At 38.6% G+C, this 144,179-nt stretch overlaps 1 protein-coding gene across 1 annotated transcript; it reads right to left on the reverse strand.

The window, feature by feature from the left end:
- Window positions 1-19,862: 19,862 nt before the first annotated feature.
- Window positions 19,863-86,246, reverse strand: tnfrsf21 (tumor necrosis factor receptor superfamily, member 21). Its single transcript, XM_028796809.2, has 6 exons — window positions 85,628-86,246; window positions 61,954-62,611; window positions 44,606-45,082; window positions 37,603-37,868; window positions 26,621-26,828; window positions 19,863-21,079 (listed from the first exon to the last, which is right to left on the reverse strand). The coding sequence occupies exons 1-6, from the start codon at window positions 85,655-85,657 to the stop codon at window positions 20,850-20,852; spliced, it is 1,869 nt and encodes a 622-aa protein (XP_028652642.1). The 5' UTR covers window positions 85,658-86,246; the 3' UTR covers window positions 19,863-20,849.
- Between the last annotated feature and the right edge of the window lie 57,933 nt (window positions 86,247-144,179).

Genomic DNA, 144,179 nt, shown 5'->3' on the forward strand with positions numbered 1-144,179 from the left:
TGACTCCGACTCTCCTGGCTGAGGCTGAGCAGCCGCTTTTATCAATGACTCAGGAATACTTCTGGTAGAAGGGCATAGTCTGCTGGAAGCAATTCCAGCAAGTCCCTGAAAGTAGAGATTGTGAATCCCCCTGGTGGCCCCCGTAGAACACAACAGAGCTACAGGTGCCAGCATGCCCTGTGGGTGTCAGGGTGGGAATCCTAACCGAGGGAGGCTACCATCTTGTGTATTGGGGGAAAAAATATTCACCACCACTCATCTTCCCCGGTCCTCCCATTGCTTTGGCCCCCCTGGCCGGGTAAGGGTCTTTGTTCACTCCTGGCCAGGATGCCAGCCCATGTGTGCCATCTATTACAACATTAAAGAGTCTTTTTCTGCTGAGGCCAAATTAAACCTACAGTGATTCAATGTTGTAAAACAATAAAATGAAAACTGCCATGGGATGTAATTTATTATGACTCGTTATAAAGTTATTGCTGTTATTGGCAAGAATATTGCCTTTTCCAGAGTACAACATTAGTATTTAAAATCACAGAGTGCTGTTTACTCTCAGCCTTCCATACCAAGTTTTCCTTAGAATGTTTTTCTTAGATTGGAGGAAGAGAAAAACCCAGAGGACCACTGAGGTGACATCCAGACTGTGTGGTCTCAGCAGTATTTAACCTGAAGGCCCACCGGAGGTCAGTGTTCATTCTCGGACCAAGACTGTAGTACTGCACCTCTGAAGATATCTTCACTAAAGACGCTAACCGCTGCTTGTTTTTTCTTGGTGTGATTGTGCCCTCATTTTCCCATTGCATGTCGCCATTAAAAGGGGCCAACTCCAGTTCTTTGTGTTCTCTATGCATTTATACTTAATGGCTTGTTGATATTGACGAGTCCACTACGACTCCTAGGTCCTTCACATGAGGGGTACTTTCAAGTTTCAGACCTCCCTTAGTCTAGTCAGTGGTACTGTAGCCTCCATCCCACACCCTAAAGACGTGGAGGTGACACTGAACAGGCCCCATCTAACTGAATGAACTGCAGATGGGTGTTCAGGGCTGCGATAAGCGGGTGTCTCGTCGAGGACTGATTCCTGTTCTGTGTCTGATGCGTTTAGCGTAATTTCAGGAAGAAGCAGCTTTGGAAAATCCCTGAATGAGTGTTTCAATGAAGCATTCAAGATCCTGATAATATGAAAAGACTAGGGGGCTTTGGCCCTGCTCGCTTCACTCGTCAACCCCTGTGCCTGGGCTACACGCTAGCCTCTTTGCGGTTCTGTCGCTCACATATGGGAATGTGGATGTACAATTTAAACAGATTTTTTTTTTCATGGGAATTGTTACATATGCATAATAGAACTATTCTACATTACAGCGAGTAACTAACCATATTAAAAGAGTAAAACGTAATCATTTGAAAGTAAAATATGTTTCATGTTGCGTTAGAGTTATTTGTTGCGTAATACGATTTTGTTCTGCTTGGCTTTGAAATTAACATGCAAATACTTACACTTTTTTACTGTAAAACTTCAGTAAAAACTATTTTTTTAATTAAATTTTCATCAATATCTCATTGAATTTTGATTCTGTATTTGGACTTTCATCGTGACAAAGCAACATATAACTCATGATTGAATTTTGTTTCTTTCTCTATTAAACTGTTTCGAATGTTTGGCTCTGAGATTTGTTAATTGTCTTTGCAAAAGCTATTCTAATGTGAAACTGTAAACATTTTAATACGAATAGCATATCAAGATCTCCTTTGTTGTGTAAGGTTATCCACGGAAGATGTACTACATTACCTTTCTTGGATTCATCCTTCTTTCTACAGTAATTCGTGCAGAGGAAGACCGGATGGTGTTAACGGTTGTAGATATCCTTCGCAATATTTTAAGTTGATGTTTTCATCTTCCACACGATCGCCACCATCTGTTTCAGCATAGTCTATCGATACGCATTTAACAAATTTTCTGTGTAATCGATCGACATTTTTGGAAACATTTAACCAATTTGTTGTGTAACTGATCAACATTTTTGGCATTAATTTGTTTGACTTCATCGCTTCTCTGTGCTAGGATTGCGCTTGTACTCGTTTCTTCTGTAGATAACACTTCTGGATGAAATTCTTCAATAAGATTTGGACATAATAAGTCTTCTTTAATTGGGAACTTAAAGTGAGGAAAACATTAAAATTTATAAGAGTTGAGAGAGCAGAAAATGTGTCTGTCAAAAGCATTCACACGAATGAGAGGTTAGAGTACCATGTGAGTGGTTGAAAATGGCTGAGACTCGTGGGACTTGAAAAAATCTCATGGCCAAGGTCTCAACTTGCGGGACTTGAAAAAATCTTCCAGAAAGTTTCGTCTCATTGCAAGATTTTTTTATTATAGCAGAGATAATCTGGCCGAGCAGTTCAGAGCCACATGGCTAGAACTGGATAAAGTGAGTTGGTCGGCCAGGCATTCCCTGGCATTTAATAACTCAATGATGCCAAACAAGTAGACAAGAGCAAAAATTTAAAAAGCAACAGAGTAATCAAATGAGGACTTGTTGGCAATCATTAATCTCCTAAACTAATATTCATCAGTTTTGCAGAAGCAAATTCCATTGTACATCTTGAAAGAAATGCAAATTGTAAATCTCAAATGCTCTCTAATATAGAATTGCACTGGCAAGATTTGCGAGTAAAGGCCGAGTGCAAGCATTGTGATTTGAGCTCTAAGTGACAGCGCAGCTTTGACTTCAGTGCTTCAAGTGTGCACCTCACAGCCGACACACTCACATTTAGGGGTTGCCTCTGAAGCCGTGAGTTCTTTTTGAAAATTCTCTTTTCCCAAACCCCTGCGGAGATGAATATCAAAATATAGTAGACAATTATCATAAACTGGCAGGGTTTCAATCATCAAATGAATTCATCTTTTGTGCCAGGTTCCTCTTTGGGTGTGTATTGTATTGCTTCCTGATTTATTCTTTTATCTCAATTTATCTGCTGTAGATTTAACCAAGTATGCCAATAAGTATTCATTTCAATTTTAAACTAGGCATATCCCATGAGTGAACGCACTGCATTGTGTGGTATGTAGATGAAGCTTTAATCTGTGAAATATGTAAAATGGAATAAACACCTCAATGAGGTCGGTGAGCCCAACTGTATGAAGACGTAAAACTCTGTTGAACGCGCTGAATGGGGCTAATGATGGTGGGTTCACCAAGTATGCAGACCCCTTCACTTTTTTTTTAATGGATAAATTTGCCAATTCGGCCTATCAATCTACACTCAATAACCCATAATGACAAGTGTTTCAAATATTTTTGCAAATGTATTAAAAATCTAAAACCGCAACCTTTCATTTATATGAGTATTTAGACCCTTCACTGTGGCACTCATAGTTGTGGTCAGGTGCATCCTGTTTGCTTTACTCATCTATGAGACGTGTCTCCAACTTGACTGGAGTCTACCTGTGGCAAACTGAATTGATTGGACGATTCACACTGCACGTCAGGACAAAAGCCAACCCATGATGTCCAATGAGCTCTCGGTAGACCTCTATGATCAAACTGTGGTGAGGCACAGATCAGGAACAGGGTACTAAAACCATTTCTAAAGATTTAAGGGTTCCCAGAAATACAAGGGTCTTAATAAGTGAGAAATGGAAGATGTTTCCTATGATTGTCCATCTGGCCAAACTGAGTAAAGAGCCAAGAATGGCCTTGGTTACTGTATGTAAGTCTGAGAAATCACTGGTCACTCTGACAGAGCTTCAGATAGGAGAACCTGTCAAAAGGACAACCATCCCTGCAGCACTCCATCAATCAGGCGAATATGATGGATGACCCACTCAGAATGGCTTTAAAAGGACTCTTTCTTAGACATCTCCCAAACATACATGCTAAGCTAACTGCCCAGATAGGTTTTGACTGCCTGTGACCCTGTGAACTTAGCAGATTTATGAACGAATTTAATAAGTAAAGAATATCAGATTTATCCGGCGCTTAGTGCAGCTGTTAGACAATTCTGGGCATTGTGAGATTTGTGGAACTCTGGACAAACTCCCAAGTCATGACACTGAAGGACAACCTTGACAACCTTTTAGAAGCATTTGGGTGAGACTTTGGATAAGACACACAAGTCATAAAGTCTCTATGCCCAGAAATGTCTGTCTTCTCTCCATATCTACATGAACACCTCTGATTAACTTTGATATCCCAAGAACATCATGCTAATTGAATCAAAAAATCTAAATTAGTCCAATACGTCTGTAAATGTATGCAATTGAATGTGTAAACCTTGAGATGGAATGATTTTCTATCCAAGATTGGTTCCTGCCTTATTCTTCAAGCTTTTTGCATAGAACATAAGAAATTTGACAAACAAGGAGGCGGTCATTCAGTCCACCCAGCTTCTTTGTTTACCTAATGGCTAAGCTGTCCCAATATCTCGTCCAGATACTTCTAAAAGTTGTCAAGGTTCTTCAAATTCATGACTTGGTAGTTTGTCCGACTCTGGTGCTTCCTGGCTGCTTCTTTATTTCCAATGGTTACCTCGAGTACATGATTCACAATCTAGCTATAAGAATTCAGCTGGATCTACTTTATCAAGGCCTTTGAGAATTTAGAAGACCTGGATTGTCTCCACTGCTTTATACTACACAGCCTTAATTCTCAAGTGTCTGTCACAGTAGGACGTGTCCTTAAGCCCTGATGTGCACTTGGTTGCTCTTCTCTGCACAGTTTCAAGTGCTGCTATGTCTTTCTTCTAGCGTGGTGATCCTAACTGCACACAGTACTCCAGATGTGGTTTCACTAGTGCATTATATAATCTGAACATAATGTCCCTTGATTTATATTCAACAATTTTTATGATCTAACCTAACATTTTTTTTGCCTTTTTAACAGCTACTGCACACTTCTCAAGTGATGAAAACGTTGACTCAACTTGAACCCCTAAATCCCATTCAGAGGTGGACTCCTTCAGGACAGTGTCTCCCATCTTGTATTTATAATTCATGTTTCTTTTCATCACGTCATTCTTTGCAAATTTCTGCATTCACCTGTTCTTTCCAAGTGTTCACCCAGTTCTGAAACTTGTCCAAATCTTCTTTTTTTTTTTGTTTCCTCTTCCGTGTCTACCATTCCTCCAGTTCTAGTGTCCCCTGTGACTTTCACATGTGTACTAACTATGCCGAAATCCATGTCATTGACATAAATCAGAAAAAGTAATGTTCCAAAGAGAGACCCCTGAGTGACTCCACTGATGACATCACCGCACATGATGCATCCTCCTCTTATCTGTAATCTTTGTCTCCTGTCAGTTAACCAACCTGAGATCCAGTTCGGTAGGTTACCTCGGATGCCTGTAGTCTCGTTTCATAATTAACCTTCAGTGCGGGCCTGAGCCAAAGGCATTTTGAAAGTAAACCATTCTTGACATGTGCTTTGTTTTTGCCAGCTAATCTAGATGCCTGTTAAAAAAAAATGTTGTAGGACAGGGGCTTTGAGTTCTTTAACTGGAAAAAGATTCAACAGATGCTTAAAATAAATAAACTATTCTGAACGCAAATTATAATAGTTGAAATAGTTTAACTTTTAATTTTACTTGATGTTTCATTCCGGTTTTTCAACGCAGCAGGTTCCCTCAGTGGCTGTTTATCTAACCGCGCTTGCGTGTTCACGTATTCACCGCTAGGTGGTGATGTAGCAGTGCTAAATGAGTCCATTTGAAGAGTTGCGCAGCTCCTTGAAAACAAACGTGCCTTTACATTTCACTGCTTTAGCGTATTATGGCATTAACAGCTGCAAAAACATTTAGGCCTTAATGAACCATTTTTAATAATACCGGTTTATTGGTTTGTTGAGTCTGCTGTTGTCTTCAGTAATGTCTGAAAAGACTTAAGTACACGAGTATTCTGGTATTCATTATTTCCATAATAACGGTGTTTTTAGCCTTCTCTTGTTCATTTCTTGTCACCCTCACCAGCTACCAGAGAATAAGGGAACTACGATACTTTAACATTACACAGAATATTTTTTACGAACATTCAGCATTTACAGCGCCACTGTGAGTCTTTCGGCAATACAAAAATTATCCAGAAATATTCCAGCATGTTGAAGTAATTCATTGATTTTGTCCACAAAAACAAAACCTGCGGTAAACATAGAAAAAGGAAAAATGATTCGTTACCTGCAATACGGCTTTTACTCCGCGAATGTATCGTTAATTTAATGTATTTAAAATTCCTGATTTTACAAATAAAATATATAGTTTATTAATATATATCATTAAATTAACTGACGAAGCAATCTGCAAAGATTAGCATAAAGGCACAATCGATCGTGTCTACCGTATATAAGTAACGAGGAGCGAGTTACGCACAGAGCCACCGCACAGGATGAGCGAGAAGACCCTCAGTGTGAACCTCCGAAATACCGAAGGTGCAGCGAAGACGAAGGGTGGGCGGGGTCAGAAATCAGCCCGGTGCAACATGACGAGACCTGCGCATGCGTGGTGCCGCAGCCGGGGATAAATAAATAGGTATTCGTACATAGATGCACAAAAAAAGACAAATGCATGATTTTGCAGTTAATATGTTCAGATTTTGGATAATTATTCATCAACGAATCAATACTTTTTTTCTGTAAAACCTCAGTGGTGGTATGTTTTCATTTCTGTTTTGTATAGCATCTAATATCTTTTTTATTAGCTTTTTCTTTTTCCTTTTTATCGTGGTTGTTAACCTCGTGCCCTAAATTTGGTCTACCTGGACCTCATTATTATCAGAGTCCGAAACTGCTGACATCGTAGTTTCATTTTTAATTAACAACAGATTCTGTGGCTCTCTTGCAATGTCAGAGGATTGGAGTCTAAAACCTTAGCATTGCTTGTGGAGGCAACATCAGGGAGGAAACAAACGGGGATTAGGTTATTGTGCTTTTACCTCATTTCCATCCAACCACCTTCCAAACCTGCTTATCCTGACTAGGATGCCAGCATCACAGGGTGAACACACACATACACACACACGCACACACACACACACACACATCAGGGGTCAATTTAGAAACACCAGTTCACCTGCCATTTTGTAATTAACGACATACTCCATACTTATAAGGGAGTACTGGCTATTCAGTACAAAGCTAAATGTTCAGGATGGCATATCATTTAAAGGCGAAGCAGTGATCACCCCAAGACCCCCACATTCCTTTAAGGCACATGGGCCTTAAGACTGCTACAGATAATTATGCCCAGGAATCTTCAAACTGGGCCAGGTATGTAGAGTGCAATCTAGGATTTTGCTAATAAACGCACTACTGGCAACAAGTATGCCATCGGACAAGAGAGAGAGAGACAATGCTGCCACAGAAATAATGACCAATAATCAGCTTCTGGGCAGGCAGTTCCTGAACGCTCTTCTGATTTCAGGGAGACTGATGTTCTCGACCTCTCAGCCGCAGTAACAATTAGACACCGCACAGCTCGGCTGGTGTGCCACAATGGGTTATCAATTTGTGGTGGGAATGTTGATATCCTAGGGCTAATGGAAGCAGAATCTGCTGTCAAGGGAGTTACAGTAATAACGAATGCAAAAAAAACTCTGTGTGATGTTTCTGATCCATGTATATTGACAAAACACACCAGCAGAAGGAATGGATAACAGGCCTGAAAATTGCACTGCCAGTGTCAAACAAAAAAAGCTGAATACAAAATTCATTCACAGCACACAATCTACCTGAGCTTTCAGGGGGCCTATCAGGATGAAGTATTTACCCCGAGACCAAACTTGCTTGTGGACGTCTGGTACCTCTCAGCAAGAAGTCGCTCTAAGATGCTATCTGGTAGAAATGCAGTAGATGGCTCCCTGTACCCCTGTAGATCTAAGATCACCAGAGCCTTCTGCTCGCCTAGCTTCACAACAGTGATGATGCAGGGTTGTTTCTTTCCAAGCCTTGTCAGCCACAGCTGAGCAGCACTAACCTGAGTCCAGTTCTTCTCTGCCAGGCTTGACTACAAGGCTTCTGACAGAAAGTGGAAAGGGAGGCTCCCCCTCCCAAAAGATTAATGGAGTGATAGTCTGGAATTCTTACTACAGACTCTTATCTTAGTGTTTATATATTTTTGTGTGTGTATGAATATATACACTCACCGGCCACTTTATTAGGTACAGCTTCCTAGTACTCGGTTGGTACCGTTTTGCCTTCAGAACTGACGCAATTCTTTCGTGGCACAGATTCAACACGGTCAGGGATTTTGGTCCATATTGACATGCTAGCATCATGCAATTGCTGCAGATTTGTAGCCTGCACAGCCATGATGTGAATCTTCCATTCCACCACATCCCAAAGGTGCTCTGTTGGATTGACATCTGGTGACTGCGGAGACCATTTGAGTACAGTGAATTCATTGTCATGTTCAAGAAACCTGTTTGAGATGATCTGAGCTTCGTGACATGGTGTGTTATCCTGTTGGAAGTAGCCATCAGAACATGGGTACACTGAGGCCATGAAAGAGATTGACATGGTCAACAACAATATTCAGGTAGGTGTTGGCATTTAAATGATGCTCAGTTGGTACTAAGGGACCCAATGTGTGCAAAGACAATATACCTCCGCCATTACATCACCACCACCAACCCAAACCATTGATACAAGGCAGGATGTATCCATGCTTTCATGTTGTTGTCAAATTCTAACTCTACCATCCGAATGTGTAGCGGAAATCAAGTCTCATTAGACCAGACATTTTTCAGTGTTCTGTTGTCCAAGTTTGGGGAGTCTGTGTAAATTGTGGCCTCAGTTACCTGCTCTTAACTGAAAGGAGTGGCACTTGGTGTGGTCTCCTGCTGCTGGAGGTCTCCTGCTGCTGTAGCCCATCTATTTCAAAGTTTGACATTTTGTGCATTCAGAAATACTCATTTGTATACCTTGGTTATAACAAGTGGAAATTTCAGTTACTGTTGCCTTTCTATCAGCTCGAACTAGTCCGGCCATTCTCCTCTGACCTCTGGCAGCAACAAAGCATTTTCGCCCAGAGAACTACCGCTCACTGGGTATTTTCTCTTTTTCGGACCATTATCTGTGAATCCTAGAAATGGCTGTGTGTGAAAATCCCAGCAGAGCAGCATGTTTTGCCAACAACCATGCCACATTCAAATGTACTTAAATCACCTTTCTCCCTTTTCTGATACCAGGTTTGAACTTCTGCAGGTCGTCTTGACAATATCTACTGTATGTGTCTAAATGCACTGAGTAGCTGCCATGTGGTTGGTTGATTAGTATTTGTGTTACCAAAGTTAATAATGGTGTACCTAATAAAGTGCACGGAAGACAGCTTAAGGGCTCTGCCGATAGTAATTACCTACCAAACCAGGGGTTGGCGCAGTGTTCTAATGCCCTCTCTCTTCACAACCCCTTATGACACTCCTGTTATCTGCCCTCCTGAACCCAATCCTTCCTGCCTGAAACCCATATTATCGGAAGATCATCCATTTTGAGTCCCGTTATTTTCTGAGCTCTGGTCTGAAAGGATGTTATCCAGAACTTGTTGTGTGTTTTCCATTGTTGACTTATTTCAGTTATACGGGGTCACCAGGGTGGTGCCCCAACACTTTGACTCATTGTTTTGTCTCCTCTTTACAATATATATACTTTATATATACAATATAAAATGTAAACTAGAGTACTCAAAAAGTAACGGAAGAAGTTCACGTTCTAAAGTTGTGTAGCTGTGTCTTTTAAGGATAAGTTAAAATTTTTCATGTCAGTTATTTCTTCACAAGCATGGTATATATTGACTGGCCACGCATACTTGTGTTCAAAAGTTAAATATCAGCATTTTACACTGAACCCTAAGGAGGACAGGGCATAAAGTATAGAAACTTACCGAATATGTTCTTTTTGAGTTTGAATAAAAGAAAACATCTTCACAATTTCTGACATGTTTGTGACAATCAAAGGCATCTGAAATCAATCATTTTATCTTGCATCCATCCAAGCTGCTGTTTTAAGAAGCGTTTGAGACAACCATGCTTTGCAAATATTTTCCTAATCTGTAACAATTTTTTTTTCATGTTGGTTCTTTTTGTAGTTAAGGTAAACTTTATTTGTCTTGTGTTTTAATTGGTTTAATGGTTGCTTACTGTAAGGTCTACAACATTTTTTACTTGTTTTGGTCAATTTCTGTAATTTAATCTTGCATAGTTGATGTACACAGGACTGCATGGACATAAAAGTCTGAAGACACACCCCTGCAGATGTGCACGTCCACGCAGAATGACTGATGATGAAATTTACGTCACGCAGACCCTCACAGACCCTATTTGATATGCAAATGCGCAAAATGTGAACAGGCCTTTTAAACGAAATGCAATAAATGCAAAATCTGAGGCTGTTACTTTTGTACAGTCCAACGTTTCCTCATTGCAAATGTACAAAAATGTTTTATCCAACAGGGACCTCATTTATAAAGCTTGAATATGTAAAAAAAGGCCCGAAATGTGTGTACTCAACTCAGGCAAACATCAGGATTTATAAAAGAAAACTTGACAGGTGAACGTGCTTATATTTATGGCAACATTGTATGCAACATTTCGAGTAACTGGATAAACATGAACTCTCGATAAAGTAAGGATATGCAGCCAAACCAGCTAAATGATGACTCACACGTATAATTACCCAAACACTGAGCCAATATTATAATGTGAATTGATGTGCCAAACATATTGAAGCTCAAATATGATGCACAGCCTGTATTTTGTTTCCCTTTAAAGAGGACCAATGCTACGTATCTGCACTGCAGTTTTTTGGTTTGATGTCACTTAATGCTGGCAAAGTTGTTGTCACTTCTCACAGAACTGGCCGACAGGTCAGGAATATCGCAGTCAAGGTTCACTCTGTCGAAGCCTTTAACCGACTTGTGAGGCGCTACATCCCATCTTCGTTTGGCGTGGGTGCACATACACATAACATGACATGTTGTTACCAACATAAAAAGGCCACTTAAACCCGTGTCCATTTTTGTAATGTAACCTGAGCACTCATACTGCAATAAAGGCACATATATTGCGAGAATGAAACCTCATTTGTTAACCATAAGCAGTTAGATTATGTTAACATACAAGTTATCTGAGATGCCAAGATTAGATTGGCAATCATCAGTACTGCCCTGACACAATGTTGCATGAAAAGGCAAGTACAGATGCCATTCACAGATCAAACTCAGAACACACAGATGTGTTTTCTCCTCCTTCTGTTATGCACACTGTGCCGGTGACTAGCAATCCGCTTCGTCACCCGAGATCGGACCTTTTTAATTTTTTTTATTTCAGGCATAGTGTGGCTAGAGTTCATGGCATTTACAGCAGCAGTAACATGTTCCCTTTCAACATATTTGCACTTGTTTCAGTTCAGCCACCAAATGAAGATGAGAACTTCTATATCACACTACTCGATGTGTCAAGTGGCTGCTCCACCAGCCAATGAAGGTCTGCAGCATCCTGACTGCATATGTTTGAGGCTGATTAGCATGTACCATACATGGTTATTTCAGGGTGGAACTGTGCAGGGGTTGAGGAGTGTTCACAAACTCTCATTTACAACAAGATCTTGATTTATAAAGAGTAAATTGCATAGAAATATGTGTATGCCAGGTTTTATAAATCTGATTCTTTTTGCTGTACATTTTCCTTTTTTTTGGGTATACAAGTATTTTCATGCTCAAACTTATGAAAAGTTTTATAAACGAGGCCCCAGGGCATACAGACAAAACTAGAAATGTGCGTGTACACAAAAAATTTAGATGCGTAAAACTGTGTAAGCAAAGTTCTACCCACTTTGCCTTTATAAATCCCAATCAACGTAAATTTTAAAGCACATACATACACCTAGAGTTCCACTCCGACTCTTTCCAGAATTTCACCTACAGATTTGTAAAATGGCAATCAGTATAAATAGCCCCTTCAGTTCAGTGTTTTGTTAAAAGACAATGGCAAAAGCTCATTGAAAAATTAAGAATTTCAGTGAATGCAAAATTGACGTCCTGCTCAGTACCATTTGGTGGCTTAAGCAGTGGTATAAGCCACAAATGAAACAGTAAGGAGTGATACAGTGTGGCAAAGGTATTGAAAAGTTCAGAAAGTCACACAGTACTTCATTTTTATTTGAAGTGTCCAGATATCAAAGTCAACATGAAAAGGCAAGTCGCAGCCCACCGTCTGAGTAACAACACCACTGGAGGAGGTGACAGAATTCCGGGACTCACACCGAGTGAGCTGTTGCAGTTATTTGCAAGACACTTGTATATCTTACCACAACATAAATGAGACACATTTATGTACCACAGATAATTTTCACATTGTGAAATGCTTTCTGTTGAAATAGGCAAATTCATTCTGTGAAGGCACCTTTATAGCAATGTGCATGCAGTTGAATGCTCAGATTACAATTGGAAAACTGGATGTTACTGAAAATTGTGCTTTGATTTTTGCCCATTTAACCACAGTGTAAGGAAACTGTATACTGTATATCTGGATGACAAGTGGATAATACCATCCGATACAGCTGTCATGGTGCTACTCAGTGATGACTGAGAAATACCAGATCAGTCAGCCAGTTTACACTGAAAAGCTCCTGTGGCTAAAACCTGAAGGTGGACAGAACTTGCAAAGGAGCAGGTAGAGCACAATTCCTCAAAGTCTGCCTTTGTAAAGCCGGGTCCAGTTCAGCACACAGCTCCAAGAGGATAGCTCTTGGAAATCAAAATCAACTTAGAAGCCAGTCATCATCATGGGACAAGAAATCAGTATGATCTCTAAATATGCGCTCCCTTCTAATGTCTTCTAACCAACGATAAAGCAGCCATGGTAGTTGGAATAGTTTGGCCATTCAGTGCACCATTATATTGTTAGAGATTGATTACAATCAAGTGCTTTAAATTTGCAAACGATATGCAATTCATTTTGCTGTATTTCATAAAGCCTGCATCATGGAGGTGAATATAAAAAAGAAAGGGAGACCACACAGAAACAGTAGCACTCCTTTGACGCTGTGTGCCGCCTGTTTACAAAACCGGGTAGAAACTTGCACATGCATGGTCTGAGGCTGTGTGTGGCATTATGCCTAGTTTTTATATATCTTGACGTGACCGAGTGAACGGGCATACACAACATTCATTTTCACACGAGGCACCAGAGGAGTAGGTATCATACTTCATTTTTTTTCTGCTTTTTCAAACAAACAGAAGGTGGACATAAGTGGTCAATTAGGTCCTAACAGGGGATATGTAATTAGAAACTGAAGAATCGTCAAGTGGTGAAAAGATTTCATTGTCTAATTTCCTGTTTTTTTTTCTTCTCCCTTTATCCTACATGTTAAAGGGACACTTGGACCAATGAGTGCAAAGAGGAAGCATCTTGAACCACTGCAGCCAGCACACTCTCCAAGTCCCTGCTAATTTGCATTGCTTTGTGTAATTCCCCCATCTCAACACTTATTTGCACCACTGGACTCCTTGTTTGTTTGCACTACAAGAACACTCACTAGATTTATGTAACAGATTTTTGCTGCAAAATTTTTATTTCTTATTTGACTGTACTTGTTCAAGGCAGATTTCATTATTTTGGCTTTTCATTATCTTATGACATGCCCTGTTTACTGTTGAACTCAGGATTTGATGTACAACATACAGCACACTGTACACAAATCCTGTGTGGAGGATTGCTACTGCAGAAGTTATTTATTACTCACTAAACATTCTTTATATTTAAAATGTATTCATAATTTAGACAGATCACGATTTATAGATGAGTGCCAAGGTTGTACATGCAGGCAGTGACAGCTCCTGCCCAGGGACTGTCGAGTTAAACTTTGTACTTGCCTTCCAAGTTCTGTGTGCTCTGCTCCCCCACACTAAGGAAGTGCATTACATACGCTGGGACACTAATTTGCATAGGTATGTGTGGGTGTGTTTGTGTGTGTCCTGTGATGGGTTGGCACCCTGCCCGGGATTGTTTCCTGCCTTGTGCCCTGTGTTGGCTGGGATTGGCTCCAGCAGACCCCCGTGACCCCGTGTTCGGATTCAGCGGGTTGGAAAATGGATGGATGGATGGATGTGTGAGTCTGAGTGGACCTTGCAGTGGAATGGCATCTCCTTTGCCAGGTTTTCCCTGTCTGGTGTCCACTGCTGCCAGGACAGGGTCCAACACCATGTAATTCTGTAATAAAAATGGTGTCCAGAAAATAGATGGGAGGAATGATTAAGGTTTTGTCTACCAAATTAAAATATGATATATTATTGGCATGGACCTCCTTAAAACAACTGGCACAGTTGTCGAATTTGGTAATTAAACTAAATTAAGCCAAATTTACTCCGTGGCCCACCTAACATAAAAAGTACTAGTTCATTCATTCCGTAAACCTGTTTATTTAATTTTCTCTCTCTATATATAAAATGCTAAGGTCAGTAGATCTGTCATTCGAACTACTGGGTTTAGAACTTTGATCTTGGTCTTAATCGAAACCTTATTACCTGATATATTCTGCAAATTCACATATTCAATATTTTAAGTAGTGGCAACCTCAGGAAAGTGACCTGTGCTCTTGGGTTTACTACAACAAAGTGATCAATAAAACAAGTTACATGAATGATAGAAACAAAAACAGCAATGAAATGTGCTGAGAATCAAGCAAATCACACAGGTGGATTACATAATGAAAAATGAGAAAGAATAAGCAGACAAGTTGATAAAGCACATAGACAAGCAGGAAGTCATCCTGAATAAGAAGCAATCCAGCAGCAAACAGACACAACGGCTCATAGGAATGGAAGGCAAAGTCCAGGATACACAATGCAGGGACACCCCAGACACAGAAATACACAGCGACAATCGAAAAGGTCATTAAATACTCAAAATTTTGGAATATATGAAAACATTGCTTTTACGTCCTTACAGCATGACAATGATCATATTGTGGATGTAACTTTGCTAAGCAAAAGTGAGGCATTTGACGTATATTTGATGTTGGAAATAAAATAATGTGTGGCTAAAATAGTTTTATCGTCAAATATTTCAATCGTCTGACCATATGTAGGCATTGCTTTTACATCCTTAGATCAGATGTTTGTTTGAAGAGCGCTACTTAGGAAACTTAGGTCACCAATGTTATCACTGTGAAGTTGTATTTTTTTTAATGGTAAAAAAATATGTATATATATATTTCCAACATGAAAAATTTCAGCTGGCTCTATATGAACCATCTTCATTTTAAGACTGTAGGTCAATGTGTTTAACTCATCTTATATAGAAATGTCTACGCGTGGATAACACAAGCGGGGCCAGCACGTCCGCAAAATGAAACCTCAGAAGAAAGACAAAGTCACTTAGCTGCTAACATCAGCAAAACGGTATCCGTTACTTTTCCTCCCACCGCTAATACACAAACGAGGCGAGCACGTCGGCAAAACAAATCCTCCTAGGAGAGAGACACCCAGAGTAGTTCCTTTCAATTACCTGACATCTCTACATTTCAATTTTTTGTCTGATGATTTCAATAGTTTCTAGGACCCCTGGCTTTTTACAGCACAGGCTTACACAGCTAGTTTAATATAAAATAAATGTTGGTCTTGCTCATTGAATCTGGTATCATGCAACACAAGTCTTACCAACCTCATTCATGTAAATTAATGTTGGATTCATCAGTCATTCTAAGCCATAAGTCTGACAAGGAAGGAAAATGAGAATACCTGTAAAAAAAAAAACATGCACACAAATAGTAAATGGGCCACGAGTTGAGCCCAAAACAATGGAGCTAGAAGACAACAGCACTGACCACCACATTTCGAAACTGTGAGTAAAAAAAAGTACATTGAAAAAAGTATTCAACTCTTAACTGTCTCATGCATTGAACCTGAAACAAACAATCTGGACAAAACACTTTCTTTAATAAGCCTTTGGACGTAGTCCCCTCTGTATATACCCCCTGTCATTCATTATTCTGTAAAAGTGACTGCAGTGAGAGGTCTGGATCATTATAAATGATTGGTTAAGCTGGAAAATAATTCTTTAAACAGAAGTAAAAAAAACAGAGTGGTGGGTCTATTATTTTTAAGACTTCTTCTAAGAAGCAAAACAGTATGGTGTCCAGACTACAGTGTTTAAAAGTACTTGGAAGGATGTCCATGTCACTACATTGCATTCACCATTATTGGGACATGTACTGAGTGAGGTGTTGTTGTAGTTCTTGCTCAGTTTCAGTGTGCCCTTTCTTTTCCAAGTATACAGTTTCATTAAAGTTTACTGTACATTTTTATTAACTTGTGTGGAGATGGTGGTTTTGGATTCTGGGGCACCTGCAATAGCTTTAGTGAGTGTTATCATGTTGCTTGTAAATTTAATTTAATTCTGTAGCTGATGTGTGAAATGTAATAGATTGTGAGAAATGAAAGCCTGTCAGAAATGTACGTGCAAATTTTAGGGTCATGGACCAAGCTGGTAAGAAGTTATCTTTGTTGGACAAGTGAGACCACCTCATGTAAAAGAAAAGAGTGGACTGAAATGAATCTGCAGGCATCTGTATGAGGTCTGATAGTTTACAACAGAGTTTCAATTTCAAAAGAAAGCCTCAATATGAAGGGAAAAAGGACCATTCTAAATATATGTAAATTACTGAAAAGAAATAACTTCACAAGTTTCAGTTGACTAAATATAATTGGAAAAATTAAATATAATTGAAGGACAGGCCGGGTATGCACTGTTGGGTTTTTAGAAATCGTGGTTGAGTGACTACTCACATGGTACGGTAAGAGTCGTCAGTTGTTTATGTGCTTCAACTGTACAAGCACGTTCAGTCTGATTGATGTACCACAGTGCGGGTGCTCAGACTATACATGTACACACATATATGGGTATACATGTACCCATTGATTTTTTTGCAATAAAGCTTTACCCACTCAGAAGAGCAATATGGCCACAGGCCTCCCAAATTGTCAACCAAGAAAAGAAATGCACTGCTATACTGTGCTCTGAAACCACAAGGACAACAAAAAGGCACAACCAGACATGCAGATGGTTGGAAAGGCACAGACAACACGGTATACTTATTTTACAGAACAAATTTTAGGTACGTAGTCTATGTAATTTACCGCTGTTTCTGTTTATTTGACATTCTTCCAGTAAATGTTTCCTAAGATACTTTTGGCACTGGGATATCTCTAGCCAACCTTTCTGCCGGTCCTACCAGTCATGGTATGATGAAGAAGACATGTCATATGGGTACGAGTGTTGCTGCCAGAACTCAGTTAACCTGGCCTCAATGGTCTCCCATCCACACAATGCATTCCCGCTATGCCATATCTAGTATTATTATTATTGCTGCCATGTGCACACTCACTGTGGTCGCTTCAAAATGAATTTTGGAAAATTTGATGGCAACATTAGAAAATCTGCTCAAGAGGCTGCTCACACTACAAGACAGTCGACTTAAATTTCTGACATTGCAACATTTCTTCTTATTGTATGGCAACTCAATCATAAGCTGCAAGCGAGCACACAGCCCCTGTCATACTGCACATAAAACAATGGGTGACGAACCTGAAATTTGGGCCAACAAAGAAAATCAGTCAGCAAATTGCAGAGTGGATGCCCAGCTTTAGGGAAGACCAGTGGTAACTCAAAGCTACTCAAAGCTCTTTACATTAACAGAGGGGTAAGCACTTCAGCCAAAACAAATGTGTAACACCCACTTGGATGATGCGACGGCAGTAATTACTGCACCACTACGCTTACCACACATTAGCTATTAGGTGGTGAAGTGGTGAGAGAGATAATTAGCTAGTTGAGGACATGGGATGATTACTAGGCCAGAATGGACGAGGCAATGATGGGCAATTTAGCCAGGATTCAGGATAATTACTATTCTTTTTGAAAGATCTTTAATGACCACAGATAATCAGGACCTCAATTTTACATCTCATCCGATAGGCAATCTAAGTAGGACAAAGAATATATAGATAAAAAAAGATCAATAAGACAACAAGAAACAAGGAAGAGTAGTAGTTTTAGGTCTGCAAGTAGTTTTAGGAAGTCTGCAGCAAGATCTCATTTGCTGTGTGTTACAGTTTATCAATTAAATTGACACAACTAGAGCAATTTTACGTGAAGGAATGAGAAAGTTTCCTCCATCATAGTATGAAAAGTCAAGTAAGACAAAAGATTACTGGCTTTGATAATTAAAGTAGAGACCTTGGGGTTTGAATACTTACACAACTGATGATATTTCAATAGCTTCTGTCTTCATGGGAAGGTGCTGGTAAACAAGAATGTGTCACTCAAATATTTTTTCCCTGTCCAATAAATCAAAATCTCAGGCAGTGAACATCTAAAAAATAGACTTGGTTAGAAAGTTAAACAAATATTTCACCCAAAAATGGTAAAGATGTGTTTTTTTAACTGCTACTTACCCATGGTGTTTGTAGTAAATGGACAAGAAAACATTTTAATCTAATATTTTTATGGTGAACGGATATAACAAAGTTCCTGACACAATAGGTTTCTATGAAGACCAACGGTGAGAAGCAAAACAAAGCATCCAGGCAAAGAAATCTCAATTTACTTGTGTCATATAATCCACATTAGATATCCAGTCTTTTGCTTAAAACGTCCCAAACACATGGATTCTGGTATGATATTGTTAATTAAACCACATCCATTCTCCTGAATGGCTGGTGAGTGCATTTCTGAATTGAAGGCCCACCTCGACCCCTCAAAAGAATAATATATATGTAGCTTGGAGACACAGTTACCATAGGAAGCTTAACTAGCAAGGATGGGCCATTCAGTCCATCAAACTTTTTTAGCTAATAACAAAGTTATCCCGATATCTCATCCAGAGATGGTTTAAAAACTGCCAAGGTTTCCTCTTCAACTACACAACTCAGTTTGTACTGTATGTGCTCCACATGACCATTTCTTTGGGCATTCTAGTTATTCTCCCAAATATCAGAATATTAGGTTAAATAGCAACTCTAAATGACAAAATAAAGCTAATGGAAGAGCAATCCATCATCTTTGACCCCACATACTTTAGCAACAGTCTGTTGATTCTGCTGCCAGAACGCATAGTGTCATCCCACGGGTCTTGTTATCTGTTCTCTTTGGTACAAACTAAATGTTTATACCTGACAGTTATATTTTTAATGTGTTACTATTGCATTTTGGTTGATATTTCCAGTATGTACTGCCATTGCTATATTTAATGATCTGTGTCTGCTGCATTACACAGTAATATCACGTACTAAATTGTCACTTCATGTCCATTCAGGATTAACAACAAACAAATGTCATTGTACTGTAAATGTGGCAAGTATTATGACAGTCTGTGGAGTTGAATTCTTCTGAGCAGGCATCAGTAGGCCTGTGCCTAATAGCTGGATCTGCTTACTATCCAGGTTGGGTCCTGCTTGTAACCAATGGGATATAAACTGGCTATATGGGATTATTACACAGATTTAAAAAACAGAGAGACGTTATACACTAACAATGTACTTATATATAAAGGAACTGACTCACTGGTGAACATCAGACATCAGTCATTTAAAGCAACACTACCACTTAAAACACCGCAAGAAAAAACTATTTGGGCCTTCAGTATGTTATACACTACTGTCAAATTTCCTATCCACCCTCTGCTTTTTGTAATCCTCTTTCATTTTAGTGCGTTGGCGGAACTGTAATTAGCAGTACAGTATTCTGTGTGTATCATTTGTTATTTTATCTTCCATTCCACTCATTTGCACACATGGTAAAGTTGCTAAATATCCTGAGTATAGTTACTAAAAGACAGACTTTTTTGTATAACAAGTATAGAAATTCACAAATGCAAAAAGAATATCGTTAGTATTTGGGCAGATATTTATGAAAAAGATTTCAATTTTAATCATCGTAACATGAGATTATTACTTCCGATATTGGTTACAAGAGATGAGTAATAAAACACCCACCAGTATATAAGGTGCAAACATCTTAGTAACAAACAACTATTGTTTCAGCAAATTGATATTAGCTTAAAGGCAGACGTTCCAGTTTCTTGAATAGTCCATTCTGTAATTAATTTCTGCATTTAGTCATGCTGTTTAATCCAAGAAGGATAAATAGAAAGCAGTCCTCAGTATCATGATTCCACCACTAGTAAGTCCATCATCGGTGCAGTAAGTGTCATGGCTAGCACATAACACCCTCGCCTCCCTGGTACGCAATCATTGCACGTGGCCTCCTACTGCGGAGAGAAACGTTTATGGAGATCTTTCTGAAGTGACATAAGTCCTGTCAAATAATGCCCTGCATTTAGCTAAACACAAACGTGTTACTATAGTCTGAGTCATACATGGTAGCTTTAACAGTATAATCTTTTAATGCAGACAAGTCAAACTAGATAACTTCTCATAAAATAATTTATGAATACTGAATAAGGTTCGCAATAAATTATTTTTAAATCCCTAAAAATGTATTTTGCAAATTAAAATATCACGCACATAAAACAATATATAAATCTGTAAGTAACATACTTGTAGGCAGGCATTCAGGGTAGGTTTTGGAGAATGACATATTATAAAATGCATTATAAAATGATATTGCATAAAAAGCATTAAATGATTCAGTATCTAAATTTAAAACATGAAATAAATTGATTAGCTTCCAAAATGTACCTCATTTTACAGTTATGGCATGAATGAGGGCAGTTTCTCAGAAAATAGAACAAAAGACACTGCCCTGACTTCTGTCTGTCCAACCTGTTGAAGCTTAAGGAAGCAATTCTGCCAGTGATGTCCACCTTTCCTTTCATAATGAGGCCATCTTTGCCAAAGTAGCAGCCGGTTCACAGCAAGTCAGGTAAATGACTGTACACTGAGTCTATGAGTTTTTGGCTTGCATCTTGACTCTTTACTCCAGCAATTTCAAAGAGTTTATCCAGCTTATCTTCAGCCTGAGGGATTTCCTCGATTACATGAAGCTCTTCTGGGTTTAGGATATGCAGCATATCATCAAAGATTGGCTGGAGGTCACAATGATCCAGTCGCACCTGACGCAGTACGGTATCTTTCTTTTCTGTTAATGAAAAGACATGAGTAAAGACAGAAATGAGTTTTGGAACAGACTTGTCTAGCTGCAAGATCTCTTCGAGTTTAAAGGTAAAAAATGGTCCAGGACAATGCAAAGTAACACAGGATGACATATTTACAGGAAACAAAGATATTTTGGCTTATTTGTTCAAATCTTCAACATTCTAGGTTAAGAAAATACAAAGCCCGAATTCTCTCTATTTTATAATAAATATCTACTATATAATAAAACACTAAGGTCTGTGTGTCCAGTTCCTCTAAGAAATCTGATTGGTCAGTGTGGCTCTGGTGATCCAACGAAAGAGACACACGAGAAAAGGAGTAGAGGCATAGGAGGCACACTGAAAGTCGCCTTCAAAGATGACAAATACAAAAGCAAACAGGAGGAGAATAATGACAGGGTCTGAGAAGCAAGGTTTATGGGAATGTGCAAACACAGAGAAAAGGCACTGAATGTACACATAGGTTAAGAGATAGCAAATATTTTTTTAATTATTCTATTGCCTTTCTTTGACAGATACTGTGGCTAGTACTATATAAAGACAAAGGTTTTTCAATAAATACCCAAAATGTTTTCAGTTTTGTGGAAATTAGTTAATTGATATTATGTACATGTATAAAGTAAACTATAAACCTTTGGCAAAGAAAATAATATCTGCTACATGTATGTAAATAAGCATTTGAATGCAAGAAAAAATAACAGTGAATGATGCCATGAGGGCCTTTTTGTGTATGAGGATGAAAAACGCAGAGCAACCCGAGAGTGTTAAAGAAAAATTAAATATATTATAGTTGTTTAAAAACTACAAGTACGTTTAAAAAAGACAAAGAACTTAAAAGGAAGAGAGGTTTATTTTTGGAAAGAGCATTTAGAGTTCAAGAATTTATTCCAAATATGTTATGATCTTCTTCTTTTCTTAAATTAACCACTGGAACATTTCATTTCACTTTTCAGAGTGTTCTTGTTAAAAGTACAACTAGTTTATGTCTTACCACGACTAATTATTGTGTTTGCCATTTTCTGGAAGTTTTTATCTAACGGTTGTTATTGTGTTGCTAGGTAGGGATGACTGTCAGTGTGTGACATGTACCATGGCCAATGCAACTGAGATTTACTTAGTGATTTGGTTTTGGTCATTCCAATTCAGGCTGTTTTAGATTTGTCTCTTTACATGGTTTCTGATTATGTCATATCTCCTGCTCCTTTTAAACATAAAACTATTAAGAGACTGAATGAGGGTCAGGAATGCCACACTGAGGTTTACAAAAAATTATAGCTGTTTGTTTTTGGTTTTGTCCTTTGTGTGCTCCTGATCTTGATTTTAATTCGCTTACTTTGGATTAGCATAAAATTTTGAGTGTTCATTTTACTATGAGTTTTATGACTATAAATCTAATTAAATGACAGGTTGAAAGTTAAAAAATAACAGCAGTCAAGCAACACTAAAGGAATATTTTACCATTTCCATTTTTTCAGATCTGCAAGAACATGACATAAACTTAAATCTGCTATCTTTCAGTTGTATATTCTGTACGGTTAAAGGTTTTACAAGTTAGTTTCACTGCTAAGTTCCTCTTAACATCCGTCAGTGCTGCATTGCATTTTCTGTGCTAATATCATTGTACTTGTCATGGTCCCATTTGGAAATTTTTTTTGTTAATATTTTTTTAATTATTGACTATGTATTTTGCATTCCTTCTGTTATTTAGTTCACTTTGGTCTCTTGCCAATTATGTTAATAGGAGGCACGAGCCCCTGTTTACATAACTGAAGCAACTGAAGACTATAAATATCTCAGCCAGCCACTACATCTCTGCAGTGGCATTAGTTAGTTTCCAGCAACTGCATTCTCTGCCACATTTGTTCTCTTTCATGTTTGTAAGTTTAGTGTTCTTTAGACCATTTGCTTTTGGCTTTGTCTATTTTTTGTAATTTTTGCATTATCATTTTGCATTTGTTGTAAAGTTAGTAAATTGCTCTTCAGTGCTTATTTATCCATCCATCCATTTTCCAACCCACTGAATCCAAGCACAGGGTCACGGGGGTCTGCTGGAACCAAACCCAGTCAACACAGGGCGCAAGGCAGGAACCAATCCCTGGCAGGGCACCAACCCACCGCAGGACACACACACACACCCACACACCAAGCACACACTAGGGCCAATTTAGAATCACCAATGCACCTAACCTGCATGTCTTTGGACTGTGGGAGGAAACCGGAGCACCCGGAGGAAACCCACATAGACACAGGGAGAACATGCAAACTCTACACTGGGAGGGCCCAGGAAGCGAACCCAGGTCTTCTTACTGCGAGGCGTGCTTATTTATCTCATTCCTTAATTTCCTACCCTATATTTAGATTTCTGCTCTTTTAATTTGTCATTTTGTGGATTTTATTTTTTTTTTTTTAATTATAACATTTTTACTTTATCTTTTCAATATGTTTAATGTAATTATAGTGGCAAGGATTTTTTGATGGCTTCTTTCCCAATTTTGGGTAATAATCGCAACAGTATTTATCAATTTGTGAATTACATATCATATTTTAATTCTTGCTTGTTCTGATAAGTTCCTTGTGATGACAAATTTAGTTGCTGTGGATAAAATGCGAAGTCTGTCAAAAAAAAAAATTTACTTTTAAAAAGTGCCACTTTGATTCGTGTCTAACTGTTCTTGAAGTTGCTGAAGTTTGTGTCACGCAATTTTGGCTAAAAAACTACAGATGCATTGTGTTGCTGCAAAATGTATGCTGTGTCTCTTGAGAGATGAGATAAAAGTGAACCATCTCACAGCCAGTCAGGAGTTGTTAGATCATCAAATGCTGATAAAAAATTCTGGAACATGTCCTAACAGGTGATGAAACGTGAGTGTACATCCCTTGTGGACTTTTTTTAGTAACGAAAGTTGAAATTCACCCTAACAGGTCACTGATTTCATATGATACGCGACATTTCACAAAACGAGATCCATGACACATTCCAGAAATAGAAAACCCGTTGGAGGAAGTGTATAAATAGAGGAAGAGAATACTTTGAAAAGATTGATTTCTTTTTTGGACATACCTTACATTTACACTGTGCCTTGTAGAGATTGTAGAAAAGTGCATCAATTTTTCAACTTATTTTTTTTTGTATTTTATGACTTGGTGAACACTAATCATTATGGTATATCTCTCTCTTGCTATTTGGCACTGCAGTGTTCATTTTAACCTTCTCTAGTTTTCTTCTTCATAAAACCTTTTGATACTTTTTTTGTGATTACATTTTTATTAACACTTAAAACGAATGCATTAGGTAGGGATGCAACAGTAAATGATTTTAGGAATATTCAAATATAGTCCACCCTGAGAGAGTGCTACTAAGGGAGAAGTAAACGAGAAAGAATGGCAAATAAGAAATCAGTGGCAGAGCCAGAACACACACCCCCCAGAAGGGGAAGGAGTAGAAAAAGGGTAAAAAGGAGTAGGGTGTATGATGTACCTGAAGGACAATGTTGCCTTAGTATTTTAATTGTGATTATTAATTTTCATTAATAACACTATAATGAAATATGTATCTTGTGTTGCCAACTGAATGTACTGTATTCTGCATAGATAAAGTACAGTACATCCTCCATTTAAGCAGGGAACAACTTAAAATATTTTTATGTAAATGCAGGATTAGAAATTCAGAATTTAAAATTAAATTGTTTTTTATTTTTATGTTAGACATAGCAAAGTCATTAGTTTTTGTAATACAGCAAGTAAATTACTCATTGTCAAATTATTATGAAATAATTTGAAATCACTGTTAAACTGGGGTTCTGAGGTATTAACCCTGGTATTAAGAAAACAAACATTCCGTGTGTATGAAGAATAGAAGAAGATAATAAAATCTTAAATGAGACTAATATAAGACTAAGACGTTAATGTAAACACAACCTGATAGTTCTGTTGTCCAGGTATGAAAAAACTTTTTAATGTCACAATATATAGTAAGCTCAATAGTGCTTGGTGTGGTGACACCCTGTGTTACATGCTGCTGCCATTGTGTCATTTATATACTGTAATGTGCTAGAAAACACATCATGAAATCAAATAAAAAACACCACTGTCTAAAAACATTTAAAGTTCGCTATTTGCTATGTGCTTACACAGAAGCTAAATATTATCAAGCAATTATCTGTTGGGTATGCATGAAGCAGCATAGCCACCGTGGTATGCACAATGTTTTTCTTTTAATAGAAATGCCATAAGATAAGCATACCTTGTAGCCAAAGCACTACAGTCTGGTCATTATTATTACTTACTATTTGACTGACACTTTTATCCACAGTGACTTACAGTATTTGTGATACGATTGGTTACATTTCTTTTGTATGTCCATTTGGAGCACAGGCAGGTGAAGTGACATGCTCGTGGTCACACTGTGTCAGTAGAAGGACTTCATCCACAATCTCAGGGTATTAAGTCCAAAGCCTTAACCACCATGCCACATTGGTTCACGCATTGAGAGCAATGACTTTCCTTTGTTCACCCATGTCACCCATGTTATCTGTAATCATGCAAACTTGCTGCCCAGATGGCCAGTGTGACTCTTGGCCCTTGAGTAGTTGCATCTCTGTTCTTGAGGAAAGTAGGCTATTTGCAAGAATCTGCTTTATGGTGCAAATAATTTATCAATAAATACAGTAAATAACTAAGTTATGCTCAACTCATGATTCCATAGTTCTGCTCCACCACAAATCGGACATTGAGAGCATTATTAAACTGGAATGCTGTTTAATGTAGCGTACTAACATCTTATGTGAGCTAAGAAGCTTTCACAAAGTACTGCATTTTAACTTGAGCAAGCCAGTGACTAACATTGGCTAGTAACCACAACTATTCTGTCTAGAATTCAGTTCCCATTTTCAAAAAAGCAGATCTTGAAGCTAAAGTTAAAGGTCACCACCCTACAGCAAAACTGTATTCACTATTTTGAGAAGTTATGCCAAGAGAGCTGGGGGTAGCTTCTGTTTAAAAGAAATTAACAGAGAAGTGAGATTTTATGGGTTTTTACAGCTTCAGAAGTCAGAAAGTGGATCTTCCTGATAATGGGGCCCAGTTCTCTGAAAGTCACATTCAAAACACATACAAACATACATGTAACCAGTCACACTGAAATAGATAGAGATGTAACAATGGGCCTAACATGCCATGTCAAAATACAAGAACAGGCTGTGGGAATGATTTTGATTTCAGTGAGGGAAATATTCTGGTTCAGTACATCCATCCATCCATCCATTTTCCAACCCGTTGAATCCGAATACAGGGCCACAGGGGTCTGCTGGAGCCAATCCCAGCCAACACAGGGCACAAGGCAGGAACCAATCCTGGGCAGGGTGCCAACCCACCGCAGTGGTTCAGTACATTTTTTTTTTAATTTCATAGTTTACATAATGATAATTCTTGTGCCAAATACAAGTTTCCCAAATAGCTGTGACAGGTAATTCGGTAAATTACCATTCAATAGCATGGCCTTAAATGTAAAAACAAAAGCGCCTCACCTTTGGTAATAAATGAACCTGTCCTGCTCAGGGCAGAGTTGTTACTTGAAGTAGAGTCACAGCGTAGAAGAGGTTCTGATTCATCAGCAAAAAATCCTTTTGATTTGTCCACTGGAGAACGCTCTGATATTGGAACAGGCAACTCCAAACGTTTGTGAGCTGGACTCTGATTACTATTTGTGGATGTCATCAGTTCTTTCATGTCCAACTATAAAAAGAAAAGGAATATAATAATGTTTAAAACAATACAGGCAGCCAATAAACCATACACCACAAGATACCAGAAACAGTTTTCATTGTTCAAGCCCCTACATTAGGGATGGGTAATAATGTTGATGACTGTGCTTTGAATCTTTTTTCTTGTCAATTATGATTAAGTATGAAAGAATGTTGCTGTTTCTCAAAGAACGTGCCACCCACATTCTGTACTGCATAGCAAAAGTACAAAACTCCCACATGTGCTTCATGTTACAGAAGTGAACTGACAATAGTCTTTACAGTCCTGTCTGCGTCACTTTAGGAACAGAATATCATAAGTGAGTTATACAGCTAAATGAAACTATCACTTGTGTGCCTCAGAATGAAATAAATTAGTTGTTCTTTTGATCTTTTACACCACAGCTGACTCTCATTAAACTGCATTTCTGAATGACATAAAATGTTTGATAAAAGTTTTATATGCACTTATTGTAAAGCTGTTTTGCATTGCTGTAAAGATTCTGTTTAGAAATTGATTTTTCTTCTTAACAGTTCTGCTTGCTGACAGCATGCTGCAAATACAAGTATTGATAAGACATGTTTTGTTAGATTAGATATTAAATACATACACCAACACAATGCATTTCTTATTAAGGTTTATAGTAGATTCTCATTATTCTTTAAATTGTGGACTTGAGACACTTTCTTACCATTGGAGCAGTGACAGTTCAAACTAATGCCACATTATACGACATCTAGTCGGAGGGAATATCAAGACTTGACAAGTGCGTTGGCTGATTTTGTCACAGGGACACGTCAGATTACACAACCAGAAATCGATGGGCATGTTAAATTATGTGACTGCATGATGACTTTTCAGCACAGTTTCAGATTTCCAAAGTATCACGAGCTAGCCCCCTTTCTCTGACAACCAATAACATGCTACCTGACAGGGCAAAGGGGTTTACAGGTTTGATAAGTTCAGCTGCAATCTTGGCCCTTTTTATCTTTTTTCCTTCTTAACATTCCGTCAGAAGCACAAGTCACTCTTCTGTTTGCAAAGTCCAAAATACAGACATTCCTTATTCCTCAATGCTACATTGTATGCATTGTACTTCAGGCTTGGCGCACACTGGTTGTCAGCTCTCTTGCACACAGAGCCCATCATTTTGCTGGGGTGAGTCGTGGACTGAATTGTTGAAGTTGAAATGAGTCACTGGGTATGTCACAGGATTACGCTGCGACTGCCTCCGACTTGCTAAGATTATCTAAATTAAGTATATGACTGAAAATCTCTGGAAAAGTTGTGTAATGCAACATTTTAACTTTAAGTAATTGAAAATGTATACTTTTAAATTAGTAGCACACTTTATGAAAACAAAGAAGGATTGAAAAGACAAAGGTCTAGCAACACAGTTGCTTTCTACTTCTTGAGAGCTAGGAAGTACTTATCGATACAATGATATTAATTAACATGAACATTAATTTTTATTATATTAATTCTGTATCATTTTACGTAATACTGCAAGCAAGTGATGTGCTTTGTAGAGCAGTTTGTCATGGTGATTATATGCAGTATATATATTGTCACACACGTGCGCTTGGGAGACAGTTTACAGGCTCAAATAGATGCAGTTACCCGTCAAGCTGGAGGTTAGCGCTGCCCTCTAACTCTTCTTTCCTCTCTCCCAGCAGAACTGAAAAAACCACCCAATAACATCACTCCGGTTCCAACCCTCAAGATCACGCCTCTTCATAACATCACTTCCTGCCCTCATTTTCTTTTGTGTCAGTTCCATTTTGAACTCAGTATTGTAAAGACGTAATTTCCTTTTTTTCTGTACGATAGTATATGGGGGATCCCTCAAAACGTTTGACAGTGTTTTTGATTTTATTTTACTATATATATATATATATATATATATATATATATATCTCAACACAAAATATATATATATCAACACAAAATATATATATATCAACACAAAATATATAAAAATAAAAATTTCATAAAAAATAATTATTTCCTTCAGTTTTTTACTGGTATCTCTTTAAGAATTACGGGTGAGTTCTGCCCATGTCTTTAGTTCACTCCAGCTGTCCTAAAAAACTGACTGAGGCATTGAAGATCTTAATCCATTCAATAATGCTGTTAACCCAGTGACATACTACAGCATTCTGAGTCGGTGAGTATGTCAGATTATGTTGAATCTTGTCGCCTTTAAACGTGATGCCCACTTGCTTAATTATTCAAATTAAATCTTAGGATGGAAGAGGCAGAAATGACAAGGGTAAATGCCAAGTGGTATCAGAGTCTGTGAATTATATGCAACATCAGTAAGGAAGATCCCTAAAGCAGGAATTAAATTCGCAATAAGAAAAAGGGAGATGTTCCGGTCCACTGCAGGAGATTTTCAGAAAAAGCGAAAAAATAAAATAAAATACAGAGAACATAAAGCAGAATCTTATCACCAGAACAGATGAAAGTTGTAGCATACTATATGAAAAATCACTGGACACATTCTTAATTTTCACATCTCCTGCCAGCTGTCTGATAATAAATATAATCCCTGGGCAGTCTGTGTCAGGATGTTGAGAACTAAGAGGGCACAGTTGTTTCCAAAAATTGACTTTTACCTCTGTTTCGTTATTGTGCCATAAAGTATGGCATCTCCCCTTTAAAAACCTAAAAAAACTTGAACACTCAGATTATCCTCTTAGGTTAAATTATACTTGCAGTTCTGTTTGTAGAGCCAAGTACAAAAAATGAACCCAAGACCCTCATTCCACTGAATGTACTTCTCTATCTTAAAATTTCCTTCCTTCCTTCCATCTAGTGTAAGCGAATACACTCATGAATCTGACTTCTGGTTTTGCTTATCCAGCACAGGCTAGTAAGCAGTGAAATTATACAGTATGTCTACATTTAAAAAACGAGAACAAGATTTAAAATATTTACTTATTATGCATATTTGTGCAATGACATAGTACACTGCAATAATTGTTGATTAGTCCTAAGCATGCAGATGCCTTTTCAGATGTGGTACTTAATAATAATTTATTGGACAAAGGAGAATTCATGGCTGCAATGACTAAATATTTGTAGCTGTCATTTGAGAAGAGATATTAAAAGGAAAAATAGAAACTTACAAATGTCATTGCTTTTCCAAACACTGTTTAAATGCACACAAAATATTCTTCTTGTATTTTTCCTGTAATTTCATTATACTTTTTTAAAGCAGTTTTTTCCTGTGTAAAGTCAAAACCATACTTATCAGCTTTTGCCATTTGTTCTACAAGCTTCAGCAGGTGATTATGGTACTGTAATAATTAAAGGTGATGACAGATAACTGAATTCTGTTCTGACTATCAAAGTTATCAGCACACTAATTCAACATAACCTGTTATCATAGTTTCAAAACAATATGGCGTTGCACAGGACATTCCTAATGAAATTGATTCATTCATATGGTATCTAACCTTAGAATCAAAGGGATTATTATTACATGATAATCTAATCTGTCAACTAACCTTTATTTTTTTATTTTACTTTTCCAACTTCCAAGCTCCTTGCATGAACTATGCAGCTGTGGTTTGACCTTGAAAAGAAAAGCACTGACTGTGGTATGTGATTTGAGATGTAAAACGTCTAAAGAGCTCTTAAAGATAAGAGATAAGCACTGGATAATGTAAAAGAAAGTGAAATTCCAGAAAAATTCCAGCTGTTATGCTGTGTTGCAAAAACTATTTTGGAAAATTTTACTAACATGAGAACTGTAATGAGCAGCCACGTTATCATTATTATTATTATTGTATATTTTTCTGACATATTTGATAAACACTTTCATGAATAAAATATAGTCATATTGCTTAAATACTTTTTTACAGATGAAGCACAGACAATTATTATGATTATTATTATTATTACTATAACTTTAGTGACTGTGACTGGAAGGGAAAATTGTACCTTTGACCATAAGTTCACTTGCTTTTTGCATGTATCTGGTATAAGCATGGCCTCACAAAGGGCTCTGGACACATCAACAGTAATGTATAATGTTTAATAGTGAAATATCAGGAATGGGACATCACCCTAAAGCTTTGCACTCAAAGGAGGTCTTGTGGTCACAGAAATACTAGTGGTGGTAGGAACCAACAGAATTGAATATGGTAGTGCTCAAAGAAAATGAGCAGGTTGTCAAACCTTGTCAGTGACGTGGCACAGCAGATGACAACCCAGTGAAGTTGTACTCCTGTTTGTAGATACCAATAAAGTTTGATTCTAATAATAATACATTTTATTTATATAGCACCTTTCCCATGCTAAAAGCGCATAATGTGCTAAGCAACCTCAACACTGGTTATGTAAAATGGGAAATAAATATTGCCTCATCTTTCTGGTGAATCATACTGAGAGATGCCCAGGAAGCTAAGAAACCCACAGAAGTCTATGAATACATTGTCAGGGTATCCACAAAGAAGGCTAGTGATGGTGATGTAATGTTGTGGCTGTGCCCTAATACAAGTACAGCAATACATGAAAGCCAAAAGAAAATATGATCAATATGGGTGACTGGATATAATCTTTCATGGTAGCAGTGTACACATTTGGGAATGGAATTTTCCATCACATGCTCCTTCAAAAACATGCTCCTTGGGATGGATGCTTTGGAAGCAGGCAATCAATAAGAACTCAGTGCTGTTTATCAAAAGGAAAAACTTTCCAAGCAACTGTCATTGATTGCATTTACATGTGCTTTAATAATGTTTTTTCACAGAAATCCAGTTTAAAAAATGACACGTATGCTCATTCTGGTTGGCGAAACCAGGATGTTGGTCTCTGAGAAACCAGGTTAACACATGCAGACATCATGGCAGGTAACATGTATCAACCTCCAGTAAATACCTCCAAACTCATTGGACGGCACTTTATCCCACAATAACACACTGCTAAGGCAATACATGAGTTTTTCAAAGATAAAAATGTAAAATTCTGGAACGACCAAGCCAGTCACATGATTTTAATCCAATTGAGTATGCCTTTCATATGTTGAAGAGAAAACCTAAGGGGAGAAGCCCCCAAAACAAGCAGGAGCTGAAGATAGCTGCATTAAAAGCTTGGCAAGAGCATCACCAGAGAAGATATTCAGCACCTGGTGATGCCTTTGAATCACAGACTTCAAGCAGTCATTGCATGCAAGGGATATGTGACAACACGCTAAACATGACTGCTTTAATATACTGTATCATTGCTACGTCCCAAACATTATGGTTCCCAGAAATGGGGGACCATGTAGAAGAAGTGTTGTAATTTCTACATGGTGTGACCAAAATGTATACAAATACCCTTAAAATAAAGTCTGAAAAAAACACTTTAATCACATCTGAATTTTATGATTTGCAATTTAAAACTGTGGAGAAGACAGTTAATTAAGGAAGAATGTTGTCTTTGTCCTTAACATACACACACACGCACACATTATACACATATACAGGTATATTTATATATTGTATATATATATATATGAGTTCACCAGTGCTTGCTTTCTTTCTCAGGATGTACCAAACTGTAGATTTTGCCACTCGTAATATTGTAGCAATTTCTCGAATGGGTTTTCTCTGTTTTCGCAGCTTAAGGATGGCTTCTTTCACCTTCATGGAGAGCTCCTTTGACTGCACGTTGTCTGTTCACAGCAAAATCTTCCACATGCAAGCACACCTCAAATCAACTCCAGGCCTTTTATCTGCTTAATTGATAATGACATAAAGACAGACTTGCCCACACCTGCCCATGAAATAGCCTTTGAGTCAATTGTCCAATTACTTTTGAGCCCCTGAAATGAAGGGATTGTGTTAAAAAATGCTTTAGTTGCCTCATATTTTTATGCAATCGTTTTGTTCACCCCACTGAATTAAAGCTGAAAGTCTGCACTTCAACTGCATCTGAGTTGTTTCATTTAAAATTCATTGTGGTAATGTACAGAACCAAAATTAGAAAAAAGTTGTCTCTGTCCAAATAATTATGGACCTAACTGTATAATAATACAAAGTAGACTTGCTCACTTACTCATCAACACAAACACTATTTTCTGTTCAGCTAAAAAGCTGTAATTTGAGCCAAGAAAGGCCATTTCAGTTTATCAGTATTTAGGAGTAACCCCCCCCCTTCCCCACAACAGAAAAACTAATGCCCCAAATCTCAAAAAAGCTTTGACAGATTTAATTGAAATTTGCTGACATTTGGTTATAAATGTTGATGATGTGCCATCTGTTGGATTAATGACTTATTTCCTGGAACCCTGACAGTATCATTTACTTTCCTACAGACTTTTTGGAAATTTCCTGGTTGCTGCAAAAATCTTTAAATTAAAAAGTGCAGTTTTTATTATTCATCTTAGAACTTCAATATACGTTTATTTGGTAAAGGCACATGATTAAAAATCTCCATAAGTGCTAGAACTGAAAGAAAAGTCACTGGTCAATATGTTTAATCTCCTAGGTTGAGGGCCTCAATTTCAGTCTTGGGGGCCCACAGATGCAAGTTCATGTTCTTCCCTAATTAATACTTAATACTATACTATACTAATACTATAATATTAATACTATATATATATATATTAATACTTGCCAATAACAGAACTAATTCATTTTATGACTTGTTAGTGCTTTAATTTGCTTGTGTCAGATCATTCTTCCTAAATTTTTCCTTTATGAGGACATCCAAATGATTTTTGGTCTGCAGCTTCTATATTTCTTTCCAAATATATTATTAAAATAGACACGTCATGATGAAGACCCAAAGGTGCAAGTGGAACGAAAACACTGTAGGTGGTGAGCTGCTGGTTTCTTTTGTCATTTGGATTTCAATGTAAATTGGCAACTGCTTAAGGAAGCAAACAAGTAAAAATAAGAGACTAGCCACTTTAAGATGCAAAGAAACAATTAAGAACTCAATCTTAGTTAACTAAAACTAAGCATACGATAATTAAGAAACTTTGTTCAAGGACCAAAACTGAGGATTGCTGTCCTATATACAACAGAGTTTCTATTCAAATGTAAAGGAAAGCAGCCCCCAATCAAATAAAGTTTTGAAATGAAGAAATAAAATTTAAGTGCAACACCTTAGCAAATCCTTATCATTGATATTTCCATATGAGCTTCTGGGGATGTAAATAATATATATTTTGTGATAGAAAGTCAATTATGCGCATATGTTGGTAGCATAGTGGCCACATGGTTAGCCCAACCCTCAACCAATCCAGCTCAAGTTCCGCACCTGTTTTGTAATACATGATGAGCTGCACATTCTCTTTCCTATGCTTGTACTGGTTTTCTGTAGGCAACTCTGGCTTTTCCCCATTCCTAACATATCTTAGGTTAACTGATGACTCTAAAATGGCCAAGAGTGAGGATGCCGATGACGGACTGATCTGCCATTCACTCTTGGGTGTCTGAAATAATTCCAGCGCTCCTGTGACTCTGAACTATACCAAGCAGGTTTGAGAATGCAAATGCGGTGTTAAAGATTGAACATCAATACATTCAGTGTGCAAAGGTAATATATATGAAGTGTGACAATTTAATTCCATGAATGGCCATGTAGTGTTGCCCGTGCTACAAAGTACTACTGAAATATTGGAGCAGTTGAAAGTGCCATATAGTGAGGATACTATGATGGAGAACAGAAGGGGTTTACTTTAAAGGTGACAGTAGCTGCTAGTGCAAAAAATGTGCAAATGTTTCTACAGGTATCTTCCAGTAATTAAATGGTCACACCTTTTACTTTAGTAGTTACTAGCAAAATACCCGCGCTTCGCAGCGGAGAAGTAGTGTGTTAAAGAGGTTATGAAAAAAAAAGGAAACATTTTAAAAATAACGTAACATGATTGTCAATGTAATTGTGTTGTCATTGTTATGAGTGTTGCTGTGTTTTATATATATAAAATACACACACACACACATAAACATCCATCCATCCATCCATTTTCCAACCCGCTGAATCCGAACACAGGGTCACGGGGGTCTGCTGGAGCCAAACCCAGCCAACACAGGGCACAAGGCAGGGAACCAATCCTGGGCAGGGTGCCAACCCACCGCAGGACACACACACAAACACACCCACACACCAAGCACACACTAGGGCCAATTTAGAATCGCCAATCCACCTAACCTGCATGTCTTCGGACTGTGGGAGGAAACCGGAGCGCCCGGAGGAAACCCACGCAGACACGGGGAGAACATGCAAACTCCACATATAAACATATATATACATATACATATACACATATATATACATATCTACATATATATATATATATATATATATACATATACACATCCACATATCAACATATATATATACACATATATACACACACACACGCTTTATGGGTGATGATTGTTTTACTCTTTTTATCTTTATTTTATTTTATTGTAGAATCAACTCCTATCTGCGCACAGCAGGGCAGCCGTGGGCGGATGCGTATGGTGTATTCACTCCATGTTATCGTGCATTGCGCTGTCAGTGGTATTTTGATAAAAGAATTTGAACAACATATAAGAAGCGTATAAATTATTAAACAGTAAAACATTAACATTTAAGAAGTAAAGTTACATTAAGTACTACTGCAGTGCCTTCGGGTATACCTCATTTTTTGTTTGCCCATTACATGCTTAAATGTATACATTTTTTGGTGCACCTACCCGAGAACACGCGACATATAACCGAGCGTGGGAGAAGCATGGATTTTAAACACGCGTTGAGTTCATCTGCTGGTCTCCCTCGTGGAATAACTGGTAATGTTTGACTAAAATCTACAGCGAGTAAAACGACATTACCTCCTATTTTTTTTTTTACGATCTCTGAGATCTTGCTTTTTTCGGTTCAAGGCTTCATAAGCTCTTTTATGTTGTATGGTGTACTTATCCCAAACCATCATCTTTGAATGTTGCAAGACTTTCGCCTTGTATGTAGATCGGGGTAATTACATTCATTGCATTCCTAGTCTGAATCACAATCTGATTGTATGGGTGGTTACCTGGCACTGTAGGGTTGCCACCCGTCCTTTAAAATACGGAATCGTGCCGCGTTTGAGAATGAAATTGCGCGTCCCGTTTTGAATCAATACTGGACGGGATTTATCCTGTATTTTTTTTATCATTTTTTTTTTAAAGCAGCGTCTCATGCAAATCATCCCACACGCATTTTATGAAGATGCCTCCTTTCCTACTTTTGATTGGGTAATACTTGATGTCATCGTTAGTTTGATTGGTGTTTTTAACTGTCCAGTGAGGAGGGCGTGTCTTTTAAGTACAGTCTGCAAAGTGTTGGCACTGAGATGTGGCGTCAGCGCCATAGTTGAAGCCCCTAACGTTGCGGTCAGCAAGTCGGCTAACATCCGCCATGTGCCGTCTTTCAGTTGCGAGAAGCAGATCATAGAATGGTTGAAACTGTTGCCCCTAACGTTGCGCCACGGCGTGTGGTTCGTTTATACCTCGTGTCTTCTCATTAAACTTTTATCTCGCGAATATGTTATTGTAATCCGCAGCGGGAGCGTTTCTATAAACTTAATTTAAACTTACGTTTTACACCGTGCTTTGTTTCCCTTATGAACATGCTTGTATGCTTAACTCGCTCCGTTCTCAATTGTTTAATTAATTTTTTGCTCTTCGCTGTTTGCGGCTGTTCCTCCATTTCCCCCTACTTCGTTCTTTTATCTCGCGAATATGTTATTGCAATCCTTAACGGGAGCGTTTCAATAAACTGATTGAAAATAGTTTTGCATTTACCTTTTTAGTAAAAGGCGAGCTTTTAAGCCTGAGAAATCACCCCGTAAATGCACACGTTTAATTGGACATGTGTTAATATGTATGGTTACACAGTATTAAAAGACAGTGAACAACGTCAGTTACCTTTCTTCCCGCGTTTGATAAAAGGTGAGCTTTTAAGCCTGAGAAATCACCCCGTAAATGCACACGTTTAATTGCACATGTGTTAATATGTATGCTTACACAGTATTAAATGACAGTCAAAAATTAACGTCATTTACCTTCGTTCCCGCGTGTGACTCGTGCTGTAAATGTCTTCCTTGTTTTTAGTTCACGTGATTACGTAGGAGGCGTGATGACGCGATACGTGACTCCGCCTCCTCCATTACAGTGTATGGACAAAAAATATGTTCCAGTTATGACCATTACGCTTTGAATTTCGAAATGAAACCTGCCTAACTTTTGTAAGTAAGCTGTAAGGAATGAGCCTGCCAAATTTCAGCCTTCCACCTACACGGGAAGTTGGAGAATTAGTGATGAGTGAGTCAGTCAGTGAGTGAGTGAGTCAGTCAGTCAGTGAGGGCTTTGCCTTTTATTATTATAGATTAATAAACAAGGTCTTAATTACAGTATTTGCTTAATCTTTTACAAATATTTTTTTCACCATGGCAAACAGAAATGCTAATTTTAAAATGCACGCGGTGTATATTTCTGTTGGAACTGATATTTTTTTAAAGCATTCTACACTGACAGCATTTAAAAAATGAGATTGTGGTACAACATATTTCTTAGTTAACCAACCAAAGGTGTATATAAAATTATACAACTATAAAAAAAAAATAATTAAGAATAATTTGGGGTTAAATTACAAAACCTTATTTCTTCTCAATAATGACATAAAAATACAAAAATATTTTTGATAAGAAATATCCATCCCAATCCGCAAAAAGTACTAAGCACATAATAATTAAAAAAAAATAGTTAATTGACACTTTGCAATCATCTTATTTTTTTACCTGGGCATCATCCTCCATCACTCCTCTGATCTTCTCCACGACATCATTACGTCTGTGGTGTCGGAGAGAACTTATGAGTTTTGCAAGATTGGCATCTGAATCTCGAATAGTCCAGTGCTGTAGAGCTGCATATGCTCGGTCTTGATCAGAGGTGTAGCCATTTGAGAAAGCTGACACTTCCCTCTCAGATGCATTGATTAGTGATTTATATAGGTCTATCCACTGGCTGCCAATCTGCATTGCCACCAGTCTGAGGATATCTACACCTGAAGAAACAAAAAAAAAAAATCTTCAGAGTTCACATAACTAAGGGTGAAAACTATGCCATTTACATAGACCTAGGAATTTTTTTTGTGTGTGTTATATACATCTGGAGCAATAAGCTGAGTATCTGTGTTGCTCTGTCAGTTTCTGTTATCTTTTCTTATGCACTTCAGGGACAATTCCAATTATTCCTTGCAGAAGCTACTATTGGAGAGAAAAAGCAACTGTTTCTAGAAAAAATGAATTCCATGAATAAATTCTACAGAATATTTAAAAGGATTAAATATCACACATGTAATATGAAGGAGCAGAACTCAAATTAATCAATACATTTTGTAAACTGGAATATTAGAAACCTTAATCAAAATATGTTCTCACATCTGGCATCCTTAAAGGTCGAGATAGTATTTCTACAGGAAACCCATTTAAAAAGGAAGGACCACTTTCAGTTATAAAGAGATGGGGTTTGGTCAGAATTGTTCATTGGAACTATAATGAGAAAACCAGAGGTTGTTGGAATTTTAATAAAAAAACTAATTTATCTATTTATTTGTAGCAATTGACATAGTGTTGCATTTTGAAGGGAGATAATGCCATGGAGATGGAGACTCTATAACCTATAAGAATCAAAATCAAATCTTGCTAACATATACATGACAATTATGGATGACAGAAAATTTCTGCTGAAGGTATTTGCATTAGTTTCCAGTATGTGTACTCAGAAACGTATAATGGCCAGATACTTTAATTGTGTATTAAAATATCAAATACAACATCTAAAACAAATAGTTTATTATGGATCACAATGCCTCTTGACCTGTGGTCATTTATGTACACAATATTCCTTCTTCTAATAACTTACTACCTTCTATTACATTAACTATTGCAAGTATGATGCCATTGTCATCTACTACAATATTCCTCTTACTGTGGGGCTCAAAACGTTTTCCCAGACACATTCCACTTACAATTGGTGACTTAATCCATTGTTGCCAGCACAAACTGATATTTTTTTAAAAACCAATGCTTCTCAAAAATATTGCTCACAGGATCATACCATTCTGGACTATGTGTTACATTGTTAAAACTTATATTCACTTATATTCATATCACTTTGGGCAAGGGGTTTGACGAAATATTTAAAAATGTATGTGGATATATAAAATAACTTTATTAATCTATATTGTAACGCAGGAATCAACAGACTTATTTGCTGTTATCATTTTTAATATGATCATTGTGCAGTAACTTTATTTTTAAATATAACAGTAAAAGCCAAAGTTTGCATTCAAATGCATAATCGTCATCTCCATGTGCTGCACTCGCATCAGTGCACAGAGCGCTGCTGTTTTCACAAGTTGAAGAAATGCATTTGTGCTAGGTGTTAGTACCAGTCGCTGTCACTAACAAAACAATGTCATATTGTTACTCTTTGTTTCTTTCACAGTTACAAATGTGATGAGGCATTGTAAAGTCAAAGTTTTATTGCTATATTGTCATGTTATTGCCAACTAGGTAGATTTCCATGATTTCACAAAGTAGGGAAAACACAAACTGCTCTGCTATTTTAGTTTTACCAACTGTACACTGGGAATTAATGTTTTATTTATTTTTATAAAGAAGTCTACAAGAGATATTGAAGTTCTTTTCAGAAAAGGTATGAACCACGTTTTTATCTATATTGGATGTCAAAACATTTTCAGGGCTTCCTAGAAAGAATCCAAGATCCCCAACTGCTTCAAAAGAGCATGCATGGACAATCTCAAACCAGTGGTACTCTCTACCTTTGTAATGACTCTGGTGCTGAGAAAAATTAAAAGACAGCTTGGACTAACTCCAGTTTGATATCATCACAACCAACCCACAGAGGATCCCATACCACGTCTACTACAGAACATTTTGGCACACAAGGATAATTAAAACTGCTATGCCTGAGTACTGTTAATTGACTACATGTCACCAATTAACATTGCTCTTCAATGCTCCTAGATTTGGGTCTTGCATCTACCCCCTAAAACTGCATTTTGGACTGGTAGACCCATGTCATGTGTAGAGTGGTAATGTCAATTCTTCAACACAGTTGCTCAACAAGGGAAGTGGGCTAAGCACATGCTGTTGCCAGACACAACTCCACCAGTTTTGTAGGCTTGATCAAACATAATGAGATACCTTATAGAGAACAGAAATGCCATCTGACTCAGTGCTGGCTATGAATGAGCAACTTTACATTTCTTTAAGTCACCATCATTGATGACAGACAATGCACACACAACACATCTTTCCTACCATCAAGAAGGGTCACCAATGCCTTTAATTTTTCAGATGTCTCAGGAAAGCCTGGATGTCTCCAGCTGCGCTCAACAACATTTATGTAGGCTACACCATGACTCGCTGCATTACATATAGTTACAGAAATTGTTCCAGCTCAGCCAGCAAACCACCACAAGAAAAAATGTAGGCCTACAATAGCCATAGGTGGTGGAGAGTGTGTGTCAGCTAATCATTTCCTGGATCTGCTGCTTGCGACGAATCTTGCTGTGCTTTTGGATAAACACAAACATCAACTCTGTCTTTGATATCTCTGTCTTTCGAAACTATCATTGCTGTCAACTCGTCACATGTTGGTTTATTATATATGTGAGCGTGATCTTTTGGATTCATATAGAAATCCAAGAAAACTTCTTTGTCCGTGTTTTTCAGATAAATTTTGTGTAAAGTGCAATACTTTTGCACGTATGGATTTGTATCCATGATTGGCTGTAGAATTTTTAATACGTCCGATCATTTAACTCTTTTGATTCTATTTTGCATCGCTTCTCCGTGATCATATATATAAACCTGACCAAATTGTGGTTTCTTTGAAATTAAACTTGTAGTAGCTCTGTCATATCACCTATGTCCATATATTCTATCTGTTTTCACTGTTCTGTTATTTCACCGAGTAATAATTTCCATTAGTACTAATGCGTCTTTACTATCAGTTTTTTGAGACTTTTGAATTTGAATACTTTCATAATCTCTAACCTGCTCTGCATGTGTATTGTGCCAACATTTTTTAACCTCTTTACGACGTTCTACTTTGTCTTGTACTCTTTGTCTTTTCTTCTTCTACTGTTTGTCTTTTATTTCCGCCCCCACTTGAACCTGTTAGGTTTTCAATTCATCCCTTGGCACAAAGTCTCATCTTGCGGGACGTGAAATTATCTCTCTAAAAATGTCTTGTCTCATCTCTCTGAAAAAGTCTCGTCTCGTCCCAAGATTTTTTTATATAATAGAGAGAAATGCAGGTTAAGATGAATAGATGAATAGGAAATTAAGAAACAAACATTTCTTTGTTCTTATTATTCTGATTTACTAAAAATAGATGGATCTTCTCAAACCATTTTTCCTGATGCTGATGTGCTTTGCTATCTGTCTGTCTGCCCGTCCGTCAGCAGGGGGGCCCAGTTCTGACCTTACATTTGACATAAAATACCCTTACACTCACAAACAATGAAAGGCACAGAAATTAAAAAGTTTAACAAAACATTATTTCAGTGAAAGTGAACTGTAAATTGGTCTAGGTCTAGAGAAAAAAGTGGCTTTTGCATTTTGGGGGTTGTGGTGTAATAAAAACAAAAAGTGAATATCTTCTGAGGCAGTATGTCTACATGCATAATGCACCCCACAATGACTCTTCAGATCACCTGCTAAAATGTGCCCAGCTAGGCTAACATGAGGGACCGTAAACATTTAACACAACAATAAAGAAGCTGAGTCATATTTTTAAATCTACATTTAAATAGAAATGGCTCATTTCACACATCATTTAAATGAACAATGGTGCACTTAGTTGTCTTTCCAAACACCATAACTAGAACAAACTGGATTATGCTGAAATGGGGCACAAGGAACTGAAAGTTAAACTCTGTGCTTAAGTTTAACCACAGCCTGAAGAATGAAAATTGCCCAGAGCTGTTTCTATGTTTACTTATCACACAGTAATAGCATACAGTATGCTAATACACTGCTGAAAAACAATGCAGTTTTTGCTTTATAAAGGGGAAACTTAATTTCAATTTGAGGTTGAATTAGCAGATGTAAAAAAATTACAAAGTACATTCTCCTGTATCAAAGTACATTTTGGAAACACATAACTACAGTTCAGCTGATTTGTAGGAGGACTTTATCTGCTCTATGAGAGGTGGTTTGTTTTCAAGGAGGTTGCCAAAAGTACAGATGGCTGCTTAGGATCACATGGTGGGGGTAAGCCCAATATGTCCTTGAGAAAAAGAGTGAAATCCAATCTGGCAGATGAAGAGCTCTTCTGATAAGACAATGGTGGTAAGCAGGGGCTGCCAGGACACACTGTGAATGATTGTGTTCCAGACAGAGATCCTCACATGGCACCCGGATAAAAGACAAAGCTCATACAACCAAGAGTAGGAAGTGGGAGAGCATGTGAAAATTGTCTGGCACAACAGGCAGCACCAGAAAAATCCCACTTCATAGACTCCCTGCTGGGCTACAGTCAGATCAAGCAGACTGCCCATAAAGAAGCCTGGCACTTTAAAAGCAGGGCAGTTAATGGAAGAGCAGGGAATACCAGAGACCAAGAAGGATTTGTAGCTTGGTGGCTCTCTAGCCACTGTCAGCCACCAAGATAAGCGTTTAGCCCTGAAATGAAAGCCATATTGTATTTAGTCTAGAATTGACTGATGGAAAATTATTCATAAATGAAATATGAACATTTCAAAGTATTACAAAAACAGTCATGGGTCATTTTAATACAATTCAGAGTCAAGGGGGAGCAAAGTGGGCTGGGCAGGGCATAAGTCCTTCAAAAGATCCACTCATGCACCTACCACCCTTGGGCCAATTTAAACTTGCCAGTTAACCTATCCAGCATATCTTTGGGAATTTAGGACAAAAATCAGAGTACCCAAAACAGACCTAGGGAAAATGTGGAAACTCTACACGGACAATGTAAGGGCAAAGAATCCAAACCCAGGATGATGGATCTTTGTGGATTGTTGTGAATTTTTCGCATGGGCTACTTTGGTATTCCACAGTTTTTTACTTTTATATGGTCAATCGCCATTGGTAAATGTTGCAGTATCACTAGCAGATGCCACTGAGATGTTTTCTCAGGCAGTACACGTTTGCTGATTTGGATTTCCTCGTACAAGTTCCTGCCAATGAAGCTTTCAAGAAATAATAATCTTGGCCTCACACCTTCTTTTTCTGTATCCACCAGTAAGCCCGCGATTCTCAAAAGAATCGCAAATCCAAGAATGGCAATCACTTTCTGTTCCCTCCGAAATTTGGAGGGATGAAATATCATGGAGGGTGGTTGCATCCGGGGAAAAGTCATTTAATTAAATAAGCAAATTTGTACTAAAGCGGTTTCATTTTGTGGAGCCGCGATTTCTTTGCCTCTGCTGACACCGACTGCTGGCACAGTGGATCACAGCAAGTTTAGTTTACAGGTTGTGTTATAGGATCTAATGCATTCCATAAAGCTTTTACTTTCGGGTACATTGTTAGTCATAAGCTTCCATAAATATTCAGGATATTCATCCAAAGCAGGCAGCTTAACTTGACCTTTTTGACAACAACATGTAAACTCATCAGTTGTACTGCCAGTTTTTTCTTCAAGGAAGTTAAGTGAATGACAATGACTGCAAATGACACTCATTAATCCCAATGAATTTTCATGAACAGTGGACTCATTATAGAATGCATTCTCAGCTAACTGGCGGAATTGTTCAGCGTCTGTCCGTTGTTCCTGTCTTTGGCTTTTTCTTTGTTGGAATACTGAACGACTTTGTAGCCCTTGTGCAGAGTTTCTTTTTGGATCCGTGCCTCTCTTACATGTAGTGTTTCAGAAACGCGTTGTAGGCGCCTTCGTTCATTGTTTTCATCCCTACGGGCTCGGTTTTGTATTTGTAATCGTTGAGCTCTTTGTTTTTGGAGCCGTGACTCCTTTGCGTGTGCTGTTTCAGAGGCGCGTTGTAGGCGCCTTCGTTCATTGTTTTTATCCATACGGGCTCGTTTTTGTATTTCCGTTATTGAGGTGTTTCGCTTTGGAGCCGTGACTTTTTTGCTTCTGGTGTTTGTGAAGCTCGTTGTAGGAGCCTCCGTTTATCGTTTTTATCCATGCGGTCTCGTTTTTGTTTCTCTGTTACTGAATGACCGTTATGTGATTCAAACATGCCACACAGACTGCTGGCACAGTGGATTAGAGCAAGTTTAGTTTACAGGTTGTGTTGTTTGGGCGCCACCTACTGACTCTGGGAAGCCGCTGTGTTTGACTCTGGGGCGCCGCAGCGCAGTGCAAATGCGCTTCGGTGCGTCCACCGTGCATAAATTAAACTGTCGTTTAGTAATATAGATATTACATTAAAGAACTATTTAAAGGGCAGAAAAGTTAAGGTATGCATTTTGTTATTGACAGCTGCAGGTTTATTCTGCCACAGTTATATGTCAGAAAATAAAAAAATTTGCATTATGATTCTAGGATATCAAGATGAATATAAAACTGGGAAGTGAAGAAAAGGCCCAATAACAGTAAGCAGAAGAGCCTAAGACAGTGCAAGAGACATGGAAGATGAGAGTGCTTTGTGGGTAGTTGAGGGTCTTTTAATATGCACAAGCCCTTTCTATAATCCTTTATACTAAAATTCCCTGAGGTAAAGAAAGCTACCAAAAATTGAATGAAAATGTTCAGAACATTGCTAATATTCTGTATGGCACTTACATTGACCATTAGCATGATATATCCACTTTTCCTTGTTTTGCACTGGAGAACGAGGGGTTTTATTAATTGCCTTCTCCACAATACTGCTTGGGTCCTGTTTTGGTCCTTTCTTTAGAACCCTTGAGCTCTTCTTAACACTGCAAATCACAATCACCACTAATACCAGAAGCAAAAACAGGACTATCATCCACGGGAGATGCTCATTAATGTCAAAGTGTTTGTGTGCACTTGGTTTTGGTGACCCCCTTCTTGTGGTCCTGAAGTTAGTCACAGATGATGACCTTTGCCGGTCTTCAAGAAGACCTGGGTATTTACTTTGGGATTTCGTGATTTCTTGGTATTCTGTGGTAAAAAGGTATCCATTTGTTGAACTACGAAAGGCTGCCTCATTTGCTGTATTAGATGACTCTCTCATTGTACTCACTATGGTAGGCTCTGCTGTGCTGGCCAGGATCCCAGACGAAAGATCTAAAATACCTAGAAGAAGAAAAAACAACAGATGGGAGTCTGAAGTGGCTGCTAAATAAAAAATAACATTAGGATCTATAGACTGGACAGCTGGATATAACAGTAATATGAAACTGGCACTTTCTAGTACTATTTTAAATTTACTTAAATTTAACAATGCTCTGTTGAAGGCAAAGAAGGTCAATCCCAGAATTTCAATGTCTTTCACTATCCTGGGTAAGGACAACTAGTTAATAGACAATATTAGGATGCCCAAAAGTAACAACTGTGGTATAAATTAAGAAACGATGTACAGTGGGGAGTAACAATAAAGTGGTTGTGCGTCCCCAGGCTTATGGCTGGCAATAGGGGGCACGCAAGTTGTAATACTTAAGTTATGCAAGTCTCTGGCTTATAATGTGAGCTAGGGAATCACACAAGTGCACCCACAGTAGTAAGCAGCATGGAGGACTCCTAGAATGTGCATTTCTTTCACAAATTGTAATTAATAACACACATTTTGCAGACATACAATTATAACAATTGTATAACAAATTTGTCATATTTTATACAAATTAACTTCCCCCATATTTGGGGATAGCTAACCAACCGGGTGAACCTAGAAAATGGACAGTAAACCAGCAAATTGAGTCACAGAGGGGGCAAGTTCATTACAGGTAAAAAGAAAACACACAAAAAAATTATGGTATATTTTATTTTAAAATAATTCACCACTTGATTCAGATTTCTTCCCAAAGAATTGGCAACTTCCGAAACAAATGTTTAATAGGTGCCTTAGGCTGGTGTGACACTAAATTATTTTTTTCTGTGATTTTCACTCTTAGACTTCACTTATATAATTTGTAGTGTGTTGAGGACACACTAGGGTGGCATACACCTCTAGTATTTTATCGTGTTATGCAACATCCCATATTAGCCTATGACTCTCTCCTACAAGTAGAAGGGGCCAACTCTTGTGTAGGACTGTCAGAATGAAAACTGCTATTCAAATATAATTCAGATTTATTTTAAAAAGGCCTTCTTTGAAGGTAAAACCTGGTATTTGATTGTAAAAGAACAGCTGTTTGTTGTACATGCGCTGATTTCGGCATTGTGCAAAACTGCAGTATTTTACAGATCTCTTTTTATTATTATTACCACACTTATTTTAGCTTCACTTGCTTGTTGTCTGGTACAAACCTTGTAATCGATATTTAACCCACTTCCTATTGTTCAAATGACTTGAAATTTTGCACACTTACTCACTTCCGGTGACAATACATGAATCAATAATCAGTTTCACTAATTGATCTATTAATCCATGTTAATTAAGAGATGAAATTTTCATATGAAGAACAGTTAAAGATTTCACCAATAGATGGCGGTAGTAATGGATAGAAATATTAAAGGAAGTGTTAAAATATCCATCCATCCATCCATTTTCCAACCCGCTGAATCCGAACACAGGGTCACGGGGGTCTGCTGGAGCCAATCCCAGCCAACACAGGGCACAAGGCAGGAACCAATCCCAGGCAGGGTGCCAACCCACCGCAGGTGTTAAAATATTGATTACAAAATTATACTAAAACAAACCCAAGACTAAAAAGTTAAAAATAATATATATATAAAAAAATACTTTTTAAAAACCACACTTATCTTAAGTTAAAAAGTGTACTAAAAAGTAAAAAAATAAGTCTCTCATACATCACTCGTAAAATAAAAGTGTGGGCACTTCCATCAATCAACATTCAAAAACACTTCTTAAAATCTTAGCAAAAGCGCCCCCTTTTATTTTACAACTGATGTATGAGAGACTTATTTTTTACTTTTTAGTACACTTTTTAACATAATATAAGCGTGGTTTTTAAAAAGTATTTTTTTATGTTGCACTTCACTTCCACAATCAATCTTTTCTGAATTTTTAATGGTTAGCTTGCTATCTTCATTATTGAAACTTTCAGACAGACACCTTCACAGTGTATTTTTTTCCTAACTCAGTATTCTGCAAGTGTACTTTTTGAACACTTTTCCAGTGCCCTAAAAGTACATCTGATTGTGTCCCGTTCACTCTTAAACCCAAGATTCCTGACTATTTAATGCTAAGACCTTCGAATTAAAGTAAATGGAAAATAACTCATAATTCTGATTTTGCTTATATTACAACACTATAAAATCCCAACTTTAAGGAGTCTCATTAACATAAACTAACATGTTGTGTCCTAACGTCAGTTTCTGTGATGCTACACTCACTTACAGTGCATCTGGAAAGAATTCACAGCGCATCACTTTTTCCACATTTTGTTATGTTACAGCCTTATTCCAAAATGGATTAAATTCATTTTTTTCCTCAGAATTCTACACACAACACCCCATAATGACAACGTGAAAAAAAGTTTACTTGAGGTTTTTGCAGATTTATTAAAAATAAAAAAATTGAGAAAGCACATGTACATAAGTATTCACAGCCTTTGCCGTGAAGCTCGAAATTGAGCTCAGGTGCATCCTGTTTCCCCTGATCATCCTTGAGATGTTTCTGCAGCTTAATTGGAGTCCACCTGTGGTAAATTCAGTTGATTGGACATGATTTGGAAAGGCACACACCTGTCTATATAAGGTCCCACAGTTGACAGTTCATGTCAGAGCACAAACCAAGCATGAAGTCAAAGGAATTGTCTGTAGACCTCTGAGACAGGATTGTCTCGAGGCACATACCTGAGGAAGGTTACAGAAAAATTTCTGCTGCTTTGAAGGTCCCAATGAGCACAGTGGCCTCCATCATCTGTAAGTGGAAGAAGTTCGAAACCACCAGGACTCTTCCTAAAGCTGGCCGGCCATCTAAACTGAGCGATCGGGGGAGAAGGGCCTTAGTCAGGGAGGTGACCAAGAACCTGATGATCACTCTGTCAGAGCTCCAGAGGTCCTCTGTGGAGAGAGAAGAACCTTCCAGAAGGACAACCATCTCTGCAGCAATCCACCAATCAGACCTGTATGGTAGAGTGGCCAGACGGAAGCCACTCTTTAGTAAAAGGCACATGGTAGCCCGCCTGGAGTTTGCCAAAAGGCACCTGAAGGACTCTCAGACCATGAGAACGAAAATGGTCTGATGAGACAAAGATTGAACTCTTTGGTGTGAATGCCAGGCATCACGTTTGGAAGAAACCTGGCACCATCCCTACAGTGAAGCATGGTGGTGGCAGCATCATGCTGTGGGGATGTTTTTCAGCGGCAGGAGCTGGGAGACTAGTCAGGATAAAGGGAAAGATGACTGCAGCAATGTACAGAGACATCCTGGATGAAAACCTGCTAAAGAGCGCTCTTGACCTCAGACTGGGGTGACGGTTCATCTTTCAGCAGGACAACGACCCTAAGCACACAGCCAAGATATCAAAGGAGTGGCTTCAGGACAACTCTGTGAATGTCTTTGAGTGGCCCAGCCAGAGCCCAGACTTGAATCCGATTGAACATCTCTGGAGAGATCTTAAAATGGCTGTGCACCGACGCTTCCCATCCAACATGATGGAGCTTGAGAGGTGCTGCAAAGAGGAATGGGCGAAACTCGCCAAGGATAGGTGTGCCAAGCTTGTGGCATCATATTCAACAAGACTTGAGGCTGTAATTGCTGCCAAAGGTGCATCGACAAAGTATTGAGCAAAGGCTGTGAATACTTATGTACATGTGATTTCTCTGTTTTTTTTATTTTTAATAAATTTGCAAAAACCTCAAGTAAACTTTTTTCACGTTGTCATTATGGAGTGTTGTGTGCAGAAGTCTGAGGAAAAAAATGAATTTAATCCATTTTGGAATAAGGCTGTAACATAACAAAATGTGGAAAAAGTGATGCGCTGTGAATACTTTCTGGATGCACTGTATATGGGGTCAATTTAGAGTGGCCAATTAGATGCACATTTTCAGAATGTTGGATTGAAAACCATCATTAATGACAGCACAGCATGCAGTCTTCACAGGGGTAGTATTTTAACCAAGGACTCCGAAGTTGTTAGAGTTCTTCATAATTATTGTGTGCATTTATTTTATTTTATGTTATTTTATTTTATATATTAATTTGCACCTTTTATCTACTGAGGTTAGAGAAAAATAAATGAACAATTTCCAATTCAGTTTATGGTTCTTTTGTAGGTTCAGTTTGGTGAACTGATCCAGATTTTCTAAACTGAGCAACAAGTAAACAGTGTAATTAATTCAAAATTAATTCTTTTACCACATCAAACGTAAGCAATTTCAATACAATTAAGTTTCAACCACTTATTATTTTTATATGCTGATGTACTTCTAGCTGACAATTTTAAGCAGTGGCATATTTTGTCAGGGTAAGCAGAATCAGGCTGAGTGACTTTCTCAGGGTCACCCAATAAATCAGCAGTCAGGACTGAACTGGTAGCTTTGTGCTTTACAGTCCAATGCCTTAGAACACCTAAGATCAATTAAAAAGTACAGAAATAAATATTTAATATCATACAAAGCACTTAATAGGAACAAGCAGAAACTGATTTTCCTTATAATACAACACTATAAAATCCCAACTTTAAGAAGTCTTGTCAACATAAACCAACATGTTGTGTCCCAAAGTCAGTTTCTGTCTTATGTGGCTGCTGGTTTGACACATAATGCCTAAAACAATGAGCTGTATTTAAAAATATTCAGGTCACCTTTATCAAAATATTGCTGCATTTGTAAAGGAAAAAAAAGCAGGCAGATTATGCAGACCCTGAGTTTAAACTAAGATGATCCCACTTTTCCATGCGAGACCACAAGTGCCAACAGTTTTTTTATTCTGAATGCTGTGATATAAGCAGTACCCTCTCTGTTGAGCACTTCCAAAATAATAAAGCAAGTCCGACTTAGAACTGCTAGACCTACCTACCTCTTACCTGCTCTTTCACTTTGTTCACTATTCTCACTTGTTGTGGTTTTACTAACTGACCCCTATTCCTCTCAGTCCTTTTCAGGACAGTGATGTATAAAAGCAGCTATGAAAAGAAGCCTGAATCTTTACAAGCCATATCTGCTGGCACTGTGCTTCACTACAATATTATTAACATTTTTACCTTTTTCACACTCGGTGCATCTGTAAAGAGTGATGATGCACTTATGAAAATATTGTGTGGGTCACATTTGTAGCACTCAACTGGAGTCCTGTGCTATAAACATATTATGATATATGTTGCTGTTGCAAGGACAGTTGTGACGAATGGGAGGCAGGCTTGGGAGTGGAACCCCGGGGAAAGAGCTTTTTGGGAAGGTACAGGGCACCTGCTTGGTCTGACTGGGGTAAAAGGATAATGTTTCTGTGCCAAACATACCAAGCGGTTTAAGAATTGTGCACCTAGTAGTCAGCACTAGACTGAAAACAAGACACCAGTGTAGGTGCTTCTCTTTTATTGAGTGCACCTGCTCAGGATTTTAATGGCTCTTGTATTTAAATATCAGTTGTCCAAATACCAGTAGAATATTTTTTTTTTTTTTTGCTGTTGATGTTTGTTCTTGCTGTGGCCAACACTGTGGATGTTACCATAATAATAAAGTATAAAAAAGCACATACAAATGTAATGTAAAACCCAAAATCATTAATCTAAGTTTGAATATATTTTAATATTTACTTATTTTTAATTGGAATATTCAAACCTTAACTTTTGGCTAATTTGACAGGCTTAATGCAGTTGCAAGGAAAGAATAAATATGGTGTTTTGGACAACACATATATAATTTGCCATTTTTGCAGGTACACTATTGGATAAGACAGCTTTGCTTTTGCTCTCAATGTAGGGTCATGACTGGGCTGTTGAAGCGTTTTTGTTCTTTTAGCAATTAAAATTAACTAAAAACATCATTCTTCATCCCTAATCCAGCTGTTTTAACCAGAGTAGCTGGCAGGAGCTCCAAATCATTTTTAATCACCTTTATAATGTTACTGATCACAAGTGTTGCATATACAGGTGCTGGTCATAAAATTAGAATATCATGACAAAGTTGATTTTTTTCAGTAATTCCATTCAAAAAGTGAAACTTGTATATTTGATTCATTCATTACACACAGACTGATATATTTCAAATGTTTTTTTATTTCTTTTAATGTTGATGATTATAACTGACAAATAATGAAAGTCCCAAATTCAGTATCTCGGAAAATTAGAATATCAATTAAGACCAATGCAAAAAAAGGATTTTTAGAAATGTTGGCCAACTGAAAGGTATGAACATGAAAAGTATGAGCATGTACAGCACTCAATTTTTAGTTGGGGCTCCTTTGGCCTGGATTACTGCAGCAATGCGGCGTGGCATGGAGTCGATAAGTCTGTGGGACTGCTCAGGTGTTATGAGAGCCCACGTCGCTCTGATAGTGGCCATCTTCTGAATTGTTGGGTCTGGCGTACTGCATCTTCCTCTTCACAATACCCCATAGATTTTCTATGGGGTTAAGGTCAGGCGAGTTTGCTGGCCAATCAAGAACAGGGATACCATGGTCCTTAAACCAGGTATTGGTAGTTTTGGCACTGTGTGCAGGTGCCAGGTCCTGTTAGAAAATGAAATCTGCATCTCCATTTTAAAGTTCGTCAGCAGTAGGAAGCATGAAGTGCTCTAAAACTTCCTGGTAGACGGCTGCGTAGACCTTGGACCTCAGAAAACACAATGGACCAACACCAGCAGATGACATGGCACCCCAAACCATCACAACGTGGATTCTGTGCCTCTCCTCTCTTCCTTCAGACTCTGGGACCTTGATTTCCAAAGGAAATGCAAAATTTACTTTCATCAGAGAATATAACTTTGGACCACTCAGCAGCAGTCCAGTCCTTTTTGTCTTTAGCCCAGGCAAGACGCTTCTGACGCTGTCTCTTGTTCACTGAAGCACTGACTCCAGCTGCAGTCCACTCTTTGTGAATCTCCCCCACATTTTTGAATGGGTTTTGTTTCACAATCCTCTCCAGGGTGCGGTTATCACTATTGCTTGTACACTTTTTTCTACCACATCTTGTCCTTCCCTTTGCCTCTCTATTAATGTGCTTGGACACAGAGCTCTGTGAACAGCCAGCCTCTTTAGCAATGACCTTTTGTGTCTTGCCCTCCTTGTGCAAGGTGTCAATGGTTGTCTTTTGGACAACTGTCAAGTCAGCAGTCTTCCCCATGACTGTGTAGCCTACAGAACTAGACTGAGAGACCATTTAAAGGTTTTTGCAGGTGTTTTGAGTTAATTAGCTGATTAGAGTGTGGCACCAGGTGTCTTCAATATTGAACCTTTTCACAATATTCTAATTTTCCGAGATACTGAATTTGGGACTTTCATTAGTTGTCAGATATAATCATCAACATTAAAAGAAATAAACATTTGAAATACATCAGTCTGTGTGTAATGAATGAATCTAATATACAAGTTTCACTTTTTGAATGGAATTACTGAAATAAATCAACTTTGTCATGATATTCTTTTATGACCAGCATCTGTGGTGCCTTTTAGGTACTTTAGCACCCCACTTCCCACATTAATGTCTGAGTTCTCAAGGTACTTAATGTTAACCCAGTTCACAGTTACAGGGAGTTTGAGCCTGACACCTGTCACACATTCAGTGATGCTACACTCACTTATATGGGGTCAATTTAGAGACACCAATTAGCTTAAGATGCACATCTTCAGAATGTTGGAATGTTGGATTAAAAACAGTGCAACTGTGGGAAAAACCATCATTAATGACAACACAGTATACAGTCTTCACAGGGGTAGTATTTTAACTAAGGACTCTGAAGTTGTGAGAGTTCTTCATAATTATTTTGTGCATTTATTTTATTTTATGTATTACTGAGGTTAGAGAAAAATAAATCAACAATTTCCAGTTCAGTTTATGGTTCTTTTGCAGGTTCAGTTTGGTGAACTGATCCAGATTTTCTAAACTGAGCAACAAGTAAACAGTGTAATAAATTCAGAAATTAATACTTTTACAACATCAAGCGTAAGCAATTTCAATACAATTCAGTTTCAACTATTTTTACAGGCTTATGTATTTCTAGCTGACAATTTTAAGCAGTGGCATATTTTGTCAGGGTAAGCAGAATCAGGCTGTGTGACTTTCTCAGGGTCACCCAGTAAATCAGCAGTCAAGACTGAACTGGTAGCTTTGTGCTTTACAGTCCAATGCCTTAGAACACCTAAGATCAATTAAATAATACAGAAATAAATATTTAATTGTGCACACAGCACTTAATAGGAACAAGCAGAAACTGATAAGCAGTAAGTCACAGGTTAAACAATGTCAGTTCCAGAACAGAGGTCTGTCTTCTTTCTGGATCCTTCTTAATACGATTTGGAATTGTAATTTTATCTGAAAGTTATCCCTGTGCTATCGCTGTGCTTTGGAGGCATGAAACGGACCCCTCTCTGGGTTCACATACTTGTGTGTAATTATGGGTACCTGATTGTTTGATAGCTCAGTAACTAAAAATAAATAATAAATAAACATTCAGACAGATGAAGTATAAACTATACAATATAAAGCTTGCCACAGGCACCTGTGCACTCGTCTATTACTGTCTAATAATGGAGTTATTACTGTAATAACTGTAATTATATTACTATATTACTGCAATGTTGCTGATTAACACTTGTTATGGGGTTGGCACAACAATGACCCAACATATTAGATTCTATAGTTTGTACTGAGTGTGATGTGTTTGATGGGATGTGGTTTTATACACATCTCAAAAGACATTCATTGTAGTTTCATTGACAATTTTGTCCTATGTACTGTAAGTGTGTGCATTAAGGGAGCTGTGATGGACTGACTCTCTTTCCAGATGCTGCCGGGATATGATGTGGTCTCCACAACTTTGAACTGGCTTAAGCATTTTCAGTAAAGCATGACTAAGCAAATTCCCAGAGATCACAAACACAAAGGGAAATTATAACTGTTCCTTTCTCCACGTATCAGCTCTAAGCAGCATCAGCTGACTTAAGCAAAATATAATGCTGAATAAGGTAGGTAAGAGCCTGTCTATTATAGTAGTCAATATCTGGACACACATAACATCACATAATCAGCCAGTCCAGCACCAGACTCAGTAGGGCTCAGTAGCTCCAGGATTTCATTCCAGCCAGTCACAAATGAATAAACCCATTGCTAAAACTGACCCTTTGTTTAGTTTTATGTTTGGTTTTGTTTTGGTCTTCTAACAAATGTCACTTTGGATTTGGTGTTGGACTGTGACCACTACTCTGGAATGCAATCATTTATTTCTAAAATGTTACTACATAACAACACATTCTTGTTGTAAATACTAATGTACTGAATTGCAGCTAAGTCTACTAACTAGAAGTGAGCTTTTCATTTAGCAAGGGAACAGTGGAATGTGGCTGAATTTGAGCTAATAAACAATACAAATACAAATATGAGCTGATATGTTGGAGAATGGCAAAATTGCTCCTGCTACTTTCTAAAAAACAGATATCACATGTTCAAAGATGGTCTTGATGGCTGAAAAAAGCCAGGACCGGATCTGTTTACCTGAGATTTAAATGGTTATCTTGTGTTTTGAGCTGGAGACTCATGTACTTGATCATGACAGGAAATGAGAACCACTAAAATAAATTAATGGAAAAATGGGGAGAACAAACAAATGCTACATAGAATCCCAATCCTATCCAAAGTTAATAAGCATGGCAGCACATTTTTCTGACACAACACTAAGGCAACTGCCTAGAATTGTAGTGAACCACATAGTCCCTGGCTTTACATTAACTAGCCACAAGTTCAAAATTGATTTGCATCAGGCATGTCAAATAAATCTCTTCTTCATCAAATACAAACCCACACACTAACCAACATTCAAATGGAGTATAAAGCTACAAAAGTGAAAGGGTCAAAAGGAGTAAGAAACACCAAAATATACTACAGCTATGGACATTTACTTTTTCTTAAAAGAATATTATCTACTTTCTGATTAATGTGTGTACAAAATGACAATTGCTACAGAATGAGAATCACAAGCAGAATTTTCTTATAGAAAACATCTCCATGGTCTGAAACAGGAGATCATACTTTAGTAACTTCTAACTATTTTACTAAGCAGCTTACAAAAATGACGGTGTTTAAAATGTTAATAATATTACAACATTGTAGTTCAATTTTTTTAAGTATTACCTCAGGTGCATTTCTTAATTTAAATATATATTGTCCCATGCATTAAGCAAAACCATATGGCGGCTAATTACAAGGGGACAAAGAGAATTAATTCAAGCTACACTGTGGACAGGCTAATTGTTTCCTATATAGATGAGAGGACTTCAACCCAGAAGATCCTTCTGAATCTGACGCTGACCTGCTTGAAGCTTCACCTGTTCCAGTCTTCAGGGTTTATGGCCCGTGTCATGCAAGCGCGTCAGAGGAGCACCTTCTGAGCTTATCTGAGATACGTAATACAACTCTGAAAGGAGAGGGGGTGCTGGTGCTAATCATGACCTTTTTTTCCCACCTCCACTGTGGCGATCAGATGCCTAGTAAGGACTAACCCAACCCCTTCTGGTTTCTGGCCTATAAATCTCAAGGAGATTATCATTCTGTGATTCAAGCATTTTACAAATTTGAGCTCCATTTCTTTGACTCACATCAGAGAATGTTTCGCTTAAATCCTAAAGATGCTGTTAGAGATTCTTTTTGTTGGTTTATCTTCAGCCATAGAGTGCTTGTTTGTTTACTTCTGAAGAAAACAGCAATAGGTGTTATTAAATGGAAGAGGACTGGTTGGTGCCCCAAAATGTATTATTTCCAATGTGTTATTCCTGGCAGATGAAGCACAAAATTTGATCTTTTTTTTTTTAAATCCTGCATCACAGTTGCCATCATGGCAAATAAAGATGGAAATCCATTGTGGGTCCCCAATTCTTTGTGATGTCTTGGTCATCTGTCAATTTTACAATATATAACTCATCTATACAATGCACTATTTCCAAAAACAGCAAAGCTATTCTGAAAAGACAGCAACCAGAAAACGTGCACATATGTATATATATTATAAATATCTCAATGTATATCATGTTTTACTTCTAAGAACATACTCATAATTATCACTGTGCATATAGATGTTTAATATCTGATTAATATTTCATTTTTTGCTTCGGGTGTTTATTTTTTTGTGGACTGGTCTTGCTTTTAATTATTGTCTGTTTTGATTATTTATTATTTAGTTTAAATTAATCATTTCTTTAGAGTGTTTTTGTTTGTACATTGTTTATTTGAAAATGTTTGTTTTACTCTGCTTTGTTGGATATCTTTTTAAATTTAATTTAATCCACAACTCTCATGGTCATGGTATATAATACAATAATACTATAAATAAATAAATATCATTCTCAACTATTCATTTTCTTAACGTGCTTATCCAGGACATGGTGGTAGGGCAGCAGGAGCCAATCCCAACCATCATTGGGCGCATAGGAGGAGTTAACACAAACACCATTTTATCAATAACTATTCACTAACCAATTTCAACTGTGGGAGGAAACAGGAGTATCTGGAAGAAATCCACATGGACATGTGGAGAACATGCAAACTCCGAGCAGGTAGCACCCAGGACTTCAACCCTTGGTCTCCTTTTTACGCTATTTTCTCATTATATTTTTTTGCAATATCAAGCATATTCTGGATTTTTTTCAGGTAAGGGAACTAGAGAAACTTTAGAGGTAAGGAAGTTCTACTAACTGATTGGAAGCAATATGTTGCCTGCTGATTAGCATATGCAAGTAAGATTTTTACAGTACTCTGTACATGTGGCAATAATGACCCTATATATAAACTTATAAATGTACTAGGCAGCCAACAATGAATGCCATTTGCCCAACATTATATATGGACACTTTTTCCTGGATAACCTGATTAACTAATATAATATCTATAAATGAGACCAAGAGTTCTCACAGCACCCCTCACTTGAACATGAGTCCCGGACAGGCTCCTGGATGTTACTGACACAAATTCTTTCTATTTGTCACTCCTCTGCACTGTTATGTTCAGTGGATGTTTAGCACTTGTCATCTTCTCATAATTTGTGTGTCTAACAAATCAGTTTATTAGAGCATTGTACAACTATGTTTTTTCTTTCTCTACACACCATGACCAGGAAATTCAGATGTCATTTAGGAGGTGAGGTATGCCAAAGAGGAGGGGATATGGCAATTAAGGGGCAGTGAGTCCAAATTAAAAAATCAAGTGAGCTGCATGCAATAGACAACACCCATTTGCTGCCACTCCTTGTATTATATTGGTAGAGGCAACCCTTGTTCTATGTGAGTGCAATTTCACTGCAATGTGCCAAGGCAAATTACATCTTCTAGGCACATCACATGACAGTAAACTGCAATACAAACTTCATCGTGCTGTCATATAAAGAATTTATCTATTAAACTCAGCATAAGAAAGCTCACTTATAAGCATTTGTTATTCATGTAAAGTACCAAGGGCATTTTAAATTTTTAATCAAACAAACAGGATTGTGGGTGTTTGTTTTGCTCTTATTAATTGTAAAAAGGTGTTCTAGTTTCTCTTTGTTCAGGTCTCTGCTTCACTTGTGTTTTTTAATAAAGCTTGAATCTCAACAAAATTATCAAACAAAAATTTGTATCATTAACAGTTCAACATGTGCATTCCAGTTTATGTATAAGACTAGCACTTAGCATCATTTTCAAGGAAACTTGTTGATTTCTTAATTTGCTGCCCACTTATCTTGTTTACAGTTAAGAGCTGTGGCCCTCAGTTAAAAAATACTGAGAACCTCTGAATTAGACAAACTATAATTGATATATTGTTAAGATCTAATACTGTATTTTATTTTATAAGCTTACACTACATCTCTTTGTTCGACTCACAAAGAGAAGACAGACAACTATCTTTTGATGCTTACTTCTTCAGTTTCATTTGGCAAGATAACAGCTCCTGAAGCTCTGGCAAACCCATACAACTGATCTCTGAGAGGCGCTTAGCTCAGACTAACACTAAAAGCATGGAGAGTAGAGTTATTTTATAGTGTCTATGAGGAGAGTGAGTCACCACCTCCTCCCCTCATGTCTCCAAGGAAATGGGTTTAGCTGATGTAATGTTACCTGAAAGCAACTGGATAAAACCAGTCTCTGCATGGTGTACACGCCCACAAGAGACTTCCTTTGTGCTTGACGGGTGTCACGTTACTTGAACTGATCAGCACATTTGTAATGTACTCTATAGTTTAATATAAAAATAACTTTTGTCACAAGATTTGTGCAAATTAAGACAAATTTTCCAGATCAGACTTCATCTAGACAAACATTATTAAATAGTAATTTATATAAAAAACTATTCAAATCTACTCTACAGAATGTGTCCAATGTATATATACTATGTTTTTCTTCAACAAAAAGATGTCATTCACAGCTGTGGTTGTTTTAGACAACATTCTCTTAATATGATTCTATGTATATTTCAATAAATAATTGGCTTAAATCATAAACATATGAGCTATTATCACGGACAAAAACAGATTTCAGTATTAATGTTGTATACATGTGCTGACAAATCAAGAGTCTAATTTAATTCTTGACAATATAGAAGCTATGATCAACATCAGAGAGAAAGGTCTGGATAAAAAGAAAATGTTTTCTAAATATATCACTGTTAATGAACAAATGTGAACCTGCATAATCATATTTTATATTCATGAGAAGGTGAAATTAGTCTAACATTTAGCTTTATCACTATGCCACCCCAAAACTGAATTGTCAAATGTATTGATACTGAATGCTGTAAAAGGAGTATGACAGAGGCTGACAGAGTTCTTATTCAAGACATAATAGGTAAAGTATGTTAAAAATTATTCTAATTCATCCGTCCATCCATTCTCCCAACCCATTAATCCATGGCATGGAATCTAATCCTTTCTTTGGACAGGGCATCAGCCCATCACGGCCGATACTAACTTGTTGGTTTAAATTTGTCCAGAATTACATTGTTAGGAAAAAAATATTGTAGTTTGTATAGGTCTTAGGTTAACAGAATGTATATCTATCTATTCGATATATAAAATGCTAAGGTTTGTCTGTTACGCAAAAACTTGCAAACCCCTGAACCAAATTTGATTTGAGTCTTGATCTTGGTCTCAATCATCTGAGTATATCATGATACACATAACAATACCCACGATTTGGATGTACAGGCTACCTCGGCCAAGAAACTGGGCTTTTGGTCCTTCTCATGGAGAGCAGTGATGCGTACCATGGCTGACAGGAAAAGCACAGCACTTACACACCACTTAGTAGCTTAGTAGCTATAAGCTGTTACTGACTCTTGTGACAGTGAAGCTCAATGCACAGGCCGAATGATTGTTTTTGTTGTAACTGCAAGTCATACATACACTCCAACATGGGGTGTTGTGTTTTGTGAGAGGTGCATGCGCCACTTTTCTTTGGGGACAAGAGGTCCAATTGTTACTGATTTGTTTATAAATGAAGAACATTTTACTGACACATGACAGAAGCAACAAAGTGACTATTGCAACATACTGTATGTGCTTTAATTTGGAATCCAATTTTATTGCTCTGCATTTTGATTTCTGTTCAACACTTTTGGCCAATAAAAATAATCTGCATTCTGAGGGGAGACTCTGGCTTTAAGATTAACCTCTAGATTGTTTTGTACATTGGGACTAAGATGTAATAAAACCTAATTTGAAGACAATAATAGAAAGGAAAACATTATATATGGTTTATCACAAATTAATGCTAAATCAGATAATACTAAATCAGATTAGTCAGTTTTCTAATGACTAATAAAAATCAAAGTAAAGAAACAATTATGCAGTAATATGCACACTGCATAGAGAAAAAAGATCAAAAACAAATTAGCTTGCCTGGAACAAGCAAGAGCAGCACCCTGATGAAACACTTTTATAATGAAAACTGTTAGAACCCAGTAGCCACTTGGCAACAATTTATCGCCTAGTAACACAACCAGTCAAGAAAGTATAGTTTGTAAAACAAGTCAAAAATGTAAAAACGTTTTGCTGCTTAATTGTCAGCAGTAGTCTTGTCAATTGACCTGATGATTATTAGTGATGAGCAACACTATGCAACACATAGATACCTATCACAATCATTATTTTCTTACTGTTACTGAAAACTGTATTCATCTGTTATGGAAAAATGTATATTTATAATATATAATTTAATATTTATATCAGCCTCACAGATTCCCGAGACTTGGTCTGAATTTTAGTCTGGTGGCTGTTGACTGGTCTAATATAAGTATGAGTATATGAGTGTGTATCAGTTAATATAAGTATGAGTGTATGAGTGTGTATCAGTTAATATAAGTATGGGTGTATGAGTGTGTATCAGTTTGACCTATGATGGGCTGTCGCTCTGCACTGCATTGGCTGCTCTCTTTCATCCACTTGTGTCAGGATTGTCTCCGGCTCCCCTGACAACCTTGAATTGTATTGAGCAGGTTTCTACATGAAGTTTTTAAATGTCATGATTCAGCTGTAGAAATGTGTGTTTCATATTATCTCTTGGATGCACCCATTCCTCTCAGATATTCACCTAATTCTCTGGGTGTATATCAGTGGTTCCCAACCTGGGGTGATTGATATTTTTGCCAAGGGTTCAAGAGGGACTGAACTAGATGGAGCTACACTGCTGCTTGTACTCAGTTTATCTCTCCTGCTGGCAGTCCTAGTAGTATCGCAGCAATTTTAACCGTGCAGCACATCTGTTGCAGGTGTTATTGGGGGACAAAGCTCATCGACTGTGTTTCACTGCTTAGTGGTGCGCCAGCACCCATTGCTCTCCAATCCCCCTAACCCCTCGATCACTGATGCGGTGTCATTTTCTCCCTTGATGCTTTCTTGATGCTTCGTAGGAAACCCCAACCCCAGGAATCAAGTGTTAATCAAGTGTCAAAGCTTCTCAAGGGATACATTTACAAGATTACTGAGATTTATAAAGATAAATCATTCAATTCACATTTAACTGTTAAGCACTGAGTTAAAAATTTATTGTTTCAAATTTAAATTCACCTGCAGTAGTGTATGTGGTTCAAAAATAAGAAATTTGACTTCTTCATCAAATTTGTTATCAAATTTGATACTTTTGTAGTGGGTACAAACATAAATCAAACATTTCCTAGAAAAGGTATGGAACCACTGGTGTACTGTATATATTCTTGTACAAATATGGATTTATAGAATAATTACTGTTTATCTAGTAGGAAGTACAAATATTTTCTATTTAACAAAGTAATGCTTTGGTTTTCATAGAGGTTAAAGACTACAGGAAATATCTGTACTGTTATAGGTTAATTTTGAATTAGAAAAATTGCAGACAAATAAGGTTGCTACCTTCATGTAAAGTTTATACTGTGAAAATATAACTTACATTAAAATTTATTAAAAAAACAAACATCAGAGTTGAATTTCCACTCCCAAAAAGCTCTACTGTAATTTCTAGCTTTCATATGGCCACTGTTTACAGCATAAACATAAACTATTAAGCAAGTGTTTGTCCTTAAACATTTAGTGACCTTCTCATATCTTAATGTAGCTTATTTTGGCCCAAAACAAGTTTCATGTCATTAAGTTCAGGATGAAAATGCAGCCACTACACTAGTTATTACTAAATACTCCTTTCCTACAGTCACTAAAGAAATTATACACTTAGAAATCAAATTCAAAACAGTTATTACTTCAAACGTACAAAGTCTTTATAACATGTGACAAAATACATGCAACAGTTCAGACTAAAAAGCAGATTGTCCATCTAAAGTGGCCTAGCATTAGAGAATGCATAGTTTGATCTGTGAGCATAATCTTGCTTCACAACAGTTCTACCAATTCTCTAGCAAATTAATAAATTCAGTGGAAATGTAACTTACTGTCTTGTAAAAAAGAAGTAGAAGAACCCCCAGTGTTTTCCTCTGCTGAAGATGACCTTGTGAAAATCTCCATGGTGAAAGATGGGGCAAATGAGAGTGAGCATATATTGTCCGACTCTTTTGTTCCAAGCACAGCAATTACAAGCCCCTGTGCTGAACAGTTTGTGTGGGTCTTACAGCGCAGCACGCTAGAAGGCACATCAGAGAAAGTCCCACGAGGACACGGTTTACATTTCACATCTTCCAAACTGTTGCCCTTTTTTCTGACACCCCAGCCCTTTGGACAAACCGAGTGAAACTTACAATTGTTGTTTTGCAAAAAGTAGTTAGCTGGACAAGTGCACTCACGATCATACAAGGCCGTGCAGGGGGATTTTTCAGTCATAGGTTTAACACAGTGCCTTCTGCAGCGGTGACACTGCTCGATGCCATTCTCATGTTTTGTGTAAGTCCCATTTGGGCATGGGCTGCATTCTCTTAGATATTCAACTGTACAATGTTTGGAAACATATGTTCCAGCAGGGCACTTGTCACACAGCAGCTCCTCCCCTGTGTTCTCATCAGTGTGACGATACTTCCCACTCGGTACAGATAATAAAGCTTCACTAGAAGCTTTTCTGCTGTGAGCTGAAATGTCACAGATGAACACAAAAAGGAGCTGAAACAAAAACAAGCATGTCAAAGTTAGGCAAGCAGGCAGGCAGCACATAAAGATTTTATGTAAAGTCATTTTGGTTCACAAAGAAATGAGAAATAACTTAATATCATGTCAAAACTATTTCATATTCACACAGTAGTAAGGCTTAAGGAATAATGTAACATTCTTGAAAACCATTATATTTACAGCAATGTAACATTCTTAAACCTTTTAAATGAAGTTCAGAGACATAAGGAGGTGTGTAGGCTAGAGCCTATCATTGCAGCATCTGATGTAAGGCATTAATCAATACTGCAAAGGGCCTGTTTTCAACTACAATTTAACCTAACAAACACATTTTTACAGATTTGGTAGGAAACCAGAGGATCCAAAGAGGAGAATAGCCAGGCTCCAGATTGGGTGTGGGATTCAAGCAGGACACTGGATTCATAAGGCAGTCTACATTAACAACTGCATCACTATGCCACTCCTACTGTACATAGTTTACTGTAAATAACTACAGTAATACTCAATATCCCAGAATGAAATATCACATTGATAATGTATTCAGACCCTTTTCTCAGTACTTAGTTGAGGAACCATTGGCAGCCATTACAGCCTACAGTCTTCTTGGGTATGATGCAGTAAGCACCACACACACACACACACACACAAACACACACGCACACGCACACACACACACCCCTGGACTTGTGGATTTTCTTCACTGCAGATTTTCTCAAGCTATAGCAGGGTGGATAGAGACTTTTGGTGGATAGCTATGTTCTAGTCTCTCCACTGATGTTCAAGTGAGTTCAAGTCTGAGTTCTGACTGGGCCACTCAAGGACATTCACAGAGTTGTCCCTAAGCCTCTCCTGTGTCATCTTTGCTTTGTACTTGGGGTGACTGTCATGTTGGAATGTAAATCTTTGGCCCCGTTTGAGGTCCAGAGCTCTCTGAAGGAGATTTAGCTGCCTTTTTGCAACCTCCAAATGGGATTACATGACTCATTTACTGAATATAGACTTATGTCTGACCACTCTGCCATAAAGCATGAGATCAGTGGAGTATTAGTTGTCCTTCTGGAAGTTTCTCCCATCTCCAGACAGGTTCTTTAGAGTACAGCCAGACTGACAGTCAGGTTCTTGACCATCTCTCTTACCAATGGCATTCTCTCCCAATTGCTCAATTTGACAGGGTGGCTACCTCAAGAAAGAGTCATGGTTGTTCCAAACCTCTTCTATGTAAGAATTATGGAGGCCACTGTGTACTTGGGAACATTCAATGCTACAGGATTTATTTGGTCATCCCTAGATCTATGACAACACAGTCCTGTCTCTAAGCACTTCAAGAAATTCCTTCAACCTCATGGTTTGGTGTGTGCCTTTCCTAAACATGTCCAACCAATTGATTTAACCACAAGTGGACTCCAAGCAAGGAGTAGAAAACAATGATCAGAAGAATGGGATGCACCTGAGCCACATTTCAAGAGTCATATCAAATGATTTCAAACTTGTGTCAACGTGATATTTCAGTACTTCATTTTTTTATTTTTGCAAAAAATTCTAAAATCCGGTTTCAGCTTGCTTGATAAGGAAAAATAATAATTTAAATGATTTAAGCATAAGGCTGAAACATAACACAATGTACAAAAATCAAGGGGTCTGAATATTTTCTGAAGGTAATTGGCCTCTCATTTGAGGGCCTTTTAGATTAATCAGTAAAGCTAACTCTTAAGTCTATTACAGTAAATACCCCCGGACTTCTATTAGTACAAGTCTCTGGTTCCTCTTAAAGGCTCTGGTGAATTAAGAAGAATGCATCCTAGAAGATTAGTCATGTACTAGAAAGGACAGTAACAAGGCAAAAGTTGAATCAGAATCCAAAAATAAGAGTCATTACTAAAAGCAAATACCGGGAAACCAACACAGTGAAAGAAAGTGAACATCATTAACATGACTGCAGAGTCTATACTTTAAGTATCATCCTTTGGAATTTTCACTCCTAGCAGACCGGAATGATGAGCATGTCATTATGTCCAATATACTGAGTACAGCAGGATATCAGTACAGTAAATAAGACATGCGAAGGAAAAGCTACAGCACTTATTTTATGGGCATGTGAATGAATTAAATGAGCTGGTTCAGAAAATGTGTGGATAAGGGAATGGTTTAACAGTTCATAAATGACATATAAAATTGATCAAACATGTCAAAACAAAAAAAAAAAAAAACGCTGTCAAATTACTGCAAGAAATGGCAGTCATGATCCTTTTCAAGATGTACTCTGTAGCTACCAGCCCCTAATCCTTTGAGTGTTTCTGAACAATTCTTCTGCATGCTTGGCCACTGCCTATGATCTTTGGCTTCTAGCAATGTATTTCACGCATGCAAAGTGAGACAAGCTCACACAAGAAAAGATAAGAAAGCCAAGAAAAAATAAAACAAGCTGATATAAAATCATTTTCTTGGCCAAAATTAATTCCCTTTACTAAGCTAACAAAGTAAATGTTAACTGACTAGAATATGGTAAGTAAATGGCACCATGTTGTGTACATTCCCTTAGTGACATCTCTTATAAAGGTGTTGCATGCTCTTATTGAAAGAACTGTTAAATACGGATGTCAGGTACATAAAAGCAAATCACTCTCTTCAACTGTATACCAGCAAGGTCTATAAAAGCTGCTTTTCAGTACAAATTAATTGAAAAATTCTATTGTGCTCACTATGTACTCAGCTATGTTAAAGTCCAAAGTGTTGTTTGAGCTGTCAACAGGTGTTGCATAGATTGTACATTTCCAAAAATCCAGTGTCTATTGGATGTTTTAAGCTAATGAAAATGGCTTTCAACCAAGCAGAGAGAGAGAGAGAGTGTTATTCATATTTGTACACACCACAAGGGAGTAGGCCTATACAACAAGTGATTTATTATTATTGGGTATTTGGCTGACCCTTTTATCCAAAGAACCCTTACAACAGCATTTATTATTATTTTTACATAACTGTACATGCATTTAACAGCTGGAGAACAGGCAGAATAGTGACTTGTTCAGGGTCACAGAGCAATTTGGAGGTAGAAATTGAACCACAAGCATTATGGTTTAAAGTCCACCATACTGCCTACCTTAAGAATCTACTTGAGAAGGTAATGAGAGTAAGTCTTTGACTGGATCAAAATCTTGCATTCCAAAATAATTACATTAGAATTAATCAGTTCAAGACTCCATTTAGTGTTGCTGCATTTTAGCTGGGTTGTAATTCCACACAGGTCATTACTAGTATAAAATTTACACATTCTCCCTATACCAGTGTAGGGTTTTTCCAGATACTCTGCTTTCCTCCCACAGTTCAAATGAACATTTATGTCACAGCTTCAGACTAAAGTTAATGTTTAACTTGTATGTTAAAAGATCTGCATGTTAACATATTCTGTAACTTTACATTTAACCAGTGAGGTAGTGTGTGCATAATGTGCCCTTTGACTGCTGAATTAATTACTATCTTGAAACTGATGCTGCCAGGATGGTTTCCTGCTCCCAGCAATAACTACAGTCCTAGAATTGAAAACAACTAAGATCTACAGCCAGAATAGCTACCATTAAACCAAGCACACATTTTCAAACGTCTGCAACAATAATGAGTTTGTATGATCCTCAACACTAAAGACCCAAAATGCCTACTCTTAATTTTTTAAATGAGCTATCACAAAATATCACAAATACATTAAAAATACTTTCAAAATCAGTTTTACAATGTAAACTGCATCCTATGTTACCTTGTACTTATTACCACATAAATAATGTTGGTTGTAGATATATTAATATGAGCTGCCACCTCCAAATTTACAATAGCGCTTAAACACTAGTTAAGTTCAGTGAAGGAGCATAAAGATGTGATGTAGCTGATTTTGTGAAATGCACATTTAGCTTTTATTATAAGAAATATTATGATCAGAGTAAATTATTTTTCTTTAACATAGTAGGCAAAAGAGCTGGTGGTGGACTTCCAGTGTTCTAAGATGCCATCGAGAGCAGTCAACAACCAGGGAAGGACAAGGAAGTACCCTGGAGGTTCACATTAAAAATAAACTGTACTAGTCTAACAACACAGTGGTATTATATAAGAAGGGCCAGAGCAGACTGTACTTCCTGAGGAGAGTCTGGCCATTTGATGTATGCAGCAAGCTGCTGGAAATGTTTTACCAATCCATAGTAGCCAGTGTGTTGTTCTACGTCGCAGTCTCATGTGGAAGCGACTTCAACTGAAAAGAAGTATAATGCCTGAAAAAATTGATCAGGAAAGCCTGTTCAATCACAGGGAGAACCCTAGACATACAGAAAGCTGTTGTGGAAAAGAGGATGATGGCAAAATTGGATGCCATCATGAAAAATCCCCTTTAGGAGTCACTTTCTTGGAGCACATATAACCATAGGCTCATTCCACCACAGTGTGCTAAGAAGCACCTCTAGGGGTCTTTTTTGCATACTGCTATCAGGTAAGACAATGCTTACACCCGACATACTCTTTAAGTTCATTATGAAATATCTTTACAATATATCTTTATTTGTTTTGATACATCAATTGATTTATTGGCTTTATTATTGTTCTGTTAGTCTGTATCCTTGTTTTTATGTTTCGCTGTTGTAAGCATCTGAATTTCCCTTTGGGATAAATAAAGTTTATCTAATCTAATCTAATGTGTTCTCAAAGCTTATTTGTCTTTTCCTCACATTCCATCTTATTTACATGTTACAGGGAGACAGAGTGTTTCCTGACAGCAGTGGGTAAAACTGGAAAACAAACCCAGGAGTGGGCACCAGTCCATCACAGGGCACTCACACACTCATTATAGTTGCGAAATACTGGACTGCACTGTGGGAGGAAAGCTGGACACCAAAAAAAGCTCACACACACGCACACAAAGGTAGAGCATGCAAACTTCACAATGATACAATTCATGTCGTAAGTTACACTGTTCTGATGACTGACAAATTAATCAGTTTGTTCTGTTTAATGTCAAATGTTTTTCAAACATGTTAATGTTTAGTTATTAATAGAATTTTCATATATGAATGGCAAAACCTCAAAAAATGAATAAACTATTCAGGCAATTTCTTTGTCTTTATAATTAAAAGTTGCATACAAGAGAAAACCTAAAGGTTTTGAGCCTGAACCTGAAAGTGGTATTTTTGAGTACTGATTTTCTTAATAGCCCAAGATTGCTGCAAACTGCAAAATCAATTATTGTGATATCACTGAATTTCTAATGCTCGTGATTAAACACAATGCAGGAGATTCAGTCTTGCATAGTCGATGTGTACAGTGCTGAACTCAACTCCTTTATAATCCACAGGCACAGTTTGAGATCAACTGCACAATTCTGAGGTAGGAAATCCCTTATTAAAGATTACTTTTAACAACAACATGAGAAACTGCTGCCATTGTAGACCAGCCATAACTGAGATTTGAGAGAGGTGGTGCATTAAATAACCAACACTAAAAGGATTAGTTATCCGTTCTTTATGAACAATGCACATTGGGTACCCAGAATGTTGACACTTGAAATGAAGCATCTAAAGTTCCAAGGATAATTGCAAGCTACTGAATACAGACTGGGAAACATGGATACATCACTATGAGCAATAGTTCAACAAAATGGAAATGATGGAAGTGTGATAATTCTTCAGCACCAAAGAAATTTAAAGTACATATCATGTGCAAATGTTTTAATGATAATGAGGGCATAGTTCATATTTATGCATTTCTTGAAAGGGCCCCAAAATGGTCAACATTACATGGAAAGCTGTCAACCATCCTTCTTCTACTCGCACCCTACAAGCAGCAAGTATTGCTCTGTAGAAGTATGGGTACAAAGAGATGCCACACCTACCCTATTCTCGTGACCAAGCTCTTTCCACCTATTCCCTAGTCTGAAGGACTACCTCAGTGGGACACACTGCTTTATGCTAGTGATAAAGACGTCAAGTCAGTTACAGACGAGTGGCTGTGCAGGTGAGATAAATTGCTTGAAGTTGCTTAGAATATTTTTTTCAGCATTATAAAAAAATGTGTTAGTGTCCATGGAGATTGCACTAAAAAATAAAACCTGTTTGGTTTTAGTCGTGTTACTCTTAATGGGTCAAGTGCTAGGCCACTTTTAATACAGTATTCTACATAGTTTAGATTATTTCCATTTTGCTTCATTAAACTTATTGACAACAACACTATAATATTGTGGTAGAGCTTGTTGTCTTGCCACTGAAATATCAGAAGGTAGATCTCTTCTCCTCATTGCAAATAATCAGGCCAACGATGGTGGATATCATTGGCAAATTTAATGAATGGAGTTGGAGTGCTGCTTCTGAACCACACAGGCATAATTAAGGTTGAACAAGGAATATAGCATGGTGCTCAGCACTCCACCCTGCAGGACACCTGTAATGAGGGTCAGTATGGAGAAAATGATGCCATCAATACATACATGCTGGAGTCTACCAGTTAGAAAGTCTAAAATTGATTTGTAGAGGCTGGGAGTAATGTACAAATGTAGGGAAATGGGAATCAGCTTTAAAAGAACAACAGTGTCAAATGCTTAATTATATTTCATAAACAGTAGACAAACTAAGTAAAACCAAGGAACTGATAATAGACCTACCCCCAAGGAAAAGTCAGCCATTTAAAATCTGTAAGACCTTCCACCTTTAATAACTTAAAATGGGCACAACACATCTCAACTACTGTCAAAAAAGCTCAGAGCCTTTACATCCTTACATATCTGAGGAAGTCCTGGATGTATTTATCTATGCACACCAACCTCTACAGGTTTACCATGCAGTCTGTGCTCAATGATTGCATACCATGCTGGTACAGCACCTGCAGAGCTTGGCACCACAAAGCACTGCAGAGTGTGTTGAGGTCAGCACAGAATATTACTGGCACAAAGCTCTGTTCTGTTCAGGACGTCTATAACTCATGCTGCCCAAGACCTCAGCCATCCTCTGTATTCACTTTTGTCCCAGGACAATTAGCACTCACACCACTATATTTAGGCTGTCTATATCCATAGAATACTTGATGTGTGCTCTTGTACGTATTGTATTCACTGTCTGTGTCGTTGCCATTGTTTTATTAAATCAGTGGCACTGGTCTGTGACAGACATGCAAGTACATACCTATACTGTACCTATAAGTATACCTATACATATTATACTTTCTACAGATGACAATAAAGGTGAAGCAAGTTTACTGGTCCTGATTTCTTTATACAAATACAAAGTAATATATTTAAACCATATAAGAACATCCCAGATTCCCAGATTCTTGTAAATATGGGAGAGGAATTGCTTAAGCAGACATTAAGCCAGCAGTGCTTGATGATATGACATAATCTAAAACTGTACTCTTATTGTTAGCTGCTATTAGGAAGGCTGCCAGACAAGAGGCACAATACATTTATAAATGAATGGCTTAATTGTATTGTTTGAATTATTGAAAAGAAGCTGAAATTCACTGCAAAGATGAGGTAATATTAAATTAGATTCAACCTTTTGAAAATGCCAGTCTGTTTCAAAGCCAACTTTATGTTTTAGCCTGCATTTGTTCCCTGGTTTACATACTTTTCTGTTTTATTATTTTGTTGTTTTTGAGTTATTATCATTTTTTCATGTGCTTTTTGTATTTTTGTAAATACTGATATGTTTATGTATCATTTAGTATTAATGTATTTAACTGTGTTACTTGTGTTTTTTGGGTGGAAACCCTAGAGGCGAGACCACCAAAACATCACTGTTGCTACAACCGCACTTAGCCCTTACATTTAGGTGTAGGAGTTTGTTTTCCATAGAGGTTCATTGATTGATTAATTGATAGTAAGAAGTTATGTTTAGGATTGTTCGTTTTTACTTTATTATTTTTCACATCATTTTTTATTTCTGATTATAGGATTTTGCTTTTTCAACTTGTCAGCCTAGGGGTTACCTTTTTAGGCAAACCATTTTTGCGCCCTCCTTCTCTATTTTCCCCTTATTCTTTTTGCTTCCCTTTTCTTATTTAAAAATAATTAATTTATAAAAATCCTCACGTTGGTCTTGTCTCTCAAGAGTACAGTTTCCTTACCTCCCCCTTCATGAGCATTTAGTGTATGTTGTATATCTAGGAGTTTTTGAACTGTTTATAGCCAGTGTCCCTTTTTGGGCTAGTGCAGGCTGAAGCCTGCCTGTTGAGGCTGGGGGCAGGTTGGCTGGGATTAGGCCTATCTTTAGTAGTGAAGACTTCCAGCCTGGTTTGTGGGTCTTTTGGGGGGCTTTCACCTTTTTCCCCATTTTTGTGTCACCGTTTCACAACAACCTTATAGTATTCATTATTTCATTTTTTTCCAGACTGGCTAATTCCATTAGGCCAAATAAAAAGCCAAATCTCAAGATAGAATTTGCTTCTCCTGGCAAGTCTAGCAATTCTATATAATTTAAAAAAATTTAAAAAGATGCAGTTGAGCATCTGATCCTTCTTTTTCTTTATATATCCTGATTAGATCCAGTTTGCCATCTTCATATATTAGTAGACACCTTTGCATGAACTCTTTAATTTCTTGGCAGCCTCTCACAAGGAATAACTTCACTTCACAAAACAACAATAGATCAACTTATTTCTTAAGAAAGCTGTTTCGTTTTGGCCATGTTTGAACCCTTAATTGAACTTTGGAAATTTTAGTACCTTTTTTACAACCCAATGAAAGACCAGTTATTTGATTTATAGAACAGAATAACAGTTTTCAGGGATAATAAGACAAATATAAAGGTTTCTCCAATAACCAATTAGCATTTAAACATGTTTAATTAATATTAGCTAAGAGAGTTTATCATTAGGACACTGCAGTAATGGCTGTTGAAAATGGAGCTTTGTAGCCATATTTGAATAATAAATTATAAAGCGGTCTTTTCAAAGCAATAATAAGAATTTGATACATTAGTAATGTCTTTACTATATTTTTAAATTAATTTAATGGTACCTTGATAACGTATCAGCTTTTTATCGAAAACATAAAACGATCTGGGTGATACCAAACTTTTAAACACTAATGTACATAGGATAGGACATTACCATTTGGTGTGCATCCTGCTGGGTCTGAATTACAATTTGCATTACTGTGAATCCATAAAATCTCATCACTCACACAGATTTACACTTAACAGCTGGTGTGACTCAGTTCTTGTTCATTGGTATGTTTTATTGTGAAGTTCAAAATGAGACCCAAAATCTTTAAATGCAGCAGGAGCTGGGTGAACCCTGGGTTGCCATACCTGCTTATCTACTGTTGCTACATTTTTGTTCAAAGGCTAGTTAATGAATTACACAGAATTTAAATTTAAGGGCAATGCGGACCAAGCTCTGGCACCGATCGTACAGGGACTGAACAGCCCTTATCAGGGGGGCCGGTACCCCATACTCTCGGAGTACCCCCCACAGGATTCCCCGAGGGACACGGTCGAATGCCTTTTCTAAGTCCACAAAACACATGTAGACTGGTTGGGCAAACTCCCATGCACCCTCCAGGACCCTGCTAAGGGTACAGAGCTGGTCCACTGTTCCGCGACCAGGATGAAAACCACATTGTTCCTCCTGAATCCGAGGCTCGACTATCCGACGGACCCTCCTCTCCAGGACCCCTGAATAGACTTTTCCAGGGAGGCTGAGGAGTGTGATCCCTCTGTAGTTGGAACACACCCTCCGATCCCCCTTCTTAAAGAGGGGGACCACCACCCCGGTCTGCCAATCCAGAGGCACTGTCCCTGATGTCCATGCGATGTTGCAGAGGCGTGTCAGCCAAGACAGTCCTACAACATCCAGAGCCTTGAGGAACTCCGGGCGTATCTCATCCACCCCCGGGGCCCTACCACCAAGGAGTTTTTTGACCACCTCGGTGACCTCAGTCCCAGAGATGGGGGAGCCCACCTCTGAGTCCCCAGGCTCTGCTTCCTCATTGGAAGGCATGTTAATGGGATTGAGGAGGTCTTCGAAGTATTCCCCCCACCGACCCACAACATCCCGAGTCGAGGTCAGCAGCGCACCATCCCCACCATATACAGTGTTGACACTGCACTGCTTCCCCTTCCTGAGACGCCGGATGGTGGACCAGAATCTCCTCGAAGCCGTCCGAAAGTCATTCTCCATGGCCTCCCCAAACTCCTCCCACGCCCGAGTTTTTGCCTCAGCAACCACCAAAGCCGCATTCCGTTTGGCCTGCCGGTACCTATCAGCTGCCTCCGGGGTCCCACAGGACAAAAGGGTCCTGTAGGACTCCTTCTTCAGCTTGACGGCATCCTTCACCGCCGGTGTCCACCAGCGGGTTCGGGGATTACCGCCACGACAGGCACCGACCACCTTACGGCCACAGCTCCGGTCAGCTGCCTCAACAATAGAGGCACGGAACATGGCCCATTCGGACTCAATGTCCCCCACCTCCCTCGGGATGTGGTCGAAGTTCTGCCGGAGGTGGGAGTTGAAGCTACTTCTGACAGGGGGCTCTGCCAGACGTTCCCAGCAGACCCTCACAACACGTTTGGGCCTACCACGCCTGACCGGCATCCTCCCCCACCATCGAAGCCAACTCACCACCAGGTGGTGATCAGTTGACAGCTCCGCCCCTCTCTTCACCCGAGTGTCCAAGACATGTGGCCGCAAGTCCGACGACACGACCACAAAGTCTATCATCGAACTGAGGCCTAGGGTGTCCTGGTGCCAAGTGCACATATGAACACCCCTATGCTTGAACATGGTGTTCGTTATGGACAATCCGTGACGAGCACAGAAGTCCAATAACAAAACACCGCTCGGGTTCAGATCGGGGGGGGCATTCCTCCCAATCACGCCCTTCCAGGTCTCACTGTCATTGCCCACGTGAGCATTGAAGTCTCCCAGCAGAACGAGGGAGTCCCCAGAAGGTATGCCCTCTAGCACCCCCTCCAGGGACTCCAAAAAGGGTGGGTACTCCGAACTGCTGTTCGGTGCATATGCACAAACAACAGTTAGGACCCGTCCCCCCACCCGAAGGCGAAGGGAGGCTACCCTCTCGTCCACCGGGGTAAACCCCAATGTACAGGCTCCAAGTTGGGGGGCAATAAGTATACCCACACCTGCTCGGCGCCTCTCACCGTCCCTCAGGGAATCCTGTGGGGGGTACTCCGAGAGTATGGGGTACCGGCCCCCCTGATAAGGGCTGTTCAGTCCCTGTACGATCGGTGCCAGACCTTGGTCCGCATTGCCGGCAGTAAGTCGAACCCGTTTCCAGTGAGAGTTGGACTCCGCCAGGGCTGCCCTTTGTCACCGATTCTGTTCATATCTTTTATGGACAGAATTTCTAGGCGCAGCCAGGGTGTTGAGGGGGTCCAGTTTGGTGGGCTCAGGATTGGGTCACTGCTTTTTGCAGATGATGTTGTCCTGTTTGCTTCATCAGGCCGTGATCTTCAGCTCTCTCTGGATCGGTTCGCAGCCGAGTGTGAAGCGGCTGGGATGAGAATCAGCACCTCCAAATCCGAGACCATGGTCCTCAGCCGGAAAAGGGTGGAGTGCCCTCTCAGGGTTGGTAGCAAGATCCTGCCCCAAGTGGAGGAGTTCAAGTATCTCGGGGTCTTGTTCACGAGTGAGGGAAGAATGGAGCGTGAGATCGACAGGCGGATCGGTGCGGCATCCGCAGTAATGCGGGCGCTGCATCGGTCTGTCGTGGTGAAAAAGGAGCTGAGCCGCAAGGCGAAGCTCTCAATTTACCAGTCGATCTATGTTCCTACCCTCACCTATGGTCATGAGCTATGGGTAGTGACCGAAAGAACGAGATCGCGAATACAAGCGGCTGAAATGAGTTTCCTCCGCAGGGTGTCTGGGCTTTCCCTTAAAGATAGGGTGAGAAGCTCAGTCATCCGGGAGGGGCTCAGAGTAGAGCCGCTGCTCCTCCGCATCGAGAGGAGTCAGATGAGGTGGCTCGGGCATCTGATCAGGATGCCTCCTGGACGCCTCCCTGGTGAGGTGTTCCAGGCACGTCCAACAGGGAGGAGGCCCCGGGGAAGACCCAGGACACGCTGGAGGGACTATGTCTCTCGACTGGCCTGGGAACGCCTTGGGATTCTCCCGGAAGAGCTAGAAGAAGTGGCCGGGGAGAGGGAAGTCTGGGCATCTCTGCTCAAGCTGCTGCCCCCGCGACCCGACCTCGGATAAGCGGGAGACAATGGATGGATGGATGGATAAATTTAAGGGTCATCTACTTATCTATACACATACTAATAGAGAGAAAAGAATGCAAAACATGTTGATTACTGAAATTTCAATCTTCAATGCTCAAATGACAACAAAAATATGAAAATAATCAGAAAGTAAAACAGTACAACAACAAAAATAACAGTGCGTCTTGCTGGCCTCCAGTATCCTGTGTGACCTCTACCTGCAGTCACCACTGCTTGACACTTCTGCCACCCTCTGGTGCACAGAGCCAATAAGCTTCTAAATCTGCAGTGGTGTGATGTTATTTCATTCCTGCAGAAAGGCCAGTCATAGCGGATAGTCACTGGAAGACAGAGGGTCAAGGCACTGAATGTAGCAATACACAGCATCCCAAAGGTGCTCTGTGGAATTTAGGTCAGGAAAGAAGACAGCTCTTGCACACTAGCATACATTCCTCAGGACACCTCTGTCCACAGCTGTTTGGCATTGTCCAGCTGTAGAGGCAGGTCATGTTGGAAGTATCAGCAGAGGGCCTCTGTCAGTTTTTTCTTGGCTTTTATGTGACCCATGCATTACTGCTCTGTCACTAATATGTCTGTTAACAGTTTTAGCAGGAGTGTAGGTAATGGATCTGGAACTACCTGTAAGATAGACCAGTCTGATGCATCGGTCCTGCTCTGTCACTCAAGATCTGGCAACCCGATCTTGCCCCCATCTGTCCTGCTGGAGTGCTGAAACCTTGTCTGCAGTAAGAACCCAGTGGAGCAGGCCTAATCCCTACTGCCTAGCAACCCTGACACATGACACACCTGACTGCAGCATCCTTGCTTTTGAAGGGTGACCTAATTAGGCATTTTTCATCTGGACCTCCCACTGCTTTACTGAAAAAACTGTATTCCTTTTTCAAAGGGTTGAAAACAAGTTAACAACTTTTTGTGAAAGTAAACAAGATGTAACTATAGTTTTTTTCAATTCAGAACATATGCTTCTTTTTTCAGTATACAGTGGAACCTCGGGTCACGGCCGTAATTCGTTCCAAAACTCTGGTCGTAACCCGATTTGGTCGTGACCTGAAGTAATTTCCCCCATAGGATTGTATGTAAATACAATTAATCCGTTCCAGACCGTACGAACTGTATGTAAATATATTTTTTTTAAGATTTTTAAGCACAAATATAGTTAATAATACCGTAGAATGCACAACGTAATAGTAAACTAAATGTAAAAACATTGAATAAAAATGAGAAAATCTTGAACAACAGAGAAAACTAACATTGCAAGAGTGCATGCTATAGCGCTACGAACCGTTCGCTAAAAACACTTTTTTTTTAATGAGTTTTAAGCACAGGGAAAAAAATTAACATTTGAAAAATCCGTAATTTAATAAACAACCAAGAAAAGTAACATTGCAACAATGCACGCTACGAACCGATCACTGTAAACAGAAGTGAAGTGGAGGTTAAAATCCAATAGAAAAAAGTCTTCATTAAATACAACGAGGTTAAAACAATGCTCGAATCAGTCTCTTTAAAATCAAGCCCGGTGCATTCTTTAACTGCCTTCACTGCCTTATGTGGCCAGCCCTCCCTCTCTCTCTCTCTCACGCGCGCGCGCGCGCGCGTGTGTGTGTGTGTGTGTCTCTCTCTCTCTCGCTCACTCACTCGCTCACGCTCTCTCTCTCTCGCTCACGCTCTCTCTCTCTCGCTAGCTGCACAGGGAGAGACTGAACATGTGCGGAAATTATCGGCATGCACAAACCGAAAGGGAAATTGGCTTGTTCGCATACCGAGTGTGTGGTCGTGAACAGATGCAAAAGTTTGGCAAACTTTTTGGTCGTAACCTGATTTGTACGTGTTCAGAGACATTCGTGAACCGAGGTTCCACTGTATTATTAACAAACACCTTAGTTGATATGATTCTGAAGCAATTACAAATCTCTTACTCCATAAGAATCTTAGTACTAAATGTCATTTTATTGGTCCAATCTGAAGTTTTAATCTTTGTTAAAAATACAGTTATGGAATATTTTAGGGAATTCTTAGGATAACTATGGATGGCATAGTGTTATAGTATTTAGTCTGCTGCCCAAATGAACCAGGAGACTGTTTTTTTTTTTATATGTCTTCTATTTTTTTTCTCATTACCCAAAGACATGTGTGTTAGATCAGTTTTCAACTCACAATTAGCCTGGTGAGTGGAAGTGCGCTCTGCTATGGACCAGCAATTTGTAACTTGCACCAAATGCTGCAAAACTGGATTAAGCAAGATCAAAAATGGATGAATTGATAAAATAAGTACATGATGATATTTATCAAATCTCTATTATATAAAAAAATCCTGGGACGAAACGAGACTTTTTTCAAGAGATTGTTTCAAGTCCCACGAGACAAGACTTTGGCCATGAGATTTTTTCAAGTCATGCCCTCCACTCAACCATATTCAGCCACGTACACAGTCCTCTCACCTCTCATTCGTATGAATGCTTTTGACATACAAAGTTCCTGCTCTCTCAACTCTTATAAATTTTAATGTTTTCCTCACTTTAAGTTCCCAGTTAAAGAAGACGTATTATGTCCAAATCTTATTGAAGAATTTCATCACGAAGGGTTATCAACAGAAAAAATGAGCACATGGGCAATCCTAACACCGAGAAACGATGAAGTCAAACAAATTAACGCCAAAAATGTGTATCGTTTACATGGCAAATTGGTTAAATGAGTATCAATAGACTATGCTGAAACAGTTGGTGGTGATCGTGCAGAACATGAAAACATCGACTTACAATATCCCAAAGAATATCTACAACCATTAACACCATCCGGTCTTCCTCTGCACGAATTACTGTAGAAAGAAGGATTTATCCAAGTAAGGTAATGTAGTAAATCTTCCGCGGATAACATTAGACAACAAAGGAGATCTTGATATGCCAATCGAAAACGTCATTTTATTTAATAGAGAGAAAGAAACGAAATTCAATCACGGGCAGTTATACGTTGCGTTGTCACAATGAAAGTCCAAACACAGAATCAAAATTCAATGCAATATTGACAAAAATGTAATTCAAAAATAGTTTTTACTGACGTTTTACAGTAAAAGTGCAAGTTTAAAAAGTATTTGCATGTTAATTTAAAGGCAAATAGAACGAAATCGTATTATGCAACGAATAACTGTAACGCAACATGAAACATAATTTACTTTCAAATTATTACGTTTTACTATTTTTTAATATGGTTATAATTCATTACATTTATATAGCGCTTTTCTCAGTACTCAAAGCGCTATCCACACAGGGAGGAACCGGGAAGCGAACCCACAATCTTCCACAGTCTCCTTACTGCAAAGCAGCAGCACTACCACTGCGCCACCTGTGAGGTTAATTACTCACTGTAATGTAAAATAGTTAGTTCTACTATGCATATGTAACAATTCCCATGAAAATAAAAATCTGTTTATATTGTACATCCGCAAACAGGCTAATGTGTAGCGTAGGCCCAGGGGTTGGCAAAATACTGTATAATAAAAATATTTTACCAAATGTATAAGAACAGTTAGAGAAGTTGAATTTAGTAACACAATTTTAATATCAACAGAAAATATACAATAACAGAATCACATCTACATTACTGGTAGCAGTTTCTGTATTTTATTATTTATGTTTTTTTTATGTGATATTGATGAAAAGGTAAAAGCAAAAAGAGATTGAACATATAAACATAGGTGATATGACAGAAGTGTGCCACACGTAATGCAGCAGCAGCAGCAGCTTGAGCAAAGAGGAGGTAACAAAAAAACTATGTGTTTCCCATTGTATCACCATTTAAAAGGGGGTATCAGAGGAGTGATCGCGTCTCCTTGGGGTGCGTTCAGCCCCCCTCTTCACAACGCGAGCGGCAGAGATGCGAAGTGGTTGGTGTGTAGTGCAGGCAGGGGTGGGGGTTGGGCGAGCAAAGCAAACAGGGGGCGAAAACCCCTAACTTCAATAAAAGAATGTGGAAGGCAGAAACCTGTGACTGAAAGCAAAGCAGGAAACAGCCGTGGATGAGGCACTGGCCATCTGCAAGACTCACACTCATGCTTACATCCACATTCACTTCTTCACAGCGAATTTATAGGCCATAGTTAATCTAACCCAATCACCTTTGAAGCACATCACAGTACTCAGAGAAAATGCATCCAGACACACATTTTCTATTAAAACTGTGTCCGGGCTGGCTAGGATTATAACTTGACTTTTCACTACAGCGCTAACCATTGCAATAATAATCTACTGAAATAGAACAAAACCTTAAGGCATTAAAGAACATTTTGAACAGAGCGACAGGTTTTGTAAAGGTGAAATACCCTTTGAAAAATGGAACCCCTGTGCAAATGTCCAAGAACCTATTAAATGTATGAATGAGCTCTGTATTAAATTACACATTTATCGAGCCTGCAAAACCTCTGAATAAATCTGATTAGATCATTTTCATACATACAGAGTTTTCTATGTTTACACTCATTCGATCGAGAGACCTCAGAGTTGAATCAGCTGGTCAAGGTCAAGCTGACTCATCACTGATGTCTAGTTTTTCCCTTAATTTCACTTAGTCTTACTTTAACAGGAAACACCTGCAGTTGAGTAAGTGACCACAACACCGTGGCAGGAAACTCTGAAAAGACCTTTTCAAAGAAAAAAAGAAATGATATTGCTAGGGGCTATACAGTATATGTGAACAATAAAATTGCTGACCTACTTATTTCAACATTTCTTTTTCCAATACTCATTCTTTTATTATAAAATGAACTTTGTATATTGTTATATAACTGAAAGAGTTCAAATGTATGTGTTATTTTTGAATAAGCTAACTTGTGTTTGACAAAATAAAAATAGTAAACACTATAATATTACACTATTATCCTAAACACTATAATATTACACTATTATCCTATCATGACAATAAATACATTTAAACTTGTCAATTAAACATTAGGTGAAACTATGGCAGTAATTTAAGTTATGTGTGTGTTTTGTATCCTTATTTCTGATCACTGTCTTGGGAAACCTTTTACCCCAAAGTTTTTGGCAGATTTGCTAAATCCTGGTCAATTTATTGAGATTACTAATGGACATCTACCTTTTAAATCATTCTACCTAATATGGAAGATTGGTATTTTTACAACTGAGAATTTAGCTTAAAGGTAGTGTATATGTTTTGTACATCTAATGATACAAACGTAACTTTCAGAATCTGTGGATCACAATATCTTCAAATATTTTTAAATTTTGAAATTAATTAATTAATTTGAAAAGAGCAATCAAGCAGGAAATCAGGAAGCTCTTCTTCACAAAAAAATGAAAGGAATTTAAACAAACTACCACGTCTCAAAATGTTGAAAGAACTTGATGAACAGAAGGGGCTCCTCTAATTTGTAAAATCTTACATACAGCATTTTTTAGCTTTTTAATACTGTTTAGGTGAGAAACCTTACTGGGCATTTGAGGACATGCATTTTAACTTTTCAAGCAGTAACTTTGTATTGTGTTTATGATCTTTGTCTTTTGAAAGAAATTTCACCCATTCTATTCTTTACCAGACTGAACATTTTTTCTTCTGGGTTTGTCCAATTGACTGCAGTTCACAATGCCTACAAACTTCACTCGTGACATGGCCATACAATTGTGTTATTCTTGACATAGACATTCCAAGGCGCCGCTTGTTCAGCAGTGATCAAACATAGGTCTGTTTGTTACTTGTAAGTACTTTATTACAGAGATTTGCATTAGCATGTTCTGTGCGTATCAATTAAACAAAAATCGTAATCACACTGGTTCATTTCATACCTTGCCAGTTAACTGTGATGATAGCTAATGACAGAGAAAGCTGCAACAAACTCGCAAAGATGTTAATTTCTAACTCTTACTCTATCTCCAAGTACACCTTGTTGATCTTTCTTTTTAGCTCAATAAACTGGCCAACACTATTTTGACTTTTGAGAATGACAATGATGATGGATGTGTTGTGAGTGTCACAAGTGTACAGATTGAGGTGGGCTGAAGTTAGAACCATTTCATTCTGTGCATTTGTTATATGCAAGGGCAGACTCAAACATTTTCAAGACTGATTGTATTGCACAGATTCAATGTTAGATGCAGTAGTGTAACGATTGGTCTGTGAAGATCTAGGCCTTGTAACTATACACCAGTAGCAGAGATACTTGCTTTTTACTCATTGGGTTATCAATACCAATATTTCAACTGCTAAACTGTTCTGACTTCACTTGTCCAACAGAGATGTGTTAATTGAATTTTGTGTAAAGCTCAAGAAAAGTGGTAAAGAAACAACTGAAATGCTGACCAGATGCATTGAGTAGAGCAGTGGTATTCAGGATATGGCAATAAGTCCCATCACAAAAATTTTAGAAGGAAGTAAATTTTCATTTGATGAATAATGTTGCTATGAAGATGATATCAAAAGGTGTACTGCAGCACAACTCAACTTTGAAGAGGTTTTAGAATGTATAGAGAGTGAAGAAGGTTATGTTTTAAAAGAAAAGACCTCCAATCCCAAAGACTCTCCAGATGTGGAACAATAGGAATATACTGTATGTAAAACATTTCAGTCAGTCTTCATATATTTTCCAATAATTATAAAAGGATTTCCAACTCTGCACAATAAAAACAATTTCAATAAGATAAAACTATTTTCACAATACTTGAACTTAGAGATGGTGCTTATTGTATACGGCAAATTACCTAGTATTTTAGCCAATAAACAGTTATGCATTAACAAATAAACAATTCAAGTCTGGCCTTTGTGCCAAAACAAATAGCTCCCTACACACGTATTTATTTCAATTTAATACTGCACATCTCAGGCCAAGTTAGAGTGGAGACAAAGCAGAGCTGGCTTTAGGGCGAAGCGAACGGGCCCACTGTGCCCAAGGTTTTTTTTTCTTGTGATGCGACGCTGCTGCGGAGGGCCCAATGGAGCAACAGACTCCTTCACTCCAACTTCTATTACTAATTTTTTATATATATAATTCACGGGCAACATATTCCATCACCTAATTACTCCACGTGGACATCTCCACTCGGCACTCCAATCTTCATTACGCTTCACTCAGGCCCGCGCGCCTGTTGCCGCCTCCACGGCTCATCTGTGCCTCTGTCCTCAGTAGGCGGCCACTTACGCTTCAGTCAGGGCCGCTCCGCCGCATTGCATTCTCGACAGAGCATAAAAGGGGCCCTTGTCTTTGTAAAGCCATCACTTTCCTTCATATCAATATATTTCCACTTTGTTAGAAAAAACGTCTTGTAGATAGTAGTTAGGCCTTGCCGAATTTCCACAGTTTGAAATTATTGTATTCCAAATGTCTTCACTAAAGACATTTATGCGGGCCCACTCCGACCTCCATCACTCATACCCTTCACTCAGGGCCTTGTACAACAGTCTGCGCTGACAGCCTGCGAATTTGGCTCCTGTCAGTGTGTTATGGTTACGCTTGTCAGTGTCAAACAGAAATCGTCAAAAAGTGATGGTTGTAGATGCCGGGAAAATGCATTTCTGCAGCTTAGAATGCAGGAAATCGCTTGGCGGCCGGGGCTCTGCCCCAGACCCCCTAGCGGTAGGGGTCGGGCCCCGTAGTATCAGTCTGCTTCGGGCCGAAATTGTTTAGGGCCGGCTCTGGACAAAGAAAGTGTTGACACATACAAACTTTGTCCCATTTCAGATTTATACAGTAGGTCAAATATAATAGGAGCCTGCAAATGACATACCTCACTAGTTTCCTCCTGTTAGAGTGTTGCTGTCTGTGTTACTACATACTGTACTATTTAGCTATTCAGTCATACTTTTTTGTTGACTACTTACAGTAAGTCAATTGATCAAATGAATATTCAATAACGGATATTTTTGCTTACTTTTGTCACATTTTGTGATTTTCAAAGATTTTTTTTCTAGCATGCTTTAAATACCTAAGGGTCTTTACGATTTATTGTTTGCATTGACTTTACTTTCTGCTTCCCAAGTAAAAAAATTTGGGCCCCTTCTACAGGTACGCCAGCCCCCTACCACACTCACACCTCAAAAACATGCACTGTTACGTTAATTTGCCAATACCGGATGAAGCCTGCATAGGCTTCGACTCCTCATAACCTTCAACTGGAATACATAATATCAGAAAATAAATGAATAGAATACACCACAATTGAAAATTGAACAGGAGGGCCACACATGGAGCTTGTTAATATACTGTCACTATTTTATCCTTAATTGAGCTTTTCAGTATAAATGTTTAAAATATATACATTAACAATCCATTTTCTCTCATACCAATTATTTACCATTTTCATTACTTTTCTTTCTAAAGTGTACAGTAGGTCTCACTGCTTTAAAGAGCTGTGAAAGTAAATTGTAAAAGCTGTCTAAGGGTTTAAATAGTTTGTCATAACTGAATTTTTTAAAAATAAAACGAATGCACAAACTTACTGTGAAAATTACTAGGAACACTATACTAATACTGGGTGATGCTTCATTTTGCTATCAAAACAGCCTCAGTTCTTTGTGGCATGGGTTCCACAAGATGCAGGAAAAATTCATTTGAGATTCTGGTCCACGTTGACATGACAGATTTAGATAGATAGATAGATAGATAGATAGATAGATAGATAGATAGATAGATAGATAGATAGATAGATAGATAGATAGATAGATAGATAGATAGATAGATAGATAGATACTTTATTAATCCCGATGGGAAATTCACATTCTTCAGCAGCAGCATACTGATACAATAAATAATATTAAATTAAAGAATGATAATAATACAGGTGAAAAAAACAAGACAATAACTATGTATAATGTTAAATATTAACGTTTACCCCCCCTGGTGGAATTAATTTATGATGTTTTCTGCAGATTTGTCAGCAACACATTCATGCTGCGAATCTCACATTCTACCACATCCTAAAGGTGTTCTTCTGGATTCAGATTCGGCGACTGGAATGGCTACTGAAAAACACTGAACTCATTGCCAAGTCCTTGAAGCCAGTGTGAGATGACTTTTGCTTTGTGACATGGTGCATTATCACCATGGTGCATTCAAGCAATGACTGATTGATATTAATGGGCCCGTGTACTAAGAAAACACTCCCCACACCATTACACCACCACTAGCCTGGACTGCTGACACAAGGCAGGTTGAGTTTTTGTCTAAGTGGAGTAAAACCTGATGTAGTCTTCTGTTGTAGTCCATCTGCCTCAAGGTTTGACATATGGAGCATTCTGCTCACCACATTGGTACAGAGTGGTTATCAGAGTTAGCTGGCCAGTCTGACCATTCTCTTCTGATCTCTGTCACTAACAAGGCATTTAATCTGGATTTTTAAAATTTTTGTCACCATTTTGAGCAAAATGTAGAGACTGTTGTGTGTGAGAATCTCAAGAGATCACCAAATACAGAAATACTCAAACCAGCCTGCCTGACACCAACAATCATGCCATGATCAAAATCAATGAGTTCTAATTTTTCCCCATTCTGGTGTTTAATATGAGCATTAACTGAAGCTGTATATGCATTAATTTAGGCATATTTAGACTTTTTAGATAATTGCATGGATATGCAGGTGTTCCAATTAATTTGCTCAGTGACTGTGTATACAGTATCTCTTTAAAAAAAAAGTTTAATCTCAGTTCATGGACATTTGTAATGGCTACAGCCTTTCACCTTTGACAAATCCTTAACCTAAGAACATTTTCCTGATGTCACTCATGGGTTAGCATTAGCACATGTAAATTTGTACATTCTTCCATTGTTTGTGAGCGCTTTACCCTCTCACATTCCCAAAGAAGTGCAGGTTTTCTTAACTAACAATTCCAGGCTGGTCCTGTGTGACTGTGTATGTGTAGGCCTTGTGATGAACTGATGCTCTTGTCCAGAGCTGTTTTCCTACCTTGCATCTAGTGCTGCAAAGGTAAGATCTGCCCTCCTGTGACCCTGAATTTGATGAAGTCGTTTGGAGAATGTTATGCTTTTAAATTAGGTGGGATATTCAGAAAAAAAAAATCCAACAATTGCACATGGATAGAATATGTTTGGTAGAAAAAGCGTTATGTAAAAAATGTAAAGAAAAACATCAGCAAATGTAAAGGTTTATTCAAACTGTTAGTGAAATGATGTGTGTGTCCTGCCCTGGCTACCCATTACCGCAACACTTAATTTGGTGTGTTCTGAAAATGGGTGGATAAATGAATGTGTATCTAATCCAGCTTGTTTGAAACATTAAAATTCTGTTCGTATATGGAGGGAGTTGTTACCAAAAGGACAATAATGGCTTCTTTTTAAAGAGCAAGATGCCTAACTACTTGGCATATTAATCAGGAAAACAAACAAAACACTGAGACTAAATGCTATACATGCCACATGTGTACCCATGATTATTCGTCATTTTTCTGATACCACCGTCTGGCCTGACACATACAGCATAAAAGCTGGTGTTTACTGTTAACGCTGCAGCATCTGGAGGGTCTTGGCAGGAATATTAATAATGTAACCTGAAATGCAGCTCAGGGTGCGGTGGCAGCTGGCACTCTTTCTCTTTAAAAGCCAATCATGTCAAATATCTTTCATGACAGGGCTACTGTTTGTCGCAATTAGAAGGTTTTGCTTGCTAGGGTGCAATCCCCCCCCTAATGCCCCCCCCCATGCACACCCCACCTTCTAGCCAAGGGTAAACGTAAAAGATATCCTCTCCATTCGGAACGGAATTTAACCTGGAAACCGAGTGGGAACAAAGAAGACTGTAGTTGGGCAGCACGCGATCGCAATATGCCAATGGCATATACTCACCGCCGCTCCCAAGGAAAGCCAGGCCATCATCTTCGGCAATTAGAAAAGGCAAGAAGCGCAAACGAAGCCCATTTCTAGACGTCCGCGGATGCCACTGCGCGTTGACTCAAGTGCTGCGCCAACATCTTCCCTCCGCGCACACCATCATTTGCTGACCCTCATATTTGTTATTCGATCACTGGTGATATTTCTTCCATCGGCAATTCTTAAAAGTCAGTGTCACGAAATGAACCGGCTTGAGATAGTAGGGAATGAGCGCCTGGTTTTGGCAGCCGGCCGGTCCAATTCCCATAGCTATGCCGGTCTAGCAAGTGAAAGCTTTCGGCCGGGAAGTCTCTCCAGGTCTGCCGATGGGGGCCCCCTGCCTCTCTGCGGTAAAAGCGTTGTGCTCGCCTAAGGGAGGCGGCGGCGGCGGCAGTGGATATAGGCGCTCACGTCACCACTGAAATCCTCCAAGTGACCGGCCAATTCTGCCGCTCCGCGTTGCTAGGGCACGCAGGCTGGCGGCACGCGGCAGGAGGAGGGCACGCGAGACCATCTCGAACGTCGACACGTTCCTCATGTTGATTTTCTAGAAACTCGCCCACTCTCTCATTTATAGCGAAATAACCCAAAAAAAAAAAACATGGAGTGGCTCGCGTTACTGAGACTCAGTACTCAGCACCACCAGAGAAACTTTGCAACACTGAACTGTCGCAGCCAGCCTGAAGGATTCCTTTGTGATGGCTAACAAACCGGACATTCTCAAAAGAATTCTTCTCGGAATTCTGCTTCCCTTTTTTGAGGAAGGAGCGGTCGAAAAGGTATTTAAAATAGAATACACAGCAAATAGCCCCTATAAAATTACAGTTGCCTGATGAGCTTATTCTCCGACAGCCTTTTTTAATCAATTTCCCGCAGATTGAGGCCCTATTTAAAGCTTTAAACTAGTTAAAACCCGTACGGTATTTCATGTTAAGATGTATGATTTAAAAAACATCATTAGATGTTTTTATTATTGCTGTTTTTGAAAATTCTGACATTTTGTAGGTTTGTAGGATCAATATTATTTCATATACAGAGTAGAGTAAAATTATTTGCATGTATGTCCAACATGCAACAAGTGAGTATTTGTACTCAAAACCTGTCATCCTTACCTCGAAACACCTGGAAAATCTCAGAACAGTATTTTAGTGCAGACTGTGGATTCAGAAGTATTCAGACCCCTTCCCTTTCTACACAATTTATTGCGTTACAGATTTGTTTTAAATGAATACATTTGCAATTTTTGTCCATCTGCCTATACCCAGTAACCCATATTGACAAACTGAAAACATGTTTACTAAAATTTTTGCAAATTTATTAAAGATGAAAAACTGAAATCTCTCACTTATATAAGTATTAAGACCCTTTGCTGTGGCCTTTCAGATTGTGGTCAGGGGCATTCTGTTTGCTTTACTTATCCTTGAACTTAACTGGAGTCCACCTGTGGCAAACTGAATTGACTGGACATCATTCAGAAAGGCACACAATTCACACTGCATGTTAGGACAAAAACCAAGCCATGAAGTTCACAGAACTCTCTACAGACCTCTGTGGTCAAATTGTGGCAAGGCATAGATCAGAGCAAGGGTGTAAAACCATTTTTAAAGCTTTAAGTGTTTCCATTAGCACAGTGGTCTCAGTAATTGTGAAGTGAAAGAGGTTTGGAAGGACCACGATTTCTGCCTACATTTGGCCATCCAGCCAAACTGAGGCACTGGGCAAGAAGACACTTGGTCAGATTGGTGACTAAGAACCCTATGGTCACTCTAAAAGAGTAGCACTCTACCAATTGGTGCTTATAATAATAATAATACATTTTATTTATATAGTGCCTTTCCCATCCTCAAGGCGCTTCAGAGTCTTAGAAAGAAAAAAAAAAACAGTAGGGTATATGTAACATTAGATACAAATGATTTCCTGAATAGAACAATGAAACAGATAACAAAGCAGTAAATAGAATTAAGGACAATAAACCAGAGTAAAATACTATTGTGGTAGAGAGGCTAGATGGAAGCCACTTTTGATTGAAAATCATGACAGTTTAATGGACTGTGGAACCATGAGGAAAAATATACTAGGGTCTGATGAGATAAAATGAAGATGTTTGGCAGAACTCTAAGAAATTCACTACCAGTCAGAAGTTTTAGAACACCTAATTTTTGTCAGTTTTTATGGAAATGCAATTTAATGTCTTAATGTTTCATGAAATCAAACCACAGCACAAATAAACAGTAACAAATTTAAAATAAGTCAAGGAATCATTAGTTGAACAAAATTTTATTCAAATTTTAGCCACCTTTTGCTGATATAACAGCCAAACTGTAGTAACCCTTATGATTCTGAAGGCCAGTAATGCTGTGCAAGTCACCAACTCTGCGTCTAGCAAAAGAACCCCAGACCATCATATCATTTCTCCTCCATGTTTGACCCTTGATGTCACACACTGAGGAACCATCCTTTCACCAACTCAGTGGCGTACAAACACCCTGTGTGATGAACCGATGATTCAGATTTTGATTCATCAGTTCATAAGACTTTCTTCCAGTCTGCAGTAGTCCACAGCTGGTATTTCAATGCCCTATTTTATCCTTTAAGGAATGGCTTTCTTACTGCCACTCGCCCTGTCAAACCTGCGGCACAAAGTCTCCTTCTCAGTAGAAACTGAGACTTGCTTTTTTCGACCACTGTTAACTTGTGCTTGAAGCTGTTGTTCTCTGAGGCGCATGTCACGCAAGATGGTGACTCTCAGAAACTTGTCTTCTGATTGGGTTGTGATGTTGGGCCTGCCAGATCTCCTCCTATCAGAGTTTCTTCCAGTTTCTTATTGCCTTTGGATTGAGTAGGACACCATACTCACTGACCCTTTGAAATTTTTTTTGCAATATTCTCTAAATGAAAGACCTACAGCTCTAAGGGTAATAATGTTCTGTCTTATTTCATTTGTTAATTGCATTTTCTTGCCATTATCACTGGAATGTCTTCCAAGCAGTACTTAAGAGAGTGTTGCAACACAGTCTGTTCCAACTCAGTCTTAAGACAGACACAGAGTTTTTAAGTAATCGAGAGAAGTTGGGACTCCTGTGCAAATTGTTTGCTTCAACTTGCAAGACTTAATTTGCTACAGACAATCTGTAGGTTGTAATCTATTAGTTGTTCAAAGAAGAGGGTCCATTTGTAATCTTCTGAAAGTTCAATTTTTTCAGTTTTTGCTAACCTAAACTTTAAATTTAAACCTCTGGTACTTTACTGCTTACCTTTTCACAATTTTAGGTTATTCATTGTATTTCAACTAATTCAATTTGAAGAAGAACTGGAAGAACTGAGGTGCTGCTCATCACCTGCCAAGTACCTTTCCTATGGTGAAGTGTGGTTATGGCAGAATCATTCTATAGCATTGCTTCTCGGCAGCAGGGACAGGGAGACTTGTTAGAACTGAGGGAAGGATGAATGCAGAGGTCCTTGTAGAAAACCTTCTCCAGACTGCTCGCAACTTCAGACTGGGGTGACAGTTCACCTTTTAGCATGACAATGACTCAGCACATGCAGCCAAGTCTCTGACTGTCCTTGAATGGCCCAGACAAAGCCCACACCTAAACCCTATAGAACATCTATGGAGAGACCTAAGTTTGGTGGTTTATAGAAGCTTCCTGTTCAATCTAACATATCTTGAAAGGATCTGCCATGAAGAATGGAATAAACTTTCCAAATGCAGGTGTGCCAAGCTTGTAGGGACTTACCCAACAAGACTTGAAGCTGTAATTGGGACTTCTACTGCCAAAGGGGCTTCTACACAGTCCTGAATTAAGGGTGATAATACTTGTGAGATGTGAGATGACATAAGAGATTTCAGTTTTTGATTTGTAATTAATATGCAAATCTTTCTGAAAAGATGCTTTCACTTTGCCATTATGGGTAATTGAGTGTACATTGATGGACAACAATGGCAAATGTATCTCTTTAAAATTAAATGTACAACAAAACAAATAGCAGAAAGTGAAGAGGTCTGAATACTTTTATGAACCCACTGTACATGTACCAGCTCTCTGTAAAGAGTGGGGTAACTGTGGTGTAGCGGGTCCACAGCTCACGTCAAAAAGGCCGCTTTTTAAATAAATAATCGCGGCTTAGAGAGGGGCCGTGGTATGTGTGGCCGAAGCGGTTCCCGGGTGATGCGTGATGCGGACGGTCCTCACTTAAGTGCACAGGTGAGGAGTCGTCCGCATCCGTAATTGATGCCGGGGACTTCTAATTGCCATTTCTGATCCACGTCCCCATAATAATTACAAGCACGAGGCAGCTAGGCGAGAAAAAGGAAGAGGAAAGAAAAAGAACATGAAGGGAGGTTAAAGGAGAAGAAAAGGAAAGAGGAAGAAAAAAGAATGTGAAGGGAGGTTAATGGAGAAGGGAGAAGGAAGCAGGAAGGAGAAAGCCGGTGCAGGAAAGTGAACAAGCGCAGGCTCACGCTGATTTGCATACAGCTGGGAGAGGCGAGCCCTGGTGGGGTGTTTGGCCAGCATGCAAGGGCCGACGGTAGTGGTCGCTCCTGCTGAGCGCTTGTTTGGAGCAGGAGTGACCAGGTTGGCGAAGGCAGCAGAAGTCTGGGACTTGGGAAGTGGAAGCCCCAGTGTGAGCGTCCTGGTCGCTGGAGACTCGAAGTCACAGTCTAGGTGAGCAGAACCGGAGCCAGGGATCGGAAGGCCACCAGACCAGTACTGTGAAGAAGGTCAGCTGCATGTAGGGTGACTCCCCTGGTGCATAGCCTGGATGGGAGAAGCAGGAGGATCACCAGTAAAAGAAGGCACCGGGCTTTGTTTTAAAAGACTGCTTCCAGCCATAACTTTAACCTCGGTTTTAAAAGGATTTTTTGTATTGGATTTTAACCTCCACAATTCACTCGTTTTAATGGTTTATTTATTTAATGACTTTGCAACACTGCACTATTTATTTGGACACTTTGTTTGGTTTTGTTGTTTTTAATAAAAACACTTTGCACTTTTTGCACCATCCCCTTTGCTTCATTGTTGTGCCTCACTGTCCAGCTCATCAGTGACATTACCGACAGTGTAGGGTTCAAGAGCTCCCAGAAGGAAGATGGGAGCATGGAGTAGAACCTGGAACGTCACAGTAACGTGTAGAAGCATTTTTGACAATGTGATTTTGAAGCTTCCATCTGTAACACATCATAAGGCTAAGGAGAATATCAAAGAACTTGGCAAAAGCACATGTCATATAAAGGTTGAAAAACATAACACTCTCAAATCCACTTAATTCTTTCAGTTTTGGTCACAAGGTAGGAACAAACCCTAAACAGGACACCTGTCCATTGCAGAGCCCACTCACACAAACACACATTCAAAGGGGAAACTTGGAATTGGCAAATAACCTCACCTGATAGAAAAACCAGTATAACCGCCATAGAAGGAGATGCTGACTCTACACAGATAACAAAAGACTGTGAGATTTTAACCCAGTACACTTGAACCATAAGGTAGCAGTGCTAGCTATTGTACTACAATGCAGTCCTCACAGTGGCTAAAAAATCAAGCAAGACTGACAAAAGCTGCAAAGAGAATATTTACCACTGCAGCCATTTGCTCTTTATCTGCCATGTGGATTGGCATACAAATATCCATCTCTTGCATCTGATATAATCACTATAGAAGTAAGGCCTCCTTCAAAGTTCAAGCTTGTAGGTAAAAAAGAAATTGGACCAGTCTTTTGGTTCCCTGAGTTAGTAGAAAGTGCCTTAGTCGTAAAATACAAGTTTTGCCAGTACTTATCTTGCTTTTTTAAATCAATTGTTTATTGGATTTCAGACAGAAAAAGCAAAACAAAGCAAAGTAGAATATTTCACATATTATAGATTTGAAAAAAAAAACACCCCAATCAGCCCCACTGCCCACCACCAGCTATCTCAGCCCATCCCCAATGCCTATTAAACAAATCAATCAAGGAATCACTCAATCAATAACTAAAACACACAGGTGACTGATAAAGCCCAAAGATCTACACATCCAGCTAAGTGAGAGAAAAAAAGGTTACAAATTAAGTTAGTTTATGGATTTGTTGCAATCCATGACTTAATCGCAGAAAAAGTGCTTTCTCATTTGCTGATGGCTTGCACAGAAACACCATTGAACCATGCAGTTGACAGTTCTAAAAAAGCAAGGTTATAAAATGGGGGCCTCCAGACAGAAAAGGTAGCAAAATCAGGGATCTTCCATCAAGAAGCTGTACAATTGTGGCTGTAGTTACAGAAAGTACATTGACCATTTGTTCTAGGCTTCACAGGAAACTGTGTTTAGAAGGTCTTTCTGGATTCTTTTTTAATATACTTACCCATAATTTTGCCCCTATGTACCTGATCACTATTGTATCTGAAACAATACTGCTTGATCAAAGTTATAACGAGAATTTTGCAGGCCAAGCTAGATCCTGAAATACCCTTCTCTGTTCACAAATGAAATAGTTTCTGACTCCTTAGCTTGTCAGAGTAGGACCTGTTATTTAGTCTAGGGTTGCAGTCAGTTACACTTCTGTGCACAACATTCAATGCTGTATTGTTTTCATTTGTAGCTTATTGGCTAGAACAGTTCACAATGCCCCAAATGCAGTAACTCTAGTGCATTATAGAGCTTAAGTGTAATGTCTTTTGATCTATATTCAGCACTAAAAGTTTATAACTGACAACAATGACCCTATAAACCTATAATATGTGCTTACTTTATAATGTACCATTTTACTCACCTTTATAATTGTTTCTGCACATTGCTTGGGGAGATGAGAATGTTGCACAATATAAAACCTGTAAATCTTGTTCAAACTGTCAGTGGCCATATTTAAAGGATGATCTGTATGTAGATACAATAAAACTATTATATGCAACAGATAATGAATAAGATAATACAAGTGGATAATGAGAGAATTCCTTTACCTTTTCCTTTATGCAGTTTATTATTATGATCTCAATGTTTATCAAAGGGGCGGCACGGTGGCACAGTGGTAGCACTGCTGCCTCGCAGTTAGGAGACTCAGGTTTGCTTCCCTCGCCCTCCCTGCATGGAGTTTGTATGTTCTCCCCGTGTCTGCGTGGGTTTCCTCTGGGTACTCCGGTTTCCTCCCACAGTCCAAAGACATGCAGGTTAGGTGCATTGGCGATCCTAAATTGTCCCTAGTGTGTGCTTGGTGTGGGTGTATGTGTGCCCTGCGGTCGGCTGGCGCCCTGCCTGGGGTTTGTTTCCTGCCTTGCGCACTTTGCTGGCTGGGAATGGCTCCAGCAGACCCCCGTGACCCTGTAGTTAGGATATAGCGGGTTGTTTTGAATATGGACACTCCCATTATGGGCACACATGGTGAGGGATGCCTTTACAAGCTGTTAGGCAATGTTTACTGGATGTCATGCAGAGTGATGTCATTGGCGTGATGGCATCTACGCCATTTTTATAAAGCACTCATTCTCCAAGGTTATGGATGCATTCAAAAGTGTTTAATGTGTTGTAATTACTTTTAATCCATAAAGAGATTCCTATCATAGAATATAAGGTATGCTTTTTATTACACCGATCACCTGCTAAGGCTGCCACATAACCTTAAAATATAGAGTTGGATTCTTGCCACTTCTTTGTGGTGATCTCAAGTTGCAGTACTCACATGTTTGGTAATATCATTAGAAGGCAATGGGCAGTATTGTTTTGGCTTTCACAGATGTATTAATTAAGATCCACTGGTAAAGTCCATCCCATCCATCCATTTTCCAACCCGCTGAATCCGAACACAGGGGTCACGGGGGTCTGCTGGAGCCAATCCCAGCCAACACAGGGGCACAAGGCAGGGAACCAATCCTGGGCAGGGTGCCAACCCACCGCAAACTGGTAAAGTCACTGACTAGAAATAAGCTTCATATATTAGTATTGTAACAAATTGTGAACTGAACCATAAAGTGGATCTGTACAATATAAGAGTGTGTTCGATGAGTGTAATCCTGAGGAAGGGTTGAACTGCAGTCTATTCTAGGTTCAAGAATGGGCATCCTCATCTACTTACAGCTCTGCCACTTTATCAGTGCAACAAACATGCTGACAAGTAACATGGAATAGCCATTACAAAATTTGTGATGTCTTCTTGGAAAATTGTCTCAAAAGGTTATGTGTTAGGTCAGAGGATCTATTAGATGTGTTGTTATAAAGTAAAAATCCCTCCAATATTTAGATGCAGATTTGATTATCATAGGAGAAAATGTCCCATACCATGACAGTAGATGTTCTAGTGACATGACCTTTGCAATGCCGTCTGGACTGCTCAGCTGTCTGAGTCATTTCCAGGTATGAATCCAAAATTGATCAAACTTAAGAGAGAAGTGGGTCTGAAATCTAGAGGTGACCCGATGCAGATCCACAGCTGGCCCAGTTACTGTCAATACAATATCAGTTAAGATGCAGTCAGATATGGCAACAATTCTGTCACAGACGTTGTAACGGATACTGTGAATGGCATACCACCTCTCAGACCTGAATGGCCCTTAAGTTGCCCAGTCACACACAGAGGCCATCACATCTCTTTCCTTGGTAGAAAACTTTGAATAGAGGCATTGTGACTGTCACGTAATCTAACAGTGGTAGTGGCTTTTCAGTCGCACTGATTATTTTTGATGGGTTGTGAGAGCAGCATTATAATTGACATTATCTCATTGTTATATCTGTACTGCCAACATATGCTATGATGCTGATCACTCATAAGGTAAGTATTCTAGTAGCTCACAAGTGTATCAGATAGCAGACCATCATCATCTGCATATGTGGCTAGGCTGATTTTCCCAGCAATTTGTTATGCAAATTAGGGCACATTGTCTCTAGGGTACAATTATTATTTCTTCAGGGCATACATTCTGTGCATATTTTTGTACTTTTTCAATTTTATTGCATGAGATGCTACTGTTATTGTAAGTCTAGATCAAAATTCTAACCTTTGAAGAATGTGCCTCACAGGATTTTCAGTTTCCTTTAGCTCATAAGGGGTCAGACTTGCTTTGCATATCACTGTAGCATAACTTTAAAGCAAGCTACAAACCTTGATTGTAATCTTACAAGCTTGTACTGATTCTCCTACTTTTGAAGTGTAATATATTTCCTTTTTCCTTCAAAAACTACCGAAAGCTACAGTTCCTGTTCACAGAAAAGACATATCAGTACCACAATTAAGAAAAGTGCAAAGGACAAAGTGTGACATGTCCAATTTCAAGGTCAGTGTATCTGAAAATACAAGACATAACATTTTGTAAACATGAAAGCAGTCACCACTGGATTTCAAGGCTCTTCCATCTGCCACTTGTTTAAATCTGTATTGGGCCTCCTCCCATAAGCTTGCAATAGCAGAAGATTTTCAAAGGACTAATCAAGGTGTTTAATAGGCTTGCAGAAATCTCTTGCTTCGTCAAAGAGCAACTGAGGCATTTCATTAAGTACAAAACAGCGGTTTAACTAACTGACAGCTTTGGCAGTAATCACAACACATATGCGTCTCTATCACCTACTGTAGTTTGTAGTACAAATATAACCTGAAGCACTGAGACTGAAAACAATACAAAACAGCACTTGAAGGCACAGAATGATAGAGGTTTAGAAGTGTTCAAATTCTACACAAATATATTAGCACATCCCAATGATTTGAGCGATCCTTTTTGCATTTTATCATAGGTTTATAATATATGGGGTGCACAGTGTTTACTAATATTTGGAGATTTGAATGCACATGAAGTTACAGTGGCATGCAAAAGTATTCAGTCCCCTTGAATGTCATCAGAATTTTCTGCAGACAAAAGATTTTTTCACGTATTTATCCATTCATTATTTTCAAAAAGAACTCTGTAACAATACATTTCCAAAGTAAAAATAAACCATTTTCTGTAGATTTTTAACTGAGGAAGGAAAAGTCAAAAGTTAATGTTTGCATAAGTATTTAAACCATTGTGCTTTGGAAGCTCCAGGTTTACACAAATGACAAATTAAGGTCATTTAACCATAATTAAACATAATTAGGTAGTACTTGTGATTCCTTTATATCTCTGTATTTTGACTTTGGAAATGCATTGTTACAGCATAAAAGTTCACATTAAAAATATTGAATGGATAAATATGCAAACAAATCTTTTGTCATTTAGAAAATTCTGATGACTTTCAAGGGAACTGAATACTTTTATATGTCATTGTAATATACTGTAGTTGAACTATCTTTAATATTTTATAGTTGCCTCCATTTCTAGCCGAACCTTTAGTGAATAAAGAAGTACCATCATTGTTATGACATTGCAATGAATCAACACTTTCTAGAGCTATTTTAAAGTTATTTAGAACTTTTTTTAGATTTTAGAGAATTGAGAAATTATTGTAATTGTACAGTGGATCTAATACAGAAATACAGTAAAAAGATAACAATTCAACAAACAAAATTAAGATCTGGTATGTAAGAATTCAGGAAAGTTTATTAAAAAGGTGACAGGAGGTGAGTAGTATATAAATGCTTAAAACCAAGCCAGTTTTAAATCAAAGTTTCTAACTTAAAATGGAAGTTAATGGCTAAGCTCATGACATGAGCACAATGAGAAAATGAACATTGTTCTCAAGTTTTTACAGTTGTCCATCCTCACCAGGTGCATAGTGTTTCTGGTACAGCACCTGCTTGGCTCAAGAATGTAAAGCACTGCAGAGGGTGGTGAGGTTGGCAAAGAACATTACCAGCACTGAGTTGCCTTCTCTTTAGGCCATGTTCCTAACACTCACTGTCTTAAAAAGGAAAACAGTATTATCAGATATCTCAAGCATCCTGCACAGTTGTTTTTCTAATTCTTCCCTTCTGGCTAAACATAAGAGATGCAGATGCACGAGTAGATTCTGTTGGGATTTGTATCCACATGTTGAATAATGAAAAGCCAGTCATAGTGGCAAATACTATACTTGTTGTTGTATATACTGCAGGTGTGAAGATGGGTAGACTGGCATCTTGACCAGGAGGGGAGACTGGTTCCTTACCCAGATGGGAGGCCATAAGAGAAGGACCTGGATGGACAGGCATCCTGGTCGTGTCAGTTGCAGGTGTCTTTCCTGGCCGGGAAGATATAATGGATGGACAGGGAAGGACTGTCGCATAGGGCCATGTAGTCTACCAGTACACCAGATAGATAGATAGATACCGTATTTACTCGTGAACCACGCGCCCTCATGTAAGACGCGCACCCTAATTTTACAAAGAAAATCGTGAAAAAAATTTGCCCCGTGTACGATGCGCATTGTGATTGTATAGGAAGCGTTTAGGGCACGTTTTTCGCAAAATGCACTTCTGTTTTTGTTGCATGACGAAAGAGCGAGCGAGAGAGAGAGAGAGAGAGAGAGAGAGCGCGCGCGAGCGAACAAGCAAGAGAGAGAGAGCGAGCGGGCCCAAGCAGAAGAAGTAAACATTACAGAAAAAAATGTCCTCGTGTATGACGCGCAGCTGATTTTCTAATGCTAATTTTCGGGAAAAAATGTGCTTGTGGTACACACGTAAATACGATAGATAGATAGATAGATAGATAGATAGATAGATAGATAGATAGATAGATAGATAGATAGAAAATATTAAATTAAAGAGTGATAACAATGCAGGTATACAGACCGTCAATAACTTTGAATAATGTTAACGTTTACCCCCCCCCGGGTGGAATTGAAGAGTCGCATAGTGTGGGGGAGGAACGATCTCCTCAGTCTGTCAGTGGAGCAGGACAGTGACAGCAGTCTGTCGCTGAAGCTGCTCCTCTGTCTGGAGATGATACTGTTTAGTGAATGCAGTGGATTCTCCATTATTGACAGGAGCCTGCTCAGTGCCCATCGCTCTGCCACAGATGTCAAACTGTCCAGCTTCATGCCTACAATACAGCCTGCCTTCCTCACCAGTTTGTCCAGGCATGAGGCGTCTCTCTTCTTTATGCTGCCTCCCCAGCACACCACTGCGTAGAAGAGGGCACTCGCCACAACCGTCTGATAGAACATCTGCAGCATCTTATTGCAGATGTTGAAGGACGCCAGCCTTCTAAGGAAGTATAGTCAGCTATCCCTCAGATAGAGCTCCCATTTGTACACCCAAACAGCACTTGGGAATTGTAATCTTGGTGGACAGCCCTGCTAGGGTATATGGGTGCTGGCAAAGGGAGCTGTAGGGAGAGGACTCAAGCATTTTAAGGAGGTTCCACCTAACTTGGAAGTGCTTTCAGGGTGTAATCATGTGGCACCAGAAGTACTCCCAGGCCTGGCTTAAAAGAAGCAGCTTGAACTTCTCCAGGCAGTAGAGCTCAAGGCTTGCCTGGAGGAAAGTAGAGGAAAACTGTTACTGAAGTCATGCTTGTGAGCACTTTTTTTGGAGGAAAGACCTGAAAAAGGCATTTGTGTCATACAATTCTGTGTATGTGCACTTTTGTATGGAGTCTGGAGCTCTGTGATGCTCCCTTTTGTCACAATATGTATTGTATATACTGTACTTGTTTATTTACAGAATGGTACATAATATGTATGTTGTTGTGTTTTTGTGTGTATTTTGTTGGTGTTGTATTACTGTTCCTATTCTGAGGAGATATTTAAATAAGTATTTCATTGTACTGTGTACTTCACAGTACTGTACTTGTGACTGTAATCTTGAAGTTGAACTGTATGCTGAGTTTCTTTTTGGCTACAGCCAAAAAATATCCCTGGGAATATTTGATATTTTTGGGATAAAAATGCGAAAGTACATTAACTCATAATTTAAAAGAATATTTAATTTATACACATGTTCTTTCTGACTCAAGTTTTTGCTCTTAGACCTCCTTTCTCTGTCTTTTTGGTCATTTACCCAATTTTATAAATATGTGAGCAAGTGTGTATGCATCTGCGTGCGCACTGGTTTCACAAACCAGGAACTAAAAATAAACACCATATGATAGAGTTAGCTGGGGAAAAAAAAATGTTGTCATGTCAAAATAAAGCTGCAAAAGGTGCATTTACTTGTTTCCTATTCTTTTTGTCTTTCTTTTTGTACACTGTCCTACAAATCTGTGATCTGATCTTCTTCTTTAATGAGAGAGCAATGCTTGGCATTGGCATGTACAGTATGCAGTGTTCAACAATGCAGGAAACAGCTGGACCTTGTAGAGAAATGCAAACTGACTAACTACAATACCCTCTTATTTAGGGGTACATGCCAGACAAACTGCTTGGCTGTAATGAAAGAGACAGTCAGTATTTCATGTTCTTTGGCTGCCTGCTTAATCCATCATCCCCTGAGTGGACACACCTGCTGGCATCCAGAAGGAAGTAGAACTAATGCTGCTTCTCTTTCAGGCATTCAGTGTTGCTTAGTTTGGCCCACCTCCAGTGAGCAAAATACCTTCTGGTAATCAGGGGGCTTGTTAGTGCTCCAATGTTGACTTTAAACTGAAATATTATTCTGGAACTATGGAATAAACAATAAATGAGCTTTGAAAATATGCATTTCTTAAGTGAACAAATCTGTTAGCAAAACTCACACCACCTTTTTCTTTTGACCAGCAATTATACAGAACAAATAGATTTCATGATGTACATGCACATAGACAGTGTGTGTATCCTTGTGGGGCCAGACATGATTCTCAAATGACAACTCGCTAAAAGGCTGTAGTGAACAGAGGTGAAATGCCCACAGGATTTCTTCAAAAATACCCTTCCCCAATTTCCTTCAGTCCATACACTTCATGTATTTGGGGTTGCAGTGTCCCGATTCTACTTATGTATTAGAAAAATGCATAATTATGGAAAGACAATGAGAGAGAAAAAGAAAGTGAACAAAAGACTTGGCAATGAGAAAAAATAGAAAGCTAAAATCACTGGTATCATTTGTATATTGCAATGAGGATGGTGGCAAAACAGACAGACACATAGACTACTTGGCCCCATGCGTTTGAGATTGCTTCTGTCTGCTACAATACCATTCTGTCATTTTGACTATTGCATCACTATAAGGCATAACAGCAGTAAATAGTGTTTAGATGGTGTATGTACAGGTATATACTATGTATATCCATCCATCCATTTTCCAACCCGCTGAATCCAAACACAGGGTCATGGGGGTCTGCTGGAGCCAATCCCAGCCAACAAAGGGCACAAGGCAGGAACCAATCCTGGGCAGGGTGCCAACCCACCGCTACTATGTATATACTATGGCTTTATTCTGGCATGGCATGTTTGCATCTCCAATTAGACAGTAATGTTAACTTACTTTAGTTATTCATTTAGACATGCAGTCAGAAGGTGGATGCTGTGCAGCCTTGTCCGTGGCTCTGATGGAGTGATATCAGTGTTGTTAAGCACATTTAGTGATTTGGGTATTTTGAGTTCTGAAGTTTGCATCTCCTATGGCTCATCAACATTGACTCTTTTAACAACAGTTCTTTTCACCTCCTTTGAATGGGGTGCGACACAACTTTTATATTTTGCAATTCATATTTTCGTGACTGTAGCTGCCAATTCTTTCAACCTTAAATCGATTCCAGCATTGTTGTATCTGTGAATAACAGACAGCACATACACAGAACCTGTAACAATGTATTGTTCACCTTTACAACTAGCTCACTGATGTCTTTGAAATGCCAGGTATCATCTGATTTTACAGAAAGTTTTTCTCCTTGCAGCATGTTATGTTTATTTTTAACACATGCACTCTGCTCACCAAACACTTGGCACACATTTATATATTTAACAGGGGTCTTTTCAATAGACTTTTCAGCTTTAGACAGTGTATCATAATCAGAAGCTTGCTCTTTCTGACCAGTCAATATGCACACTGCAGCTCTTTTCAGTTCAAATTCACTGCTCCTGCTTTAATGCCCCCCTTATGAAGCATTGGATTTGTTTAGCAATGTGACACTCAGTGAGCCATCTAATTGTTCCAACCCACTTTTAAAAATTCACTCATGGTTGTCTTCAGACATCTACTGTATTATAAGTCTGGCTCTGTGAGGCTATTTTGTGTGCAGCACATTATATTAATGGTAAAGAAGGCCAAAATAAAATGAAACACTGGATTGAGTTTGTATTTGAGCACACTGTAGTAAGCACTGTAATGATAGGAATGAAGCAAACACTGAATAGTCATTCATTTCAATAATGGGCTTGATTATTAAACAACAATAAACAGAAATACCATCTACAAACCTGTCATTGGATGGCAACCAGGATAGTGCAGAAATGAGTCCTTGAGGCTGAAATGGATGTGAATGACTGCTTCCAAATGACAGACTGGGCAATGATGTGTGAGTCACATGGGCATGATATTGAGGGACTCAGTCACTGCATCACAGACTGTATGGCGACACTGTGGTACCCTCAGAGTTGTTTTCCAATCAACAGGTCCTGAATTAATCAAATCTGGTGACAAAGAGTCTCTGAAGGATGTACAGCGTGTGCTGAAGAAAAAGCTGAGTGAAGGAAACAAAGCTTCCAAAGCTAAAATAGAAAATGAATTCATTCAGAATAACATGAAAGATGTCTGGAATAGACTGGGCATAACTACTAGACTCAAGCTATCCAGGGCTCAGGTGCTAGAAGGAGATGTGGACAGAGTTAACACCCTGAACCAATTTTGAATAGATTCTCCTTCCCACTGCCAGCTTCTTCCAATGACCAGTCACCCACATCATCCCTGCCAACTCAACAACTCCTACCACTGAAATAGTCAGTGACAAGTCCACCTTTGACCACCAGTATGGGCTGTTCATAACTGAAGGCAAAGTAATGAGAAACCCAAGGGAGATATACACCAGAAAAGGAGTCAGTCCTCAAGTTTTTAAGCACTGTGCTGCCTAATGTTTGGGAACCTCTGTCACCTGTTCTGTCTGACTCTAAGGCTCCAGAAAGTGGAGAAAGTGGACAGCAGTTTGTGACACTCAAGAACTGTGTTTCTAATATGGATGTGAGCAACATTTGATCACTACAAGGAACAGTCCTGTCTTATTTTCTCCTCACTCAGTACAACTTAGACTATAAATATAATGTCAGGTCACATCCTTGCAGAAAATCTCAGATGATTCTGCACTTATGGGATGTATTGTTAAGTGGGTGTGACAGAGTATAGGAGTCAGGTGGAAAACTTGATTTCTTGGTGCAGAAAGAATTGTCTGAAACTTAAAATCAGCAAAACCAAGGAACTAGTTATTGATTTTTGCCTCACCAAAGAGCTTCTATGTCAGGTCACTATTTAGGGAGTATGTGTGGTGGTGATGCACTTGTACAAGTACTTGGGACTCCATATCAAGGACAGGTTGGATTGGTCTCATAACAAAGAGGAGCAATATAACAAAGGGTAGAGCAGTCTATTTTTTCTTTGGAGACAGCGTTCCTGTAATGTGGGTAGTGACATCCTTCATATCTTCTACACATCTGTGATGGCCAGAGCAATTTTCTACGTTGTGGTGTGCTTGGCTGGTAATATCACTTCAAGAGAGGCCCACTGAATTAACAAGTAATTAAAAGGGCAGGCTCAGTCATCCTCTCAGTGACACACTAACACTGAGTACTTTCAGCCAACAAATTATCAAGCATAAATGTGTTGTTGATGTACAGTACCCACCCAATGAAAACTCAGCAAAAAAAAGAAGTGTTAGCTGTGACAGACAGCTGGGGCGTCTGCTCAGCCGGGATGCCAGGAAGCTGGAAGGACCGTGAGAGAACCAGTACCTCCCCCAGGACACAAGAGGGCAACCATTCTGGTTTGCAGGTCGGCCACATGTTTGGAGCTGGGAAGCTCCACCCGGTTGGGTGACGTGGCCACCACTAGGGCCCGCCAAGACGTTCCCAGAGTCATGGACGGCAGCACTTCCATCACAACAGGGAGTGCTGCTAGGCCAGGAGACAAATACACCCGGTGTGCTTCCGGGTGCTCAAGCAGCACTTCCGCCACACCCGGAAGTACTGCAGGAAGATCATCTAGGAGCAATTAGAGCACATCTGGGTACGGCATAAAAGGGGCCGCCTCACTCCAGTCGAGGAGACGAAGCTTACAAGAGAGGAGTGGAGGCGGCAAGAAGAGAATAAAAGAAAAGGACTGTGATTGGTGCACTGTAAATTGTCATGAAGAAAATAAACTTGTGTATTTTGGACATAAGCTGTCTTGGTGTCTGTCCCTGTCGAGGCTGGTTCTCATATAGCTTATTTTGGTATTTAGTTGCCCCCCCACCACCGCCCCACACACATGTTCAAATGTCTAGATCAAGATGACATCCTAGTAATGGCACAGGGGCTCCATTTTATTTGTTGCCTATGAAAATCTCTATCCTCTTTCTCAAACCCATCTGATTTAAAGGATGTGCTTACCTTCCTTGCTGGATGGGCTGCTCTCACTCAAGGATTTTGACCCATACTTCCTGTGAAGCAGTCCCAGACAGCTGCCTTCTTGTCCTGCCTGTGAAAAACTGTCTGCCAAAAGGTACAATACATCCTCACATGACCAGTGATATGCACTGAGTAATTTTAAACTGCATGAGATAATCAAATTCATTAAGAAAATTGTTAGGAATACTACACTATTACTCTTGTAAACTTCAAGATATTGGAAACATTCTTCTGAGATTCTTGTCCAAGTTGACATGATTGCATCACACAGTTTCACGCTGAGAATCTCCCATTCTACCACATCCATCCCAAAGGTGTTCTTTCAGATTCAGATCTGTTGCCTGGGAATGCCACTGAAGAACACTAAAATGTTTGTCATGTTCATTAAACCAGTTTGAGACAACTGTTGCTTCGTGACATGATGTATTATCATGCTGAAAGTAGCCATTAGAAAATGGGTAAATTGTTGGCCTTACTCTCTTTCTCATGGGTGGGGGTTGATCTGAATTTAGTTTTGTTAAGTTTAGACTTGATTGTATGGAATGTTATATGTTTTTAATAGATTCAATACAAGATCCAAAAAAAGAAAATGGGTAAATTGTGCCCATGAAGGGGTGCACAAAACATTCAAATTTGCCATGGGTTTCATCTCAACCAATAATTAATAGGTAATAATGGGCACAAAGTGTGCCAAGGAAGCATTCTCCACACCATTACACCACCACTATCCTGGACTGCTGAGACGAGGCAGGTTCAGGCCATGGATTCATTTTGATGACCCTACCATCTGGGTGACTCAGCAGAAATGGAGCTTCATCATCAGACCAGGCTACATTTTTCCAGTCTTCATCTGTCCAGTTTTCCTGAAACTATGCCCATTGCAGCCTCAGCTTTATGTTCTTGGCTGACAGGAGTGGAACCCGACATGGTCTTCTGCTGTTGCAGCCCTTCTTGCTTAAGGTTTGACATGTTGTGCATTCTAAGTTGCTTTTGTGTAAATCACAGTTGTACGGAGTGGTTATCTGAGTTACTGTAGCTTTTCTCTCAGCTTGAACCACACTGGCCTTTCTCCTATGTCCTCTCTCACTGATAAGCCATTGCCATTTGCAGAACTGCTGCTAACTGGACATTTTTTGTTTTTTGCACCCTTCTGAGTAAACTGTAGGGACTATTGTGTTTGAAAACCCCAGGAAATCATCAGTTATAGAAAACTCAAACCAGCCTGTCTAGCACCAACCATCATGCCAGTGTCAAAGTTTATTTTCCCATTCTGGTGTTTGATGTGAATATTAACTGAAACTGCTGACCTACTGTATATCTGCATGATATCATACATTGCACTGCTGTCACATGATTGGCTGATTAGATAGTTGCATGGATAAGCAGGTGTTCAGGTGTTCCCAATAATTTGCTTAGTGAGTGTATGTCTTCCATTGCATTTCACCCAGAACAATTTCTCAGAGATTTGGGTAAAGCAACTGCTTGCAGTCTGCAGGCTTGCTGATGGATCCAACACACAAGTGGGCTATAATCTGTGGTGTGCTTGTTTGTATATTTTATATTTGCATATCAACCATCTGTGACTTGCTCTTTGTAGTCCAAGGCATAGCATTAATGTAATATAAGTAATTCTCTCTCCGTGTTGAAGCATACTCGTGACAGCCTATTTAGGCACAGCAATACCCCTCTCTCTGTTTTTCTGTTGTGCTTAAATGCAAAGAAGTAAAGAAAGAATCCTCTGAGGGTGTAAATACTAATTTTTAATATTGATTTAACCTTCATCCAGATCAGCAGGATGTGCTTGTGAAGTTTGCTTTGGCTGGAATAACAAATTGGTAAGATGCCCTTCAGCATTTTACGATATATTCGATATCCCTCCTTAAACATAAACTGAGATCTGAGTTAATGTTTTCAATGCCGCCTTTGACTCGAGGTGGAAGAGCTGTGGAATAATGTCAGGCTGGCAAGGTGTGGCCCAGGCAAGGAAAGTCCATCAAAGAATATTTTCATTTCTACACAACAGAAGTCCCTAAGGCGACAGAGTTACACCATGAGTCACGCTTGGCAAAAACAGAGTGAAAAAGAATGGTACTAAGTACTAGGTGAATGTGGCACAGGTTCTCATTTATCACATATCTGCTGTTGTATTTAGTGAAATTTGAGACAAATATTCCATTTTAGAGAACATTGAGATTAACGATTAGCCATCCATTTTCTAAAACTGTAATGTAACAGGGTTACTGGAACCAAGAGCTAAGCAAGTATCACTGGCCACAAAGCAGGAATCACATCCTGGATAGCATGCCAGTCTTTTAAAGAACTGCAAGTGTCAGCCAGGCTTAAGAAAGAATTCAAGAAAATAATGGGAGAATGTACAAACTTCTGATCTTACGATCCAAGTGCGGTGATGCAGCAGTGTTACCCATTATACTGAACAAAATAAACATTTAGACATTCAAGTTACTGGAAAACATGTGACCAATATCCTGACAATGGAGCAATTGGAGATGTGTAGTTAAATGCCAATGCTTATATTGTTTGGTTACCAAAGAGGCAATCTTGTCAGTGTATATTAAATTATAAAATAAATTAAGATTACTTGCATGGTAGTAATCCACCTTAAAAAAATGAGGTGTTTGTGTTTGTTTCTATGTAACTCTGTATCCATCCAATTGCTGTGTCTCTGTTATATGCTATTTGGTATGGGATTTGTAAAAGCAGTGCTAATGTTTCTGATGCACCATCTGTTGGAATAGCAAATCCAATGCATTGAATTACTACACATATTACAAAATACATTCTAATGGATTGGTGCACTGCAAATGTTAAAGCTTAATATCCATCCATCCATTGTCTCTCACTTATCTGAGGTCGGGTCGCGGGGGCAGCAGCTTGAGCAGAGATACTTAGATTTAAACCCATGTTAAATGGGTAACATATCCACATATATTAATAATGGTAAAAAATGAAGTACAGTATATTAAATAAACAGTACATGGACTTCAGATACATTTCTGTGTGTATTAATTGCTTTAGGGAACTGGTGGCACAGCAATTAGCTCTGTTGGCTCACAATTACAGGAGGTAAGGCTTGGTTATTATATGTATGGAGTCTGCATGGCTTCCCTGTGCCTGTTTTATTTTATTTTTTTTCAGCTACATTGTTTTTTCTGTTCTTCATCTCAAAAATGAGTGAGCCAGGAGATTAGATGACTCTAAATTGGGCCTTTATGTGTATACCCATTCACGTCTGGCACCTGCCTTGCACATGAACTGTAAAATATGGATTAACAATTGTGAATGCCATAATGAAGGGACTGGCATCCCAATGATGGTTGGCAATTCTTTGCCTGGATGGGATTGAAAAGTGTGGATGGACACGCATCCTGGCCGAGTTGGTTGTCAGAATATTTCCCGAGAGGCCATAATGGAAGGATAGAGGATAGAGGGAGACTGCTTCCCGGAGCCATATATTCCCCCTGCACACAGGGTGCTGCATCCCTCTAGTGTAACTCCCATTTGTACACATGCAGGGCATACTGGGAGCTGTTGTCCTGATGGGCAGCCCTGTTGGGGTACTTGGGTGTTGTCAGGGGTAGCTGCAAGGAAAAACTGCTGCTACTTTGGGGAGCTTCTGCCTGGCCATGAAGTGTTTCCACTATGCAGTGGTGCGGCATGGAAAAGAAAGCTCAGCTTGCCTATTATGCACTCTTGACAATAATTTCTAGTTATTATATTATTATAAAGGCCATTGATCCACACACTTGTCTCAATATTACAGTTTATGCGTAGTTTGTACAAATCTCTGCCACTCCAAAAAACATTACCAGTGAAACGCTGCTTTCATGAAAAGACACTCTAGGGTTACAAGCGTGTGGACACATGAATCAATTGTACCTGCTCAAAGGTTGTTCTCTTTGGAACTGCATAATAAAGTCATTAAGAAAATACCAGTTGAGTGGTGTACTTTTTTTGCTCATTGACTACTTGCAAGAAAATATGTTATTTTCCCATTCTTTTTTCATCTGCATACAGAAAATATTAATATAAAAAAAAAATTTAAAAGACCACCTGTGGTGCCTCGGTGGGTGAATGTCTCTTCTCTTCACTACAATTACTAGGGTGTTGTACCGTGTTACCATTATGAATGTAGAGAAAAGCCAAGCAAAATGACACCTTTTATTGGCTAACTAAAAAGATTACAATATGCAAGCTTTCGAGGCAACTCAGGCCCCTTCTTCCGATTGATTAGATGATTACATCTTGCCTGAAGAAGGAGCCTGAGTTGCCTCGAAAGCTTGCATATTGTAATCTTTTTAGTTAGCCAATAAAAGGTGTCATTTTGCTTGGCTTCACTAGAATTGGAAGACACAAGAGAAGCAGCAATTTTCAGTATTAACTAAATCTTTGCATAACATACCGTGTTAGTGAGATAAAAGGAGGTTTTAAAGTATATGGTAATAAAGACTCCAAGACAAAATATCTTGGGATGGTGGAAGCTGTGGCACAATAGGTACAGCATTGCCCCCTAGTGCTTGTCAGGTGTCAGAACAAGGCACTGTTTCTCAGTTTGATCTCCTCTGTGACATTCTCAGTCCCCCATATACTCCCCTGTGGCCAGTAGTCAATTTCAGACAAATCGTCTTGATCTTCTTGACAAACTGATGAATATAGCTGTAGGGGAAGTAATGGATAAAAAATAAAGTTCATAAATTTTATAAGGTATATGTGGGTATTGAAAGACAGCAAATTAAATTACAACCAGTAGGAGTTATGGGGACTATTAACAAGGTGAAAGTAAGGGCAATTGTAGAAGCGCCAGTCTCATCTCATGAGATATTTATATAAGAGTGTACCTTAGAAATTTTATATACTGTATATGATTTAGGAAAAGGCGTTCATTCCAAAACAATAACATTCGATGATGACTCAAAGATTTACACACCATTTCAGAGCAGCAGGCTGTGCTCAGGGAGATCAAGATGCAAATTGTAGCAAATACAATTTAATATTAATAAGTGTAAGACCTTACACACCAGATATACAAATGTAGGATTTTTAAGTTCAAATTCAGGTTCAAGTTAATGGTTACATGTACAGAGTGTAGTGATTATCAAGGAGGAATTGTCCACAACTTACAGCACTTTGTGAGGGTGAACAGAATGTTGGATTATGTGTTGTGAGGAGCCAGTACCAGGAGCAAAACATCACCAGAGTGGCACAGAGCAGAACTAAGGCCTGCAGAACTCCTCCTACTCCTGACAGGAGCCATTGTGGGAGCACAAGTTCAGCTAAAGACTTAGCCCAGCCCTACGCCATTCTGGCAGTACTTTGGCCTTCAGTGGCCTCTTATGCCCTGTATGAGTCACTAGAGAAGTAGAATAGCTAAAGGTTAAAGAGTACAGATAAGAAGAGAATGTTCCACGTAACGTGAGGTCACAAGTGAAATCCCTCAGGGATCTGTTCTGGGTCTATTACCTTTTCTGATTTATATTAATGACAGAGATTTCAGTATAGTCAGTAACCTTGTGAAATTTGCAGAAGATACTAAAACTAGAGGAGTGGCACACACTGAACTGGCAGCAAAGCAAATCAGAAAGACTTGGACAAGCTTCAGGACTGGGAACTGCAGTTTAATGAAGAAAAGTGCAAAGTAATACACATGGGCAAAAGGAATGTCAGTTATAAATACAAGATGGGAGACACTGTCCGAAAAGAAGCAACTTCTGAAAAGGATTTAGATGTTTATGTTGGCACATTATTTTCATCATCTAAGCAATGCACATAAGCTGGTAAAAAGGCACATAAGATACTAGGTTATTTAGTAAAAACTGTTAAAAATAAATCAAGAAACATTATGCTTTAACTATATAATGGACCAGGATGACCTCACCTGGTATACTTTGTGCAGTTCTGGTCACTATGCTACAAAAAAGACACAGCAGCACTTGAAGCTGTGCTGATGAGAACAACCAGATGCATAACAGAACTGAAGGACACGTTGTACTTTGACAGACTCAGAGGACTAAACCTGTTTTGTATCAAGCAGAATAGTCTGTATGGGGACCTAATCCGGGTCTTCAATATTCTCAAAGTCATTGATAAAGTAGATCTAGCAGAATTATTTCAACTAAATGGTGAATAATGCACTCAAGGACACCAGTGGAAAGTGCACTTAAGACTGAAGCCATGAAGCACTTCTTTACGCAAAGAGTCATGGGAATCTGGAACAAACTACTAAGACATGAAGTTGAAGCAGAAACCTTGTCAAGCTTTAAGAAGTATCTGGATGAGATATTGGGATATTTTATCTATTAGTTAAACAAATGAGCTTGATGGACTGAATGGTCTCCTCTCGTTTGTTAGATTTCTTATGTTCTAATGGAAGTTTGGCCTCAGCAGCCTCTTATGCCTCGTATGAGTCCCTGGAACAGTAGAATAATTAAAAATGTGATGCTAAGGTGCTCTATTAAAGCTTCACATGATACAAAGCATTATTAGAAGGATATGACCACCAGCTTATAAGTGGTGAATTACAAGTAAAGGCGGAGAAAGTGCAGCTTTAAACTCAAAAAAAGACAAAGACATAGACATCTAAAGGCTTTAAAATTCCTGAAAGGTATAGACACCATTAACTTGTTCAGTTTATTTGTAAGGGATGGAGATAAGTAGCCAGAGCAATAGAATGAAGTCTGGGAAGACCAGATTGAAGACAGAGAAACAGAACTGCTTCAGACTGAGGCTATTAACCACAAGACTTACTTGCAGGTCAGTGTTGTGGATTGAAGGGTCACAAGTGCAATACTCCTTAAAAATGAAAATTAATGAAATAGGTAGATATTCCTGTAGGTATTGGATCTCCTGAGTCATATACATATGTAGCACTGGTGCTCCACAAGGGACAGTTCTGTCACCATTCCTCTTCACCCTGTACACTACAGATTTTAGTTACAACACAGAGGGCTGCCATCTGCAGAAATTCTCTGATGACTCTGCAATAGTTGGTAGTATAAGACATGGAGACAAGACGGAATACAGGAAGGTAGTGTACAGGTTTGTAGACTAGTGTGAGCTGAATCAACTGCAGATCAACACCAGTAAAGCTAAAGAACTGGTAGTTGATTTAAGAACATCGCGAACTTCAGCCACTCCCCTGTCTATTAGGGTGTGGAGGTGGAGATCGTTGAGGAGTACAAGTATCTAGGGTGCATATGAGCAATAAGCTAGACTGGTCCAGGAACTCGCTGACCATCTACAAGAAGGGTCAAAGTAGGCTGTATTTCCTACGCAAGTTCAGATCTTTTAGTGTCAGCAACACTATGCTACAGATGTTCTATAACAGCGTGGTGGCCAGTGCCATTTTCTTCGCTGTGACATGCTGGGGGAGCAGCATGAAAGTGGCAGACATCAGGAGACTAACAAACTAATTCAGAAGGCTGCTTCTGTGGTAGGAGAGAAACTGGCCAGCTTGGAAATTGTGGCAGACCAGAGAATGTTGTCTAGGCTTCGGTCTATTATTGAAAATGCTAATCACCCACTTCATAGTGTTGTGGTTGGACAGAGGAGCGTTTTCAGCAGTACACTGACTAGCATCAAGTGCTCCACTGAACGTCACAGGAAATCCTTCCTCCCCACAGCCATCAGACTTTATAACTCCTTTTCCGGTCACTCACCCACACTTTAAGCTATTACCTTTTTTCTTTATTGGATATCCAGGTACATTTTTTCAAGTACTTGAAATGTGCAACATACTATTTATTCTTGTGTAATAAATTGTCTGCTCTTCACATGAGAATAACCTTATTTGTTCTCAAAATGTACAATGTTAACTTAAGGTGCAACACTCTGTACTTTAGTTTGATACTTACATTTATTATACTTTACCAGTAACGGCACACTGCACGTTACACTTGACTTGAGCACTCCTAGTTTTCATCCTCTTTCTCTGTATGTTTAGCATTCGTTTGCTCAGAGGTTGATGCGCTTGCTGCTTCCTGAGCAGCTCTTCTTTACTCCACCCTAGCAGCCCGCTGCTTCTCTTCTTTCTTTGCCGTCTTTTCACATTAAAACTGATTAAGTTAGTTTTTGTGTTGCAATTACTTAGCACTTTTTCTTCATTTTTCACTTAAGATGGTACTCAAGTCTCCAATCTGCCTCAAGAATGATTTAAGATATGAAGAGGTAGGGGAAGTGACCGTGAAGGTGCTAGGGAATGAGAACGATGCACGTACGCATGCGCCGCACTGCCGCCTTGCTGCGTGCTGCCGAGAGTTGATTCTACAATAAAATAAAATAAAAATAAAAAGAGTAATAAAAATCATCACCACGAAAGCGGGTAGTAGACATCACGTAATGTATGTGTACCAAATTTCAGGTCAATAGGTGAAACGGTTTGCGAGCTACAGGTGATTTAAAATCCTGGACAGACAAACGAACAGCCACAGTAGCATATTATATATAAAGATTATATTTACATGATTACTTTCATACTTGCTCTTAGTATAACATGTCCCTTGTCTGTTGTTATGTTGTAACATACTGTAAGTAATTTCCATCTGGATTAATAAAGTTTTCTGATTCTGATACTTAATGCATTGATTAAGATTTTTCTATTCTGCCTATCAACTCTTACTTTCGACTCTCCATTGTACTTTCAATTAATTTGTATCTTTAAAGGCACTTTTTCTTCCTGCTGTTGTTCCATTTAGTTGTACTAAGACAAGCTTCAGGTCCAAAAACCTCTGCAATACAATATGAAAAGATGGATAAACGGGTGGCTAGGTTATGAGGAACTGGTGTCCCATTCACAACTGGTTCCTGCTTTGCAACTGATACTGATGGAACAGACGTCATATATTCAAGAATTTGTAAATGAAAAAGGTTTAATAAAAATGGATAGAGTCAGTCAAGTTTTCTTCAATTTTTTATAAAATAATTTTGTACTTTTATGATACTTAAATTTACAGGCATGCAGTTAGAGAATTCAAAACTGTTGCTTGACAGCATTTGGGCTCAGATTAGTTTCTGGACAATGTGACCTGGGTAGAAAGTTTGCATTTCTCATGAGTTTCACAGCATTTTTCTGGTTTCCTTCAGAGACGTGTTCAAGACAGTTGACCTGCTTTCACTGTATTTATATACACTGTGTGGTGGCTGGTGGCAGAGTAGATTTTAGCTCTCTTACATCACAGTGAAGGAGAAGAGGACTTAAAGAGTACAGAAGCATTAGACAGAATGAGGACCAAAACATGACCATATTCATAAAGCCAGAAAAATGTATTAGCAAGCAAAGAGCACATTTCCATTTGTGAAGAACTGAAGGATGAAATGTTTAAGAAATGTATCTATTTATATATATATATCTATTATAGAAAAAATCTTGGGAGGGATACAAGACGTGATCTTCTTGGAAGACAATTTGACGTCCTGCGAGTGACACTTTAGCGTCACGCGAGACAAGGCAGTGAGACAACATTTAAAACAAGGTTATGGACATCTAACCTAGCAGTTGCTGGAATCCTTTTGGCAGACACACTTCATGTACTCCCAGCTCTTAAAACAATAAAAAGCAACAAGCAGAACACGAAGCTCGCCAGCAGCAGCAGCAGCAAGCCAGCAGATGATCTGACTGCTTCTCCTTAGTGTGCGTTAAGTCCCACCCCCCCCTTCACAATGCGAGCGGCAGAGATGCGAAGTGACAAAAGGACAATTTCTGTACAGGCTTTTAAATGATCGACACACATTGCGACAAATAGAACATGCAGCTCACCAGGAGCAGCAGCAGAAAGACAGCAGCAGATCCGACGGCATCTCCTTAACGTGTGTTCAGCCCCACCCACCTTTCACAATGCAAGCAGCGTTATACGTCCTGCAAGAAACAGATTTAGTATTGTAAGTAAGTATTGTTTTTACAAAAGTTTTAAAGTAAAAGTGAAAATAATCCTTATGTCAGAATTCCCATGAAAATAACGATCTCTTTAAATTGTATATCTGGTAAAGTAAACCCAGGGGTGAGTGAGCAAAGTGTGCAGGGGGCAGAGCCCCCTAGTGTATATATATATATATATATAAATTGAAGGTTTTGTCTTAGGACTTAGCTCTCTCATTTCTCCACTACAGTCCATGCAGTTGCTACAACAACTCATTAGTCAATTGCACAATCACCTTTACCTTCATCCATTAAAAAGAACTTCAGGTATTTATATTTATCCACTTTATAGAAGCTGCTCATCACTTTTTTTGTAGGGAATAACTCCCTATTTTCTGGGAGAGCACAGTGACCTTTGATTCAGATTTATACTAATTCTCATCCCAGCTGTATTACACTCAGCTGAGAACTATTGCAGTGCACACAAGCAATGAAAGTCCGATGAGATGAAGTGAAGAACATCTTCCACAAAAAGTAGAAATACATCTCTTATCATTCAAAGCTGGATGCTCTCCAAACCTTGCCTTGTTATCTTGTCCATGATGAGAGAAGAGACATAGGGACAAGACATGGAGTAGTCCAACACTCACATTGAACAAACTTAAATTAACAACAAGTATGCAAACATAGTTTTTCTTCCACAAATACTGAGTCTGAATGGTACAAGGCAGGGGTCATAAACCCCATACTCTTTTTATGTCTTCAACAACATAACAACACACAGCACTCTGCATAGGTGCAGAGTCATAGTTCACCCCCCCCAAGTACATATATACAGAACTGAAAAACTCATATAACTTGACTAGTATCTTGCAAGGACAAAGAGTAGTTTCACTATTCCATAACTAGGTGGGAACCCACGTTATTCCCCCTAGAACTGAGGCTCTACCATTGGTCATTGTCTCCTTTCAGGGAATAATCGCTGGCTGACCCACATGGCCCAGCCTGAAAAAGCCTAGTGAAGCTGTCATGCAGGCTCAGGTAGAGTACATAACATGAAGGTGATGCGTAAGAGTGGTATGGACCCAGTCATAGACCTTGGCAATAGAAATATTCAGAAATAAACTAATAACTGAACATCACTATATTGGTAAATGAGTAAGCTATATTTAAAATTTCATACTGCATAGAACCAAAGATTAAATAAAAAATTAAGTTGACTGTAGACTTCAGTCTGAAATCTGTGGGTATTCTCCACTTCGTTTTCTTAAATGTTCTAGTTTTTTGTGGTTTGTTTGTTTCTGTTTTTTTAATGTAATAAAAGTCCTTGATCTTCTTTAATGACTGTGACCTTTTGGCAGATGGATCTTTTATTACTGCTGGGCTTCTGACAAGATGATGATGAGGGATGACCTCTCAAATTTTGGAACGCTGTTCTCAATCATTCTGCCTCAAATACTAAATGAGTGCATTCACCCATGAATAATGTATGTGGCTTAGTATGGCATACTTGGTAATGAAAACGCACTATAAATTGCTAACATTCATTTTCTGTTCCTTTTAGTGAGACTTCCAAATAAGAGGCCTCTCTGGCACTCAGCTTTATCTGAGAGTCATGCTTTAACTTTTAAAGTTTGGAGAAAATGCTTTCCTTACATGTAGATCCATAAAAGCTGCAATAAAGTTGTTTTTTGCCAAGAGGATTTATTAAATTGGTAAGTTTTCAAAGCTAGTGTGTGTGGAAGTGTTTTGCATTGATTAGCAATGATGCTTCAAATGTCCATGGACTTGAATTAGAATCCTGGCTTGATCATTGCCTATTAGGAATTTATATATTTCTGTGGATTAATCCTTGAAGAGATCTGTCTTCTTTTCAGCTTCAAGTGCATATTCTCCTGGAACTGTGTCAATGTGTCACACAAAAAACAAAAGACACCACTGTAACCTTTTCTGATTTATATTAATGACAGAGATTTCAGTATAGTCAGTAAACTTGAGAAATTTGCCGAAGATACTAAAACTGGAGGAGTGGCAGACACTGAACAGGCAGCAAAGCAAATCAGAAAGACTTGGACAAGCTTCAAGACTGGGAACTGCAGTTTAATGAAGAAAAGTGCAAAGTGATACACATGGGCAAAAGGAATGTCAGTTATAAATACAAGATGGGAGACACTGTCCCAAAACAATCAACTTCTGAAAAGGATTTAGATGTTTATGTTGGCACATCATTTTCATCATCTAAGCAATGCACATAAGCTGGTAAAAAGGCACATAAAATACTAGGTTATTTAGTAAAATCTGTTAAAAATAAATCAAGAGACATTATGCTTTGACTATATAATAGACCAGGATGACCTCACCTGGAATACTTTGTGCAGTTCTGGTCACTATGCTACAAAAAAACAAAAGACACCACTGTAACGCAGTCACTGATCTACTGCACCTCTAAAATCATTCTTGACTTTCATATGAAGGGCATAGTGACATGGCCAGTACCACATCATAAACATTGGGTGGGCAAAACAAACATAGGTTACAACACAGATAAAAATCAAAAAATAACAACAACAATAATATTAATAATTGCCAAACTGGTGTAGTATTAGAGACATGAGCATTGTAAAATAATCTTAAATAATCAACCCTGCAACAGGAATACCACTCTAGGCTGTGAATATATTGCTAAAGGCTGATTTAATTCAACATATAAGCACAGAATCAACAAGCTAATTAAAAGGACCAGCTAAGGTATAGGACACACTCTGGACCCCCTGGTGGTAGTAGCAAAGGAGAGAATAAAAAGAAAACTGAGTAGCACTATGAACAATGCTGTTAAAACTCTGCAAATACTGTCCTCCACTGTTCATCGTCCATGATTTGATTGATTACATTCTTGATATCCGCACCTGCCACACTAAAAAATGTCCCCATGCTTTGTCTCTCGTGGAAAAACTCTCTGACGTCATGCTTTGATTGGATGGTGATGTTGCCTTCTTTGCATACATTGGTGAGGATACAGAAAATAGGAATCATGGGTAAATGTTTACAGATAATTATTGCACTTTGATTTGATTTTTTTAATTTAATTGAGTTATGTGATTATATTAGGCTAGTCATCTGATTTCTTATACCTAAATTGAATGCATATGTTCATGATTTATGGCTCTCTATGATGAGATTATGATTGTGCTGACACCATCATTGCAAACTACCTGTTAGGCTGGTGGGTTACATAGAGAGTTATCTTTCTAATAGCTTTGTATACTGCTGTTGAAGTGTAATTAATAACCTTTTTAGAGAAATGTAAAATGATTTAAAAAATCAATGATGATTTCACTCGAAGCATCTTCCAGCACTTGCCATTGTGAGCTGATGCATTTACACACTTCCAGCATTGTAAACAACTTGTTTTCAGCATGTTAGCAGTTAGCATGTCAGCTAGTATTCTTGGTTGTCTATTAGGTCACATGTATCATTGTCAATTTTTAATAATTTTGTGGATTCATGATAGATATTGCTACAAAGTCATAGCAGATCCAAATCACTTGTGAAATGAATTTGAGATTTCAAATAAAAAAATATAAGTAAAAGAATAGAATTGAGTCAGTTTTACCTGCAGTGTGCATGTAGCCTGTAGCAACATACAAACTCAAATGCAGCGAACAGGGAGCCATTATACATGCAAAGGCTTGGAACTGAACTGTTCTAATATGCCCTGCCCTCGGCCTCACAACAGAATGGCCATTTAACAAGAGTATAACTAATAGAACTTATCAGTTATGTAACACTGCATACTAGATGCAACAATATATCCTTTAAACATGATGCAAAACAAATTGTGTAAATAACATATTCAGGTTATTGCACTAACTTCTACAGAGTCCATATTTTCAAGGTTGTGAAGCCATTGATAACATCTACAATATTCACTTTGATGCTCAAGTTCCATTGGATGGCTAGGATTGTAAGACATTTCAATCTTTCTTGGCACACTGTTCAGCATAAGAAATTCTAATCAACTTACTTTACTAAAATGCTCCCAGTTAGGCACAGTGACTGGTAATGTGCAAAAAAAACAAAAAAAAAAACTATCTCAATGCACAAATCTGGGTAAATGCTCTGAAGCTTCCTTCTGTGTTGGCATTAAGAAATTCAAGAGATGTCCATTCATCTTTAAAAATGGCACAGTGTATCTTCTTAAGACAGTTCAGCTGACACTCATATCACCAGATGTTGATACAGATGTTGCAATTTCAAAAGGAAAGGTGTCCTGGCATTGAGACTTTTCTCTGACAATGCCCCACCCTCCGAACTTTAGGATTAATGGCAGTTGGCGATTCACCCTTGTGAAAATATCTGCTTACTTCTTGCTGGCACTGTGATGCTGACAGCAGTCACCCTGTATTTATTTCCAAAGTATCTGTAGATCGACCTCTTGCCATGCTCTCACTACATTACCGTCAGTCTCTTGACCTCCAAAATAATTATTTTTCTGGGTGGCTTCAGTTCGTTTCTCCCAGGTAAGGGACTGTGTTCCACTGATCTCATTTTTGGCAGAATTTATCCCAAGCCAAAATAAATTGTTTTTTTTTCCTCTGGAATTCAATTTAACTTAAAGCCAGTTGCACCAATGTGATTTTGTCTACTAAAAACCCACACCATCTGTCATGCATGTGTGTATTAGAGAGCTAAAGAGGATAAAAGTTGGAGGGATGCCTATGCTGTTTATGTGTGAAATCAAATGACGGGAGGAGATGTAGTCAAAGCAAAAAACACATTGGAGCTTGCATATTTACTTTTCAACTGAAAGCTTATGAAAAATAACAGATACAAATCTTTATTTGCTTCCTACTGGGTACTTGTGGTCTTAGGAATGTCTGTTGACGTACCTGTTTTGGCAAATTCTTCACTGGCTTCTGTTTGCTTTGATCAAGTGTCAGTGTTTTGGAAAAGTAAAAGTTAAACAAGCTATTTAGACTGTACCTTGATTTCTATTAATGCACACCTCATGTTGGGTTTTCCACAGCTAGGTGGCTGAGAACAAATTAAAAGCTTGTGAGCAACCCTGAAGAAAATCAGAGCGATGCGAGGTGGAGCCCTCCAGGGAACAAGGTGGGTAAGCAGTAGGAGAATCTGAAAAGAAGTTCAATAAATGTCTTGTGCTTCATGTGTGACTTTCTAACAAGCTATTACCTGTATAAGGAAAGTTCTATGGTCTTCCATTTAAAGCCATCCTGTATTTTTTAAGTTATATTATATAAAATAGTGTGTGAGGGTTAATTGCCAAGAGATTGTTTTTTTACAGTGGGAAACAGCACCACTCAGAACTGAAAGGGGTCTGACATCACATACTCTACATTTGACTGCTCTCTCAGTTCTGTTATGGCTGCTATGAGGGAAGGGTTTTGATATTTAGTTAGATATGGTGTTCTTTTATTATTATATACATTATTTGTACATATGTTTATTTGTTATTTCAGGTCATGTGGGTGATAACACCCTGTGTGCATGTTTAACAGGTATAATTTATATTTTACGCTTTAACAGTTGTTTGTTTTGTTATGGCTGCTGTGAAGGCCCACAGGTGATGTCAACCTCAGTATGTGTTGTTAAAAGCGGAATAAACAGAATTGTGTTATGGAAACATTTTCTCTGGCCTCTATCTTCACTTAATTCACAACACTGAGAGCTACTAGAGATGCCGGTCACACTTGCTATCTCCTCAGGCTGTTTCAAGTATTTAAAAGCAGGCTACTTACAGTACATTCATGGATGCTCAGTTACTGAAACAAAATCTTTGTCTGCTTTTCCACTAACACAATTGACCAGAATGAAGTTGCAGGGCCAATTTATTTTCCATTACAAGCAAGAACCCTCAATGAGACATTAGTTGCACATGGATTTTGTTATAAGTAAATAACATAGTAAAAAAAATAAAAAATATTATCACAGCAGAAGCTGTTGGGACCATATAGTAAGTAAGAATTTCACTGTACAGCATTCTGTACATTTCAGAATAAAGACCCTATAAACTTGTAGACAGACAGATAGATAGTGTCACGCATGCGCATATGGGGACCACCTTCCTGCCTCTGGTGAGGTAAGCAGTTTGACCTTGGGATGAGAGTGGGAGCTGACGCTAACATTTTCATCTCCTTCATCCACAGCCAAGAAAAAATGCCAGAATAGGATGACTGATCCCAACCTTCCACCCAAAGAACACTCCACCCTTTCTCGACTCAGCCCTATAAAGCCGGCTCATTCCAGGAAGGTGACTTTAGATACTGAACTAACAGTTGTAAAGGACAGAGCTCCTGAACACCTACCTGAGTGCTAAAGCCTTAGAACAGGGGTGTCAAACTCCGGGCCTGGAGTGCCACAGTGGCTGCAGGTTTTCATTCTGACCCTTTTCCTAATCAGTGACCAGTTTCCACTGCTAATTAACTCCTTTTCCCTTCATTTTAATAGCCCTGTTTTTAAGGATTCAGTTCTCTGAATTGATTCGTTTCTTCATTAAATGGCAGACAAACAGAAATGAGATGTGAAACGAGCCAACAGATGACCAGCTAAACTGGGATTTCAAACTCCAACCAGTTTCTTAATGAGAAGCCAATTCTCTGTGTTAATTAAACTCGTTATTTAATCCCACAGCTTGTTGCTGCTCTCATTCTGCCACAGCAGACATTTACAAAACTGTTGATTTTCTGTTTTTTCTAAGATCACCGTCAAGATGTTTTAGTGAGCTGAGAGACCAACCTTACCTAGACCTTCACCTTTCTTTATTTTCACATATTGTGTGATGGGAGCAGGTGAACTGGTCATGTGGCGGCTTGTTTTGTGTCTCATTATTGTTTGGCTGCTAATTAAAGAAAAAGAAACAACTAAGGGGTCTGAGACAAGTTAATTATAACTAAGGCAAAAGAAGTTAATTAGCAGCAAAAACTGGTCACCAATCAAGAAGATGGTCAGAATGAAAACCTGTAGCCACTGTGACCCACCAGGACTGGAGTTTGACATCCGTGCTTTAGAATATCGTTTTTGTTTGAGCCATCTGTCGACTGTCTTGTTTCAATTTAAAGGAGTTACCAGGGTGCTACCCCAACATACCTTTGACTCCTCAACATGTCTGCTTACCCGGCCTCCCTTACAATAGACAGATAGATAGACTGATAGACAGATAGAACTTTATTTGTCTCAATGCGTAAATTTAGCTTTTTACAGAAGTTGAAGAATTATAACAGACAACAACAATCCCATTCAAATAAATGACAGAAATACTAAGAAGCAGAAAATGTCTCAGTTGGCTGAAGATAAAAGAGCAGTCACAGTTGCAGTGAGGCATTATAAAGACATAGTACCATAGATATGAAGGAGCCCCAGTAGTGTTTCTTGACACACTTCTGCCGAATAATTTCTTGGCTGAAAGTATTTAATAATAGTTTGTCAGAGAAAGGATTTGCAGCATTGTTCTAAAAGACCATGAGACATGAGGCATGAGACAACATTTTTCCCACGATATGCTGATTCAGGTTTCACGATACAATTTTCTCACTATATGACATTTTCATAAAAGAAAAGTACTGTATATCTAGTGTTATTTATTATTAGAAATTCATAAATGAAAAGTGAATAACAAATTCAAATCATTGTGCAATTACACAAGCTTTAACATGTTTTTTTATTAAAATACAATAATAAATATTGTAATAAAATATTGCACTGCAGTATTTTAAGAACTTATTGTATGTTGATTAGAATATGCAAGTAAGAATTTCACTGTACTCTATAAATGTGACGTTAATGATCATATAAACCTATAGTATAAAGTTACTTAAGTGTCAAATCCTCCAAATTTAAATTTATTTCTTTAGCATCTAACATTGCTCCAACAATGCTTTCCTGCTTGAATGCTCTACTGACCATGGTGGAGTTGATCCATTGGAGTTGACCACCTCTGCCAAGGACGGTCCTAAGCCTTTCTGCAAAAGGAGGAAGGTGACCAGAACCAGGCAACCAGGGAAACACGACAAGAAACCAAATGGAAATTCCAGAATCAACTTCTTTGATTCATGCTACCGCATCCGGGGTAGCTGATGCACTAGCATCAGGGACCCTGGGCTCTGGTGAGAATTGGGCTATTGGCCAAAGAAACAAAATCATCTTACTGAAATTGGGAATTCACATCACCACATGGAATGTCCGAACTAAGTAAATCATTGCCAAGGAACTGTCAAAGTGCAAAATCTCCATCACACGACTAACTGAATCTGGAACCATAACCGTGCAGTCGCCATCAGTCAACGATACAATGACTCTATTCTAGTCTGGTGTAGTCAAAAGAGAGGCTGGCGTCAGCTTCATGGTGCACAGCTGAACGGCCAAAAGAGTGGTCGCGTTCCAACCGATATCGAATCACCTGACAATCATCACAGTCAATAGCACCATCAAAACTCACATAATCTCAACATGTGCTCCAACTGAAATCATTTCCAATCAGGCCAAGGTAGACTTTATCCTGCAGACCGATGTAATCATGTTGGCTGGCGATTTCAATGCTCATGTCAGAGCAGACCACACAGGCTGGGAAAAATTGATGGTCTGGTTTGGACATGGTGATCTCAACGACAATGGAATGCACCTTCTGTCCTTTGCCACCACCGACAACCTCACAGTCAGGAACAGTCGCTTCCAGCATCCACTGAAACACCAGATCATGTGGCGAAATCAATATGGCAGAGACTCAGTTAAACTGGACTACGTCCTGATCAACTCCCGCTTTCGGTCATTCATTCAAAGACATCTGTTCAAAACGTGCACCGGACTGTGGATCGGACCACTATCTTGTCCGTGCAGTGCTTCAACAGCGACTCGAGTGAGCCAAATGCAAGCTGGATTGGAAACACCTGTTGAATCCCATATTCAACCAGGAATTCTAACTTGCACTATCCAATTGATTTGCAACACTGGTTGAACAAGAGGAAGTCAATGTTGAAGAAAAGCAAATCTCGGACACCATCGTGGAATGTGCAAAAACACTGCCCAACAATCCTCCATTGAACACAGCTATGGAAATCTGATGAATGCTTGGAAACAGTAGAGGAGCAAAGCGAGCAAAGCTGACAGCCTATGAACGATATCGACAGCTCAATCAGAATGTCCACCATCAGCTGAAAATCGAATTTGAAGCACATTCGGAATCGAATTGCTGTGAACTTGGAAGAGGTGGCCGTGACACATGAACTCAGAACGCTTTACCAAACACTCAAACGGTTGAGTGGAAAGGCGAAATCAACAAATGACAACTTCTAAAAGGCTAATGGAACTTTTGTGCGATCATCAACTTAACGTCTCCAGCGATGGAGGGAGTTTTTTGCAGAACTGTACAATCATAAACCACCGCAAGGACCATCAGCTGTGCCGGGACACATCAATCTACCAGACTCCCCAATGTCTGACGCTGAACCGACAATTGATGAGGTGAAGACAGCCATCCACACCCTGAAAAAAGGCAAGGCATTGGGTATCAACAAGGTGACAGCCAAAGCAGTCAAGGTAGGGAGAGATATCTTGTTCCATCGACTCTATTTGCATCTTAAGACCATCTGGCAAACTGAGCAAATGTGAACTGCATGTAAAAAGGCTATCATCATACCCATCCACAAGGAAGGTGACAGCCATGATTACAAAAACTATCATGGCATCGGCCTGCTTTCAATTGTAGGCAAAAGTTTTTATGAAGATCATTCAGTCCAGACTGTCAAGGTATTGTAAGCAGACTAGTTGAGAAGAACAGGCAGGCTTCCGTCCAAACTGTGGATGCTGCGACCAGGTCTTTACTGTCCGCCAGTTGATAGAGGAAACGACAGTAATCATCTTCAATTTTTGATCGCCATTTGATTGCATCCACTGGCCTGCCCTGTGGCAAGCACTGGAGACTGAATATATTCCTGAGAAGATCGTCAAGCTTCTCCAAGCAAATTACGACCAATTGTGCAGTCAAGTGCAGATCCGTAATGATCGAGGACCAATTTCTAATTGATCTCATGTTCACAGATGATAGCGCCATATTGGCTGATAAGGATGCAGAAGCTGCAGATATCCTCAACAACATTGCTCACATCTCCCACTTGTATGGGCTCAAAATCAAATCGGACAAGACGAAAGTACTAACAACTGATGGATCACCAGCCATTGTTCAACTCAATGGCATCCAGATCGAGCAGGTCCAAGAGTTCAAATACATGGGGTTGTTGGTGCAGGAAAAGAAAATTGCATCAACAGCAGAAATCCACAGCCGAATTAGTCAAGAGGCAGCAGCATTTGCTTCCCTGAAGTGGTGTCTGTGGAAGCGAAACAACACCTTGACCAAAACCAAAGTTTGTCTATTCCAGACTCTGATTCTGCCAATCCTCCTGTACAGTTCAGAGACCTGGATCCTATTCATATCAAATTTAGACAAGCTCAAGGTCTTCCAAATGCGTTTTTTACGCCAGATTCTATGTATATCTCTATGAGATCATATCCGAAATGAAGAAATTCAACACCAGTGTGAGAAATTGACGACCACTGATGAGCAGATCCAGGAGCTATGATTACGTTGGTTTGGCCACATGTGCTGAATGAACCATAATTAACTAGTGCACAAACTCCTCTGGTGAAATCAACCCAGTTCAACGATCAGCACCAAAGAAAACTTGGATCAAGCAGATCAAGAAGACGTGAGAAATCATAGACTAGGCATCAAGGAGGCCAGAAACACTGCCATGGTCTGCCGGGCATGGAAATGCATTATGAACAAAATCCAACAACCATTGGCACCCACAGCAGCGTACTGGCTTAGGAGGCAAACTGAACGAAATGCCAGCTAGGGATCAAAGAAGAAGAAGAAGCCCTACTGATCAATGAAGAGTCTATGAAGAACTTAAAATTGCATATTTACTTAAAGAAAAATTAGATGCTGATGTCAATGCTGTGCATAAAGCTGAGACCTTTCTGCTGTGACAAATCCTGTGCACTTGGAACACTCACTGGGTATAGACTGTGACAGATAGAGGGCGCTGTCGTCCCCTTGAACCCTCAGACCACACGTCAGACACCAGGTAAAAGTCCAAATATTTACATTTATTATAATAATAGTGTGCACAAAGCACCTACACTCCACAATACTTAATAATAATCAATAATCAATAACACAATTCCTAATCCTCCAACTCCCAGCAGCTCAGTCACCGTTCCTCCCAAATCGGTTCAATCTGCTGGGGTTTCCCACAGTCCTTTTATAGTCCCTGACCTGGAAATGCCTCTGTCCCTCAGTCCACGTGACTTCCTAGCACTTCAGATCAAAGCTCTTCTTTTTCTTCAGCCCGGAAGTATGTAATTTCTTCCGTCCCCGTGACTGGGAAGTGGGCTATATGGAAAATACAATTCCCTGTTCCTCCCTGCAGCATCCCCTGGCGGCCCCCACTGTATCCAGCAGGGCTGTAAAGAAAAACTCCAAGGTCCATGATGCCCTGCTGGAATTCGGGGCACCTCCATGTTGCAGGGAGGGCTCCATCTGGTGGCTTGGGAGTATTGGCCGGGATAAACTGCCAGCCATATATCACAAGACAAAGAATGGATAAACATATGATTTGACCAGAAAAGCGTTCACTGGGGAATTTGGCTGCTTTTTCTCTCAATCATGCTAGAGGACTGCTGTTGAGAGCACTGTAAAATCCACTGCTGTATAATTTTTCCTTACTGTAATCTATTCCTGTTTCTGAATCATTATAATGGATAGGTGTATTGATGTCTCGAGAACTCGTTCTCACAGTCACAGCTCATGAGAGCTGCATTAACCGCATCTTGTTACTTTAAGTAGTGGTTTGAGTATATCATGAGAACTGTGCCAATATGGCGTTAAGTTTGTACTTTGGCAGTCCCAATAGAGTTCTATTTGAAAATATTCCTGTGGATACAGTGATTCATTTATGAGACAATATTACAACTCACTGTGCATCTGACGTTTTTTCTTTGCCTTTGTGTTTCATTTCAGTCATGTGTTAATGTCATATAATACATGATTTCAGGGCACATTTCATGTTGCAGTATTTTATGTTGCAAAATTTGATATAGTAAAACTTTGTCTCATGTCTAATGGCCATCACTTTTGTTTTCATTCTCTCCAATGCTACTTTCTCCAGTGGGTTGACAGTGTGTCCCATAACTGAGCCTTCTTTCTTTATCAGATTGTTGATCTGGTGGACCTCTCTTGAAGCAAAGTTGCCAGACCAGTATACCAGAGAGTAGAAAATTACGCAGGCCATCATAGAGCTGTACAGCATGTAAATAATGTCAATATCCATATTAAAGGAAGGAGGTTTTCTTAGAAAAGAGCATGCTATGCCCTTTTTATACAGTTCCTCTGTGCTGCAAGACCAGTCCAATGTCACTGATGTGGACCTCAAGTATTTATAACAGTGCACCACCTTCTCATGAAAAGTGACTGGGTGTAGAAGCTCTTTGGTGTGGAGTAATCCATCACCAGCTCCTTGTTTTTGCTGATGTTGAGTTGAAGACATTTCTCATTGCACCAAGAAACCAAGTTCTCCACTTGATTCCTATACTCTGTTTCATCCCCATGTCAATTCAATTCATTAATGCAGAACTGTCTGAGAATTTCTACAAGTGACATGACCTGGTGTTTTATTTGTAATCTCAGGTGAAAAGGAGAAAAGGAGGCAGGGCTGTTCTGTGTGGTGCCCCAGTGTTGCTCACATCCATATCAGAAACACAGTCCTTGAGTCTGACAAACTGTGGTCTGCCCAACTGGTGCATTATCCAGGACACCATAGGCATATCTCTGAGTTTACCCCTTAAAAGGGATGACTGGGATAGTACTGAAGGCACTGGAGTAACAAAAAAACACAATCCTCACAGTGCTGCCAGTCTTGTCCAGTTGGAAATAATAATAATAATAATAATAATACATTTTATTTATATACAGTAGTTCCTTTCCCTTGCTCGTGATGCTATATGAGCCTTGACAAGCAAGTCTTTGTCTGATTGGCAAACTGCATGGATGATGAAGGACCAATCTTTAACAGAGCAAATGTTTATTTCTCCATAGTGGAGATCTGAGCAAACTCTATCAGCAGCAGGTGATATCAGTAACAAAGTGTCAATAGGCAAAACACAATTTGAAGTCATTAGATGGTTCAAAGTTATTTTGTGATATTTTTAGTATTGATGGAGCTTAACATTTTATTATTTATCATTCTCTTTGAAACCATTTCAGATAATTTAATAGTGGGCAACAGTGATGTCACATAGCAGTGTGAACAGGTATGAATATAGATAGCAACAATGCCTGCATCCTAGCAATGTTAGCAACAGCCACGCAATCCCATGACACTTCTTTGCTCAGCCATGGAAATGCAAAATATAAACAATGGAGTAAACAAAATTGACTTATTAGTAGGCAACCAACAAAATAGTAACCAGACAGCAGTGATGGCCACAGAAGTCTGGTGATACCATCAATACACAACAGTTGAAATGCAAGATGTATATAATTGAATAAATAAGATTAATTTTCTAATAAATATAATAGACAAGCATAATAACAGAACCCGACAGAAATCAGTTTGCAAAATAACAACTTATAACTTAAGGGGACATTATATCAAAACATCATGGGTAGAAAGAGCAGGTCAAATAAAGAAATGATTTTTTTTAAAGATGCATCTACATCTTACTGAGTGTGGCTGCCAAGAGCTTAAATAAGCCTCTGCCAACACTTGTGTTTCAATGTTTACCATGTCTGAGGGAAACGGAAGGGACGAGATTGTTAAAAAAACGTCTGGTTGTTTACCTTATGAGAAAATGGCTGGCACTCATCCAGTATAGGGGTGGTCTCTGGAATCATGTCTACATGTTTTGATTCATCTTTCCATTCAAAGTAAATTTAATCTTTTTTTTTTTTTTTTTTTTATTAAAAATTGTGGTCCAGAAAGACACCAATCCTTGCTGACCTCAGCTAAATAATGGGAATTGACAATAGAAGAATGGATGAACAAGAGACATTAAGATGCAATTAAATATGAGATTATTTATGACTATTGGTCTCTTATCACATCAAGCAAAAATATGCAGGATACTGGGTGGCACCATGGGTAGCTCTGCTATGCTTCAGTTTTAAACTCCTGGGTTCAGTTTTCAGTTCAGTAACTGTGTGTAGTTTATATATTCTCCCTGTGTCACTGTGGTTTTTCCTCATGCACACCAAAGTCTTGGAGAGTTGGGTTTATTGGCATATACCTAGCACAACCAGTATCAATTAACCTTGTAGGTTCTCTTCTACATGCAAGATAGGAAGAAAGGTATAAAGGTCAGCTCCATATACTTTCAGGTATCTGACACTTCATTACAAACTCCTCCTTGTAGTTGTGTGCTTTCTTTTTTGACTTTCTAGTTTAACAAAATCCTGGCTTTCTTCTCTGACTTTGATTTTCATTTTCAAAAGTCACAAGTTTTCAAGGGTTAAAAGCATCGAAGTAGTGTGGATGACAGGTGAAAATGGTGAATGATGTCTGTGTTTTAATGAAAATGTAGTAGTGTGAAATTTCATTGCCTCGCTGGATTACAGTTTTTTGTGTCATTGTGGGTCATGTTTAGCCATGTTGAATTTGTAAAAGACAGTTTTCCCCCTTTATGTTCACCTGAAACCTTTTTCTGAGAAATATGCAACCTTAAACATTTTATATACCATTGACCAAAACCACAAGGAACAATGTTGCTTTCTTTCCACCACCCCCCAAAAACTTTTAAAACCTCAGAGAACCCTTTTTATTGAATTTCACGGCAGTAAAATTGTATACAAAAATAAGTTTAGGGTCAATTTCATGAAAATCAGATTTTTCATTCATCACTGCTAATATTTTGTGATGTTATACATTACATGACTTATGGCAGGATATTCTTGCCACTGAACAGTGGTGGCCTGGTGTGTGTTGGTTAAGCATGCAGGTATTTTATTGCACTGTGTACAAGTGACAATAACTCTGAAATTAACTGATTACATTTTTTCAAAACAAACCTTTTCATTTTTTGTCATACACCTGCATATCTTTACTAAATATGAGATAAGCCATGTTGAAACAGAATGAAATGTGATTTTTAGCATGTGCTGAGTTGCTGTGAAAATAAATCTTTAAGAATGGCGTTAGTAACTTTTGTTGTTTTCTTGATGGTAGACATTTATTTAATTTCATTTTATGAAGTGGCATTTATAATTTTAGGCTTAATACCAATACAGCAATTTTAATTTTTTAAACATTGAATGAATCAACTTTTAATCATCTTTATAACATTAGTGAATACCACCACTGGTGCTGTCTCCTGTAATAATACAGAGAACTACAGCAATGTCTGTAAACCCCAATCCCCTCAATCGCCCTACCATAGATGCTTTCTGAGATCTATAGATTCAATTATTTAACAAACCACCCAGTTTATTAATGTTAGATCAAACATGGATTTGTGATACAACACAAAAACCAGAAGGAAAAATCCAATGATACACAAAAAGAACAAATTCTCAATTCATGACAGTGGAGAAATTTATAGTTATCATTGAGGTAATGTACAAATGTAACACACTTCTGCCAGAAATAACAAAACATTCAAGAACACATACAGTGCATATTTGCTTTCTTACATTAACCCATTAAACAAATCTACCCTAGGCACTGCTGGATTCTTCTGCTGCTTAAATTCAAAGCTATAATTCTTAGTTTAACTCATTTTGAATGAAGGATCCACTCAGCTCAAAGTTTAAGGTTTATATGTCAGACATACAGGAAGGCTTTAATAATTACTGAAAGGCAACAAAACAAAGTAGGAGAGTTCACAAATGAGTAAAGTCTTACAGTCTTCTTCAGTTATCAAATCCTTCTTGCAATTAAACCAGGCTGCTGTCTGGCTTGTTCCCTATTCAACAGGGCAGGGTTTCCTGATAGTAGATCATCAATATGTCTCTAAACAGTTCTAGGTGGAGTTCCTTTCCATATTCCAACTGGAATTAAAGTTATCTAAGAATCAGTGGAAAATATTTTACTTTTTTTCTGTTGCTATCTTATGTTTCCTGGGTCACCAGGATTTTGAGTCAATGCCAATGAGGAGTATGGTCCTGGAAGTCAAACATTTGATGTCACCAGCGCGACAATTTAAAAATTGGTGCCCCAGATAAGTCATCATTCGAGTTTGGGGATAAAGAAAGAAAATACTTGATGTGTGTATTCAGCTAGTGCTTGTTAGATTTTGTAGTTTACTGACTTTAGATTTTATGTTTAAATTCTATGTGTTTCGGTTACTGTTTCACTTGTGATGAATGGTAATAGTGACTCTTGCTTACAGTCTTTCTTATTTGTTTTGACATTTCTTCTTCCTCATTTTTTTTATTATGTTTTTTCTTCTGTGTCCATCTCTTGCCTCATGAGAAGGGGGGGCAAACACTTGTAACTTAATGTAATTTAAGCGATAATGCTTAATTTTTTGGTGTGCTGCAGCACAGTATAATGTTGGCATTTAAACTGTTCACGCTAAGGCTGCTATGCCTTTAACGAATATAAGCAGTACTTGTAAATGCTAGAGAAGTATGTTAGAATCTGATAAGAGACTCAAAGGTTTAACAATCAAGATAAACAGCTGTCATAGAGCTGTTTAACTTCAAAGAAACTGCCTAGTACAATAACTGTATTTATTTTAATTTGTATGTAAGTTAAACAATAAATCAAGGTTCAGCTTATATATATAATTTGAAGTACAGAAAACAAGTCAGAAATTAACAATAATAATGAATGATGATAAAAAGAATGATTGAATAATCAAATATTTCAATGAGGAATAACCATGAAAGAAAAAACACCAAACTTTTCAAAAATGAACAAAAGAAAAAAAAAGTCTAAGTTAGTGTAAGTCACCCTACTTCAGGTTGTTCATGTAATGATTTACTTCATGAGGTAGAAGTACATAAGAAACAAAAATACTTGTGTTCGATATTTGAAATATTAAAATGTTTAAAGTCTAAGTATTCTTGATTATAATAGAAATGTGTCATTTTCCATCCTCTGATAGAGGACATAGGGGGCCAGAATCCTAGTAAAGGATTAAAAAAAAATCAAAATTAGCATATTTGTAATCATTGATATTGAAATAATCTAAAACAATACCTCACATGCTTATGTTTGAAATTTGTCATTTTTAACCTTCTGGAAGGTGACTGTTACTGGGCTAGAACCACCGGTAAAAAATTAGATATCAAAAACATTATATGCATGATCAATAACCTCAAAATAGCATAAAATGACACTCCACATGCCTATATTACCGATTCCCATTTTTTTCGAAGTTTTGTGAAAAGGAGTAACTTTGACCCCTCGTATCCCATTAGGGGGTGAACCCCTGGAGTCAGTTGATGTGGCATATACAACAAGTTCTGCTGATCATTTTTTGCTGAAGACACCTATTTGTTTACTCTTTATCATAAGGGTGTCATTTCCTACACAAAATATGGTCCACAAATAGCCTAGAAATAACAAGACAAGTCAAATGATATATCATATGTGGGAGTTTTCTCATACCAGTGAGCCAAGAGACATTGGACAAAAAAAATTCAAAGGGTTCATAAGTAATTTGTAAGAACACAAAAGTTGAAAGAAGTAAGTAGCAACCAGAAACTTGATTTTATAATCAATAAGTTACAGAGCTTACTTTAAGTCAGATTTCACGATTCCCAACTTAAAATTTGTAAGCCCTAAGTAGAAAATCTTTATCCAAGATTCAAAAGACAATATGGTCAAAAGACTCACAAAGTTACAATAAAACAAAGCGCAAATGGGGCTGAAGAAAAACAGTTACCCTTACCAAAAATGCCACGACAAAGGGGATCTGGCAGCAGGTGTCCTCAATAGCCCTCAGGTAACTGTGACCCCAATAACCAGCACCCAAAATATCCCATGCAGACAAAGAACACAACAATAATCTTCAGTAGGAAGAAAAAAACTGGGAGAATAAAGATTTTGAGACAGCTAATCACGTGATTAGCCATTAGGCAGGTAGGCATTGTTAAGTGCCAAAATCAAGACATTGTGCAATATTCTTGAATCAAGAAGTCAAAGGCAGAAACAGTTCTAAACTAAAGATATGCTTATCAAGTCAAATATATGCCTTTTAACCTGCACTACTCTACAAAAGGGCCTTTCTTTGCTCAAAAAGGGAAGGTAAGACACTTCCTTGTGGATACCATCATATTTCATAGCATAATGTTTTACTTAACTTTCTGTTGCTATAAAGAATATTGCGGCAGCCATTGGGGAAACAAAAATGGTGGCAGCGACCATGAAACAAAAAGGAGATGTGAAAATGTCATAAAACCAGCAATAATAATAATTCAGGAATTATAAACAAATTAGGAAAACACCTAATATGTTCCTGGTGCAAAGGGTCTGGAGGAAAGAAAAAACACAAAATAAAACACAAAGAAACAGACAGTGAGGAAGCTCCTGTGCGACTTATTTAAGCTTCTTTCACATATAAAAATCAGAGGATTTTTCAGTATTTCTGCCTGCTTCCTCCTGTTCATACTCATAGCCCACTGCAATACTGGATTTATCTTCTTGATATTGTGACTTGTGTTTACTAATAGCCTTTCCTGGTAAAATATTTATGAATAAAACTGCCTGCATCAGGAGGTTTTTACAGACACATGTTAACCTCCTCACTATAAATAAATCATTAAGGCTTCTAGAGCATTTATGATTTAAAGGATGCACTTGGTATTTTTCAACTCAATGTTACTTTTCATAATCATGCAAAATGTTAATTTTGCTACATTAAATTGTGTTGTAAAGCATTCTTTATATTTTTTAAAAAATACCTAACTTCACACATACATTTTTTAAGCCATCAAGTACTATCAAGTATTGAAACACATCAAGATTGCACATAAACTGCAAAGCAGAGTATCCATGTTGTTTTAAGAAGAAAATAAAGCAAAATAAAACATTTTTGTAAGATTCAGCCATTTTAAAAGGAGACTGGCGCCCTTCAACCCGCTGCACACCTTTGTCAATGGAATCTTTTAGCCCCAGTACTTTTGAAAGGTCAAACAAACTGGAAACATTTGCAAAACAGCAGGAACATTGAAATCTGCTTTATAATTATTTTGCCATGGTAATTCCAGCCCAAGTTAATGTACAGACAGGAAAAGAAATATTAAGTTGGTTTTCTTGGGGGTAACAATTGCACCGCCACCCTCCTCCCATATGCCCATGGCCAAAGAAAATGATAAACATGAAGAAAATTGTAAATGAGTCAGAAGGAGCAAACATTTGGACACTGTTGTTGTTAAGAGCCATCAAGTCGATTCCAACCCTATGTACAATAGAATAAAAAACTGCCCAATTCTGCGCCTTCCTTACAATTTCTGACAAGTCTGATTGTTGCAACCACTGTATCAATCCATCTCATATGGGGTCTTCCTCTCTTTCATTGTCCTTCCACTTTACCAAGCATGATGTTCTTTACTAGGGAGTGATCCCTTCTGACAACATGTCCAAAGTACATGAGATGGAGTTTCACTATCCTCGTCTCTAAGGAGCATTCCAGTTGTACTTCCTCCAAGACAGACCTGTTTGTTCTCCTGGCTCTCCATGGTATATTCAATGTTCTTCACCAGTACCACAATTCAAAGGCAGCAATTTTTTGACGGTCTTCATTATCCAGCTTTCGCAACCATTGCAAGTGACTGAAAACACCACTGTTTGTATCAGACACACATTAGTCCTCACGGAGGCATCTTTGTTTTGAAACACTTTGGAGAAGTCTTTTACTGTCGATTTTCCCAATGCAATATGCTGTCTGATTTCTTGACTGCTGCTCCCATGGGTATTAACTTTCAATCCAAGTAAGACAAAGTCCTTAACAACCTCGATTTTTTTCTCCATCTATCATGATGTTACTGGCAGGTCCAGTTGTGATGATTTTTATCTTCTTTATGTTAAGATCTAGTACATACTGAAGTCTGTAGTCTTTGATCTTCACCAATAACAGCTTCAAGCTCTCTTCACTTTCAGCAAGCAAGGTTGTATCATTTGCATATCACAAGTTGTTAATCATTTTTCCTCCAATCTTGATGCTGCATTCTTCTTCAAACACTCCAAATTCTCTGATTATTTGCTCAGCATAGTGATTGAATAAATATGGCGAAAAGATGTAACCTTGTCGCACACCTTTCCTAAATTTAAATCACTCGGTATTTTCCTGTTCCATTCGGACAACTGCCTCTTAATCTATATACAGGTTCCGCATAAGCATAATTAAATGTTTTGGATTCCCATTCTTCTGATTGTTGACCATAACATGTTATGATCTACACAGTCAAATGCCTTTGCATAGTCAATAATACACAGGTAAACGTCTTTCCAGTATTCTCTGCTTTCGACAAAATCCATCTGATGTCAGATCCCTGTATTGCTGTCACCGTTTTTTAATTATCTTCTGCTTGCATGTGATATCAGTGATATTGTTTGATAATTCTCACATTCTGTTAGATCATCTTTCTTTAGAATGGGCACAAATATGGATCTCTTCCAGTCAGTTGGCCAGGTAGTTGTTCTCCAAATTTCTTGGCATAGATGAGTAAACACTTCCAGAGCTGCATCCATTTGTTGGAGCATTTCAATTGATATTCCATCGATTCTTGTAGTGTTGTTTTTCACCAATGTCTTCAGTGCAGCTTGAACTTTGTCCTTCAATACCATGATCACCTGATCATATTCTACCTCCTGAAATGTTTGAACATCAGCCAATTCTTTTTGGTATAATAACTCTTGTGAGAATTCGTCAGATAAAGAAAGAAGCTTTCACAAAAACAAAGTGTTGGGGACCATCCCCGTATATTGTCCTGTGGACAAAGTAGCAAATAAATGATCAAAAGTCCAAGAGTTAACATTTGACAAAGTTTATATCACAAAAGGGCGTTTATATACAGAATGGTATTATGGGAATAGGAAATGGTTGTCAGGAGGTGACATTGCAACAGGAAGTGGAAACAATATTGTAAGATGAAAACCAGAAGTGAAGTCATTTGGATGAGCTGGACGTGACGTCATCTCATGTGACCGGAATATGACTTTGTGGTGGCCATTTTGGAACCCAGAAGTGGAGTTATTTATTTTTCTTCGGTTTTTCTGTGGAGAGAAAAGATTCCAGTAAGTACCACGTGACAACCCTTCATCTCGCGATGTTTCACTCACCTTTAGGCTTTTTGACTGCCTCCTAATCGCACGTGTGTGACACTCTGTATATTCCTTCCATCTTCTTTTGATGCCTTTTGTGTCATTTATTATTTCACCTGTGGAATCCTTCAGCATTGGAACTCGAGGTTTGAATTTCTTCATTTCTTTCAGCTTGAGAAATGATGAGTATGATCTTCCTTTCTGGTTTAACAACTCCAATTCCTTACACATTTCATTGTAATACCTTATTTTATCTTCTCAAGATGCTCTTTGAAATTTTCTGTTCAGGTCTTTAACTTTCTCCTTTCTTCCTTCCACTTTAGCCTCTCTGCATTCAAGGGTAATTTTTAAGGTCTCCTGTGGCATCCACTTTCCTCTTTTTGTTCTTCCCTTTCTTTTTATTGACTTTTTGCTTTCTTCATGTATGATGTCCTTGATGTCATTCCATAACTCGTCTGGTCTTCAATGATTTGTGCACAATGCATCAAATCTATTCTTAAGGTGATCTCTGAATTCAGGTTAGTATATGCTCAAGGTCATATTTTCGTTCTTGTGGATTTAATTTTATTCAATTTTAACTTGAGCTTGCATATGAGCAGTTGATGGTCTGTTGTACATTCGGCACATGGCCTTGTTCTGACTTGTGATATTGAGGTTATCCATCGTTTCTTTCCACAAATACAGACAATCTGATTTCGGTGAAATCCATTTGAGTAGATAGATTGATGTGCTCACAAACAAATTCTTCACTTGAGGGTTTTGTATGTATGAAATTAGAAAAAAAAATCTGAATAAATTTACTACAAAATACAATGAGTTGAATTGTACACATTTGTTAAGATGCAGTTGTGATAAAGGTTATTATTTATATTATAATTTTCTTGTATAATGGTTAGAATTTTTCAGTTGTATTTTTATGCAGCTGCTGGCCGAGAGTGATCATGGCCACTTATAAGAATACGATGGGGTCCTATAAAGAAGACAGACCCGATATTGGTGAATGACAAACCACTCGATATACCAGTGTCTGTAACAAGTGCAAACAACATATCAAAGGTGTCCTAAAAGAGTACTGTCAGGGAGCAGCAGTCTGACAGATGGATTAAGGAAACGGAAAAAAAGAAACAGAAACTGAGCAACATAAAGAAATAAATGATGAAAGAGGAAATGTCAAAGATAGAAAAAAAGGTCTTGTGAGAGAGTAGGAAGAGAAGGAAGTCAAATAATTGCTAAAAATGTAAAATGAGATACAAAAAGCAAAGAAAAGGAATAATACAAAGTGGAAATGAGACTAGACAGGAAGAACATGATGAAGCAGAAAAGGTGGGGGTTGGGGAGAGAAGGACACAACAAACAAAGTTTGACTGGGGTACCAGGGTCTATCAGTCTAACCCAGATGAAACAACATTCATACATGAATATGTATATATACAGTATGTATATCAAAGAATGTTTTTATTTTACCAAACCTCAAAAAGGGAAGGATGACAAAGGGGAGAATGCCGAGTATTAAACAAAATAGAACAAACACTAAACAAATCTCTTGCTCCAGCAGTCCTTGCTGTGCAGTCTCTGTCCCAGTCTACTTGGTGAGGTGAGAGGGCTAACCCTTGTGCATACCGACTAAAAAACTGTACAGAAGCACTAAAAACCAAACCATTTTTGCAGTCAACTCCTCATGTCTTTGTGGCAAACACAAACTTCTTTCCATCTCAGCTGTTGCACTACTTTAAATTAATTGGAACTCTCCCATAGATACCACTTAGAGGTTACTTCTTTAGCAATCCCTGGAGTCAGAAAGGCCCCAACAAGTTCTGAAAATGTCCACGAAGGAGAACCAGGAGCACTCTTTGGTAGTTCCATTTTACAGCATTAATAACCATTGCAAGTTTCATTTGGATAAAGTCCTTATTTTTTAAGCTATCATGCCCATCTCTTGACACAAAGACACAGACAATCACTCTGAAAGTGGGACATATACATACACAAAAAAAGCTAATTTTATATACAGTGTCTATAAAATGTATTCACCCCTTGGAAATGTTCACATTTTATTGTTATATATCATTGAATCACAGTAAATTTAAAGTATTTCCCCCTTCAAGTCACTATTTAATTGATGCATCCTTGACAGCCATGAAAGCCTTGCCTCATGTGATCCTTACAGTGAATTTTCTTTAGATATTTCATTTTAAGATTTTAATTTTTTTTTTAAAAATAGGACGCACAGTGGTTAGTGTAACTTCCAGACAGCTGTGGAAAATAACATCTCAATCCTGTCACTTTCTGTGTGGAATATGCATATTCCTCCCATATCTGTGTGGGATTTCTCTCCAGGCGCTTAATGTTCTTGCCCACATCCCAAAGATGTGTGCAGGCTTAATTGATGACTATAATTGATGACTATAATCTGGCCAGGTGTGAATGACTGGGTTGTGATGGACTGGCACCTGGTCTAGTGTCAGTTCTTACCTTGTCTAAGTAGGATCAGTGACCCTGAACATTCAGTAAATGGGTAGATATTATTTTACCTCATGTGTTTCTCAGCTCATCTGTTTGGGAGTGAGCAGCCACACTCCCAATGCAGGTGCAGTATTAGTTTCAGTTAACAACTTTATAATATACTGAAAATTCTAGGAAATATGATAGTACTGAACACTTTTATATACTCCAGTACCAATGGGATTTACGGATGTAATGAATCACTGTTTTTGATCATAGTATCTCAAAGCAATACGAAGGGTTGGATTTACACATGGTGAGGTCCTAAGTTACAAAAAGCTGCAAAGGCTCAACTTGTGTGAATAGTGATAAAGTTGTATAACAATTGAACATAGCAAGAATGCTGCCAAGATGTACAACAAACCTGTGCAGGAGTGGGAGAAGGGCCGCTCCATTAGAATGTTCATAATATAGCTTTAATTATTCAGTTTCAAGACATATAATAATACTAAAATAATAATGAAAAAGTCATAACCAGTGACTGAATGTACAGGATTTCCATAAGTAAACTACTGTGGTAACCATGCCAGAATATGAAATGTAATCTGCAAACTGTAACATGATTAACACTGATAAAAAAATAACAGTTTACACAAGTTTCTTTCTTGTTTTTTAAATTAAAAACAAGTGTTATTCATAATTTAAAAAATGTTTTTAATTATAAAAACATATCTTAAAATTTTGAGAGGCCCATTCATACTGTGAGACCATAAGCTTTAACTTATTTAGCTTATGTTTAAATCTGGCCCTGGTGCTAACAACGAGGGGAAACCTGTCTTGACTTGGTAGTCCATAATAATTGAGACAGAATACATAACTTACAGCATCATTAATAAAGAACAAACATAAGTCTCTTTGCATTATAGACTAAAAAACAAAACTATTAAATATAATTTCAAATGGTCAAATGCATAAACCCTTTAAGAAAACAGACTCCAATCATTTTTAAAGTGTAAGGATAGTGGAAGAATTTTAATTTAAAAGAATTATGGGCTACAGAGTTTAAATCCTTTCCTGGTTACTGTTTGTGTAGTATATTAATACTCTCCCAATGTCACTATAGGGTTTCTGCAGGTACTCCAGTTTCCTTCCAGGCCCAGAAGACACGCAGGTTAGGTTAAATGGCATCTATCATCTGGCTCTCTATGAGGGCTATGTTATGGGCTAATGCTTCATCAAAAGCCATTTCTTGCCCAGATACACAGATTGAGAAAACAGACAAATGAACAAAAATGTTTTAGAACAAAAATCTGAAGCAGTAAGATTCTGTATACTATGAAGACAAAACCAAAGGCCATTATAGACAATGCTACATGTCCTCTTTACGACACACTAACACTGAACACTACTATGGCTCCTTTATACTTAAAAGAATACATCTTTATAACTCCTCACTGTGACTGCTCTTTTTTATCTTCAGCCAAGTCAGAAGTTTTCTTTCTTTTTAGCAATTCTTCTATTTTTTGATATTTATGTACTGTATGTATGTATGTATGTACAATATATATGTATATTTTGAGATTCTATAAAAAGCCAGCTTTCCCCATTCAGACAAGTAAAGTTTGCTTGTTTGTTCTACCTACCTACCTACCTACCTACCTACCTACCTACCTACCTACCTACCTACCTACCTACCTACCTACCGTACCTAACACCACCATCCATTTACTTTAAAACCAATTTAAAAGGGAAATTAGAAACAAACATCTTTAACAATGTAAAAGTCAACTCTAAATGTTTCTTCTAATAGCTTAGCTGCCAAAGAACAGTCATATATAAAGAATGATGTGGGGGAAATCACACATAATCTGAAGAAAATACTAAGAATTATCCATCCATCCATCCATTGTTCAACCCGCTGAATCTGAACACAGGGTCACGGGGGTCTGCTGGAGCCAATCGCAGCCAACACAGAGCACAAGGCAGGAACCAATCCCGGGCAGGATGCCAACCCACCGCAGGCTAAGAATTATTTTTTTTCATATTTTCCCTTGCTGCAAGTATTTATTTTTTGTGGTATTTTTTGAGCACCTTTTCACAATATATATGGCCAATTGTTATTTTTTTTTATCTTAGCTTCCCAGTTGCTTCCTGAGAAAAGTTATAATTTTTTTGGAGCAATCTTATTCACTAGTTTTCTATTCCGGAACTACCCTGGAAAGCATGATGTGCGACATAATCAGTGCAACAGCATAAAAGTCAGCGTGTGCAGGCCCAAAGTATATGAGATTTGGATGGAAACAATATTTGAGTGTTATTCTTGCAATTAAACCTTGTCTTTAGTATTAAGGTCTTTGATTTTTGGTTAGCGTTTAAAACTTGACAACATTTTTGGTAACAACATTGGCTTGAATTTTGAAAGGTGTAGGAGGAATGCTGAGAATCGTCTTCAAACACAGGAAGTACTTAAAAGAACACGAATGATGTTTTCACAGCAGATAAAAAGCGAACAGGAAGCGAGCCTCAAAATGACATAGTCTGGGAAGCAAGCTTTATGGGAACGTGATGGAGACAGTAAGTGCCTGCCAAGACAGGTTGAACACATGTGGATACCAGAGAAAGGCATAGCACAAATGTTGAGGTGAAGCTGTAAGGAAAGAGATACCAAATATTTTTAAATGTACAGTATTCTATTACATCCATCTATCCATTTTCCAACCCGCTGAATCTGAACACAGGGTCACGGGGGTCTGCTGGAGCCAATCCCAGCCAACACAGGGCACAAGGCAGGAACCAATCCCGGGCAGGGTGCCAACCCACCGCAGGACACACACAAACACATCCACACACCAAGCACACACCAAGGCCAATTTAGATTCGCCAATCCTCCTAACCTGCATGTCTTTGGACTGTGGGAGGAAACCGGAGAGCCCGGAGGAAACCCACGCAGACACGGGGAGAACATGCAAACTCCACACAGGGAGGACCCAGGAAGCGAACCCAGGTCCCCAGGTCTTCCAACTGCGAGGCAGCAGCGCTACCCACTGCGCCATCGTGCCACCCATTCTATTACATGTCTTCAACAAGTAAGTTACATAGTATATGAAAATATATGATTAAAAATGTTACCTTAAAATAACTTTGATTTGTTGTCTCCATTGTCTTTGTGTATAAATTAGTTTAAGTATTTACCTTACTTATTTCACCTTGTATTTAAATAAACTCATTTCACCCTTCCTCATTCTCACACTCTTCAGTTGTAGAATTAATCTAACAATTTTTCTGAATACATTCTCCCTGAATAATAACTATATTAAAAATATGGTTGTAGGTGTTCTTGTTAAAGTTGTTTAGTGCACACATTTTTCCAGAGGGTATTGAATTTTGAATAACCTTTTTTCAATAATGTATACAGTATATTTCAAATTATCAGGTCAATACAAACATAAGAAAAATGAAGTACATTCCATTACCTACCAAGACAGACAATAAACTAAGCAGTAAAGTTGTCAGTCATAAATGTAAAAAAAAAGAAGAGTACATTGAGTTATCAGTTGCCATATACTGCAACATTTTCACAAAACTCATAATTTGAATGTAATTCTACACGGCATTTAACTAATGAATTCTTTTGCATTGTATTAGGAAAGTTAGAACTCAATTAGGTCTAGTTTAGTATAATGAGGTGCCTAGGAGTAAGCAGTGTTGGGAAAGTTATCACTGTTCAGTGCTTATTGAATAGTGATGGTCAATCTGATGTTACATCCAAATCGGAAAGTTAAAATATTGGGATTTATTAAATGTTTGGCACTACTCAAGAAATTAATACATATTACAGTACAAAAAGAATTTCTGATTGAGGGAAGTGATATTTCTCATTTATAGGGTCTAATATTTAGCACAACTTTGGGACATGTGTGTGCAAAGTATAATTATAAAACTGAATTACATTATGCCTTATACATTTTACATGTGTTCTTTTTGGACAACAAAGGTTTCCTTCTGGTACAACTCCAACACAGATCTAATTTGTGCAATTTGACATCAGTGACAAGAGCTACCTGTATGATACTTCTTTCACAATCTTGTGTTCTACTGTCAAGCTGGGGTGGCCAGGCCTGGACAAGTTGGTAGGTGTTTGAAATCTTCTGCATGTGTAGATGATCTTCCGGACAGTGGTGTAAATATCAAGGAAAGGACATTCACATGAAATGTATTGTTTTTAGTAAAATCACTGATTGCCTGTAATGGAAAAATATTTTTGTGAGAAGTTATATTTAGACCAAAATGCAAGTTATGTTATCTATATACAAGACTTTAAAGGTCTTAATACAAAGCATACAGTTAGGTCCATAAATATTTGGACAGAGACAACTTTTTTCTAATTTTGGTTCTGTACATTACCACAATGAATTTTAAATGAAACAACTCAGATGCAGTTGAAGTGCAGACTTTCAGCTTTAATTCAGTGGGGTGAACAAAACGATTACATAAAAATGTGAGGCAACTAAAGCATTTTTTTAACACAATCCCTTCATTTCAGGGGCTCAAAAGTAATTGGACAAATTAAATAACTGGAAGTAAAATGTTCATTTCTAATACTTGGTTGAAAACCCTTTGCTGGCAATGACAGCCTGAAGTGTTGAACTCATGGACATCACCAGATGCTGGTTTCCTCCTTTTTAATGCTCTGCCAGGCCTTTACTGCAGCGGCTTTCAGTTGCTCTTTGTTTGTGGGCCTTTCTGTCTCAAGTTTAGTCTTCAACAAGTGAAATGCATGCTCAATTGGGTTAAGATCAGGTGACTGACTTGGCCATTCAAGAATTTTCCACTTCTTTGCTTTAATAAACTCCAGGGTTGCTTTGGCTGTATGTTTTGGGTCATTGTCCATCTGTATCATGAAACGCCGCCCAATCAATTTGACTGCATTTAGCTGGATTTGAGCAGACAGTATGTCTCTGAACACCTCAGAATTCATTCAGCTGCTTCTGTCGTGTGTCACATCATCAATAAACACTAGTGTCCCAGTGCCACTGGCAGCCATGCACACCCAAGCCATCACGCTGCTTCCACAGTGTTTTACAGATAATGTGGTATGCTTTGGATAATGAGCTGTTCCACGCCTTCTCCATACTTTTTTCTTGCCATCATTCTGGTAGAGGCTGATCTTGGTTTCATCTGTCCAAAGAATGTTTTTCCAGAACTGTGCTGGCTTTTTTAGATGTTCTTTAGCAAAGTCCAATCTAGCCTTTCTATTCTTGAGGCTTATGAGTGGCTTGCACGTTGCAGTGCACCCTCTGTATTTACTTTCATGCAGTCTTGTCTTTATGGTAGACTTGGATATCGATATGCCTACCCGCTGGAGAGTGTTGTTCACTTGGTTGGCTGTTGCGAAGGGGTTTCTCTTCACCATGGAAATGATTCTGCAATCATCCACCACTGTTGTCTTCCGTGGACGTCTAGGTCTTTTTGCGTTGCTGAGTTCACCAGTGCTTGCTTTCTTTCTCAGGATGTACCAAACTGTAGATTTTGCCACTCGTAATATTGTAGCAATTTCTCGAATGGGTTTTCTCTGTTTTCGCAGCTTAAGGATGGCTTCTTTCACCTGCATGGAGAGCTCCTTTGACCGTATGTTGTCTGTTCACAGCAAAATCTTCCACATGTAAGCACCACAACTCAAATCAACTCCAGGCCTTTTATCTGCTTAATTGATAATGACATAACGACAGACTTGCCCACACCTGCCCATGAAATAGCCTTTAAGTCAATTGTCCAATTACTTTTGAGCCCCTGAAATGAAGGGATTGTGTTACAAAATGCTTTAGTTGCCTCACATTTTTATGCAATCGTTTTGTTCACCCCACTGAATTAAAGCTGAAAGTCTGCACTTCAAGTTGTTTCATTTAAAATTCATTGTGGTAAAGTACAGAACCAAAATTAGAAAAAAGTTATCTCTGTCCAAATATTTATGGACCTAACTGTATGCCATATATTGAATACTAGTAAACAATATACAGTATAAACTGTATATACAGTGCATCCGGAAAGTATTCACAGCGCATCACTTTTTCCACATTTTGTTATGTTATTGCCTTATTCCAAAATGAATTAATTTTTTCCTCAGAATTCTACACACAACACCATATAATGACAACGTGAAAAAAGTTTACTTGAGGTTTTTGCAAATTTATTAAAAATAAAAAAACTGAGAAATCACAGCACATGTACATGTACATAAGAATTCACAGCCTTTGCTCAATACTTTGTCGATGCACCTTTGGCAGCAATTACAGCCTCAAGTCTTGTTGAATATGATGCCACAAGCTTGGCACACCTATCCTTGCCAGTTTCACCCATTCCTCTTTGCAGCACCTCTCAAGCTCCATCAGGTTGGATGGGAAGTGTTGGTGCACAGCCATTTTAAGATCTCTCCAGAGATGTTCAATCGGATTCAAGTCTGGGCTCTGGCTGGGCCAGTCAAGGACATTCACAGAGTTGTCCTGAAGCCACTCCTTTGATATCTTGGCTGTGTGCTTAGGGTCGTTGTCCTGCTGAAATATGAACCGTCGCCCCAGTCAGAGGTCAAGAGCGCTCTGGAGCAGGTTTTCATCCAGGATGTCTCTGTACATTGCTGCAGTCATCTTTCCCTTTATCCTGACTAGTCTCCCAGTCCCTGCCGCTGAAAAAACATCCCCACAGCATGATGCTGCCACCACCATGCTTCACTGTAGGGATGGTATTGGCCTGGTGATGAGCGGTGCCTGGTTTCCTCCAAGTATGATGCCTGGCATTCACACCAAAGAGTTCAATCTTTGTCTCATCAGACCAGAGAATTTTCTTTCTCATGGTCTGACAGTCCTTCAGGTGCCTTTTGGCAAACTCCAGGCGGGCTGCCATGTGCCTTTTACTAAGGAGTGGCTTCCGTCTGGCCACTCTAACATACAGGCCTGATTGGTGGATTGCTGCAGAGATGGTTGTCCTTCTGGAAGGTTCTCCTCTCTCCACAGAGGACCTATGCAGCTGTGACAGAGTGACCATCGGGTTCTTGGTCATCTCCCTGACTAAGGCCCTTCTCCTCCGATCGCTCAGTTTAGATGGCCGGCCAGCTCTAGGAAGAGTCCTGGTGGTTTCGAACTTCTTCCTCTTACGGATGATGGAGGCCACTGTGCTCATTGGGACCTTCAAAGCAGCAGAAATTTTTCTGTAACCTTCCCCAGATTTGTGCCTCAAGCCACTCCTATCTCTGAGGTCTACAGACAGTTCCTTTAACTTCATGCTTGGTTTGTGCTCTGACATAAACTGTCAACTGTGGGACCTTATATAGACAGTGTAATAGTAGGGGGAGCTAGTGCTCCCTTGGACCCTCAGGTACCATGCCAAACACCAGGTAAAAGTCCAAGACTTTTTATTTTTATAAAAATAACGTGCACCAAGCACACTCCACTCCACACTACTCATACAATAAATCAATAATCAATCACCAATACAATATTCTCAAATCCTCCTCTCCCAGACACTTAGCCACTCTTCCTTCCAGCTCAGCTCAGTGTCTGGGCTTTCCCAAAGTCCTTTTA

This window comes from Erpetoichthys calabaricus, chromosome 3, assembly GCF_900747795.2.
Source record: "Erpetoichthys calabaricus chromosome 3, fErpCal1.3, whole genome shotgun sequence".
Classification (NCBI taxonomy): Eukaryota; Metazoa; Chordata; class Cladistia; order Polypteriformes; family Polypteridae; genus Erpetoichthys; species Erpetoichthys calabaricus.

Bases quoted from the DNA above. Each gene is read 5' to 3' on its own strand.
- tnfrsf21 (XM_028796809.2), bottom strand. From the start codon at position 85,657: ATGATGGCCTGGCTTTCCTTGGGAGCGGCG. The intron at 45,083-61,953 runs GTAAGTTACATT...TTCTTCTTCTAG, and splicing joins TACTTCTTTTTTACAAGACA to GTATTTTAGATCTTTCGTCT. The intron at 37,869-44,605 runs GTAAGTGCCATA...TTGTTTCTTCAG, and splicing joins ATATCATGCTAATGGTCAAT to GTGTAGATATCCTCAGACTG.